This window comes from Lepisosteus platostomus, chromosome 14 (assembly GCF_059453375.1).
Source record: "Lepisosteus platostomus isolate fLepPlt1 chromosome 14, fLepPlt1.hap1, whole genome shotgun sequence".
In the NCBI taxonomy this organism is placed as follows: Eukaryota; Metazoa; Chordata; class Actinopteri; order Semionotiformes; family Lepisosteidae; genus Lepisosteus; species Lepisosteus platostomus.
The window spans coordinates 22,083,770-22,203,450 of record NC_142624.1 but is presented as its reverse complement, the minus strand read 5'-3'; the positions used below and the strand labels follow the sequence as shown (position 1 = coordinate 22,203,450).

Here is a 119,681-nt window from a genome sequence, read left to right as displayed (position 1 = left end):
TTAGTGTACTAGACTTGTTGTTGTTGATGGATAATATATAGATAACCTCAGTGGAACATTCATGTCCCTTATATATTTTTTGTAATGCGAAATTCCAGGTTACTCTTCCCCTGAATTAATATTGGTCTAAAGTATTCCTCTTTGCTTGTATCAGCAACCTACAACTGTTGCTGAAATTGTGGACAATACAGTAGAAATGAAAACTGGACAGGAAGGATTTTCAAAGAAAAATTATTTGAAGCCAACAACATTATACGTACCTACTAGAACCCATTTTGATAGAAGCTGTCATGACACCAATATGGCATTCAACTGCAATTAAAACTGTATAGCTTATTTACAATGTTCTTATTTGCTGTTAAGCAATACATTTTTCTGAAATCCACATGCTTAAACGTGACTCTGAGGTCCTTGCCTAATATTGGTAACTAGTTCCCAGGACATACTTCAGGCTATATTCTTCTGAATGTCAAACGTTGCATAAGGTAAGTCTCTTTCTAGACTTTTTAGTGTCAACCATCTAAACAAAAGGTAAACTTCAAAAGGAATGTGTATGGTGTGCATCCATTCTGCATTTTACAATGACATCAAAGACTTCTCCCTTAGCTTCGATTTCTTTCAGCACAATTGCTATAATCAGCTTAAGAGGTGGGTCTTTTTATGATTTTAATTCACTCATAAGAAACCGTCCACTTATATAAGCCTTTATTTCAGATAATTCATGCAATACAAACTGAGTGTCTCCACTGTTTTAAAGTATGGAGTGTTTCTTGTTAATACAATCATAAAGTAACATTTTTTACAATTATAGATTAGAACAATTGTACTCAAAGTACTGGAAATCTATCAATATAAAAAGACTTGAAACAATCTCAAAAACACATCACAGAGGTTAAGTTACACATATTGCTGGTGGATTTGTTAATGGTGCACAAATTTTACATTCACTTTTAATAGCATCTTGTACATTTTGTGGACTTTGTTTCTGATTTTAACAAAAGGCAGCCTTGTGTATGATTATGGTTCATCCTCTCTAATCCCTTTAAACCCCAAAAAGTACTTCTGTATTTTACATTGTCTCCTTAAAAATGCAGACATCCCCATGCTTCTTTTGCTTTATTATAACATAAATGAAAAAAATACAAAAGCTACTTTTGCTAAAAACTTTTAAAAAAACAATTACAAGCTACCTAATAATGTTAAATGGAAAAGTACATCTAAATAACTGGATTCATTTTTTTTTTAAGTTTTTGCACAATAACATTAAGTAGCATTCACATTGTTAGATTTCTGTAATCTAAAAATAGCCATTTGTCAGAAGTAGAAGGAAACATTTTTGCTCTTGAAATAAAATACGACCAACAAGTCTATGCCAAACACTTTTAGGAAGGACTCCTAGTGTCAGCACATTTTTAAAGAAACCAGTCTAGGTGGCCCCATGTACTCAGAATATAAATAACCCATCCCGCAAAACAAGATGGGTTTCCTTGTTCTCATCAAGTGGTCAAACTGGATTTGTGTTTTTCTTACAAAGTGTTGTACGTCATCTAGTATAAGACCAGATCTCTGAAAGCAGTCATTTTAACATGAACGTTTTTGTGCATATCTTTCATCAGAAAGCAATCTTTTAAAAAATGTTGTATTTCTTTTGATAGTAAGAAGACCATAGCCACTAAAAGTCCACCTTGTGTTCAATTCGAACTGAGAAATAGAACATCCTCATTAAGTCTGCTGCAGTTGCATAGCTAATGCAGACGTTTTGTCTTCCAACCATAAAAACTGGATGATGAAATGTAGAGGTAACTTTTAACAAGTTTTAAATCTGGTTTCTGGTCAAATAAAGCAGCATTTCCTTTGGACGTTAAACCAGTCAGGGTTTGTGTATGACCATGTGCAATTTATAAACAGGCACGATATGATTTTAAGAAGTGTTTTTAAGGCTCAATCTAAAGTAGTATAATGGGATTCAAATCTTCTCAGTGCCACAGAAAAACAATTAACTGCAAGCTTTGGATGACGTGAGCCTGGAAAACGAACATACTGAGAAAACCCAAAGAGAATGTACAAAAACATAACAATAAAACAAATGCCACACAGCTGAAAGTGCCAATAGTTTTTCCTAGTGAAAAATGAAATTAAAAAGTGCATGGTGACATGAGAAAATTGGAATTCTGATCAAAGTATGTTCTTCTTAACAATTCACAGCATTAGGAATCTGAAGTGCTTTGTAGCCATGGGATGAATGTACGTTTCAGTATTCAGTTGCCAAGTTGTCTTTAAAACAAAAATGTTATAGTTAGAACAGGATTATTTTCCCCTCACTTCTTGGACTTGTAATAAACACAACTTATTTATAAATCTCTTTGGTAATGGCAAAAACATTTAAAATATAATTGCCTACTTCTTTAGCAAGTTAATACATTAGCACCAACAAGGCAGACACAATACTGAATATTAGTTTAACATACATGTAAGTATATATAGAACCCTTATAAGCCACTGGTAAAGAGGCTATCCCAGTCTTATGAAATAAAATTTACAGTATATAGTTATATTACATGCATCATGTAATAATATGAACATGTTTTAGTAAGTTACAATTGCTAAATTATACTAAAACCTAAGAAAAATCTATCCAATATCTGACTTTCCAATGCGTACTACAATGTTAAGCTTATGTATACAAAATTGCATTTTAACAGCTGGGAGTCCTCCACACTGACAGACTTGTATTTCCATTGTTCGGGATAACCAGTGCACTCCTTGGAACAAAGATGTACTTTAACACACACATAATGCACATCAGAAAGCAGCAATATACTCTCTCTTTCTTTATACTTTTAGACCACTTGCAAGGTCTTTATACCAGTGGAGTATTTCGCTAGACCGAGAAGAGTGATCACTTCAAAAACACTGCTTCATTCTGTTTGAAATCCCTCTCCTAGTTCTACTGACACTTTGTAGTCTGCTCCTTGGAAGAGCTCCTTTAACTGTACAACATTGCTGAATGCTACACATTTGCCGTACTATGTTAAATCCTATACTCAAATTTAACACAATATACAATGACTACAAACACTGTTCTGGGTTAAAGCTACAAAATAGTCAGAAATGCTGTAACTGAATGCAAGCATGTTATCTTTACAGTTGCAATAAGCCCCAGAAGGGTGCTGTATAACATTACATAGGAAACTTATTAAACCAATTATACCTTGTTGGAGTCAGGAAGTGAGGAATTTTCAGTTTCAACTTTATGTTCTGGTGAACCACACAAAAAGAGACGATTTCCTAAGCTTTTGTAGGCAAACCTGAAATACATCATGTGTCCCATGGCTACAAAGGAGACAGAGATAATGACCAGTAACCCGAAAGCCTCTGGGTTGGGTGCAAGAATCACCATGATGAAGTGCAGAAGATCGAGGAGGTAATTCATGGAGTTCTGGACACCATTGATGACACCTCTCTCTGACTCAATCACATTTTCTTGGATTAACTGTGTCACGGTTAAATCAAAGGACCAAAGACCTGAAAAAAAAGAAAAACCAGGAGACCATCACTGAGATGTAATCCCCACATGGTTATCACTACAACCGTAAAAGAATTCAGAGAACTTAAGAGCAAGTACCTATTTCAAAGAATCCAGGATTCAAAGGTCAAAGCTTTGAGATATGACAAGAATATCTAATTCTGTACTGTTTTCTTTCCTATGGGCTTTGGCCTGGCATAGTCATCTCAAATCCTTATGGCAATTTAAAAAATCCACGTAAGGTTCTCTAAAGTAACACTGTTCTATTGTTCTATGTAAGTGCCAGTTAATGAAGAATAATTAAGATTTCAGAAACAAGATTTCAACATCTCTACTGAAACAAAACTATTGTCCATGTATGCTGTGTATTGTAAAGTAAAACGTAGGCTGTGTTCTTTATCTGTATATTTTGATTAAATATATCCTGTGGCTGAATCTGGGTTATCAAATGCAAGGACACATATGTTTGTGAAATAAATACTTCATATCCAAAAGGCCCCATGATGTGACAAGCTACAAGGCTGGAAACCACAGAAATGAAGAACTAAGTGAACAAAGAGTGGCAAAAGCAGTCATTTTGGGATTACTGATGAATCCAAACCAAATCAAACCAAATGAAAAGAACAAAACACTCCTTACTTACCCACTCTAGCGGCAATGACTCCTGCGAACAGAAAGCTCACTGATATGTAAGACTGAACCTGAGGTACTAACTCATAGGCTGACGTGGACCCATTCGTTAAGCTGGGCACGTCGGTGGTGAGGGCTGACATCGTAGTGGGGATGGCATTGGATAAGGCGCTGTCTCCCATCAGGTGGCTGATGATGTCTTTAAAGGGAGACACACTCAGGTCGAAGGGGCTCCCGGGAGTAAAGACTGAGACCACACACAGCAGCAGGCACGAGAGCTGTGCAATTCCTGAGATGAACCCCGTGCGGATCAGGCCACAGCACTTCCTGATCCAGGTGAAGGCCACGGTTCCAAAGATCCCTGAGATGGCTGAGGCCCCCATTAGCAAGCTGAGGATTGAGCCATTGAGACCTTGGGTGTAAGCGTATCCGGTGGTGATGCAGTCGAAACCCAGAACGGTCATGTAGAGGAAAGCCAGAGACATGCCAGCAAAGAAGATAGACTGGTTGTAGTAGGCCACCCAACCGTCTCTGAAGGTGCGGAATGGCTCTGCTAACTGATGCCAGCAGCCATGTTTCTTGTCAGCTTGGGTTGCTAAGACGCCTTCATTCATCAACTGAGAGCCTTCAGATAACTTCTGACCTTCTTCCAGTTCTGTTGATAAAGAGAAATCTTATCAACTCAGAACTAATCACAAATTCAGTAGTTCAGCCATACCCAGTTCTGAAATGCACGCAGAGGTTTTATGTGGATCAGTTTGTCTTTATAAGAGGGATAAGCCAGGATGGCAATGGGGAGCACGGCGAGAGGAAAGATGATAATGCATGAGTGTTCTAGAGCTGTGATATTTATATACAGGTTGCTACTTTAACGTTTCTTAAACCTCCATAAAACAATGTTCAGTTATTTTTCCAATAGTCTTCACTTGCAGAGCTTGTACCCCAACTGTTCTCAATTTGGAGAACAAGACAACATTCAATACGTTTAAGACTCTACATACAGATTTTAGTTAGTGTTGCAGATCTAATATATTGCAGAATATTCTATTTGTTGACACAACAATTATACTGATCTCCCATAAGTGTACAATGTTTAAGTAGAACTCAAAATATTTAGTTTTGGTATCAATAGCGAGAAAAACATTTTTTCCAAATGAGGGTAAAATCTGTGATATTTATTTCAGATTCTGTAGATATTCTTTACCTTTCTGAATATTGAGATGTTTCAGTTCCTGGTCTGCCTCCTTCTGCCCTGACTTGAAAGCAAGGGCTGGTGTCTTCTGGTAGACCTTCCAGAGCAGAAAGTACTCCAGACACATGGAGCACAGGTTCCAGCCAGCAATGAATCCACAGCCTACAACTGGGGAGCCAAAGGCCATGATCTGTCCTACTGCCATAGGGGCCAGAATATTGGTCAGTTGATCTATTCTTCTTACTGTAGCATTCATGTCTAAGGAAAACATAAAAAAGTTTTGAAATGAGTAAAGACATTTGCTCCTTTCCTCTTCAGTTTATAAATAAGAGGTTACAAATACCACAATGAAATGACAGAAGATTAGTCTTTTTTTTCAAAACCCACAGATGTTTGTTGATTCTTATCTCAAGACGATTGTCTAAATCCATTTGTGTGAAAGAAGAAACAAACAAGGTATTCAACAAGATAAATAATTCTGTACTTGACTAAAAAAAACTTAAACCAATATAGGGCAGCTGCAAGGACATTCATGATCCATTAACCCGCTGGTTGGGAAGCAGTGCATTTTATGGTCTATTACAGACATGTCTGTAATCTAGCTACTTATCTCATGGGGAAGCACTAAACACTATTTTCCTGTGCAGTATCGCTTTTATGATTCTCATCTGTCAGGAGAGAAACAATATAACCTTATAAAAGCGCATGAAAAAGAATGTTCCAAGAAGTTCAAGGTACCTGTTTCTAAGACATCAAATCTGCTTACTTCAGCAAAGGGGTATAAACCTGAACCGTGACGAGTTTGCTACAGGTCATAAAGGCACTTACTTGCCAGCTTGCTTCTGTCTTCTCCAGCCACTACAACAACCCAGTCTCTCTGAATGGTGATAGACATGGCAGTGCTGGCAAGGTTGGCAATATTGGCAATGGTGATGACCATTACATAACAGGCAGTCTGTGGAAACCACAAACAGCAACAAGCCTTGGGTGAACAGCTGAATAATACACAATGTATTTCTGAAACAAATATGGATTGTTAGATAATATGTTTAAAGCAACAATATGCTCTATAGGTTTTCAGCAATATACACAAGTTGGACTCTGTGGTGTTTCAAATCAGACAATTCTAGACTCTTCTGCTTATTGACTCTCAGTTACTTGATTCTATTCTCGGCTCATAATTAACTCTCTTTCTTGTATTATTCTTCCTTGAAAGTTTTTAACATCTTTATTACATAATGTTTGGGGCTCACACAAAGGAATATCGCCATTGATGTTCTAACTTCACCATAGCTAAATATATTGAATGGTCATTGATTTAAATCAAAGCAATTTATCGCTTGTTACTGGGTGACAGGAAAAGCATTTGTGAACTTGGAAACCTGTTTAACTGCGTAAATACAACAAACTCTTGCTGCCAAATACTTTTTACGTGTAATTATTTTATAAATATCTGTATCTTTTAAACAGAGACTCATACCTGTCATTTTAAATCTTTATCTACCCATTACTGATTTTTTCTGAGCAAGATCCTGACTTGCAACAAAGCACAGTTACCTTATTTAAAAATTAAAATGGACTATTTTTTCCTGCACAAATTAACATTCATACTAATACTGTAAGAATAAATGACACTGAATATTTTCATTTGAAAAGCAAACAACAATGCAGCCATATTTCATTATAAGATTAAGCATTGTTCTTTTACCAGAAATACACCCAATAAGTACTAATCAATTTTCCTCAAACAGACCCAACATTAGCAGCAAGCTAAATTTAACCTAGTTTACTGTAACCTTCAAATATTTACCATTTTCTGGGTACATTTGGACAAGATCGGAATGCAGGAAGGAACAACATTTTGCTCTGCCTGCCTCCTCATCACATGACAAACAGAAACTAGCGATTCCACACTTGGTCTCATATTTCACCACCTTCTGAACACAAACATGCCAAGATCACGTGTTCACTTAATCTACTAGAAGTCAAGGAAGAAATCTTATAGAAATCTATAAGGTTTCTACAAATTAATTAACTGTGTAAGATGCACATACATCCTAGCCTTTTTAAAAATTATTTTACTGATTTTATTTAACTAAATAGCATCCAACTGTCTCACTTCCTACAGGGTGGGCCACATTCAATGCATAAATGTGTGTTCTAACTGTAAACGCTGCTTTAAAAATACATAAAAGATAGACACTCAACTTTTTAAAACTCAATTTATTTAAACTATTTGCATTTGCCCTCAAATCAGTGTTTGTTATCTAAATATTTAACATAAGGAGTGTGCTGTTTAACTTAAGTCTCAACAATGGTACCTAGTTTCTTTATCAGACATAATAATAGACAATAGACAATAATGCTCAAATACTTACCAGAAGCCAGCCATTGTACAGTCCTGTGAGCTGAACTTTAAACAGGAATACCACCATCAAGAGGATACCACACAAAATGACCGAACAATTTTGGACAATCAATGAAGTCTGCGCAACTATTCAGGATTGAAACATAAGAAAGAAATATATGATTAATTTTAAGGAGGACACTGGAACAGGTGCAGATCTGCTTTTTCAACAACAGCATAGCTACATTATACTTGTACATACATATGGAATGTACACAATATGTAAAACTTGTCATTTTCTTGAGACATAACAGGTAAAAAACAGATTTTAAGGAATCATTGATGTCCTCTTCTGAAACTAATATGACTAAAAAAAATACTATAATCAAAAACATTTGCAAACTGCAAACGTTCCATGTACAAAATGAAAAACACAGACACACAAGCATTATGGAATGGTAACTCTACAATCTCAACAATTTATGCCAATGCTATACATTTTATTCAAAGCATATTCTGTATCTCTTCGTGTTTGTTTTTCATTTTGATGTCAATTCCTATGTGGAACGATCCCTTGGAAAGTCCACATTTAGTAGTATGAATACAGGAATATAAACATGTAATATACTGTATATTACATCCTTGCTTTTAAAACACCTTCAGTGCTACATAGACTATAAAGGATGACCATGATAAGGGTTTGCCTCATGCACACCTTTGAGTCTGGAGTTCTTATCCACCCAGTCACCAATAATGGCTCCCAGCAGCAGCACAGACCCGGCCACTACAAGCCCATAGACAGCTGTTAACAGGAGGCTGTTGCCATAGAGCTCCACAAGGAACACCGACACTGCAAAGTTCCACATACGATCACCCTGTGGATGGGAAGGCAGCGGGAGGGAGGAATTAATACATTATATAGGCAAGGAAGATATCATCTTTAGGAATGATATGCAGCTGTAAAATGCAGATAAATAATGAATGTGAAAGAGAAATCCAATAATGTTTTTACTTTATTTCCAGTTTTCCCAAGAACACAGTATAGCACAACATTCTAACCCCACTCCCACCATCTGAGTCATTTTTTTGTCAAAAGTACTAGGTGAGAGAGCCACGAGAATCTGGACATTATCAAAACAAATATAAAAATGCAGGGTTTGCAAGCTTGCGAGTACACAGACTTTCTGCCAAGTGTTATTAGTGCCAATGGTGAAGGTACTGAATAATGAGTTTCATTCTGTGTTTAACTGGTAGGAAAATAAAAAAATGGAAGATGGTTTCTGTGTTGTAGTTTTCACCCATTTTTTACAATATCTGCTTTTGCTTAGAAGGTAACCCCAGGTAAAAAAAGCACCTATTTAGCTCCCTGGTTAGAGTGTTCACAAGAAACTAAGGATCAACTCATACAATTCAAGTGACAGGGGCACTATACTGTACAAATGCACCGTCCTTCAGATGTAAAATCGAGGTCCTGATTATCTACGGTCATTAAAATTCTCAGGGTGTTTCTCGAAAAGAGTAGGGGTGTTGCCCCAGTGTCCTGCCCAAATTTCCCATTGGCCTTTCCCAATCATTGCCTGCTAATAATCCCCATCTATGAGCTGGCTTCATCACTCTGTTCTCCTCCTCATTGATAGCTGATGTGTGGTAAGTGTACTGGCACACTATGGCTGCCATTGCATCATCCAGGTGGGACTGCACATTGGTGGTGGTGGAGGAGAGTCCCCATTACCTGTAAAGTGCTTTGAGTGGAGTGTCCAGAAAAGTGTTATATAAGTATAACGAATTATTATTATTATTGTAATTTACCAGAAGTTCAATATGCTTAATTCCTAATAAAAAAGGCATTCTTAAATTGAAGCAAACCATTTCTGACACAACTGTCTTTACGGCTTTTTTCAAAATGTACTCAGTTGTGTTGATGTCAACTTATAGGGGGAAATCAACCAAACCAGCAGATTTTTCGGTGAACCCTGTAACTCCTGAAGAAAATGGGAAAAGCAAACTGAAGACGCCTCACTTCGAGATTGTACCCAAGATTTAAGAACTGTTACACTAATCTACACAGCAACGTGCCGGCACACGTCACAGGCAACTACAGTTAAAAATTACGATATTCATATCCATCGAACATTGATAATATCTGGGCCATAAACGCTTCAGAATATATTCCATATTATATTGTGGAATTTCTATCCGGTGGGAAATACGTTACGTGAACACTTTTTTATTGACGCAGCATATTCTAATATTATAACACTATTGAATGTCTTCCAAAGTAAAGACACGAATGATAGACATATTTAAGCAAACAAATCAAAGGGAGAAATGTAGGTATATTAACTAATCGGAAGATTTATTTCGAAAGAGACTCTCCACCAGAAACAAAAGAACGAGTGTCTTAGAAACCTAAGAAATGAATTAATTTCACCGACAGATAAATATGTTGTCAAAATAGGCTGCAAAAATAAGAAAATTGCGTTGATGTGTAACTCTATGTAACTAATTATATGTCATAAACCGAGTCTGCTAAATACTGCTAAACTTGAATATCATCCCAGGCTATCAGGTAGAAAATAGTAATGAATTAAGTAGGGAATTTCGCAGCATTGCCTGTGAATATTCTAATTAATTGTAACTGTAAACCCCTGCATCACTCTTCTATACAAACGTCTTGCTGAGTCACAATGACTGTCCTTACGTACAGCTGTGTCATGCAAACAATAAGCGTATCTTTGTCTGAGTCCTGATCGGTTAACAAGTTTACATGTAACATTAATTATTTCACCTGTGTGTCTAATTGTAACGTGTATGTTCCAGAGATTGATGACACAAGCGGCATTCCATAGCTGAAAACTGACTACACTCGTATTGATTCAAGGCGCAAACATACGGGTTCAATCGGTAGGCTGGAAGTTCAGCACATATTGCAACAAGAATACGAGGTTTTGCATTAGCAACATCGTTACGACATTGTTTTTGCTTTAGTCAGATTTAAACCGAACCAACGTATTAAAATAAGAGTGTTTATACTGTATATTGACACTGAACAAAACCATACACATGTTGATCGAATTGACATGTACTGTAGCTGGTTTTGGGAGGTCGTTATTAAAACTCTTTGTATTTCGGACGTCCTTACGCCACAGCAATGACTTCATTATTGTCTTCGGTGTCAGGACAAGCAAAACAGCTACATGCATCGCCACAAGAGATAAACACTGAAACGTCACTGTTATGTTTAGGAAAACAAAATCGATATCCAGCTTGAAAAATTTTTTTCTAACTTACCCATGTTGAAAGAGCATGCCCAAGGTAAATAAGAAACTTCGCCGATGTGAAATAATCGCTGACAGATTCTGCAAATTAATAATTAGAAAATCAATTACAACCAACGTTTATTAGGACTTGCAAATAATACATCACAGTTACATTTAGTGCAGCAACATCTACTTAAACATACTGTAACAAAGACATCTCTTACCACAGCAGTTCTTCTTGGATTTCGTATTTTCCATGTTATTTTTTGTCTTGTTCCAGTGAATCGAATTCCTTCGATTATTTATCCTTAATGACGTGCAAACACTGAAATTTGTTTTTCTGCATAGAAAACTATATAGCCTTTCTTCTTCTTTCCAAACTTAGCTATCACTGTAGCTGAAGTTGGAAAGCAATATTTTATCCGAAAAGACTTTTAGTCTAAATGCAATAAAAAAGAATATCCTGCATGCACAGCCCCTGCAGCCCCTGCTAAGCTTCCCGAATCTGCACTGTCAGAGGTCTTGTTTGGCTCAGTATTTACAGTGCTGTGAGCAGAGGGGTTGTGGCGTCTGAGTCACGTGACAAAATGTTCTGCCCGGTCTTGGGAACTCCTCACACCGAAAACAATTTATTTATTTTTTTTGTGGTCAAACTATTGAATGTAAGCTATGACATTTAATAAACAATACATAATTACATGTGCTATTCCTTGGTCAAACTGAATGTTTTTTTTTCACCAGAGAAACCGTGTCACCCGAGGAATCCCACACATTATTTCTGTTTTTAGCAAGGAATGTCCTCAATTTGACCTTTAAATTTGGTTCTTACTTAACAAACAACAATAGTATATATGTAACATATAAGAACGATTAAGTGGGTCTTTTGTTATGATCAAAATAAATACAAACAGTAAAATAATAGTCAACTAATAAAACACTCGACTTCTAGCTCCACAATGTCGGTTAATACGGATGTCACGGCAAACCATAACCTAACACAGTCCTGCTACTGGCAAACGTAAGGTTTACTTTTCTGGAACACGTTCTATTGATTCAACCTCACCACCAAGTGTTTTAAAGAACATTGTTATTACAGTGAATAAAGTATGGAGGAGTTGTTGGGTAGATACCCAACAGTGATGTAGATTTTGTATGACTACAAAATCAACAGTGGACCGACAATTCTTAACTATATAATTAGTCCTTCTGATGATGAGTTCTAATTTGAATCACACGAGACTATGATAATTCAAATAAATACAGCTCTAACTTATATTAAATTATGCTTTGTCTTTTTCGCTTCAAATATTCTCGCATTTATTGCAAACCTGAAAAGATGTGTCAGATGTCATTTTGAACTTCAAAGTTGGAGTGCAGTAAATTTGCAATTCTTTAAAATAAGAAATTCATCTTATGTTCTTCTTATGTCCAGCATGTGTAGTTTGATGGACAGACCACATGGTAATGGAGAATCCCACAGCATTTAATTTAGTGGGATACATCAAAAAGCCAGCAGACAATCACATCATTTCCTTCAAAGCCAAAGTATTCATTTTGAGGCAGACCTAAATATGTTGGAGTGAAAATTGACCCTGCTGACCACACAAAGCACTCTAAAAGATAACAAGGTTGTGCAGTGTTCTGAAACATGTAATGAAACACCACTTACTATTAATAGCATGATGGAAGCACCCTAGTCTGGCTTGGTCTGGAATATATTGTTAGTAATATTCCAAACATTACAGTGTATTTGGGTTAGTTCACAGTATGGAATCACCTGCATGTCACATCAGCACCTTCGAGGCAGTAAACAAAAAGGACAACATGAATGACTTCTGTGTCTGCTTTTCATCGTGAGAATGGTTCCACCTGCTATTCATATTTTAAAAATACAGTAACTACAATACTTGTCTGGGCACTTGAAATAGGCCAAACATCTATTCTTTGGATCTTTAGTAAAGAAGGGCACAGGTGTTGCAATGCGAAGTGATTAAGACAGATAAATGCACAGTGGTCAAATTGATTCTAATTCTGACTTCTATGTAAGGTGTAAAAACAGTTATTTCATTAATTATTTGTGTTTATAGGATTGGATTTATATTACATTACATATATAGTCCTTTAAATACTATTTTGAAAGAATTCTGCTTATACCATGGTTAGTGTCCCGAGAGAGATGCATTTTCATTAAAAATCCTATTTTAAAGTAAAATGTTGTTTGGATACTACATCTTATTTGGAGAATCTGAAAACAAATGTCCAGCTTCTCTTTTCACTGGTTTGTAAAAAAATATTTCTTCATTTTTGACTCCCTTGGAATTTCAGTTCTTGTTAATATTTGCATCGGCCAAAATATCAGAGCACATGCAGATTCACGGGAAACGCTTTTAAATTTCCTAAACAAGGCTGGTTCAACTGAACATTATGTAGACTAATTTAGTTTGAAGGCCCTTTTAGATATGCTTGTTGCAGCTGATAGTTGTTGCCTTGGTTCCCAAACACCCAGTGAGGTTTAATTTTCTGGTAACATAAGGTATCTGGAAGAGAGACAAGCTGCTCCATAAGCATGTACAAAATGTACTCACATTTACATTTACTCAAGTAAACCATTCAGAAGCCATTGATGCAACTCTTCCAGCAATCCTGAGCATCTACTCCACTGAGCACGGGCTTACCTCAGCCTGCTTCTGCAAATCCCTAAATATACCTCATTATAATTTAAGAGGTTAAGAAGAAGAGCACCTCCACACAGAATGTTTTAAAGTTTGTTCTTGTCTTTTATATTAAAAAACACATGATATGATATGATATGATATGATATGATATGATATGATATGATATGATATGATATGATATTAGGGCTTGTTATTTTGCTTGTGGTATGTGTGGTCCAATAATATACAGGACTTTGAATTTTATTCAATTGAAATCGAAATACTTGATTCGTTCCTCGGTGGTTAAATGAATTACTTTATTAGCCTCAGAACTTTATTGAATTGTTAAAACCAGTCCTTTAAGTATGTCATTGCAGTAGTGTTTAGCAACCTGAAATTTATACTTACACATAACACAGAGGTGAATTGAATGAACAGCCTTTGAAATTTGGTGTAAAGAATTTTAATTGGACACAAACAAAAATGTGGTGGTTTTGCTTAATGAGGCAATGTATGTGTAGTAAAGAGCTTGACAAAGAGTTCAAATATTTATGTAGAAGGGTATTATGGGTTGTGCTTTAGTTATTGTGTTCTTGGCAAGAAAGCTTTGGAAGTACGTTGCAAGTGGACCTGTCATAAAAGAAAGGTCTGTATGTGCATTGTGCTGCAAAAAAAAAGAACAATTAAATGGCAAAAACCTCCATGGTTCCATAAGTTACAGGTCCCCTGTATCACATTATGTAACCTTTATTCCAAACAAAAAAATCTACATTATTCTTTGATCAAACCATACACACATCACTTGATGTTCAAATTCACTTGAAAATTCAAATGCGCCAATTATAAAACACAATATGTTGCCAGTATATGGGAAGATTAGTCATCTCATAAACATTAGTCTTTGAACCTCAAGCCTGAAAAATCTATTCATAAAATAGCTTCTTGCAGTGTAGCGTTCAAATGCTGTTTTGTCACTGACAAAGAATTTGTTCTACTGTAATATTTCAAGAGTTAGAATGACAACATTACCTCTCCCAGTTCTGCCATAAAAACACCAACAATAGCTGGAACATGACAAATGTCCGTGATCTGTTTCCTATTGTTCTTGATCTGCAGATTAAATTTAAACCCATAATTACAGGTATTCATTGAACTCTGAAATCAGTCACTGTACTTTTTAGACCTCTTAGCACGGGATAATAAAGTAGGTTTAAATGGGAACATTTTCATATTTATATTTGACACCTCTAAATCTGTAAGAAGCCAGTTAATTGTCCACGTGCATTAACAATAGGGCTTGTTGGTAATTTTAGACCCAATTGGAAAACATTTTAAGACACAGGATTTGCAAACCTCAAACCACATTTTACAGCAGTGACAAATGCTGTAATTTGTTTTTGCTCACAAGGAGGTTCTCTGTGCATATGATACAGGCTGTTGAGAAAACGACAAAGATATTTAATGTCTTCTCTTTCCATTTTGTTTCTTGCATCCAAGTTTTTTTATGTACACAGACCTACAGTAAAACACACACTGTTAGGCTACATACACTGTATATAGGTCACACAAAAAGTCACCTTAAAGATTTCTATTGTAGATCTGTCAAGGTCTAGTCATTACTTATTATTTTCATTTGTAAAAGGAATTTTTGTTTTAAAAAGTAGGATACTAGTAGAGCAATTGTTTTCAGTCTCATAAAGTTGTCTTAATGTTTTTTTTTTTTGCCAAGCAACAACGTTTTTCATGTAGTTTACACTACAATGATAAATATTCACTTCTTGTTTCTCTTACTTTCAGATGGCTAACCAAATATTGTTTTATAATCTTATTTATTGTATCACTTTAAAAATATCACATTCAAGGCCTATCCAATTTAGGCTCATTATGGCCCATGATCCTGGACAGAAAACCAGTCCATCACAGGACACACACAGACACAAACATATTTACCTAGGGCCAGTTTTACTCACGATTTTTTAATCTTTTAATCAATTTTAATCTCACGGTCGTAACCCCTCCTCTTAAGGATACTCCAGCCCTTTCTTGTTTTGTTCCCCTCCACCTGCCTCCTGTTCCTACCCCCCCTGTGCTATAAAAGCCAGACGTTCCTGCCAATCTGGGCTCAGCTTTGGAAGATGGCCGACCGGAAGCCAGCCTACCCGCGAGTCCAGGAGCGACTCAACAGTGTAGGCTTCACAAAGGCGTCCTGAGCATCTGGGTCCAGGACTGGAGCGTCTGGTCTAGTTATCCCCCCTTTTATTCCCCCAACCCTTCACCGGATCCCGCTCCGGCTTTTAACTTTGTTCATCTTCGACAGGATGGATAACCCAGACTTAGACTATTGCTATATTCATGGATTTGCCTCGGACTCCCTTGGACTGTTTGCCTCGGCCACACCTCCCTTGAACACCAGCGCACCGTGGACACGCCCACCCATTTTCCATCCAGCCCCTTCGCATGCCTTGTTCCCCGTGTTATCCTCACTCCTCCCCAGATTGTGTTGTCTGCATAGGGTCCTGAAAGAATGCTTCGTGACACTACCAGCATGTCTTTGGAGTGTGGGAGGATATTGGAGCACCTACAATCCAAGTGAACACAGGGAGAACATGCAAACTCAATGCAGATATCACACTAGGAATTGAAACCCAGGGCCCAAGCACTGGGAGACAGCCATACTGACCTGTGTACCACTGTGCCATCCTCATTTTAACAATATATATATTTTTTTAAAAGAAAGATAGTAGTAGTACATAAATAAAAGTATACATTTTTGAAGACAAACATTTTACAGTTGCATACACATTATCAAAAAAGTAACCCAAAAAAACAATACTCAGAAAACAAATGCCCATTCTGTTATCATTTATCAATGTTGTCCCGAAATGTTCCTCAAAAAATAATTCCTTCTGTTAGGCCTTATTAATTGATTCTAACCACACATTAAGGACTCTGCTTTAATTTCGGCAAAACAAAGTTTCTATTTGTTTTCAGTTTGTTGGATCAACTGTTGTTTAGTTGATATTATTATTTGAGATTAACGCCTCTTCCCCTTTGCTATCATTGCCTCTATTAAGGACTTCCTCAAAAAGACAAAATCATTGATGCACAAAGGGAATGACATGTTAGTGAAAATGTAACAATATAATAATAACAACACTCTTCCACTCTTCTTTTTGTGTGCTCTTTTGTCGCATCAGATTCTGAACTAGTTTAGAGATAAAGAGAAAGATCACTTTATTAGCCATATACAACTTCTTGCATTAGGAATTTGTCTTTTCACATACAGTACCCCAGTTTGCTCTCCAGGAGGCACACAGGCACACAGACAGGGAGAGAGAAGCTTGGGTTCAGAGCGCAGGGTCAGCCATTCATACAGCACCCCTGGAGCAGCTGGGGTTAAGGGCCTTGCTCAGAGGCCCAATGGAGTAGGATTCCTCTGCTGGCTGCAGGATTTGAACTGGCAACCTGCCAGCCACAGGTGCAGATCTTTAGCCACAGTGCCACCGCCCCGCCATTTAAAATGCAATCAACTAAATTTATGTACAGTAGGTATATTAATTATGTTTCAAATGAGGGAGGGGCTTTAGTAGTTGTTCTTGAAGATATATTCAAACAGTCACTTAAGTGTCATCACACTTGAAACTTTTTATTGTTTTGACATCAGTCATCTATGACTTTGAACAGAGGACAAGCCACTATGCAAGAGGCCTCCACAGAGCATATCATAGAGTATTAGAAGCATGTCAATAGTTTCCCTTTTCTGATATGTAATATTTCTTTTTCCTTTTATAGAATTGTCACATTAAAAATTTACAAATAGATTCAAACTTATCTATAATATTTTATTACACTCTACCATAATAAATAAACCTAGATTGATCTGAATTTTTGAAACTGGAATAATTTTATTGCATATTATTCCTACCCAAAAGCAATGTGTTTTGATTTGCTATAGCCCGTATCAATGGTTTATATGGAATGGCTGGTTAGTTGTGTGGAATGGAATTACATATTCAGTAACAGAATTGCTCTTTATCAGATGTTCTGTAACCGGATATTCTACAATTGTTTTTCCTTACAAATTCTGTGAAGGTGAAACTAACACTCCATTCAAACATGTCAAGAAGAAACAAGGGGTTTTTAGGAAAGGTACAGTATATATAGTAATATATCAATTGTGTAATGTTATAGTCCATGAAAGCATAGAAAAGTATTCCAGCAGCCACTGTAATACAACAAATTTAATGCCAGTGCACTTTGTCTTCTTCCACAGGAACCAGATTTATCCTGTTTGCAGGATAGGAAGTGGAGCATGCCTGATAACCTTTACCACAGACACCATGAAAGTACATTTAGCACATGATGGTATATAAATATTATATAAATACATTATGTCGAAAATATAAGATATGAGAAATATGAATATAAGAACTCAAGAAATGTTCCTAATTAGCTCCTGAATTCCAAACTGATCCAACCATTCCCTCAAGGAGTCTGAATGAGACAGCTTTACCAGTGTGGGCAAGTTGTTTGGTCCAGACCTCCACAACTCTTTATAGAAATGAAAGTACTTACTGTTTTCCTTCTGGAAAACTTCCACTTTTAATTCATATTTGTTTCCTGAGGTTCTGCTTTCGCCTTTGAGCCACAAACATTAAATATTTTATTTAAATGTTTTATTCAGTATTTGTCTAATTCACTAGGACCAAAACAATCCGTCTAAAAGCATTTAATACTTTCTGTGCTGTTTTCAAAACAATTCCAGCCTGAAGCCCTTTGGAAAGATTCAATGAGGAAAAAAAAACTTACAATGGTCTGTTCTGTGAAATGGGATCAGGCTTTATACATGCAAGCTGGTATGTAACTTGATTGACTTTGATAACTCCAAATGGCATTGAATAACAAAGCACCATTAAAAGGCAATAACACTTATGTTCTTTTTCATTGTGTTTACTTTACAGACATAAGTGTTTGTTCAGGTATCACATAAATACACATTGAAACCATTACTTAAGCAATCAGTCTTGCTTCTTGTTTGAAACCATATAAGCCCACTCCTATACTTTCTCTATCGGGGCTGAAGCCAAAGGATCCAGCCCTAGATAAATATCTAATTGTTTTGCAAACATTTGCTTTTTATTACAATCATACTACCCAAGCTTTAGCCATCTATGATTAAAAATAGTTAATCAAGATTAAATAAGCATTCTTGGCTTCAAAAATGCACTCTTGCATAACACAACTGGGTCTCTTGCATAATCAGGGCTTTCTGTTGTTTCATGTTAAGAGACTGGAACACTGCCACTAATATGTAGAGAGTACACAATGCTGCCCAGAGAAATATTATTTTCCTTAGTGTCTCACAGGTCAATTTCATAGTCTTTAGACAACATTTAGTCTTTTATTTTGTAGCAAGACCATAAGGAAATTCTAGACTCAGACTGTCAGGACTCACACAATAGTAATTTATTGATCTCCAAGGAGATTTTGCAAGACTAAATCAATAGGGAGCAGTACTAAACATCCATCCATTTTTACTGACTGTTTTCTCCTTGGAAGGTTGCAGTGAGCAAGTATCTCACACAGCAGAACTAGTTCAGCACCAAACCAGCCCAAGAGCTATAGTGACACCAACCACTACCGCACTGTGCTGCCCACAGTTTTGAAACATGCTTTATTGCCCTGAAAAAAAGATGAAAAGAAAAATGAGGGGAGAAAAAAACTAAATGCTTGTTCACTTGGAATTAGTTATTTTGGAACACGGTTATTCTTCACGTGAGCTCTGGTTGAAAATCAATGTGTATGTTTATTCTGTGTGTAGAAGCAGTACAATACTGCACTGTTTGCATGAAACCAGGCCTTTGACCAAATGTGCCTTTGCATATGATAATGTGGGCCTCTCTCTCTTTCAAAGAAGAATCTTATTTTTTGTAAGCAAACACATCTACATAAGCTTCTTTACTAATGGTAGAGATTGCCTATTGATTTTTAGCTACAGCAGTGTAAGTTTATTGTCGTGAGTTTTTTTTAATTAATTATAATTATTTTCTTCATAAGTAAATTCTTTGGGGGGAAGTGACACAATTTTTACTGAAAGTGCATTCTTACACATCATGAGTGTGATTCCAAAGCAACCCACTGTTGTCAACACTAAATACTAAAACTCGAACTAGATTCCAATCAAATGTATACATTAATTTTAAATAATAGCTCCAAAAATAAATTTAGCACACCTCATAGATGAATATTTAATTACCTAACCCTGGTTTTTGTTTGTTTTTTTCTCTCTGGGAGATATTTACCAGAGATTTCAAACAAATTAGAGAATGACCACAAAGCTCCTTTAGAGTCAGTGATCTAATATTACATAAAAACAAGCAAGCTTAACTTAAACATTACATTGCGAATACCAGACTGATGAAACTGCACAACTACAGGTTTGTATTTAGCATTCTGTTTGTGAGCAATTACCCTTTTTACTGTTGCATGACTGTAAGCTTCTCTGAAATGTTTTTTTCATTCAAAACCTACCTCAAATTACAGTTGCTAAAGTATCCTACAGGTTTGCCTTGGTCTAATCCTGCATTTATCTGAGTGTTAAAAACACATTTTCTTCAACTCCTTGTGGCTTGTTTTTGGAATGATAAAGCTTTAGTTTTAGTGGGTGATGTCATGACATGTGATCATGCTCTTATCTAGATCATGCTGTGTCATGTCTCTTATCACACGACCCACAGGGAACTTCATGTTTCTCAGATGATATTGTCCAGTAGACAAACAGACCAATTTTAGGCCTAAATTTAGTATCATAAATAGAAGAATTTTCCATTACAATTATTTTTTTAAATTAAGAAAAACATGTCATGTTATATTGCACGCAGTTGTCTGTCAGCTTTAAATATTGTAAAAAACTATCTGTGCCTAGTTTAACATATTGGCCAGATTATGAGATTATTTTCATTTGAAGAATTCCTGTAGCTGATGAAGAGGAGAAAGGAAATACCCAAGGAATTCCAGTATGTTTTGTTGGAACACGTTCTTGCCATTACAAAGTCCATAGATTTTTAAATGTGGCTGTAATATTACAGTACTTGCATGCGACTCAGAAATTGACATAAGGCAGTGTTTTTACTTGGTCATCTGAAAGAAAGCATTGTTATGCGTGTCTCTGTTAAGCACTAGTGGTTCAAAGAAGAGGAGTTATTAGTAGAAAATTCTGGAGCTAAACAGATGAGCCATGTTGCCTAATGCACAGCTTTTGGCAGCCTAATGTTTGTTGAGGACAGAGCAAAAAACACCTAACAGGTGTATGAATTAAGAAAGACCTTCAGGCTTTATCTGACCCTTAACATCTGGTGGTGTGTTTGTCACATTTATTTGAACAGGAATCAGAGTAAAAGTTCATGAGCTGTGTGAATGATCAGTTTGCTGAAGTTGGTATCAGTTGTGCTCGTCAGGTTTCCAGCAAAACATTTTAACATTTTGCTTAAGCAGAGGATCAAAATACAAATTGAAGAAACTAAAAAAGATTTTAACAAAGAAACAATACCAAGTTTACTTAACATTTTACATTGAACAAAACAAATCATTTGAGACTCCTTTTTTACTCTGTTTTTATTCCAGTACAAAAAATGGCTTCCATTAATCTTCCTACACTGGGAGAAATTTCATTTCAATATAATTCTATATTACAGAATTTTATTGTTCCACCCACTTTATTGTTAACCTTAGACTTTTAAATGACAGATGAAGTCTTAAGCTGTCTTCAGAAAAGATTTTTCCTTTTAGATACAGACAATCCCTGATAACTGACAAGTAGAAATAAAAGATTTAGGGAGAACAGAATAAACATCTTCCAACTCTAATCTCAGCAAAGCAAACTGTACATATTTATTTTGCTGTTTGTTAAGTGGCAGTTTGTCAAATACACTTCCTTTTATTTAATTTTTCACTACTGCACTGTCCCAAGATAAGATGGTAGTGACATGCACAAATGTTTGGTCATGTTCAGGAGGAAACAGACCTTTTCCTAGGGAAGGTTCTGTCATCGTTCTCAATTAATATGCACAAAATGGTTTTAATGAAAACCATACTTTAATTATCACAACAAGTAACTAAGTTTGTCAGTCACCCTCTAAACACTAAAAGTACCCCTACAAATGCCAAAGAGGCACTGTCAGCTTTTCGTCAGAGAAAAATATTGTTTTGTAGCACTGTGAATACATTTAGTCATTAGTTATTAGTTATTTGTTGCTTTTTCTACCTACATTCAATTTGTAAACATATCTCTGAAAACTCTTCTCTTTACTTGATGGTCAAGACCAAAAGCAGAGCTGTCCAATCTCTGTCCAGGATGTCCAGTGTGTCTGCAGATTTTCATTCCAACTCATCATCTAACTAGCTAAACCAGCTGCTTATTTGCTTAATTGGACCACAAGAATTTCACCCAACCGCTTTGCTTTAAAGAGACATAAAATAATTACACAAAATCCAGCCATCTAGGTCCAAAAATGGACACCCCTGGCATAAGATTTTAACAAAAGGCTTGTATCATACAAATTTGCTTCTTAATTACTGTATATTTCCTGCCAGTTTTGATAAACCTGTCACATAAAAATATGTAAAAAGAATATGAAACAACTGAGACATATTGTAAATTATCAAGATACCGAGCTTAAGATAAACCCTTCCTTTATTGTACAATTATGGAATCACATGAAATATATGTGATATAGTAAATTGAAACATTTTCCATTTTTTTGCAGTGAATAGAAAGAACCGTACACATAAAATGCATCAGCAACACAAGCTTAGAAATGCATCATAATTATAAAAAATACACTTCAGAAAAAGATGCATTTATGCATGTAGTGTGTGTAGTTGCAAAGAAGAGAAAAAGACAAGGTTAAGTAAACAGTTCTAATTGCATTCCCAGAGGCAAAGTCCTGCAATGTTGCAGTGTTGCAATATGGTGATTTTTGACCTTTCAAACTAAGCCATGTACTCTGTCACACCTGCACACACAGAAACAGATCCCTGGGATATTTGTGGCTTTTTTGCTGCTATTTACCAATAACGACAAGCCAAGAAATACTGGATGTTTTACTCACAGTGATGTTTTAAAGCTGTAATTCTTATACATTATTTTTATATATATATATTATTTTATCTACTGTACATATTTTCCAGATTATATGTTTTGCTTAGTATGTACAGTATATTACTAATCAACCACATGCTATAGTAATGAGTAAAATTGTATGGCACACATTGTTTTACAGATGTATGAACCATGCTTCTCTGATAAATAGAATCCTTGTTGTCAAGATTATGTATTTTTTACCATTTTATTTTTATGTACACTGATGATATGTTCCTTGTCCTGAACATACATTTAAACTGTGGTATATTCATTGATAAAAAATGAGATCATTTCTCTTTTGGTCTGGGATCACAAAATATTAACAATTCAAAACTTAAAACAACAAGAAAGCCTTTGTATTGTAATGACCTTAAATTGTAGCAGACTTTTTGATTTTTTTTTACTGCTTGCTTCTAAAATTCACATTTTTTAAATAACATGATTAATTACACATTTTTAATAATTATGTACATTTTTTTTATTATTTGTGCCGTTACCGGTTATTTTATCTGCATCTTGTTTCCTTTTCCTTTAATTCTGTATTACTTTGACATATTGTGATGTAGGAGGCACTGTATAAAATATAATTATTGCTATGGTACCATTTAGTTGACTTTTACACGCTTTCAAAATGACCAGCATAAAACTCTATCCCTTTATATTCTGCTATTTGAAAGTTCTTAAGGGTGATTTTAAATTCTTCAACGCTAAATTTGTAAGCATTGTAAATAAATGGTTATATATGGTGAGTATAAAATCTTGCAGTCACAACTCTGAAAAAGGTATCCCTGTATTTTTTTTCTTGCAATGTATGGTCAGTTTTTCCATTATATTCACATGCTTATGATTTCATCAGCACAGAAGCCTTTGCAGAGTGGAAAAAGGGTGAAGAATAGGTTTCTCAGCAGCTCAACGCCTGCTGAGACCATTTTGTGGTCTTATTGTTCTAAAAGAAATGTTAACTTCTTCTAACAAAGTTATTCACATGATCTCTAATGGATCGTCACCTATGTTGGTAAGAATTCACTCTGAATGGAACTTTCCCCAAATACTTCCATTATGTATAGTACTGTTTTCACAAATCCCTCTCAAATTCTAACATACAGTACAGTACTGTGTGAAATACGAAGTTGGGCTGCAATTTATCAACAGTATTAGACTGAGACAAATTTATTTTAAGGGTTTCTGTGCACTTGTCGTTTGAGATTTCCCTTCCAGGAGCCCCAGTGTTCACTACATTTTTAAATCTCTACAATGGTATCAATTGTATGCTTGTATAAATCTTGTGTTGCATTGCCTGGCAACTATGACATTACAACATGTCAATATACTATTGTATAAGGTAAGATTTCTTTTTTACATAAAATATATTATTTAATAATGAATAACTTTCATTGTATACCTACTTTTCCCTCAATTATCATAATTAGTTTCAGTTCTAGACACACAAATATGTATTTAGGCCTTGCTTTATAAATATACAGGTCCATTTATTTAAATTATATATGTAACAAATATTACAGTATGTGTAATCTGCAAACCTGACTAAAATTACAATAGAATAAAAAACAATTATTTCCCCCTTCAAAAATATTTTCAGTTGTTTCTTCTCAACACTTAGCATGTTTTTAACACGTGCAACCTTTATCAAATTGTGTTTTGCCAGAAAAAGAAAACCAGGACAGAGAAAGTTGTAGTCGTCTGTTTGCACTTGAGATAAAATGTCCTCAATGTTTAATCAAATGTGCTCTTGCAAGCTATCATCTTACTATTTACATTATTTACATAAAACCTGAACAGTGTTCAATGGCTACTAGGTTTTCTTATAGACTAGGTCTAGACTGTTCACCAAAGATCAACAAACCTTGCATTTTTTATTTCCTACTAATACTGTATGCATAGAGAAATCAAATCATTCTCTCAAGGCAATAAAGTGATAAAAAATGTTTATCAGTGTTTCAGATTGATTGTAATTTCCTCATTGTATGATGGGTATTATGTGATCATTAAAATTTTTAAAGGGCCATACCTTGAATTTTGCCTGTGGTGCACTTTCCTTTCCTTAAAAAGAAAACATTGTTTACCACCTTTATTATCCTATGTGACTTACTCATCCTGCTCATTCAAGTTTAGAAGTATGTCAAGTCACTGTCAGGTATATTATTAAACCCAGAAGGCCAATTTCACAATGCATTGACATTGTAATTAGAAAATCGATCAGTATATAAAGCTATATTGGCATTATTATTTTCAGCACTGTATACAGTATATTGTCTTTCTATGTCACACTATGTTCCTCTAGTTTAGTGTAAAAAAAGTACTTAGGAATCAAATCAATTTTTGCAATGTAATTAATTTGAACACAACAGCTATATCAAACAATTACCTCACGCATCAAGTTTTTAAAGATCTATTATTTTATTTTGACCAAACTGTTCTCAGGTTCACTGTGGTAGACTGCTTTATTAATCTAAATACTCTCAATAGGATAGTGAAGTTATCGGTGCACAATAATTACAGCTGGAGATAAGCAGAAGGCCAGTTATAATCACCGACTGACATGACCACCCCTTGCACAGTAAATTTGAGGTCCTTCTACCTCAAATCTGTTGATTCAGACAGCCTAATAAGTAACTGATAAGTTATTTTCATACTGTATTTATGTAGCTCACTGACAACCCAACTTCTTTATTTATCTTTGGATTGTGAGGATTATTTAAAACTTCTGACTTGTATTTAATCTTATGCATGTCAGTTTTTAATTCGTTAATGGATTCATTTTGTCTTAAATGTATTATGTATTGTGTAACGTCTTTTACTTACTTGAAGTAATAAGTTTATTCGAAATTGCACAGAACGTGTGTTTTGAGTGGATTGGAGCGCCATACAGTGGTGAAAATTATTTCACCCTCCGGCCACTAGAGGGAGACCTTCTTAGATGATTTATGGATTAAAAAAAAAACATTCTCTTGTTATCAGACTCTAACACAACGTCTAGTGAATATGTCGTCTCCCGTTGCAGAGGGTTACTTTTGCGTGTGTTGTATGCGGTTGTATTATATCGATTAAGATAGCCAAAATGTCAAATAAAAATCAAGTGAAAGATGATGTTGTACAAGCAAAAGCGAAACAGAAAGAAGAATTAAATAAAAAGGTGAGTTACACAGACTGCTATTTTTAAAAATTGTGAATGAAACTTCAGAGAATATTGTTCTCTGTTGTGTATGTTTTATGTTTCTTATAGATCTGTTCCTGTTTTGATCATGATTAATGTTTTTAATTTGGGTATTTATAAGGGTGAAATGTATATAAACTGTAGCCAGTATGTAGCCAGACAAGGTTTTGGAATTGTGGCTACCGATTAAAAAGAGCGAACCATGCACACTGTCACTTGAACCATTAAGATGACTCTTTAAGTTGGATCGTAAAGAAATTCTAGTAATTTCGTATTTTGCAGATAAGAGAACAAAAAATTGTGATTGATGAGCTCTCCAATCTTAAGAAAACCAGGGTAAGGAACTATTTTTTCATGAGAGTATTTTATCTTTTAATAGTTTTCATTAATGTTTTGCCTTACATGTTTATGTACGAGACTGTTTATGTATTGAAACACTATGATCAAAGCGATGCAAACCATGCTTTTCTTACAGACGAAAGAATAGCAATATTCTGTGTTGTGCTTTTCTGTCATTTTAACAGAGGGTGTATGTGCAGCAGCCCAACAGCCACATCTTCTTTTTGGCAAACAAAGCTGAGACACTGAGTGCTTCTAAAAGTAAGCGAGAAAGCCCGAGATCTTGTCAGGGGGACTTATCAGGGAGAACATTGATCATTGAAACAAACTGTAATGCTTGGAGATTTATTAAAATCAATACTTGGCTAAAGAAACCTCATTTATCAATAAGCAATAGACTTATTTCTGTTCGAAGTAGTGGTTGTTCTCATCTTAAAATATCCTGCCATGCTTAGCCTTAAATTTCTGTCAATTATAATTTTTTCCTTTAATTAAGATAGATTTATGGTGATCATGAAATGTCCGTATTAGGTTTTCATTTGATACTTTTTTTTTCTTGCAGATTCACTGGAAAACATGAAGAAGGAGTATCAGGATTTGTAGAAACAAAACAGGATTCTTTTAATTTGGGAGACAGAAAAAATGAGTAAAACTGAATGAATTGCAAACTAAGATGTGCGGTATATGTTGTGTTGTGAGCTTCTCCTCTTTGCCTTCAGAATTGTCAAAGTTTGTGATTAAAAATTTGAAGAACCGAGGACCCAGCTTTAGTCAAGAAATAACAAAGACGGTGAGGGATGTCAACGCTCTGTGCTTTTTCTCTGGCCACGTCCTTCATATGAGAGGAGTCCTGACCCCTCAGCCAGTGCAAGATGAAGATGGAAATGTCTTCCTATGGAATGGGGAGGTCTTTGGTGGTCTGACAGTGGGAACTGAAGAAAACGATACACAGGTCGTTTTCCGCCATCTTACTAAATGCTGCAGCGATGCAGAGATCCTGTCTGCTTTGTCATCTATTCAAGGACCATGGGCTTTCCTGTATTACCAGGCAGACAGACATAGCCTGTGGTTTGGCAGAGACTTTTTTGGTCGACGAAGTCTTCTCTGGCGATACAGCAGTGAAGGGAAATCGATTGCTGTGTCGTCTGTGTCCTCAGATCCTGGTGCCGGGCATGAACAGTGGGAGGAGGTGCCAGCTTGCGGAGTTTATAGGATTGATTTAAAGGCATCTTCTTGTTCAGGTTTCTTGGTTCTAGAGTTTTATCCTTGGGCTTATTCTTGTGACATCCAGTTACCTGTAAATCATGAAGTGAAACGAGAGGACTTACCTTCCTTTGTCTCTTTAGTAATGAATGAAAATGGACTCTTCCTGCACGCTCCGGTTGTTCCCCTAAATAGTGTCATCCCTGAGAGTCTGCCAGTTGCAGAGCACATATTTGGCCCTCAGCCATCTTTTAAAGACCTTGATGTCTTTTTGGAGGATGTCAAGAAGAAGAAACTTGCTCAGCAGCTTATAGATGTTTTAAGTGAGGCAGTGAGGCGGAGGGTCCAGTCTCTTCCTAAAGAAAGCCAGGCAGTGTCTCCTCTTGATGACAAAGCTGATATTGCCATCCTTTTTTCTGGTGGGATTGACTCAATGATTCTTGCTGCCCTAGCAGACCGTCATGTTCCTTTAGAAAAGCCAATTGATCTTTTGAATGTGGCCTTCCAGTTGCAGGAACCAAAGAAGCCGAAAGGATCTACCAGAAACCAAAAGCACAAGCACATTTCAGAAGCAGTTCCCCATTTGGAAGCAACCAGGACAGGTTGTGGGATATCCAAAGAATCTGGCTGTTTTGATGTGCCTGATAGAATTACTGGCAGAGCTGGTGTGCAGGAGCTACAGGCAGTAAGCCCAAAACGAAAATGGAATTTTGTGGAAATTAATATCTCAAAGGAGGAACTTCAAGAAACGAGACAAAAGCGCATCACTCATTTGTTGTATCCATTAGATACGGTCCTGGATGACAGCATTGGTTGTGCAGTTTGGTTTGCTTCCAGAGGAACTGGTTTTGCAGCAGGAGGCAAGGAACAGCAACCATATACCTCAACTGCAAAGGTGCATAATCTTAATATACATTTGTATATAATCATGGTAGCATAGTAGTTAGCATTGCTGCCTCTCAGCCCTGGGATTCTCGGTCCACTTCCGGACCCAGAGTGCTATCTGCGTGCATATTGTACTTGTATATTGTCCCTGTGTTTGTGTGGGCTTCCTCTGGGTGCTTTCCCACAGTCCAAAAACACATTGGTAGGTTAATTGGCTTCTGGGAAGATTGAGTGTGTATGTATGTGTGTTTGTCCTGCGATGGACTGGTGGCCTGTCCAGGGTGTACCCCACCTTGTGCCCATTACTTGCTGGGATAGGCTCCAGCACCCCTGGACCCTGAATCAAAAGAAGCTGTTAGAAAATGGATGGATTGGAAAGCAAATTTGTAGAAAGTGTGACAAATTTTTTAGGATAAGGTTATTTTTCCAACGCGAATCGCCTAATTAGGATTCTGTTGACTCCTGGGCTCTCTGTGACTGTTTAGGTCGTGCTCACTGGAATTGGTGCGGATGAGCAGCTGGCTGGGTACTCCCGCCACCGCCTTCGCTTTAAAACCTCAGGACTGCGGGGTCTTGTCCAAGAGCTAGAGATGGAACTGGGCAGGATCTCTTCACGGAACCTCGGCAGGGACGACAGAATTATTGGAGATCATGGGAAGGAAGCCAGGCAAGTGTTCTCCTTGTGAAATATGATCTTCTATCCATGTTCTGTTTAAAGGCGAGATAGAGATTTGTAGAAGTGGATAATCCTGGGACATCTGGAAAATCATTTTTTTAAACGTAATGTTATAGTCCTCTATCACTGGAAGAAACTGTATAGATTTCAGTTATATTTTACTGAAAGTATGAGAATTTTTTAAAAAAAGATAATTTATAATAGTTTCCTGCAACCTTTATTGCAGTACTCCTCTTAATTAAATAATTGAACACGTTTTTGGCTTGATTAGAGCAGTTTAAGTGATTTTGAGGTTGGCTGATTTAACGCTTTATGGCTTGAATTTTTGATTTTATGTAAAAAAAAATAAGAACTGCACATATATGTAGGAATTCCTCCTTTGACAGAAAAATTGTTGTACACTTGTTCACAGGATGAGGGACTTACAAATCCCAAGTCTCTGCAACCAAGCTGAATGTACCCATGTTGAATATTCTGATGTTATTAGTGTCATGATAATTTTATACAAATGCATGAGATGCACAAAAATATCATTTTTTTACATTTTTCAATAATGAGGTCCATTAGTAGAATAATGATTCAGCTACAATGACTGAATTGTTCAATAAAAAACATTTTCATGTGATGAAACTCAACAAAGCAGCTCTTTTTTTCACAAAAAGAAAAGGCGTCCAGACTGTGCACCTGGATTATAGTCGAGGTTTAATTTTTTCTACAGTCTAACGTGAAAAAACATTACAGTCCTGTCCTGCCAGACAAAAAGCCCAGATTCAGAATTCATACATTTTCTACTGTCAGGACCTTCAAGTCTTTTAACCCTCCAAGACCTCCAAGAACTTTAACCCTCCATGTTAAAGAGACCTATAAAACATGCTGATCTTAATTCTCTTCTCTGCCTATTGATAGGGACAGTCGTGAAGTAGGATGTCAAAATTCCCAATTGGAATTGTTTTATTGCCTTTTGCTTTGTTTTATTTTAAGGATGTTAACAAGCGTAGCGAATGGAAGCTAACAAGAGCTAATGAAGTTATGTGGCCATCAAGTAGAGCAGTTGGGAACACCTGCTCTGTAACAGTTCAAGGATCTCTCTCATCTGGCTTTCGTTACAACTGAGCTCTTCATCGCTGAAACAGAGCTCCATCCATTCACAACTTAACCTTACTTATTAAGTGGTTGCCGCCTTATTTTCATCTCCTCTTAATAGGCAACCGATTGCTAATGTCCAGAAACAGGTGGGAATGATGCTGTCTCAGGCTCTCCCACTGTAAAAAGCAACTGCTGTTCTGTGGAGGCTCTGCTATGAATATTCCAAACACCTGACTGGTGATTTTTTTGAGTGTCGATGCTCATTATTAACTCCATTAATGATGCCGGAAAGTATATTTAAGAACCGGTTATTGTAGGACAATTTGCGATGTAAGAGAAATTCCTCTGTAGGAATGAATGCTCAAAAACATCCTGGAGTAACACGACTGAGAAACTAGACATCGCCTACCTCAAGACAGACGAGGAATAAAGATGGAATATTGTGTTCCCTTTCAGGTTTCCCTTCCTGGATGAAGAGGTGGTTAGCTTTCTGAATGCTGTGCCGGTGTGGGACAAGGCGGACCTGTCCCTGCCCCGCGGACTGGGAGAGAAGCTGCTCTTGCGCCTAGCTGCCAGGGAGCTGAACCTCACAGCCTCCGCAGCGCTGCCAAAGAGAGCCATGCAGTTCGGCTCCAGGATAGCCAAGATGGAGAACAGCACCGAAAAGGGCTCTGACAAATGCAGCAGACTCCACATGACATAAATCCCGCCATTTTATTGTCAGGATGAAAGTGTAACTTTGTAACTAAAACACAATCTTTGTTTTAAAAATATTAAAATATATTGTCCATAAATTTCTTTATCTTCATATTGGTACATTCCTTAACTCTCCTAAATGACATTTGTTTTAATAAAACTTGTACATTATTCACACTATGAAACCCATTATCTTTAATAAAGTTTAGGTCATGAAGATTCTTTGATCGTATATTCCTATATTAAAAAAGGTTAAATAATACTTTACTTGTTCACAATGGTAAGTGTATTTTGAACACTAAATGCTAGTGAGAGATAATATCAAAGTTGCTGAAGAGATTTTATCACCAATGTCCTGGAGCAGTTATCAGTTTAACATCAGATAGTGTAGTCTCGCACCTACTTAAGGTATATTTAGGTGCTGTAATTTCCGGATAAATTCTTCACTGTTTTATTATAATTTTTGTATCCATTCATTTTGTGGTGAGGGTTCAAAACATTTGATTTGGTTGTTGAATTTTTAGACTGTAGCTATTCACAAAGAATACAGCTAAACACTTTTATCTTTTACACTACTACTTCAAATAGGTCTATGTGTTTTTTAACGTTTTTTGAAAGTAGGCATCACATTCTATATAGGATTGCAAGTTTCCAACGTCGAATCGGCCAGAGATCTCATGAATGTAAACCGGCTTCCTAAAATAAAGCAATACAAATTAAAACATAAGAATGGATTATATAAAGTGGTGGTATTGGCTTATTAAAGTAGTGATAAAATTTTGAGCACATGAAAGATATGCCTTCTTTCTATTTAATTTACATAAAGTAGACAGATGGCAAGATTAAGAATTTTTTAATTTATCTGCTGTTCATAAAAAGAAAAACGACTCTTTACTCAAAGCCAAGATGCAATATTGAAATATTTTGGATTTGGAAGCCTTTGGAATTGTTTCAGAATGCTCACTCTGCCATACTACTTAACACAGTGAAGTTAAAAATGTAAGTTCTGTTCACATCAATTTAAGATAAAATGTAGATCGATACCTCTGTATGAGCCATGATAAAAAGTTTCCTGGAGCATCTCTCTCTTCTATTGGTATTGTCTGCAAAACAATGTAATGCATTATATATCACAAAGGAACTTTAAATAGCTAACAACAGTTAACATGTTTTACCTTCTTTTCGTCGAGAAATTTCTCCAGAAGGGGAAGAGTTTTCTTGGAGAACAAGTAGCAGCAAGGGCACTGCAAGAATAGAATTAAAAAGTATGCAAATGCAAACTTTGGAAAAGTATTTTGTTGTAGACACCTGTATTTAAAACAGCATAGCACTCTCCTATGAGAAAGATGAGAGATGAGAGACAAGCAATATATCAAAGAGCTACAACCCTATTACTGGAGAACCACAGTCCAGCAGGATTTGTACTTTAATATAAATAAGAGCAAGGAAAAGTCCATACCAGAGCTTATCTTGTTTTCCATAGGGTTAAGTGAAGTAGAGAGCACATTGACTCTCCCCCTGGATGAGACACTGGTGGTCCCCACTCATACAACAAGATCTGTTCATAAATATACTTTTAAGACTTTCTAGACAGGTTCAGTTTATATAGTATTATAAAGTTAAGGTCGCTCACAGCTCTTCTTGAGTTTGTGTCAGCAGGGGAGGGTTTCTCTTTCATACAGCAGACCTTCATTTCACTGTCCACTTCAAGAATGCCGTATTTCGAGGTCTCTGTGAATTGATTACAAAACAAGTTTTGTTGTGCAGAAGGATTCAAGAAGTCAGCAAGGTTTATATGCACTTAAATGATAGCAGTATACAAACTCTCAAGCAGTGGTTAGCAACTCTGATCCCGAAGAACCATGGTCTTGCATGTTTTATAGGTAACCTTAAATGGTAAACAAGCAGAAAAGAGCATGTTGACTCCCTAATTCAGGGGTCTCAAACTCCATTCCTGGTGGGCCTTGTGTCTTCCGGTTTCTGTATCAATATGAGTAGTTATTTCAGCAATAAACAAACTTATTTTTTAAATAAGACAGGTATAGAATTTTTCCTGGGGTCTTTTACAATTGATTACACAAGACATTTACTTTATTAAAGGTACAATTATCTATAAACTACTGTGAGGCTGTTCAATATTACAAGTTTACAGACCAACTGAATCTGAGTTGATGACACAAACGCCCGAAGAATCTAGGCCCTGCAGGAACTGCATTTTAAGTTTATCTCCCTAAGACTAGTACTACAAGGCCTTGCTGTGCAGCAGAGATCTCCAGTCTTTAAAGCACAAGCTGGTTAACTCATCCAATTAAGCCAATAATGACCTGATTCATGTTATTACAAACTATTGGATGAAAAATCTGTAGACACACTGGCCCTCTAAGACTGGGATTGAGGACCCCTGCTTTACTGGGAGAAAAGGGATACTCTTGGCAACTGGCAAAACTGCTGCAAGCTTATACAGGATAATTTGAACTTTTGCTAAATTATATGTTGTAATGTTCTAATCTGACATACTAACACTTCATGCAGCTTTTTCCAGTCATTATTAGATTCAGGGACAATTTCCCAAATAAGTAAACTTTGAGCACTCAGATGGTTATCAAGACACTGTATACTGTAGCTAGTCCTTATTTCTTGCAAAACAATAAGTTAATGAAGTACTATATCAGTTTGTGCCCTCAGTACCTGGTTTCTATTTTTGCTCACCTTCATCTTTACACTGGTAGGACAAAACCAGATTACATTCATCACATTTTCTTTGTAGATCAAAAAATACATCCAGGAATCTGGAGAGACTGAAGTCCTCCTTAAACAAGGTGTCCCTGTGGAGATAAGCAATTCACTTTTAATTCTGCGCAAATTTCAGTTCTGGTATGTTTTACTTCACTTATATTATAACATTACGTACAAACTAGTAAAAACACATTTGAAGAAAACAAAGGAAATGTCACTTAACTTGGATTGCAAAGTTTAGTTTAACACTGGAAAGTCTTACCCCCCAATAACTAAAACATGGTCCTCTGTAGTGAAATGTTTAATTGCAAGCTGAAGACAAGCAACAGCTCCAAGTCTTTCCTAAAACAAAAAACGAAATACAGAAACAAGTGTAAAAATATGTAATTGATAGATTTCATGTTTCCTAATAAAATGAGAATATAAATATTGAGTATTGGGGTTTATGTTATTATTATGAGATTACTGCAGAAACTCATTCAAATCGGCACTGACCTCATTGCATCTGGTCCCATCGTTAATTATTATAACACCTGGAAACTGCTGTCCCCATTCCTCGAAGTGTTTGAAGTACAACTCATTGGTCTGTTGAAAGGAAGTGAAATTTCTGTGTTCTATCAGTCAGAATACTTTTATTTCTCATTTCATTGCCACCTATTACTGGGGTCTGTAATTGGTCCTGAAGGTTTTCAAAGCTTAAATGATCGATGAACCGCGAGCTGGAAAGCATGTGTAGTTCTAATTAAGCAAATGATTAAAGTCTGAGCACAGCTACAAGAATAACCTGGGTAGCACACCTTTGACCTTAAGTGGTTTCTTTTTAGTGCAGCTGCAATTATATTTTAGGGGCCTACAGTAAATGGCCAAATTATAGATTTATGTTGGACTACAGCCACAACTATACAATGCAATGCAATACAAATGCTTCATTTTATGTTTGATTAAAAGCTGACATAATATTTTTGTTCAAAAGAAAAATGCATATACATTACTTCTGTTTTTCTTTAGAATGTGTGTTGTTGGTGTAGTTAACTGCAGTGCTAGAGGACCAAAGACTGGTTGGTTTTCATTCTAGCTTTTATTTAAAACCTAATAGTTCCACTGAGCAACTTATATGTATCTTTTTTTAAAGAGTTGGTCCATTTTTAATTATACCTTAAAGCCCTTTGGAATTCCAGACCACAAGGCCTAGAACTGACTTGCCCATGTATGAACATAATACACTATCTAATGAATAATGGAAACTTGCAAAAGATGTTACAATGTATATACATACAACAACAAAAATCGCATCCACACAGTCAGTACTGTTTAACGCCTCTATCCAGTGCGAAATCAGAGGGCACCCTCCAACGGGGATCAGGGGTTTCGGGGTGCCGATGAGGCACTTGAACTTCCCCGTTGAGTTGCTCTGGAGATCTCTGTGCAATCTTGTGCCATATCCCGCAGCCAGAATCACAGCCTTCATGCTACCGTGTATGCAACTGCAACAGAATATTAATACGTTTTACTTTTTAAAGACGTAATTTATAATAACAATGTGGTTATAACTAATGGTTTTTTATTTTTGCATAGTCTACAGCTGAAAACGTAATTAACTTTTTTATGTGAAATCCATGTGTGGACGTACAAATGAGTGTACAGTCTTACCCCTGATTTCGTTCTTTTCCGAAACCCTAAATCCAACCGTATGAGTTTTCCTCTTTTAATATTGCCATTTGGCTAAGAGATAAATCTGCAACAATTATTAACTACAATTACACAGCAGTTCACCACAACTGTCCCTTTCCTTGCACAGCGCTTTCCATGGTGAAAGCGAAGTCCATATCCTGCACAAGCATTTGTCAACAAACAATATTGTAACGCAACGGCAGGCGGGCGCCCTTGCCGCATCTGGTCGGCCCCATCCCGACTGGAGGCTCGAACCCGGGACTTCCGATCTCTCTTTAGCTCACGGGGCTAGGTCGCTGCAGAGAGACGCGGAAGTCCCGGGTTCGAGCCTCCAGTCGGGATGGGGCCGACCAGATGCGGCAAGGGCGCCCGCCTGAGCCCCCGTTGCGTTACAATATACATTTTCTTTAAATAAAAAAGTTATTAGCAGTAACAGACATGCCTAGTAATACAACAAATCGCATTTAACCTGCTTAGTGAGCGTATTTATATCCACAGTGAAAAGCGAAGTGGAAAAACAGAGCCTCGAAAATGTGAAACTTATCTACAAAGGCTCTCTGCAGCATTTTTGCAGGAACCAACACGTCAGCCTCCAGTGTCACAGACCACGAAATAAAAACAGCGCCCCTTTCTGCCATTACCGTAAACTACTGCTATACAGTATGACACATTCAATAGGAAAGACGCGCCCCCTGCTGTCGTGTTCAAAAGACTGACGCGTTTAGACAACGTAATTTAGCGTCCTTGGTTGCTAAGATCTACATTGAAATTCCTCGACGTGACACGTTGATCGTAAGATATGCTTTATTTGAATTCCACAAGTAAGTGCTAGATAAATAAATAGTACTCTTTGCTGCACAAAATTGTCCCAAATGCACACTAACATTTTATTTGTCTTGTTTAAACCAAGAGAACACCTGAAATTTACCAACGGTACTTTCCATTCAGCAAAAGTAAGTCAGTGTTTACTTTTTATTTCAATAGAAAATTGGTAAAAAACAGAAATAAAGTGTTTAGTTTAAACGCAGTTTTTATTTTGTATTTTATATAGCACAAGCCAATTCTGAATATTTGTGTGATTCTAATCGTATTTGGTGTCTAGCTTTGCTTAATGAATTTAAAATTGTATTTAAAAAAATGGACGTGTGATGATAATACCTAATCTTCAATTAAACGTATGTGATTTAGCTAGACGACCTGTGGAAGGAATGCAATGCACTAAACTACAGTATGGTGATAATCAACTTTATTATTTTGTTATTAGATTAATTCAAATTATTGCATAATAGACTTATTTTAACTATACCGCTCTATATGATATATCTTGTAAAATATGTGTATTATTTGCAGGCGTTTTTAATATTAAGCGCCAGCGATAAAGGCAGCAGTTAAATTATTACAACGTTGACGGATTTCAGTGTCCCTGCGTTCTCTGTAACGCTTTCCAAGATTGCGCCCAGACACATTCTTCAAAAGCACCTTTATGACCTTCTAAAATTGAAAGATAGGGAAACAGTACGAATTCAGTTTCATGGTGATAGGTTGGATTTGATTGTTGTTTTAATTTCAGCAGGAACTGATTGCTACATGGCACAGTCGGTAGCCTCCAGTTCTTCATCCAAATCTTTCCAAGCCAGCGGTGGTGAAAGGGATGACGAGGCTTATCTTGCTGGGTTAGCGGCCCAGAGAAACGCAAACGCCTTCTTTGAGAAATATGACAGAAGAGACCTACAGGAGTTGCTGAGCTTGACGTCTTGCAGCTGGCTACTGTGCTGTGAAGACAACAACCTGCCTGCTGAGCTTCCTACCGGAATCATAAAGCAAATGAAAAACTTCAGCTTCCCCAATGCAGTCATTCTTGCACCTGTTGACCCTCGGGTGTCTTTGGACTATAAAGACGTCCATCAGATTGTGAGGGAGCTTGTGATTGGTATCTACTGCTTCAACCAAATCCCGTTTCTCAGCCTTGAACCCAACTATGACCAAAGCACCTCATGTCAGCTGACCCCTGCCTACTATGACACAAAGGTGGGACAGATTCTGATCAGTGTTGATTACATGGTAAAAGCCCTTTGGCATGGAGCTCTCATTCCAAAGGAGAAACGAGTCAGGTTTTCTGAACTGTGGCGATCCAGCATGGACGTTGATGCCAGTGGAGTACCTCATACAAAGAAAGATATCTATGCAGAATTTCTTACTGCAGGTAAGAAAAGCACCATTACAATAATTCTATACACGATAATTATTAGCTTTAATGGATACTTTGCAACGGCTGCCCTCCTCACATTGTTCTGTCCTTATTGTCTTTATTCAATTGTCAATTGTTCCTGCAAAAACTGATTTTCTTTTTCTTCTGTCTGGCCCACTTTCTCTCTCCCTCCTTCAGTTATGTCCCAAAGACTTGTTTGCACTACAACTCCTTAGTTTCTCTTGTTTTTCCATCTCTCTCGGTTGTGAAGCAATATTCCCAGGTGAATTTTCCAAGTTTGGGATAATAAGTCTTCTAATCTAATCTGCCTCTTTGGATGTCCCGTAGTTCAGATTTCAAAGTTCAGATTTCATATCCAAATGCTATAATAATAATGCAAATTACAAAGTCTGGATCTTAATGGCACAAAGTCAGATTCATTAGAATCATTAGAATTACAGATTTTTACTCTGCTTTCTTATCTGGGACATTTTGGTTTATGGCTAATGAGATTTATTCACACAAATACATATAATGACCAGTTTCTTCTAGCTTTATGTAATTTGTTTTATTGTTACTGGGAAAGGCAGACTCATTTTCATTTTCTGTAAGTTATTTCTCAGTCTTGCTTTGATGCTAATTTGTTTTAGATTTTTATTTGAATTGTAATTCTGCTGGGTTCAGTGTACATGTATGGCCCCATATTTGGTGTACTGCATAAGATAAACAAGAGTTGTCTAATCCTGATCCTGGAGGGCCAGTATATCTGCAGGTTTCCATTCTAACTCAGCTCTTAATGAGCTAAATTAACTGGGTTGGACCAGTTTAACAATTTAACCTACTGTAGCTATTCAAGTGCTGTTAATTAAAGAGAACTAAAAAAAAACCTGCAGACATGCCAGTCCTCCAGAATCTGTTGAGACACGTTGAGCTAAAAAAAGCCACAGTCTTAGATAAAGATCCTAGATAATCCATTTCTGTTGATCCAACACTGCATCAGTATTTTGGCCAGCAAAATGTACATCCCAGTGAGGCAGTGCTAGGGACCATGGGATATTGTTAACCTAACATAATTATGGCCAGCCTTGATCCTGGACAGCCAAATGCTTTGTGGCCTTAAATGATCGGTTTTGTTACACTGTGAACAATTTCATTTTCACAATTTAATCTGGCGATGTTTTTAGTTAGTCATTTAGAGATCACTACAAATGGAAACGAGCACCTTACAGCTGTCAAGGATAATTTCATAAGGATTAAACAACAACTACTGCTGCTAATAATAATGCAATGGCAGCCATAGTGCACCGGTATACTCACCACACATCAGGTATTAATGGGGAGGAGAACAGAGTGATGAAGCCAGTTCATAGATGGGGGATTATTAGGAAACCATGATTGGTAAAGGCCAATGAGAAATTTGGTAAGGACACAAGGGTAACACCCCTACTCTTTCCAAGAAACACCCTGTGATTTTTAATGACCGCAGAGAGTCAGTTTTATGTCTCATCCAAAGGAGAGCACCTTTTTACAGTATAGTGTCCCCCTCACAATATATACAGTATAGGACCCACACAGATCACAGGGTGAGCGCCCCATACTGGCCCCTCTAATACCTCTTTGAGCAGCAACCTTAGTTTTTCCCAGGAGGCCTCTCAACCAGGTACTGACCAGGCTCACACCTGCTTAGCTTTAGTGGGTGGCCAGTTACGAGTTGCAGGGTCATATGCTTAACAAGGACTGGCTTCCTTGGTTAGTGGAGCAAGTAAACTTGCTAAATTGATGAAGATGTTGTAAGTGTTTCAGGACTTTATAAATTGATGAATTAATGGTGTCCTGTAGGACCTGGTGTAGTGTGGCTCTCTAGACCAGAGGTGGCTATCCCCTGCTTAACATGTTGAAGGTGTGTGGTGCATTTATTCTTTCACAATTGCAATTGTAAAAAAATGCAGTTTATCTTTTTGCTAATGTGCTTTTCTTCATGAAAGTGTGGTGTTGCTTTTCACAATGGAGCTGTTTCCTCTTTGTCAGGTTTAATGGATATTTCAGAAGATGCTTCCTATCAAGGTATATATAGTGAAGTGATCAACGTGGACCCAACCTATGATCCCAATAGTCCTGAAGAGGAGAAACTCTTTTCACAGCATTCAGAAAGTATCCTTCTAAAGCTCTCTCCCTATCTCTGTTCTGTGAAACAGCATGAGAATCTGTTTGTGTTTGAAGGAACATACAACCTGTCGAATGTGGTGAGGCTTGCAGAGGATAAAGTGGATCTCTCCACCTATCAGAGGCTCGAGCAGAGACTGAGGCTTCATGAAAGACTCGTTGGAGATTGCTTGGAAAGGAAAATGGAGATGCGTAAAAACATGGCTTATCTAAAGCTAATTGCTTTCTTAGTGCCTTTTCTTATTGGATTGAAGAAAAAAATGAAGATCCCTGATCTAGCTAAGTTGCTTCCTTCTTTTTCTGGTAAGTGCTTCTGGTTCCATTGTCTCTCGTCGCGTAGGTGATGCGTACATGCGTACAACAGTTTGCAATCTTGCCTCCTGGGGGAGAATGTTGTAAAGATCCATAGAAAACAGTTAACTTCTAGACACACTTTCAGATATTCCAGACTTGCAGAATGTTTCTTCATGTGCTTTATGGCAAAATATTAGATTAGAAAATCAAACATAATAAAATAAAAAAAAATGTTACCTCAAAGAAAGAGGTTGATATATTAATATACATTTATAAGACGATCAGTTTCATTTTTGAACTGAGCAGTTCATTTGTTCTTAGATGATAAACTGAAGACAGAAAGAGAATTGCCTCCACTCCTGCTGGGTCCTGACTTTACCTGTAAGCACTTCAAGTACAAGCAGAACGAGTACTTTCACCTCCATGGCAGTATAGAGTTTGATATTGGAACCCCTGGTGTGGAGGACATTCCTAATGAGATAAAGGTGAGCAAAGTGCTTAAATTCACAGTGTTTAAGAGTTGTCCTTGATTGCTTTTTCAGTTGTGGCAATGCTTATTTTATTTGCACAAAATATTGTTTTTAGTTCAGTTGCTTTTGCTTCTTTCTTTACAATAGGATGCCTTTGAAGATCTACAGAGCTCTGCATCTGATCATTTAAGTGGATTGCTTGCTCACGGCATGCCTTACAGAGAACATTACCCCTTGCCCGTAAGGCAATTTGAAGGAAGAAGGCAAGCATAAGTATTAAGAACAAATCAGTTAAAAAATACTTTATGTGATGGCCACTTGCATTGTATGGGATTACCCTGAAATGTTCTTTTCATTGCAGCTATTATGTAATTTCCATTGAGATTGGGATGTTGTATCAGCAGTTAGGCAGGATTCAGTGGTGGGAGGCCATGAATGATTCCATCAAAGCTCTAAAGGCCAAAAGACTGCCATTGAATGACACCCAGCTGCATGAACAATTCAAGAAAACATTTGGCTACAAAAAAGCCATTAAATGCAAGGTAGACATCTGCATTTTCATACTGTGTTATACTCCGTGTGACAGTTCATTAGGATTGAGTCTTAGGCATTTTTATAACAGATTTTAAATTGTGGATCATTTATTTTACAAGTATGTGGGAAATATTTTCAATGACCAACTTCTAAGTTTGTGAACGAAACAATTATGTTAAAATCAGAATGGCGTATTCTAAAATCTTTTTTTTCATGACATAGTTCCAGACATATTAAAATGTTAGAAGATGACATTTTAAAATTATTTTAAAATAAAAAATATGCAAACGGAGAAATGAAGCAAGAGCATTCCAGACACCCTGGGACTGCCTCAGCCTGTAAAACTGAAGCCGTTTTGAAAATAGCAAATGTGAGTTCAGTAATTGTTTTACAGACACTAAATATTCAATTTAATCTTGTTGCACCGGGCACTGCTTCAGAGTTTACCGCTTGGTCTGAAAGCTGCTGCAGAGAGGGGTCTTGTTGCTGTGTTTCAAACCCTGTGCCGCCGCAACCCTGTGTCCCGACTGAGGTTCCTGGACGAGCAGGGCTACTCCCTCCTGCACCACGCCGCCCTGCACAACCAGGCGCCCATCATCTGCCAGCTGGCCATGGCAGGACTCAGCCTCAACCAGAGGCGAAGTGATCGGTTCATTCGGGCAGGTCAGTGTACCCCCTCTGCATACCCACGTTCTCTCACGCAAACAGGTACATCTCTGCCAATGCACACTCACCCAGAGTCAGGCAGAACAAATCTGGGAATCTGGTTTTATCTGTCTTATCTTAAAAACATATATAATGGTAATCTGGTAATCTGGTTTTATCTATCTTATCTTAAAAAATATATTTTTAAAAAATAATTTGTCCTATTTATGAGAAAATATGCAGTGATATCTGTGTGTGGACTTTTTTGTTGTTGTTTGTGTTCCTTATCAAACAATTGTATTTTTTTTGTATGGCCCTCCATACCTGCTGACATAGTGTAAATAGTTCATTTTATATAAACAATGTAACAAAAATGTAAGATGAAGGCAAATGTTTATTCTGCTGTTTTGGTTATGTTCTGCTTGTAAATCCTTTCATCACTAAATAAAAATTTTTTAAAGATCATTTGTCCTTATAGCATTACCTACTGTCTCTTGACCTACTGAAAACAATAGTGCAGTTTTTAAATAAGATGAGTGTTACACCCCTGTAATGAAATATTTTAATTGTTTCTTATTTGTCTTTTTAGTAAAATCACTGACTATTGGAGAACCCTTAAGGGAGAGAACAGGTTAGTTTTCACAATTAATTTTTATTAACATAGTTTTCTTTCTATGTTTCACTGATTTGGCATTATCCAGGATGGCACAGTGACATAGTGGTTAGCATTGCTGCTTTGTAGTGTTGGGGCCCAGGGTTCAATTTCAGTCCTGGAGTTTGTATGTCCTCCCTGTATTGTTTGGGTTTCCTCTGGGAGATCTGGTTTCCTTCTACAGTCCAAGAGACAAACTGGTAGGCTAATTGGCATCTAGGAAAATTGGCGATTTGAGTGTGTGTCTGTGTTTGTGTCTGCCCTACGATAGACAGGCATCCCATCCAGGGTGTGTCCTGCTTTGTGCTTGTTTCCTGCTGGGATAAGCTCTGCCTACCCTGCAACTGAATAGAAGTAGTAGTTAGAAAATTGATGGATTGACTCATTTTGACTAGTATTGTTGACAATTGGACAGCCCATAGAGAAAATTCATATTTAACAATCCTGACAGCTTTTGAGTCTCCATGTTGAAGAGAACCTGAAGTGAACTCATAATCCTCTGAAAAAATGAATAGTCGTTAGACTGCATTTCTTAGTATTTTTGTATTTTTTTAAGGTCCCACTGCTCTGCATTTGGCTGCACAATGCGGTTCTCTGGATGCACTAAACTGCCTACTGGCTCTTCAGGCAGATTATAAACTGGTGGACAGGAGGGGTTGGGCTGCAGTTCATTTTGCGGCCTTCTATGGCAATGTTACTTGTGTCCAAGCTCTGTACAGAAAAGACCCTGCAGTTTTGGAGCTAGAGACCACCGCTGAGTAAGTTTATTATAAGACCATATGTGAGTCTGTGGGCATCTGAATGATTTTGTTGGGTCTAAATATGCAACAGCTTAATTTCTATTACACATGAAAAGATAAATATAGTGTAGTGACATTTATTATAAACAATCTTTCTCTACACGAAGTTTAGCTTTTGTGAAAAAGGAAAAATGAGAAGAAATTAAATTGATAATGGGAAGTCTTATATTTGCATCCTTAAAAGTTGAAGGTAACAGTTGACAGCTCTGCTATGTTATGTTATGTTCTGAGAGTGTGAATGAGTGCACCAGAAGTGCACCAGGGGCAGGACAATTAAAGATGGCTGACATGAATCCTGGAAGTGCATTTGTAGTATAGCTCTGCAGCCATGTAGAGGGTTAAACAACTGTCTAGTGTGGTTTGTAAATCAAACGGCAGTGAATTACAGACAATATTGTATTGTCTGTAATGACTGTTATTTTATTTATTTTTAGCCGTGCATTGGTGGTAGGCTTTTCAGTAGATCCAGAAAGTAATTACTCTCGAATGTAATTGCGGCTTCAGCTGCTGAAACGACATTCCGTTATGTTTGCCAGGTATCGTTGTACCCCTCTGCTGCTGGTGGCCACATCAGGGTCAGTGGAAGCTCTGAACTATCTCCTGTCCATTGGGGCTAACTGGAAGAGGAAAGACAGCCAGGGAAATAATGTGGTCCAGCTGGCAGCATTGTATTTTCACACAGAAAGCCTTCGGCATCTCATTGAACTGAACTTAGAGGAGCTTCCAGTCTGGAAACTTCTTGTGGGTATGCAGAACTTCTAAATCAAAGTGGCGTGGAATGGAATGGGAATACTGATTTATTACGTTTTGCTAAGCTTGTCAGTTTTAGTATTTTCAGGTTGTTTTCCAGGTTATTGATCTCTTTCAGGTGTGTTTCCATTTTATCCAAGGCAGGTGCCCTTTGAATGCTGGGTAATTCAAAACTCGCAAGACAGTTATAGAATTGTAGAGGAAAAGTAGCACATACTGCGACACGCACATTAGCACCTGCACAGAAGACAAGATTCAAAGAACCCTGGCAAAAGAGTGACACTAGATATAGTGAGCATTTAAAAAACCTATCACTCTGTTTAATTGTTTAAGTTTTAGAAACTATTAGACCCTTTAAATTTGAAACATAAGAAAGGTTACAAAAGAGAGTAGACTGTTCGGATCATCGAGCCCATTTGATAGTTAATAGTTAACTTTTCCATGCAGCTACAAGCCTTTGGGTAAGGACGTGCCACCTGTTCATGCTTGAAAATGCATTCCCACATAGCTTCTCCACTTTTTCTGTCTGGTTGCAGATGTACAACTTGTATTACTTCCAGTAGTGGCCACTGAGTTTCACAGTGGATTCTATATCGATCAACCCTGTTGATGACAAATATTAATCAGCATGTTGAATTTACCTGTCATGTCTATTCAGTTGTTGTAGTTTTAGGTGATGTGTGTTTTTGTGTTCAGTTGAGATCAGCAATTGTGGTTCTTTATTCTGAACACTTTAAAACTATATTTTACTGGTGAGGTATCTTTTAATTCTTGTGAACTGAAAAGATTAATTTAATTCAAGCAGGTAACAAATAAATAGCTACTTCATATGTGTTTCTTAGACATTACTGTGTTCTAAAAAGATTTCAATGACAACTAACTCTTAAGTAAACTGCTACTCAGTTTTTCGCCAAGAATTTAAAATCTGCTGAGTGCTGTATAATATTTAAGACGTGTCTAATTTTCTAAATATAACTGGTGCCTTTTGCAGGCTATAATTACCCGTTTATACTTTATATTTATATTGTTACTAGTATTACTAGATATGAGCTAAACTTGAAACATTATTTTTAATAGCATTGTCTCAGCATTGTATCTCTTCCAAAGATTCCATAGTGTAGTGTGATATAGTAAACCCCAATGGAATTCACAGTAAGGATAACTTTTGTGGCTGCTGTTAGAGATGCTGCAGAGTGAGGAATACGCTAAGAAGGAGATGGCTGCCAGGTGTCTGGAGGTCCTCTGTGTTGCCACAGACTCATTCTGGAAGGACATTATGGATGCAGGTGACAACACAGTGAAATTGCAAGCATCTGTCCCAGTGTAGTGTTCTTGAATGCACTGTGTGTTACAGAATCACATTTACACTCTTAGAAATATTCTACAAATAGATTTGCAAACACAGGATGACAAAGCCTTTATTTGAAACAAAATATACATTTATTTCTGTAGAGGAGGGGGGGGGGGGGGGAATCCCAAACTATTTGATTGTCAGACAAAGCATGAAAAGAAACTTATTACTATTTTGCCTCCCATTTAAGATCACCAAACTGACATGGGGAGCATGAAAATGAATAAAGAGATACAAATGACACACGAATGATGTTTTGGACCCCACAAATTCTTCATAGACCTATACCTGTGATAACGGAGTCTTACAGATGTAATTAGTGTTTACCTCCTCACCACCTTATCATGGATGTGGTGATAGTGCTCTAGTTCAAAAGAGCAAGGCAAATCAGTTTTGTGGAGCTTTCCTGCTGTGCACTTTCTTACACAGACAACGTAGAGCTACAGTATGCTCCACCTCGCAGTCCTGTGTTTCACAGTATTGCCATTGTGCCATTTGCCACCAGGGGGCATCCCCGCTCTGATGGCCTTGCTGTGCAGTGGGCGGCAGACCCTCCAGTGTGTGGCGGCAGCTGTGGTGTGCAACATGTCTGAGAGGGAGGCAGTGAGCAGGGGCCTGGCGGAGTGCGGGGCAGTGCCCGTGTTGGTGCAGCTCCTGCACAGTCCACTGCCAGAGCTCCAGTCTCGCTGTACCGTCATCCTGGCAGACCTGGCCTTGTGCAGCAGAGAATACCAGGCCCTCATTGCACAGCTGGTGAGCCTCAGGACCGCTAGAACTGTCTTCGGTGCAGCTTTGAAGTAGCCTTAGTGAAAAGGGAAATGCTTCCCTTTTATTTCTCTCTGCTACTGTACCATGAATAAAAATAAAAAAATCAAGCTGTTGCAGCTATCCATTTGAAGCAGAGACAGAAATGCACCCATGTGGAAATTATTTTAATTTTACAGAGAAAATAAAATGTTTCCACATGATGGCAATGAATGGGAACGAATTCCACTTATTACAGTAGTTCAATCATTTTCAAATTAAGTCAGAGAAGAAAAGTGAATAGCTGTTATTTGTATAGCATTTGTATAGCTTTATTGGGGTAATCCGTAAGGACAATCCCTTCACTGAGGGATGAGCCAGGCAGCTGTTGCCAAGGTGAAGATGGACTGGAGGAAGGGATCCAGTCAGGAAAAACTTTCAAACCAGTGAGCACAAAGCGTGATGTTCATACGCAGATAGGCAGAAGTGGGCGAGATTAGGGTTCGACCTCCTGAACATCTGGTTACAACTCAATTTTTACTATTTATTTTTCTCTAATTAGGAAAATAAACCTTACCATTAAACTGCTATTGATGCCTCTAATAATATGAATGATAAATGTAATACCATTGACAGACACCCTCTATATTTTGTAGTTTTTTTTTCTGAATAATGTACTAAAGGTGAATACGTTTCAGATTCAGGGTGCCAGTACCAAGGTCTCAAATATTTACCAGTATTTAGCTGAAGGAACATTTTGACTGAACTAAAAGAGTTTCCCTAGGGAGAAGTTTTGTTTGGAACAGGGTTAAGTTGTGTGCTGGTCCTCTCCCAGGGTGGGATTGTCCCCGTGGTGCAGCTTCTGGGATCAGACCTCGAGGACGTGCTGATCAGCGTGGTGAACTGTGTCCGAGCCCTGTGTCTCCACAGCACAGCTAATCAGAGTGCAGTGGTAAAAGAGGGAGGGATTCCACCACTTGTGGAGTTCTTGACTATTAAATCAGGTAATGACTGATTCTGTGTGCGTGTATTTTAGCTCTTGTCTTCAAATGATACTGTAGGTAGTATCGGTATCTCAAACCTTACTTTACCTGGCCCTTGATCTAATGTTAAGTGTGCAAAATAATATCCTGATTAGCCGCAGAGCAGGTTTCTTGATGGCTTCAAGAGAATAACTTTGTTAACAGGCAATCACAGCTCAGTTATACAATCCATTATCTTTTTTTTTTTGGCTCGGTTTATTTGAACATGGTTTAATACATGTGAAAACACTCCATACAGATACACGGTGACAAAAGATCAAATTAGTGGAATATGCATACGATGTTTAGATTGCATTTTTCTCAGTTACCTGAAAGCGATACTTTTTACATTCCACCTCTCAATTTCTTTACACTGTTATTTAGTATGTCCATTCGAGCATGGAATCAGCATAGTAAAATATTTTTCTGAACTTAAGCTTGAGCTTAAGGAACTTAATGATACAATTTCCACTGCAGAATTTGTATAACTAAATGTGAATATACTGTATACCAAATATGATACAGACTTGGGTGTCACAGTGGCATGGTGGTTTACACAGCTACCTCACTGTTTTTGATTCCAGCCTACTTCCTTTAGTTTAATTGGCATCTGTCATTGCACCCTGTGTATGTATAATGCCATGGATTGGTCCAGGATGTAGTCTAGCCTTGTGCCCTATGCCTGCTGGCATAGGGTGCAGCTCCAAAATCCGCTTTCAGAACAAACAGAAATGGAGTTTGCATAGGTCATTTATAGTATTTTAAACCAAACAGCCTTCGAGGAGGACGAAAAAACAAGACAGCGTACTGAGCACTTTGGGGTTTGTTGGCTCTATGGTTGCATTTCAGCTTGAGATGTTTTGGAAGTGCAGCCCTTGTTTGGAAGTTGTCATTTTTTAAGAATAAATTCTAAAATGAGTATGATGTTCCACCTCCTAAGCCCACCGCAGGCTGTTTTGGGTTTCAGATGTGCTGCAGGCTGCTTCTTCTGCTGCCCTGGCCGAGCTGGCCAGAGGCCACAGGCAGAACCAGGATGCCATCTGCGCGGCAGGAGCCATCGGGCCTCTCGTCAACATCATCCGTGGACGGAAAATGGCGGTGCAGGTGAAAGCAGCCGTGGCTTTGGAGGCTTTGGCGGACCACAATGCTGCCATCCAGGCTGAGTTTCTCAAGAAGTCAGTCTCGAAACACCTTCTACGCCTTTTAAAGGTAAGTATTTAAAAGTTATTTTGACACGGTGTCATATCTGAAGATTGGTTTGGTGGCAGATAGATTTGTAGGCTGTCTGCATCTGTAGACACAGTGCTTTCATCCATAACGTACCTTGAAGGCAACGAAAACTCAGCTTTCATTCTGGGTACGTCCTATAGATGTGCAGTAACAACATTAATAATAATAATAATAATCCCTTTCACATTGGTGGTAGTTTTGTTAAATTCAGGCAGTTAGTATGTTAAGGACTGTAAAGGTTTTGTTATCAGCCAATAGCAAATTTCAAAACAAAATAATATGTATTTGCATTTTAAATTAACTTCTGTGCTGTGTTCAGGTTTTTCAGCTGGAGGTGAGGGAACAGGGAGCAGTGTCTATATGGGCTTTGGCAGGACAGTCTCTAAAACAGCAGAAAATGATTGCAGATCTGATTGGATATCATTTTATTTTAGACCTCCTTTATTCTTCATCTGACAAAATGCAGTTCGTTGGTAAGTTAATGCATGAAATCATGATATTTTCACGTTGTTTTTATGCAGTTCAATTACAATGCAGTATCAGTCTATTCAGTAATAATGTTTTGTTTTTTTTACTGAAGACATCTGTCCTAATTGAACAGTAGTTTTAGAGTGGACAGCTGATGGCTGGTTAGTTCTGTATTGGAACAAGAAGAAAAACAGGCATCTTGGACATTAGAAACTAGTCTTAGTTTCTATTAAAAATGACAATACCAGCATCTTGCAGCACAGGCCCAACAGCTTTGAAATTGTTTAATGTATGCACTGACCTCCAAAACCAAGCCCTCAAAATCAAGAGTATATCCTTCATGCATCATTGGCAGGGCCCTCAGCCAAGCCAAACCCAGCCCATGGAACATCAATCTCACAAATACAGTAATTTTCTTCCCCTTCCAATCTGAACTCTAACAACCCATTCCCAAAGTTATCAAACAAATCTTTGTTTGAACCCTTTTTAATTATTCAAAACCCCTTTAATTTAATTATCCTATACATTACGGCGCGAGCTTGTTCACAGTTCCCTTAACTGCCCAATGTCTCCCATCTACACCAGACACTTTATACTAAATTAGCCTGCCAATACATGCCCAACAGCATGCATGTACATGGCCATGTCAAGCACATTATGTTTGTCCAGCAGTCTCGTTTACTGCCTCTCTTACGGACAGTTAACCGTTATTTAAATTGGCAAGCCAGGAAGAAGCCTGGCCAAATGTTTCAGGGAATATATTGAAGCCATTAGGATCAAAGATCTTCCCAGGCCAATAGTTTCCCATTTTACCTATGCACCCCTTCTGCATGTACAGTATCAATTCCAAGACTCCTATACCAAAAAGATATCAGAAGTAAAAAATATCCTTAAACTTGGTTCACAAATTCCCTCCAGCAGTCAACGATCGAAAAACTTTCCCTCCATTCAATTAAAATTGCTGCCTTCCATAATTTCCCTGGAATGTATGAGCCAATTTCCATTTCTTTTGTACCCTGTTCATCTCCCCCGTTCCTTCCCGTGTTTTCTTTCTGTGCTCTATCTACCCCACTCCACCTCTTTATCTCATATTTCTGCTCTCTCCCTCATTCCCCCACTTGTGAGGCATTCTTTACAGCAAAAGCTGTTTACTAACATAGTGTCTGTGTTTACAGAATTGTAGATAGAACAAGATTGCTCTGCAGGCATTTATTTTCAGTTTTATAGCTGGACATGTTAAATAGACGTGGCTACCTCTATACATGCAGTACTTATAAATGTCATAGTAAGAACGTTATATTTATACTTTGAAAATGTAGTGAAGCTTTTGACATGAATTGAAAATTATGAACTAAAATGTTCACATTGCTTGTTTAATGAGCGACAGGGCAATCTTCGCTGTTGTAGAAAAGTTATATTTAATTTGGAAACTCAGTTTAGCAGGTTACTCCTGGGACTAATAAGATGATGCACGGAAGACCTGCTGTGTTGAAATGTGTTGCTGTAATTCATGGTTAGCTATGTTAACCTAATTTATTATACTGTGGAAAAGGGCATCCTGCTGTTGGACTCCTTTCTGCCACTGGAAGTGTAATCCAGGTGGGGAAAGGAAGGCTGGCGAGCTTTTTCTCGAGTGCGGTTGCAGTGATCTGCTAGACTCATTATAAAATAAGGCATGCAGTCTGGAATGCTGGCCTCCACTGGGATTCCAACCACATACCTTCCTTTCCTTACAAGAGATACGACCTGACATCCTGAAGTGTTCTTACAAAGCTGTGTTTTTTTAGAAGGCTGACACTACGGCCAGCCTGATGTGTTCCGATAAGCCTGCCCAGGAACATGTCAGAGAGCTCCATCCACACCAGGCCGCACCTGTCTCTCCAGTCAACACCCTGCGCCTCAGCAGGAGTGTATGTCTGCAAGGCGCACTCATCCGAAACGAGACCGCAACCTTGTTTTAAGTGACAAAACTTTAATGAGATGGTTTGGTATTAGGTTGCCAGGCAGTGATTGCATTGAGCCGGGACAGCAGAGCACACCAGAATGGGATCTGCGACGAGAATGGAGTGCCTCCTCTGGTGCGGCTGTTGCGGAACCCCAGAACCACAGAATGCACCCTCCTGAGTGTCATTCAGGCCCTGGGCACCATGTGCATCGGTGTGTACAACCTCCAGCCAAGCGTTCCAGGAATTATATGAATCTAACTAAAAAATGATCAATTTTCTATGGTAAAATGATGTATTTGATTCTTTTATTTAATTTTATTGGTTAATCTTTTTGTGTGTGTGTGTGGGGGGGTTGTTTCAGGAGTAGCACATACAAACAACCCTTACAGTCAGAAGACAATTGCAGAGGAGAAAGCCATTCCCATCCTGACTGAATTATTGAAACAACACAGATCTCTTCAAGTCAAGGTAATACCTACAGTAATAATGGTATGTGTCAGGGGACATCAAAGGTTTGCAGTTTTTACATAGAATATCCATCATTGTATTTAAACAGATATGAAAAGAATGTGAAGAAATGTATTTCTTGAGCAGTAAAAAAACATAAAACCAGGAATGGAGGTAATATTTCAGAATCCTGATCTGTGTAGATTTTTCTGTTGCATTGATCACTTTTGATTCTGTCAGAATGGACATCTTTAAAAAAGGTTTGGGAGAGAGGATAAACCCCTCAAAAATGGCCAACAAATGTAAATATGAGCAAGACCATTTTCCCATTATCCAACATATTATATTCCCCACACCACCCACAACTGTTCTGCAGTCCCTGTGCTGACTCCATGCAATGGGGACAATCCCAAACCCTTATCCTCATGGCCTGGTTGTCTTTTCCTCAGCCAAGCATGAAACTCGGACTGCTCAACTGGCAGAAATACTTCATGCTGTGGGTGCAATCAAAAGCTGAGTTTAATTACAAAATCCAAAAACCAAGGATTGTTACTTAGTCTTTAAATATGGGTTGGCCTTTTTGGTAAGTGGTCCAAAAAAGAGATGAAGATGTTCGGAAGTAAATAAATCTGATAGAGGATTTCCTAGTCAAGAGAACTGTGCCTCATGATTTGTTTCAGGTCCGGGTGGCTCAGACTCTAGCCTGCGTGGTGCTAGGGAACACGGAACTACAGACAGCCCTCTGGAATGAGGGAACATTCACTTACAGCATTGTCTTGGAGATGCTTCACAGTCAAGATCAAGTACATTATAGCAGTATTCCTTTCATTTATACTGGCAATGTACACAGGCTTTAGATACATTAAAACGTCCATTCATCTATCTGTTTTCAGTCTGGGCTATAGGCTAGTTTGTGATTTCCTAATGTTTGTTTTCAATCATTAATGATCAAAACCATTATTACAAACAGAACAAAAAGCCCTATCACAAATACAGTAGGGCCACACCTGTTGTTATATGTTTCTTTTATTTTTATAATAAGACAAAGTAATGTATTGTAGAACTTTTCAGTTGTGTTAAGCAGGGGATTTCAGTAATAGTAGCGATTTCTGCTGAAATTATAGGAATGCTAGTCCAAACTATGTACTGCTAGCATCACGTTGATCAATTTAAAAGTGAAAATGCTTCTCTAACTAAATCTTTTGCTTTTTAGAAGATCTGCCTTGAAGCTGGATATGCTTTATCTCTCTTTGCATTCAACAACACAGTACAGCAATTTATGATTCTGCAAAAAGGAGGTATTGAAATGGCGATTTATGAACCCTTTTTGCAGTCTGAGGATGAGATTGAAAGAGCGAAGGCTGCATTTCAGGTATTTATGAACATATCATTAGGCAGAGTGCTTATTACACTCTTCATCATGATGTATGACCATGTTGTGGTGAGGCTTTTGTTCCTGTACCAACAGGACTTTGGCCCTTGAAAGGTTTTACCAGATATCAGGTGAGGGATCAGATTAAAACAGCAGCTGGTTGGGGGTTGAGCGTGGTCCTAGTGATTCCACCTGTAACATGGGCATCTAGTTACAGAAACTGCAAAAAAATCTACAATATCATCCAGAGGTCTAACTATGATCTCCAGTTGATGTACTGGTAATCGGTAATATATAGTTCAAGTAGGTAGCTGTGTCAGCATGAGTAGGCTGCAAATGAACAAGTAAAGGTTTACTCCATTCTAAAAAGAGAAGAAAAGAAACACAAGGTTTAGGCTGTGGAGCCTTCTTCGGGTGTGTCACAGCCAAAAGCTCCACAGCCAAAACATTGTGTTTCTTTTCTTCTCTTTTCACAATGGAATAAACCTTTACATGTTCCTTTGCATACTGGTAATATGACAGCTTCAGATGAAAGCCCTGCCAGTTTAGAGTTAGGAGTTTATAGAGCTTATGAAATGTCCGCACAATGCATGACACATTCAAGCCAGAACAAATTATCCAAGAGAAAATACAAATTTCTTTGCATCAGCGACTGTGGATGGCAACTTGAGTCAGGATACAACATGATAGGTGATGGCTTAACCATCCTTTTCGCTGGGAAAGGCTACACAGGTGTGGTGTAGCCAGCGTAGTGAGCAAGAACAATGGCATTTCTCTCATAGATTGGGAACCCATCAGTGATCTAATCACTTGCAAACATTGGAGTAGATAACGGTGACTGAGAAAGAGCTGTGGAGCAACATGGTCAATGACAAAAAAGGAGAAATACTTGTCGGCTTCTGCCTTAATAATGACTACATCATTGGAGATACAACTTCTTTCTCAAAGACACAGCCTAGCTGACATGGTCTGTCATCATGAACAGTGACCACTGCCTGGTTTGATAAGTAGAAATTAAAGTTTTTGGTTAGCCATACCAGACTCAGAGTAATAAGTCTTAGACACTACCAAGATGAGAGTGAAGAAAGTTTTTATCAATGAGCTCAATATATTGGTCAACGTAGAAGATCAAGACAGTTTAAAGTAAGTTAAGACAGTTAAAATGTTCAGACAAAAAGAAGACATTTAAAAAGACACATACACCAAAACAGCCTACAAAGACATTGAATATAGAAGGACAAGCAGTGATTAACAACAGAGATGTGGAAGGAGATAAAAGAAAGAAGGCATGAGGAAAAGCTGATGAATGATTAGTTACCCAGGCTGACTGAAAAACAGCTGAATAACTATAATCAAAGATCAAAGACAAAGATGTAAACAAGAGGGATAGAAGAGATAAGAGATCCTTTGTCAAAGAACTGGCAGATCTGGCTGCAGCAAGGGAAAAATTGAACTGTTTTTAAAATCAGTTAACAGCTCTAGAGACAATCATACCATTCTAGTCAAGGACAATCAAGGAAGGGTAATACCAGAAAACAAGCTGGAACATGGGTCCAGCACTTTGAAGAGGTTCTAAATCGGCCTCATACTGATTATCCACCTAATTCACTCCCCTTCGGACAGTGTTGGCATTGACTTACATGGAAGCAGAAGTGAGCACAGCCAACAAAAACATTTTTTTGAAGCCCCTGGACTTCATACTTTCTAGGCACAGCTATTCAAAGCAGGTGCAAACATGGCTTCCAGGGAGCATACCAGCCTCTTCATAATACACAGAATAGAAAAAAGAAATCATATCAGAAGATTTGTTTCTAGACTGCCAACGAAATGGGGCCTGTACAACTGTGAGGTGGAATGCTAATGTCATTAATGACAAGCTTAAACAAGAGCATGCCGAGCTCTGCAAGGACAGATATTTGATCTGCACAGCAACACAGAGCAATGTAATGGAGTGCACCCCCCCAACATCAACTTATCAGACTTTGTGGCAATCACGACAGAGTAACAATGTTCACCGTGAAAGCTTGAGTAATTATTAATTATTTATTATCCCCTGGGGATAATAAAGACACTCACTCAAATTCTCAGAGCCTATGGAATTCCAACTCGCATTATCAACATTATTGGGAAGGTCCTTGAGCACTTGAAATGTAGTATATATGACTATGCACTGTCTGGTTTGAAATTAAATCTGGAGTCTGGCAAGATTGCATCCTATCTCTATATTTCTTTTTACTGTCGATTGGGTTATGTATCAAACAAGAAATTGAAACACATTTCACATTTAGAAGACCTTGACTTCGCTGATTATCTCATTGCATTCTCTTCAAAACATCCCCATCTTTAAAGTCAGACTGATTCATACTGTCAGACTGATGCATGTACTGTGTAAAACAAGGTTGTCTGCATATTAACAAGCAAAAATCATAAGTATCAACACACCAAAATCACCTCAAATTACCACCAACTCAGACGTGCTAGAGTATGTTGAAGATTCAGAAGTTGAGTGCATTCAGAAGACTTCGAACCATCTAGAGATCTAAAGAATACAATACTAAGATGAAAATCAGACTGTACAGCAGTAGTGTAAAATCAGATCTTATGGTATGGATCTAGTTGAAGGATTGTGAAAACAGACAATGGCAAGGTCAACTACTGTACCTTTGTACTACTTGACTATATAAGATCTGCAACCTTCCCTTTGCGAAGAACATTTTTTAAAGAGGACCTGTACAAGAAGACTGGTTGCTATAGGATTGAGATCCAGAAGCACCAGATAAGATCATCAGGCTTGTGCTAAGAGAGCAAATATCAAAGTTTGCTCTAAGATGGGAAACGTCAATTGGAGCAGGACTGAAACAACATAGTAATTGAACTGGGGCTTACATGGGGTGAGGCACAAGACAAAGGGTTGGTTGGAAAAAATAAGGATGTTACACCTTATGGGACATGGGACCACAAGGATAGGTAAGTACAGTAATTATAAGTACAGTATGTGTGATACACTTTGATTCTTCATGAAAAACATTTTACCTATATTGCACATCTGTTGCTGTAAAGCTTTTTCCAATGAATCTGATAAAAAGCATCAGAAAACGTTGATCTTAACGTCTGTTTTCTGTTTCAGATTGTTATATTGGCCAAAGTTATTACAGGCATAGACCAAGTTACTTTGTCTGCCAGAGGGATCGCCCTACTTGTACAGGTGCTTCAGTCACAGAACTCCAGGGCAGTCATTCTTACAGGTAACCAAGTCTGTATGCCACATTCATTATCACAGAAAGGGGATAACAGAGGCCACTGTCATAATGAGTTCATGTGGATATCTGACAGTGTGTACTACACATATACTGTAGAACAACAAGAGTGTCTTCCTGGCATGGCTGCATTTGAATCCATTGGTAATGTAGTTTGAAAGAAAGTTTTTCTTCCAATAAGGAGCTTGTAAGTACTATTTTATGACAAATATTATGCTTAATCGGTATGGGTCTAGAAGAACTTTGTACTAACACTTAACTGGTGAAAAATCTTTAACATTTAAAAAAACTGTATTAAAAAAATATTTTCAAAGCAACAACCCAAAAATGCTCATGTATTTTTTTTCTTTAGCCTGTCACAGCAATGTCACTTGAATGTCTGTACCTTTGGTCTTAGATGTGATATAATACATTCAGAATAGCAATGTGAAGGTGTGCTAATAGGTTCTGACATTGTCAATGGTATATTTCCTTTTGATTCAGCACAGCTGCTTGCCAGCTTGGCTCACACTCGGGCGGGCATTCCTGATGCCATAGTCACGATGGGAGCTATAAACCACTTATGTGCCCACTTATATTCCAATGAAGAAGAGGTAACAGCATCTAAAAAACATTAGTTTTTTCTAAAGCTGTTTATAATGAAGATGTGGTACTTCATCTCTGTTGATATTTTAAAAGGTTTCCTTTCACTGATTCATTGACAAAAACTGATGCACTGATGTATGAAGCAGAATCAGCATGCAATTCCTTGCATTCATTTTGCACTTTTCATTTAGAAGGATCCCAAAGTATTAAGTCCTTAATGTAGAGGAGGGGGCCCCACTGAGGTTCAGCTCCCACCTGATATAGCGATTATGCACCCACAGCTTCACTACACAGCAGATCAAGTGGAAAAGTAAGAAAATACTTTACTGGTTGAATGAAGGGGGTACTAGGCTGGATTGTGCAAGCCCAAAGTGGTGTATAGCAAGGATACCATGGATAACACCCTTGCTCTTGTGAAAAAATGCCATATTAAGAGTACTGTTTAATGTTGTAGTTGGGATCTCATTTTAACATCTCATCCAAAGGAAAGCACCTCCTCCAATTCCCTACTCCAATTCTGCACCAGAGGGAAGAGTGCCATCTACTGGTCCACCAACATCACTACATTTTTCTTTGACCCAGTACTGACCAGGTCCAGCCTTGGTTCGGTTCTGAAATCGGATAAAACCAGACTGCAATTTAGTAATGCTGCTGTAATTTTAAAACAATATACTGTTTCAGTCAGTTATTCAATGTACTTAAATGCAAGTGTTCTTGTATTTTGTACTTTACAGGTTCGAATAGGTTGTGCAACTGCTCTAGGCTACCTCACGTTTAATCGCCCTGCACACCGCATCCTCCTGGTGGAATGCCGCAACACACCAGGATTATATGACCTCTTGATTGAGCACCTCAGTAAAGATGCCAAGATATCCCAAGTTTTTACAGCCGAATTCGAAAGACAGAAATTAGTTGGGCTTCCTTCGTTAAGGTAAACAGAGGATCACAGAGCATTATAGTTCAAGAAATGCAAATCGCATTGTTTTTTATCACAACTTTAGATTAATAACTAAACTTTTTTCCACAACAGTTTGGAAATAAATGGTGGTCCAGCTGTATCACACCATAATAATAAAGGTAAGTTAAGCTATACCCATTATCTACATGATATTAATTTGGTATTTGATTGTTTAAATTTCTTCATGTCTTCATACTAAATTACTAATCAGTACTATTAAAAACAACTTTGGTTAACCATAATTAAAAGTGTTAACAGTGTAATAAGATTTAGTTTTCTTAGTTTTTATTTTTTCAGTTTTCTTGTACATAGACAATATACTGTGTAGAAATCAGCACTTCTTTTTTGTAAGACTAGTATAATCAAAACAAATATATTCAGTGGCATTTGGACAATATGTTATTCAATTTGAATATGATCTGTAAATCTGATGAAATGTCACATTATTTCCAAACAGACAGACCAAAAACGATGAGCACCATTCGGAATTACACAGACGCTCAAAATACCCAGTATCTGCGGACAAGATCGGCTCCAGTCTTGTTGGTTCATAGACGCAGGACAGCGAACACCAAGCTGAGAACTGCAGAAGTGCCCCTGCATAGCTCATTTCAGACCCTGGAGAGATAGCAGCTGAACAGAACCAGTGAATCAGTGCATCAGGAGCAAAATGCCTGCAGACCGGATTACACACAATCCCTGGACCTTCTAGCACTAATGGGTTACAATATTAAAAACCAGCACATGGACCACATATTTTTTAAGTATATATTTAGAAATATAAAAGTATTCATTGTTAACTTGAATCTCAGGGTGTGTAAAAAATCTACTTTATTGTAAATAATGTCCCAAAACAGAAATGTAGTTTTAAGTACAGATATTCTATTATTAAAAAGCATTACAAAACAACCATAAACCCATCTGTATGTCTGTTTCTAGTACATGTTTCAACAATTTGTACAAATTAGAATTCATAAATTGCACATTGAAGCATTAATATACAAAATCAAGCATATTTGAAGGGCCATATAGTACAGAGTTTTGAATGCTTACAAAATCTGCCAGTGAAAAATACTTCTGATTTTTTTTGTTTTATGTAAAAACAACAGCTCAGTCTCTTATCTTCAGTTTCAACCGTGGAATCCTTATGGCTGCCTCCTTCACTTGTCCTGAAATGTCAGTCCCAAATGAAGCCCTGCAGCACATAAACCACAATACATTAGGCTGGTATTCTCACTTAGACCTAAAGAATGACTATTTACGAGTTAAGGATATGCTTTAGATGGTCATCCGTAATAAAACAGCAAAGTATTAAACATCAAGTGTCTATATTCTAAATATAGATTTCCTTAAACTTTATATGACAGTCTATTCTGCTCAGGAATCAGTTAGCCATGTCTTTAAACATTTGATGAAAAATGATTCTTCCATTTTCTTCAATCTGCTTTTTATTGTAATTTATGTAAAGCTTTGTGACTTACTTTGGCTCATAGCAGATGTGTTCAATATGATTTAATATTCCTTTTCCCTCTCGGAGTCTCTCTATTCCATTCCTAAAAAACAACAATATTTACTCAGGCTCTAGGTAGAGCAGTACAAAATAATTTAATCTAAAAGCCAACATTAGGAAATAATTGATATCGGAGAATATTATAGCCTCACTTCCATGTTCCACTGGCATACCTGCAGTTAGTCAGACGAAATGATTTAGGACAGATTAAATCTGTGCTCCATTATTTCATAATCTCACTAGTTCAATTCTATATTATTTTGCCTGTGGTGTTCTCATTGTGATTAACTCATATAAAACTTGTTTGGCAAAATAATCCTCACAAAAGGCAAACTTGCCACAGATAGGCAAACAGACCTTCTGGGCTCCTCACCATGCAATCATGACACCGTTGTCTGTGCAAAATTTTGAGGGTGGACAGAGCAAAGTCAAATCGGTTGCATCCGTAACAATTTTCAAAGTCTTTTTGATATATTGATTGCTTGCAACTCCTCCAGAGACAACCTGCAATATGAAATGTTATGAGCAGTCAGATTCACTCTATAAACAATAGTTATCAGAGTCATTAAGACATATATTGGCCTTCATATTTGATAACCAGATATCAGATGCATTTCAAAGAGAATATTTGTTACACTTTAACAGGAATGAACAAATAATGCACATTTTTTATGAAGAGCTTTTAACTAAACACACTCATTGCTTTTAGACACCGTAACATCACTGCAGTTATGTTTTCTGTCTATACAAAGTACTGCTAAGAAGACAAAATATAGTCTTCTTCGTAGGACACCTATGATTTTTTTTAATTGCTGAACCCCCAATTTATTATTATTTGTTGTTCTTTGAACATACCTAGCTCTGTTCTTCTTTATAATAAATATATTCCACAAACTCACCAGAGTGGGGCTGTTTTGGGGCAATAGTCCCTTGGCTTTACAGAACAGTATCGCACGATGGGTGCGCTTTGCGATATGGGAAGCCACAGTGTGCTGCACTGCAGCAGCAATGTCATTAGCACAGGACAACATCTGACCCATCTGTACACCTGCAATAAAGACACATCTGTTTAACACCTGTCAGGGACCGAAGCCTTGTTCTGCTTTTCAAATAGGATGTAGTCCACAGCAGGAGTAACCTCTCCTGTTACTAATTCAACTAAGAGGTGGCATAAACTAGAATTTTTTCACAAACTGGAGAAATCTCAGGTTTACCACAAAGAAAAGCTTGCTTACCTTCCCCCTCTTCCTTTTTGATAATGACCTGAGTCACTTGGTTCCGAAGACCCGCAAAGGAAAAGTTGCAGTCCAAATGTTGGCCCATGGGTGACTTCAAGTAAAACTTTAGCCTGTCGCCTTGTTTAGCTAAATGCTCAATGGCCTGGCCGCCACTTAAAGTGGAGCACTCTGGGTGTTTAATGAGGGATAGTCTTCTTGCTACCTGTCAATGACAACTGGGTTATTCAGTTTAGTGAATAATTTATGAATGTTTCAGCAATGTATATAGGAATAGAGTCAGGGTACAAACATTACCAAAACAGACAAAAGAAAACACAAATTTGAAAAAACATACAGATATTGTTCTGTGTACTTCTACTATTGTATAAATAAATATGCTCTTTTATTTTCCCTTCAGCATGGAATAAACCTTTGCCTTTTCCTTTGCAACTTGCTCATGCTGAAGCAAAATATGAAATTCTTAAGTACAAATGTTTGTTCACAACAGTAATGTACAGGGGCCACCCATGCTTCATCTTCTTTCCAATAGCATAGAAAAACTACAATGGAGAACATCCAGACAGACCCCTCACAAACGCAAAGATGAATGTTTTTTATATTTGCCATTTATACTGCATACTTTGGAAATATTTGAGCTGTTTATCAGTGCAGGTAAGTGGACTTACAGTTTTGAAACCACTTACACAATACTAAAAAAATCCTCAACAGACCCTTTCTGAGAGCACATTCAAAATTCTTACGTACTTTATCTAAAGTGTCTCCTGGCGCTTCATCCAGTGATTGTCCCAGGAGAAGAAAGTCATCGATTCCATTAGCCACTGCCAGTAGACAGTGACCCCCAGACACCAGGAGCACGAGGAATGGGAACTGGACAGAGTGAATCATTCTGACAGTCAGTGCATGGGCTTCCATGTGGTGGATTGGGATGAATGGCTTTTTATACTGCTGTACTAATTTCAGACTGTACTCCAGGCCCACCCCGAGGCTCAGTGCTAGACCCGGTTTTACTGTGGTTGCAACAGCAGACAGCTCGTTTGGTGAAACTCCACTCATGGCCAAGGCCTGCTGGATCACTGTCGTTATGTGTTCCCTGTGCAGTCTTTGGGCCACTGTTGGAATTATCCCACCTGTTCTAAAGCAAAATATACACATGCATACAAATTACACCACTATTACTATTGCACATATTGTTACACCACAGTTTTGACCTGTAAACCATATTTAATACAGAAAGGAAATCTGAAGTAAGAATTGAGGGGGAAGGTGAATTTGTATTTTAAAAAATTCTGATTTTCAAAGTTTTGTTATGGTGTATATATAGTTACATAGTAAGAACAAAATGATATTATATAGAGCCTATAAAGGTAATCATCTCAAAGCACTTTTCTAAAAATTGGCAAAAAAGCATAAAAGAAAATGTGAAAAACAAAAACAAAACAGAACATAAAACATCACAAAATGTGTTTCTATAAAAGTTGGTTTTCAGGCTGGATTAAAAAGCACCCAATGTGGGTCAGTCACTGATGTCTTTTAAGATAGTGGTCCAGAGCTTAGGAGCCATAGAAGGTCCTGTCACCCACAGAGTGTAGACGAACAGTAGAAACACCCAGTAAACCAGAATCTCATGGGTGAAGGTTGCGTTGAGGGGAGTGAACAGATAACATATTGGTTAGATGCTGACTAGTTATACCATGTACATCCTTGACTGTGAGTAAGAAGAATTTTAAAATCATCTTGAAACCTGGATTTTAAAACCATACTTGTGTGATGTGCACATGTGTGACATAGTTATTTCCAAATATGCTGTAATATCCTTGTAGGTATAGAGACTCTTCCGTGCAAGGCTTTGCAATACTCCAATCTTTGCATGTACAAACACATGAACCAGTTACAGACACACACGGCACAGAAAGTAGCCTGGGAATTTTTCTAAAAAACCCAGACATTTATACAGTATTCTGCCCATGAGGTCTCAAAGTCCATCCAGAATTAAGGATCCCCATCAAAATCTTGCGTAAACTCAAGCACAATGCTGTCAACTGACAATTGTTACAGCACTGGTTTTATGTACCTGATGGGAACAATGACCTCTGTCTTTTCATAATTATTATGCAAAACATTTTGTTGCATCTAAACATTTATTACAGAAATGTAATTGGAGAGTACTGAAACTTGGTATCAGGATTAGTCTGAACATAAAATGAATTATATTCTGCATAGAAATGATAATTCAAACCATGTAATTTTAATGTTTAACTGAGAGTAAGCATATAAATATTAAACAGGAAATGGCTCATTTCTAATTCTACTTTATTTCAATTCCTGTGGAACACCAGACTAACCAACCAAACACGAGACCTAAAACCACCAAGAGAAAAATTCAAAGCTTATCAAGGAAAGAATTAATCCGCTACGTCTAAAAGAATTAAGACCATCCAAAATCAATAGCCATGAAGAAAGAATAAGAATATTTACCAAGAACAGTTTCAATGCTAGTGTATATAGTTTTTTTTAAATCCAGACTGAAAAAGTTTGTAAAATGTACAGTGAGACCACCAGTTGCACTGCAAGAGCATGTTCTAATATTTCACAAGAAAAGGCAAAGCTGATGTGTGTCAGAAATTATTAAGACCACTAGGTCTGGTGGGTACAGTAACTGGTGTAACTGTAGTGCACTGGATGTCAGGAAATCATTTCTGAGGTTATTAGCAGGAAGGGTCATAGAGCAGAGAAACAGAAGTGCAATAAAACAAAGGGAATGAGTGGAGACAAGGACAACACAGTGGAGGAGAGGTTAGCATTGCTGCCTCGCAGTGCTGGGACCCTGGATCCAATTCTGGACCTGTGGTGCTATCTATGTGGAGTTTGTATGTTCTCCCTATGTTCACAAAGTTTCCCTGTAGGTGATCCAGTTTCCTTACAATACTGACGGGTTAATTGGATTCTGTGAATATTGACACTAATGTACATGTGTGTGTTTGTGTCTGTCCATTGGACTGGCATCTCATCCAGGATGTACCATGTGTTGTGTTTGTTGCTTGCCTGGATAGGGTCAGGCTCCCCTGTGACCCTGGATTACAAGAAGCAGTTAGAAAATGAATGTAATGGGGAACAGAAGATGGATTTTATGTGATGCCACTTGAGTATGACGTGCAGGAAGCGAGCTGCAAAAAGTGAGAAAAAGGAGAACCAGAAAAGTTAGGCATACAAGCAAGCAGTGCTCTATGCAAGAGTTGAGAATTGGTAATGGTTTATATATAAGCTTAGTTTAAATAGAAAAACATTACATACAAATTATAGTGGAAATTATTGTTTTCATTAATATTTTATCATATTTTATGAATACAAATTTTGTTTTTATGTGTAATTCTATTGGTAATAGATGGGTAAAATCCCTTCTTTAGGCAACTTTTGAAATGAGAAATTGTTCAGTTGACAGCCTGTGTCAATTGTTTCAAGGTCAGAATAAGGTGATACACCTACTTCAAATGCACTTCTTTCTGAGAATATAAAGATTCTCCGAGGACTGAACCCGTCTCATCCATCACGGCGGCTCCTGTGTCATCACAGCTGGTTTCTACACCTAAGACAACTCGATGGTGGCTAACCGTACGAATACATGTAGTTCTGTATGAAGCCCAAGAAAGCACTTCTTTTAGTTTCCATTGATGAGGTTCAGTAACAGTAGCTCTTTGAAAAGCCAAGCCGCACAATCGTGCACCGAAACAAGATAACAGTGACATGAGTTATATAATATAACATACGCAACTCATGATTTTAATACGATCGTGACTATTTCTTTTCTCCGATCCTTAATTCTATTAATTCTCACAACCTCTCAAGCGTCCAGCGGCAATTAGTCCCCCGTGTAAATATTTCCCATTAGAAACAAACACCGAAATGCGCGTTCCATTTGCGTTGCCTGTACTGTTTTTAGAATTTTCAAATAAATGAATTGACCATCCGACGTAATTTTATGATAGGTTCTTTTTTAACTAAAAATCATCCGAAAGTTATGAGCGGAAAATTAATACTATACAGGAACCAAAGATGTGTACCAGTTGTTGCCAGAAGGGCACATTATACACGTGCAACAGTGAGACCGTGAAAGTGTTTGTAGCCAAAAAATACATCTACTTTTTGAAATTATGACCTCTTTTTTTGATTTTCTGTGTTGAATCCGTTTCGGTATTGCTTTTTGTTTTTAGGGTGTATATAGGTAAGTTAATGGTAAAAATGAAAAATGCTTCTACAAACAATTTTCAAACTCGTACTTCGTAGGAGCATCTGAACATCAATTGCATATTAAATTTTATTCTTTAAATTGAAACTTGTTTATAACCCTTTAGACTTAATATAATGTTTGTGTTAATTGAATCTGTAATAAAAAACGTTTTAGATTTAGTTGAGATTTGAAGACGTTCAGACTAAAGAGTTTGTATGTGCATATTTATAAACTTATACTGGGTCTTATTGTACATTATAAGCATTTTTGTCTTACGTGAAATTATTTTATAGAAGTTTAATTTTTAGTGTCTACTTAGTACAGGAACTATATAGGAGAACAGACGGTAATGACAAAATATGAGGTTTTATTCGGTGAGCCGCTGTATAACATTTGCTGAAGTTTACAAAAAGGATCCCGCGATTTGAAGTAAACATAAATTTGTAAAATGCAGCAGTTTTAGATATTTTTTAGGACATCAGTATATATTACCATTTACATACACATAAATATACAATATGATAAGCCCAGTTGTGTTGTTTTCAAATTTAAGGCAAAAATGGGCTTTGTCCATGACTCAGTCGTGAAATTGGTCTACATGTAAAGAAAATTCCTTTGGCAGATTGTAGATATTCATATCGGGATTTTATAAAGGAAGAAAGGCAGCAAACTCTCAGCATAATGTACTGCTTCCTAGCCCAACATTTTGCATTTCTGCTTCTTAAGAGTTTAAGCATCCCTTGTTTTGACAGGTTTTAATGGAACCACAGTGCAAACGCAGAAAAACAGAAGGTGAAGTGATGCCCTGGGCCATCTTACCTGTTCTTTCTGATGAGCAGTCCCAAGACATTGACTTACTGGAAGCCTATGCTGTGCCTATTCTTGATAAGAGAGAAACCTCTCGTCTTTTGAAGGAGCTGAGTGCCATATACCCCTTACAAGGCCTGAACCATATTAAGAGGGTACGTGCATGCAAAGACAAAGAAAGCCCACATCCTTTGGAAATGATTTTGTGTCTGGCGAGAGATATTGGGCACAGTCGAAAAAATCAAGAGGTGTCCATCTCTGCTCTTTTGTCTAATGCCACTGTGGACAGCAGGGGTTTAGGTGAACCATTTATAGTGAAAATACCAGCATGTCCTCCTTTGACTAGACCTCAGTTTGAAAAAGCCAGCATACACTGGCCCACTTCCTTCCATGAAGACAAACAGGTTACAGTGGCACTGAATGGGGAGCTGTTTACTGCTGCTCAGAAAACAAAGATGGAGACGTACATGAAGTTGGCTATTACAGCAGCAAAAATCGGACAAGGAGAAGGCATGGAAGCTGTAGGTGCTGTTGTTGTTGATCCGGAGGAGGAGAGAGTCCTTGCTGTGGGCCATGACTGCAGGAATAGTCCTCACCCTTTGCTTCATGCTGTTATGGTATGCATTGACCTTGTGGCACATGGCCAAGGTGGTGGGGCTTATAGTTATGATAAGTACACTGCCTGTCGTTTCTTCAAAGTAGATAACTCGAAAGATCAGGCTAAAAGTAGCTGTCTGCGCTCCAAGGACATGTATATCTCAGAGCAGTCAAAGGAGAGTGGGTTGCCATATATTTGCACTGGTTATGATCTGTATGTAACAAGAGAACCATGTGTAATGTGTGCAATGGCTCTGGTTCACTCTAGAATACAGAGGGTCTTTTATGGAACTGCATCATTAGATGGAGCGTTAGGAACCAAATACAAAATTCATACCCAGAAAGATCTGAATCACCGTTTTGAAGTTTTTAAAGGAATTATGGAACAGGATTGTGTGAAGCTCACTACATTGCATCAATTAAATCATGTTCCAGTAGACTCACTGGATATGGATTTGGTTTTAGTGACATTGTAACCAATTATGTGCTAGATTTGAGTTAACAACTTTCACATTTCTGTTAAATCATATAGAGAGATGCAGATGGCACTAAAAACAGGTGTAAGATTGCTAGGTAGGATGTGTTACGCTGTGAAGTCATGCCACTGTAATTTTTAAAGATGAAACATTTTTTAGAAACTCATTTTTAAGCCCTTTGGTATGGACCCAATTGAAGTTATATTCTTTTTCAAATGTATGAATGTGCATGTTTCTTTTTTGTCTCTTAGAATAATGAATTATTTAGAACTAAAATAATCTTTTTTAACTGTTACTTATTTTGTTTTATCCAGTGAATAGACAGAAATAGACAAACTGTTTTACTAAGTTTTCTTTTCTAAGTAATCTTAGAAAGAGGCTGTTCTTAAATGTATAGTGACTCTTAACAGAACAAACCCAAGTGCCTGAGACTGATGCCTCTTTACAAAAATAAAATTATTCATAACCATACTTCTTTGGATGCCATATTTTATGTAATGAGTCCATATTCAGCAGAGCTTTACCATAAACAAAGAAATGCACTAATTTCTTGAAGGGCACAAATGATTTTATTGTCATAAGTAAACAGGCTGTTGAAAAGCTCCAAGAACACCTTGGATAAGCAGACCTGCAAGGGCTAGCTGCCTCAGCAATAACGAAGAGCTTTAAAAAGGTCCATAAACATGTCTTACAAACATACAGCCACATAAGTTTCAAAAATACAACATTTTCAGTTAAAGTCTTCTGAAAGAACAGTGCTTTAAAAGAAATCTTGAATTCAAGTTCACCCTTAAGAATTGAAACTTATAGTCTTACACAAAACTAAAAATTTGCTTACATTGTTCTGTAGACAGAAAATGTATTTTTTAAATTTTCTAACAATGTGTACAGACAATTCAGTCAGTGGAAAAAAAAACATGCAAAACAAATTGTTTCCTCCATAATTTAAGCCCTAATGAGCAAAGTAACAACATTAAATAAAAACAGCATCATCTTAAGTTGAATCACAGGCCCTTATTCAAATGAACAAATGATCTGTAAAAAGTATATTTTCCGTGGCTTGTGGGCAGAGTGCCTCTCTCAAAGATTAATCTGAATGGACTCTTCAGTACCAGCACCATTCTGGATGCATTGGGCAAAGACCCCAAGCAACAAACACTACACTTCATGAAAATGCTTCAAGTCTAAGAACGGGGCCTGCCCAGTTCTTTAAAGAAATCCAGCGTTAAATAGTAATTTAAGTTAGTAATGCACATTTAAGTGCAGTAATGCATTTGCCTCTTACAAAGTCCCTGACATGTTTTTTTCCAAATGCATTTAAAGAATGAAAGTGGCAAATAGACACTGTACAAAACTGCTTAGTACACACTACTGGGGTACAATGTACAGCAGGTTACCAATTCATCTCGCCATGTAAAAACAATATCTTATTGGAGCATTGGTCACAAAATGGCAACTTTCAGACACTCCAGTTTAATATTTGTTGATGCCAAAGATTCGGACTCCATGTAACTGCGGCAATTTTGGGATAAGCACACTTAAAAGAGAAGCTGTGTTTATAATAAAGTGTGCTAGATCATACTTTGTGTAGAAGCTGGCCAGAAAATATCTGTAAAATTAAAGAAAAGGCAAAAAGTCAGAAAAACTCATTAGTTTTAAAGAAATCACTCTTAAGCCTTTTTTCTTGATTACATGATTGCATCCAGAAGAAAACTATTAAAATCAATTATTCAAAATAACAATGAGAAAGATCATCCGATGACAATTATTTTTTTGTTTAGTCAATTATGTCTGCTCTTCTTTTAACAGTTACATGTAAACTACCATCTGTTAAGTCTAGGGTGAGTTAAATATGCAATAAAGTAACCTTAGAAAGAGGCTATAGTTAACTGTATAGTGGCTGCAACAGAACAAGTCCGTGCCCAAGACTGATCCCTGTTTAAAAATATAAAATTATTTATAACCACTACTTTGTTGGGGTAACCCTACACCCTACAATTCACACAAAATGTATGTCAGCCCAGCAGTGCTGGAGCCATATTTAATACTATTTTTGTTTTGTGTATAAAAATGTATTTGGGATTTTAAGTCAAATCAATCATTCACGGACTGGTCAGGTTAAAAAAAAAAAAAGATTCATTCAGTTGAGATCTAATTCAAAAGCAGAAGTATGCTATGAATTAAAAAAAAACATCTTACAGTATTATTGGTGAGATGGTGAAGAACTTTCTTGAGGATGTGAACTGCACTCCATAGTCCAGCTGCTCCCAGTGTGTAAGTAACCTGGCTTTACCCTGATCTGGTGTCTCAAATGGTGTGCCTTTAACTGCATGCAGAAACACGTACATCCCCTAAGAATAAAGATTTCAAGCAGGTCAGTTACATTTTCAATCTGGAAAGAAGAACAACACACTACAGGAAAGGGAAGAGGGGAATAAATTCAAGAAATATGGAGGAGATATAATTTCTGAACAGTTTTTCTTTTCATGTTTGACAAGTTCACTTGATTGCAGATTTCGAGGACAGCATTAGTATTCTACAAGATTATTACTATATCCCCACTACATGTACAGTATGGCTTACTTTCTGCAAATTCTGGCGTACTCTACCACCATCTCAAACATGGATTATCAAGTGGGAAGAATCAATTTCCATGCGCATTAGTCCTGAGAATCTTGTCTGCAAGTCCTCAATGGTCATGTCTCGTAAGATTGCTTGATACAGACTAACCCTGAAGTGGACTTTACTGCAACTTGACTGCCTTAGTCAAGAAAAATGTAATCTAATTTAAGAAGTTATCAGAAAGGGGTGTTTTAAGGAAAATATGGTACTAGGTATAATCAATTTCTGTTATTAAATTTACAAACAACTTAGAAACCAGACAAGGCTGAAAAATAACAGCATTAATCCTGGATATTTCCTGAACTGTGATAAGAAAGAGAAGGAAGTTAATTAGAACTCTGCTGTAGGACAGAAATTGAAAGTGATAATTGTAGTCATCCTGATAGCCAGCCAGAGATAAGGACTACAACAGAAACAATCTCTCTCCTTAAGCCTCATTCCTTAGAGGAAGGGGTTTTTTTTAGGTTATTTTTTATCTCGGTTGTACATTTTTAAAGTCATTTTGAACAGTACTGGTTTACGTCAAAGGAAGAGCATTCAAAATATTTTAAATATTGAGTCAATATGTAAGTGGATGTTACCACAAATAAAAGCATACTGTCTGCAATACATTTTATTTGACTTTTTTCCCCAAGTAAATAATAACTAATACTGTACATAGAGATGCTAGGCCTTTCCAGAAATATTCAGTATTTTTTTTTTTACTTTTGGTGTATTTTATGCCACTATGAAAAGTTTACTAGAATTGTCAAGATTGTATTTTTTTTTTTGGAACATCAATACACCAGTAAATGTGTCCTTCAATTTCAGTTTTACAACACCACGTTGCGCAGATCAAATTGTATTTGCCCCCGTGAGAATGAGAGTTAAATATGTTTGGTATATGTTTTTCTACTTAGTAAATGGTGCATGTCATGCAAAGTTGCAGGAGTTAACCTTGATGTTTAAAAAATGACAGATTCCTAACAATGGTGTTAATGTATTGAGGAAATATCCTTTGTTCCACAGCAACAGCTGCACCACATTACTCTCAAGATAAAAACAACAAGGATTTCACTTGGCATAAAATGACACAGGTTTGTAGCACATGCCCTGTAGACAGCATTAAGGTCACATAAGCAGGAAGATAAATACTAAAGGATAAGACAAAGACATCCACCTTTATATAGTCACAATTACATACTCATGTTAGTCCCAGAGGAAGTGACTTAACTTCCTACCGTTTTCTATTGAATTACTAAAAACTGGACAAATCAACTTCATTTTAAGGACTCTTATCACATTAGGTCTTATACAATACATCCATCCATCTTCAAACTGCTTCATCCAGTTCAGGGGAGCTGGCAAAACAGAGGCTGTACCAGCAAACACTACACTAATGTGCTTCCTTAAAATGAAGTAAAACAGTGACAATAAAAGACTAAAGTACACCATTAATTTAATATAATCAAGTGTGTGTGTTAACAAACCAGAAGGTTGGAGCACTGAAGTTAGACTCACCAAATTGTGTATCACATTTGTTAGGGTCCACACTACTGGTACACTGAAGAAAGGAATGCTGAGTAGCACAATGTGAAGCATTCCAACACCAAGGGCATATGTCAGCCAGATTCCCCGACTGTTCATCACTCTTGTGTTGGGGTTCACTTCACTGTGAGCAACGCCTACATTCATTTTGATCTGCAAAAGGCAAAAGTCAAATAAAAGACCGCTGTAAGTTTGATTTATTAAACAGTTCTCTATAATGACTTTGGAATTCTCTGAACTCGCAAATAATAGTGAAAAGAGCTTTAGACTATAGACTAGTTGAATTTGAAGACTGTGTTGTAGACAAAAAAGCTTTTATTGTGTTAATCTTTTGTACTGCAAAATGTTGTACTGCTGCATAGTCCAAGCCATACAATATACCCTTTAGTTCACTAACCACAATGTCTGAGGGCAAGGGGTAAATGTTTTGCACCCCACAATTCTGAATACTTTCAATTATTAATACACAGAGAACCTTCTTTTGCTTTCAGATCTTTTGAACCCCCAAAATTCTTTTAGATTTAAACTGCTACCGAAGACACAAACTTTTATTGACTTTCTCTTCCTTGGTTATAGTGTGGCAATATTTTTAAATAGCATAACATACAGTACCATTATATAACTTGGCACAATACACTTTCATTAACATTACAGTTACCTACATTGCAATGCAATATAGAAGTCTGATTTATTTAATATAGTGGCTTCAGATTCCATGAAACATACCATAAAACTGAGGAATTAATAAATGAATATTACTAATTCCTCTGTTTCATGGTATGGTTCTAAAATTGGTGTTACAGCCTTGATATTAGTGAAAAATTGACTGCATACTTCAACCTAGACCCAAAACAAGTGTGCGGTTTGGATGTGGAAACCATTCCATTCTTTTTCTGGCCTTGAAGTATACAGATCAATATACAACAGTAAAGGCAGCAGTGTAATATACTTGCTTGACACTTGAAATTTGGGTTAAACATTTGTGCAACGCCTACATGCTGAAAGAACTGTTTCTTTGTATGGGTAGATTTTTGCAAAGCAAAATTTAATTAAAACAGTACACCAACTGACACTAACTAAGGTTAACAGCAACATACACTTTCTTTCATTGAACTAAAGTGAAAATTGTTCATGTTAATGGTCCTTGCAAACTGTTCTTATTTTTTTCCCCACTGTACACACTGTTTTTCCTACAGGTCACTGCAGTATAATCAGCTCTCCTTCCAAATGTACAATTTTTCATCTCTTCATCCATCCATTTTCTAACCACTTCTTCCAATCCAGGGTCACGAGTGAGCCAGAGCCTGTACCAGCAAGCAAAGGCTGTAAGGCAGGGTACACCCTGGATGAGACATCAATCCATCACAGGGCACACAGAAACAGACACAGACGCACATTCACTCCAGTGCAAGTTTCGCCAGAAGCCAATTAATCTATTCGTATGTCTTTGATCTGCGGGAGGAAACCCCAGCACCTGGATGAAACCCACAAAAACCTGGATGGAACATACAAACTCCACACAGACAACACCCCAGGTCCGTAACTGTTCCCAGTGCTGTAAGGCACCAATGCCAATCACTGCGACACCATGCTACCTTCATCTCTTCAATAAAAGAGAAACAATTCTGTTGACACAAATACATGTTCCCAATCCTTTTAATTTACTATAGCATTGTGATACTATACAATTAAAAGGACCAGTGATTAAGTTGTAGCAAATAAACGACTAACGGGTAGAATTAAGGTACAAGATTGGGTTGATTGTTCTAATAACTGGCTTTTGAAGAAACTACATCGACCTTTATATGCTGAGGGACTGAAATAATGGTTAGAAAATTAGTCTAAATTATTAGACTAAATAGACTAAAAATTATTACTTATAAAACACCTCGAAGTCTAATGACAAGTATTAACATTAATTATTTCCTGTACTTACTAGTTATATAGCTATCTAACCAAGAGCTTAAGTGAAAAAAAAAACCCAGCAAAGGCAATAGTCTAAACTCCGTGCAGTCAAGGTTATTTTGCCATAATAAACTCATACTAGTACTTCAGCAATGCTACTGCCCATTAGGAATTTATGTTAATAAAAAACGTTTACTGAAACTTTTCTTCATTGACAAATTCCTACAGGGGAAAACAAAGCAAAGCGTGTTTTAGGAAAAGTAAGAAAGCACATATATTTGCAGTGAAAGAGTATAAACTCCTCCGAACCTTGTCCTTCGTTTAATATAACTTCTATTAAGAATCCCCAATAATGGTGCGAACTCTCCCCTTGAAATCGGGTTTTGCTCGCGTTGTTTCACAATGGCAAAGCAATGGGTAATCTATCACGTGTTTTATTACACTGAAGATTTGCCAAAATGTTTAATAACTGTTTTTTTCACCTCTATCCCAACTGGAATTTATACTTCCACAAGTCAGAATGCGTTACTGATATCGTCTGGTTGTTGTTATAAAGTTCAAGGTTGCACAACTACGCAGATTCTGCAAACTCAAGATAGCACTTTTAAATTATGTTTTTTTTTCCATTTTTTCTCGGAGATATAAAGAGAAAGGCAACTGGCGTGCTTGTGCTCTTCAGATAATAATCGCATTTAACTGTAAAGCTACCCGCGCACGTAAATCAGACCATAAGGCAGAGCTAGTAAAGCATCTATGCAAATCAAGCACTGGCGACCGGTTATCTCTCGTCTTTTACTGTTGTCACACTGTATACAAAACAAAGAAAAGACACAGAACCAGAGCACCAGGATAGTGGAATTAAAGCTATCCGTTCTGAAAACCGTAGATCACGGTAAAGAGAATAAAACAGAATGATGTTGTTGTTACCCCGTTATCACGCAGGTTACAAAATGCGTTTAGGTGGTTCAAAGTTCATGTAAGCTCTCGAAAATTTGCCCACCTTAATACCGCAGCAAACTAATATATATGTCAAACAGAACGCAGGCAACCCATTTTACAATAAGGATAGCAAGATCATTAAAACACAAGACACAAAAAACACCTAATTTAATCTAATCTATTTGCACGTAACAGTAAACCGTTTTCAGATTGTTCCAGCGTGTCCTTCACAATAAAAAACACACGCTTACTTGATGCAACCACATATAGTTTACAAAACGTATCTCTCCTAACCGAACAGGTCCCCGTATCGAGTTATAATCAGTTATAATTAAAGAAACATATTTCGTGACCCATTAGACTACGTTTTCTAGGCTGCGTTTTTCACCAAAGAGACACTTAACTGCAACACCAGTTGAATTTTACTACTCCAGAAAAATCTAGGTCACCACTGAAAGCACGAGTAAACTTCAAAATATTTAATCGTGCACATCCCTACTTTTCTACTAAAAGTTTCTACTTACATGATCGCCTAATAAAATAACGTCTTCTTTAAGGAAAATAATCAGTGTAAAACGTAAATGAAACCACCAATCCTCCCCCACTGCAATGATGTTGTTGTCTGTAGTTTTGCTCACTCAAAAAAAAAAATCTCACAACTCGGAAGTGGAGGGGCAAGATCCGAGTGACTGACATTTCCCTTTACCAATGGCAAAATAAAATACGGCGAAGGCGCACAGGCGCACATTTGGGGGCTGGGTTTCCGCTAACTTGGAGGCAGGACAATTTGAAAATGGAAGATGTCGTTTGTGTGTATTAGGCTTCTGAAGCGTTGTCTGACTATGTTAGAGCAATGTAGTAATCGAGAGTAACGAAACTCAGCTGACATTGTTGCATTGAAAGATACCGATCGTTCGATTTGATTTGTTTTGCAAAGAAGGGTTGGATTTAACAGACGTGGCTACCGTATCCATCTTCCTTCTAGGTGTGTGTAAATTAACTGAATAAAATATCGTCTCTAGAGAAATTAGAAAGTTATTATGTTGTAAACGCAACGTGAGGCGATTCAGTTTGATAAAGTCAAGTGTGGTTCAGTGTATAAGTCGATTGATAGTTCCCTATGATTAATGTCATTTGGAATTTTTGTAGCAAAAAGTATTGATGCTTCTGCAGATCCAATATCTAATCTTCGTGTTTTTGTTTTCTAGATTAGAATTAATTGATTCTACATTATCTTTAAGCTGTAGTGGTACTTTAGCTAGTCAAATGAGCTTTTCAAAAGCATGATTTTAGTGCAGAAAAACATTTTAAAAGTAATCTGTAAGTAAAAAAACACTAAAATATATAACTGCAACAAAGCAACAATGTTATCAGGAATTCGTTTTTTTGGAGCGGGTGCACTTACATTTTTATTAAACAGACATGACATGGGTAACTTTATTGTGCTGGTTAACAATTTTTATCAACAGGGGGTCTACTGTAAAGATCAGAGGATGATAGCATGTGTTTACTGATGAAAGGAGTATGAGCTGTACAAATAAAGCGCATGATTTGCAAAAAGTTGCAGATGCTGTCTTGTGGGATCCAGACCAATTGTTCTAGAGCCTGGATAAAGCAGCTTCTTTCAGCCTGAATCTCTGAACCTAGATGTGGCGCATCATCCTGCAAATGTTCGATAGGGTTCAAGTCTGGCGAGCAAGGGTATCATGGCATGCATGTTGGACTCTCATCTTGCAAGAGAGTTGTTATATGAGCAGCATGAAGATGTGTGCTGTCCTGTTGGAATGTTAGTATGTCAAGATGTGCCCACAGGAAGGGCAGGAAGTGAGGTTCCAGGATTTAATCGCAGTACTGTTGGGTTGCCATCAATTATGAGTGGAGTTCTGTGGCAACTAGGCACTACTTCCCAGGATCATCACACATGGATGATGATGTATTGATCTTGGTGAGGTGTTGTGAATGGAGGTCTTGCAGATCATGGCTTTGATAGACTGTGTTTGACTATAAATGACTTAGCCAGGTTAGAAATTACTGGCTGTGAAACACTACAGACAGTGAGTGATAGTGCACTTCCTCAAACATACTGATGGCACAGAAGCATTGCTTGCTTGATAAGTTGTGAATATGGTTTCATTTATGTCAAATCAACTAGATAAATCACCTCACTGTACCCAGTCACAGCTTTACACTTATAAGATGATGTAGAACTTATGCAGCACTCAGTGTCACTAGAATGCATCACAGTTAATCATTAATGATAATCGCAAAGCTGTATAACCTTTTCATTATTTTGCCACTTGTTACTGTCAGTGTGATAGCTTTTTAATGGCTGTAATCCCAATATAAAATTCTCTTGTGTCTGAATTTACAGGAAACTGATCAAAAGTGGCCATGAAGCAGTTGCCTCCAGACACTGTCCGGCTGCTCTCCAGCTCACAGGTCATCACATCTGTGGTGAATGTGGTGAAAGAGCTGGTGGAGAACTCTTTGGATGCCAATGCCTCAAGTATTGAAGTGAAAATGGTAATCATTTTTTTTTCTGAGTAGGCTTTGTCAAGTAAAATTTTATGTCTTATTCCTGCAATTCATTGAAACTTTTCTCTTGTTCTTAATGGGTTTCCAAGAGTAATAGCTTTCCTTACTGTCTTAATAGAGAATGTTTCATTTAATGGTGTTGTTTTACTTTCTTGAGCATTGATCTTTATTAGAAAAAAAATCAATTCGATAATATGGCCTAGCTAACATTTTATAAAGTTTTTGTATGAGTGAAAAACTGTCTCTCCATTTAATAACTTTTGAATGTCGAGCCTGGTGAAAATCAAGCATCAAGAGAATGCTACAGTTCGTATGAGGGCCTAGACTAAGTCAGCTCAGGTGAATATGACAGCAGTGGAGCCATGTCCTCCTTAGCAAGATTTTGGGTTGACCTCCCTGATAAATGTCAACAAGTATGATGCAGTCGTAGAACAGTACAGTAATAGTTTTACGCTATTTGACGAGGAACTTAAATTGTCATGGCTAGGCCAGGAGTGTCTAGTCACTACAGAACTCCAGCTGTCGTGATTCAAAGCAGCATGACAGCACAGTGCTACAGTGATCAGGTCCTGCAGCTTCATCTCCTGCCTTTCCTGTGGGCTCATCCAGATGTGCTAATAGCTCAGCTGGATTGCCTTGCTGCTTGTGTAACAACAGCTTTATTGTGAGATGATAATGTGACAGTTTTTCCTGGATGCCCCGCTCACTAGACTTGTTTTACATTGAACGTCTGTGGGGTGGGATTTGTTACTATTATAAATAACATGTATCTTTTGAAGGCGGAGTTGTGGCACAGTGGTTAGCATTGCTGCCTCACAGTGCTGGGGCACTGGGTTCAATTCCTGGGGTGCTGTCTTTGTGGAGTTTGTGTGTTCTCCCTGTGTTCTCTTGGGTTTCCTCGAGGTGCTCTGGTGTCTTTCCACAGTCCAAAGACTTACTGGTAGGTTAATTGGGTTCTGGGATAATTCTGGGGCCCTGGTGTGAGTGTGTATTGGTGTGTGTGAATGCCCTGCAGTGGACTGGTGTCCCATCCAGGGTGTATTCTGCCTTGCAACCATTGTTTGCTGGAAGAGGTTCCAGCTCCCTAGCAACCTAGTTTAAAAATAGATGAGTGTTGAAAAATATGATGGATAGTGAAAAAAAATGTTTTTTATGCTCAGTATATTATTATCAATGCAGAGGATTACATTAAAAAATTGTCTTTATATTTACATGTAATTGTTTTGAATTATTGTAAATTTAATGGTGCAATAGTTGTGATCTCAACTAAATTAAAATAAAAACTGAGATCAGGGGTGCCTAAGTTCAATGTAACATCTTTTTTTATTTTTAATTCTCCTGTTGAACGCATCTACACTTAGCAAATCTATGGTTTTGGCCTTTCTTCCATTAATTCCAGTACACAGACAAAAAATGCTTGCATTAACCCGGGCGCTCATTTATACATGACTAAAAAGTAATGTTTTACAGGAGGTCCTAATCTACTGTAAAAAAAAGAGAACAGATTTTGGAGAGAACCTCTGTCAAAATTAAAATTAAATTGCTATCTCTCACAAGAATGACATTTACCACTGTCTATGAATAGTATATGATTCCATGTTCACCTGTAAACTTTAGGACAAGATTGTGCAGAGATGAATATTGGTGCTTAATGACTGTACATATTGACACACCTGAATGATCACTGATCAGATCAAGTGAACAGCGGATCGGTGTTACTGATTTGTTTTTGAGAGTTTTTGCCTTTACTTTTGTTTCTTATATTGCAAAAAATATCCGGAATGTCAAATCAAATTTGGTAACACCAAACACCACAGATAGTTATTTAATTATGAAATGCAATAGTTTAAAGGCAGCCTCCAACATGCTTAAGCACATGTCGAATAGTTCACGTTGTTAAGCCATTTGAGGGTGTATTTGTGTACGTGAGTGCCAGGCTGGAACAAAAACTAGCAGGACCAGAATTGGGAACCCCTGGGCTAAAGTACAGATGCCAGACTGCAGTCCTCAGTGAGCCACAATGAGCAGATAAGTTGGTAAAACCTCTGATTTGTTGGCATAGAGGGTTGCAAAGCTGACAGTGTATTGTCAAGAAAGACAACAATCCATCTTACTCTTCCGGAGACTTGCTTATGGCAGTCAGTACAAGTTTCTGAATCAGTTTGTTTGTAGCTAGTGAATTGGAAATTAGTACATGTTTTAGTAGACACAGGGAGGCCTTCCATGACTCGTGCCTTTAGATCTTGTTAATGCTGTCCCTTTGACAGTCAAGTCCGTGAGGAAGAGGAATAGCGCCCTGTGGCAGGCTGCCCTTTGGGCAGAGTGTGTCATGGGCAGCGTTGACTCTCTCCCCCATGCATGGCATGTTACTGGGACTTGGTTTTCCCATTTTGACACAAGCACTAGGTTTCTGCGGGAGCAAGACCAGGTTACAAGTCCATTCTTGCAAGCAGAACCATCTGTTCAGGTAACAGGGCTCCTGCTCTGAGCGAGTTTACAGAAGTGATGTCACTCCCTTCTGAAATGGCAACACTGTAGAGCCTCTGTGGTCAGCTTACTGGTGCATATGGCTGCATCATCCAAGTGGGGCTGCACTTTGGTGGGGGTGGAGCAGAGTCTCCATTATCTGAAAACCACTTTGAGTGGACTATCCAGAAAAGTGCTATATAAGTGTAAGCAATTATTATTATAGATGGGGATTATTAGGAGGCCATGATTGGTAAAGGCCATTGGAAAATTTGGCCAGGATGCTGGGGTAATACCCCTACTCTTCTTGAGAAATGCCCAGGGATTTTTAATGTCCACAGAGAGTCACTATACTGGGGCACTAAGACCCACACAGAACATGGGGTGAGTGCCCCCTACTGGCTCCAATAATGCCACTTCCAGCAACAACCTTAGCTTTCCCAGGAGATCTCCCATCTACAGTAGATACTGGCTAGGCTCACACCTGCTTAGCTTCAGTTGGTTGGCAGCTGTGAGTTGCAGGGTGATATGGTGGAGGTTTAAATGAATGTCAGAGGGTAATCCTTAAAACATTTGAAAGATATCACCTGCGGCATGCGAACAATGTCATGTTGTGTCCCAATTTTAATAACGTATTGCTAGTACATTACATTATACATTACAGATGTACATTAAGTATGAGTATATCATCACCTGAAGCTATTTAGTTCCCTTTCAATCTCTTTTGAGAATAGCTTGACTTTCTCCATTTAAAAGTAGTAAGTCCAATAGAATTATAGATCATAACAAATGGAAATATTTGTATTGAAGGTTTTTACATAATATCATTATCCAATTTTAAACTTAAACTTAAAATTTTAAACTGAAACTTTAAAGGTAGTGGAAATCCATTTAAGGCAGTTATTTAAAAATGGGATTTAAATCACAGTTTAAATTAACCACCATTTTTCTTTCATGTTGGTTAATATAATGACTTTTTGATAATATGACATATATGCTAATATGTCTATGAGGAAGAATTTTAGCATTTACTTTTTTTAAAGTGTATAAGATAGTGACTAGTTGGCTTTTGAAAAATGCCTTTTTTCCCAGCAACAGTATGAAAGAACAATTGCAAGCATATTATTTGACTTTTTGATATTAATGCAACAACAGCAGAATGTCTAGCTCATTTAACACCTTTTATTTATATACTTCCTTTTGTCTGTATACAAGGTAAAACTGCTTCTTAAGAAGAACGTGGTCAATTACAAAGAAATGTTTGTAGAGAGAAAAACAACTCCTAATATGGAAACTTAGAATGCGCTTTCCTGTGTGAATTTGCTGTGTAAAACTCATTGCATTTATCATCTCAGTGGAGAGGATACTCACGGATCTGTATGAGAGGCTGCTCTCAGATCTGCAGGATTATATCCTCCCCATGCGCATGAAAAATGACTCTGCTTGACCACACCTAACCTGAGTGAAGACTTGTGTTCGACATCTATCACATAAAAAGTGTGAGCGTGTGCACCTTATGTTTTTAAGGACAATTATGGATTTGACCGAATAGAGGTGCGAGACAATGGAACTGGAATCAAAGCAGCAGACACTCCTGTTATGGCCATGAAACACTACACCTCAAAAATCACCAGCCATGATGATCTGGAGTGTTTGCAGACATATGGGTTCCGCGGGGAAGCTCTAGGATCCATCTGCGCTGTGTCAGAGGTGAGGAGCTGCTTTTTTGCTGTGTGTCGAAGCTCTGACCTTCACAGAGTCCGGCCATGACCTACAGTAGTTGTACAGCAAACCCTTGGTTTACAGGACTTTGGATTTTAACAAAATCTGCTAAAGAACATTTTTGGTAGTAAAATAAAAAATATGTGATATTATCTAAGCATATCTAGCATATTAATTTTTTTCTTCTTATAATATTGTGGTTTCATTTGTGATTTAACAGACATTCAGCAATAATGGACCCTTCCCCTTACTGGTATGCTAAAATCTAGGGTTTACTATATTCATTAAGATACACAAATTCTGAGCCAAATTACAGAGACTTACTTTCTTCAGAGGGTTTTTAAATAGTGGTTGATACTATATTTCCTGTCTATAATCTACTTATTTGCTGTTTGTGCTGGTGTAGTGCTTTTTTGCCCTGGTGCAGTTAACTCCTACACATGCTTGCTTTGTTCCATTTGCGCACCAACTTGGAAGTTTTCCCAATGATTCGTTCAATTAAAAAACAGAAAGCTCAGCAGAATGAAAACCAGCATGTTCTGGGACGAGTGTTCTTCGTGATTCTTGGGTTGTTCTTAAGTTACTGTTTCCCAGGACTCTGTGATTGGTACCATCTCCATCAACGAATTAGCTCTATAGTATAGCTACAGCTTCACCTGTTTTAGGAAAAGAATGGAGAGGAAGACTCAAGAAGCCTGGTTTCGGCTTCTTTTAAAAAGACTAATCTGAAATTCTGTCTGGTAAATACCTTGCTGAAACTGTGGGAGGCCTTGAAAGATCCCGCCTAATTAAAATTTAATTTGCCCTGCAATTAATGCAAACACCTTAAACTGAAGCATAAATTATTTCCTTGTGATGGTATTATGTGTGGTTTTAAACCTTTGATTTATTAGTTAACTTTGCATATTATCGTAGATTTAGTGTATCCATAATGGTTTAAAATCATTCAATGTAACTGCGCAAACACCACGTAGAAACATCATACAGTAATTCCAGCCTTGTTTTTCTTTACCACAATCTGTGAAATTAGATCTTTAGTTTAATATAGACAAAAACATGTCCTACTTTGTCTTCAGGTTATAATTACCACAAAAACAGCTGCAGATGATGTCAGCACTCAGTATACTCTGGGCTCTTCTGGAAACATCATCTCCCAGAAGCCTTGTCATCTGGGCCAAGGTAGGAGAGAACTTTTCCTTCACAGTCGGTGATTACAATAGCATCACTGCCTTGTATTTGATAGTGGTTGTGTATTTGACAGTGACTGTGATTCCTTTGTCTCTTTGACTGTTTAGACAAGATCATGATTTTGACATGATTGTCATATTACTGGCATTGCGTTTAAGTTCTTTAAGATCATACGTTGTCTTGAATGTCTGTGATATACTTCAGGAGTCTTGGTACTTTTCGTATGTTGTAGACCAGAAATTGTGTTCAGATAAAGACATTGTTGGTAGCTCTGCCTTTATTTCGTCAATGTTTTACTTGTTACTAAGATGCATCAGCTTCTCAGAGTTTTCAGATTCTTCACTGAATTTAAATGTCTGATTTAAAACATTGAAGTATGTCTTAGGCCACAAATTAAGTTAGCTTGGGGTTCTCCCGATTAACTTTAAATGATATATTTGAAATGTACTGTTTGGATATTGGTAGGACATGTAGTTTTTTAAGTCCAACAAAAATATGATTAATGCTTAAGTCATGTACGCTTAATGCTAATATTTAAGTCAAAAGTATGACTAATGCCAATTTATTTTTTCTCCAGATGTGCATAAAATATTGCAAAGTATCCCAACACAACTTGCCATTACTGAATGCGAGATGATGCTGTATTTCATTTTTCAGGAACAACCGTTTGTGTGCTGAAACTTTTTAAGAACCTCCCTGTGAGAAAGCAGTTTTACTCAACTGCCAAAAAATGTAAGGAAGAGCTAAAGAAGGTTCAGGACCTCCTAATGGCCTATGCCATTATAAAACCTGAGCTGAGGGTCACATTTACTCATAACAAGGTATATGCCTCTTCCAAACAGTTCTGTCTGTTTTCCCTCTTGGGTTCTACTGTCAAAGCACTGTTAAGACTTAATGCTTGGTTTCTGTCCTACGTCTGTTAAAAATACCATTAAGGCAACAATCCAAAATTTTGGTCTTATTGTGGTAGAATTCGGTGTTGTAATATCTTTCACTGTTATGGGCAGTATTGGTGAAAGCGATGTAATGCAGCCATAATGCCACTGCCTAGGCATTTTTAACTCTCATGCAATCTGTATTTAATAGAGGATCACTCATTGTTCCTTGGCTGTCCTTGCTAAGAAGATTACAGGGAGAACTAGTGATAATCATTCCACTTTCAATAGGACCTGTAGGGTGGAGAATCTCATACAGCATTGCCTATGGACATATCCCAGCCTTCTTTTGTCAGTTTCTTCAGTTGTCTGAGGGGTAGACTGTATTCTGTATTGGGCTGAAATAATGTTTCAAGGCTTCTTTTGTAGGAAAACTATGGAGCAATTAAATGGGTAAAATAATGAAACCAAAACAGTTTTGATGCATCATACAATGCAGATATTGAACTTTTCTTCTTAAAGTGCATGTTATCCAAAGACGAACTTCCACAGTGAAGTTAAATCTTTAATGCAGTGGCAAAATAGATTTCAATAACACAACATTTAAATGACCTACCTATTGAGAGCAATTTATGGGGTTGCTGTTTATTTTTTTATATGTCCAACATTTTGAAGAATATTATATCTCTGTTTTGTTAGCTTTGGCATTTTATTTAATCCATTCTTTCATTGTTGCAGCAGTGGATTAAGATGATTCAGCATTTTACATTAAGAATGGTACAGAAATCGGAGTACTTATTTTCTCAGGCATGCATTGATAGCTTCTACCACAAGATGTCTCTCTGTGTCAGCAGATCATTCATAATTTAATGAACAATCCAGTATATTAAACTAGATATAGTACACTTCAAATGTATTTATTCTCCCGACGAGCTGTAATGAAAAGTTGATTTAGAATACTTGATGGAAAAAAAGGTTTGAAAACATGTATCAATTTCAGTATTATGCCTAAATAAAACATTTGTCAGTAAGAGTTACAAATGTTTTTGAATGCATTATATTTGATAATTTTATTTGATATACAGTGTTTTGTGGACCCTCCTATAGCTTTGAAAACATGAAGGAGGTGTTTCCTGTAGCGTTTTTGGAAGGTTTTTAAGATACTCATGAGATATAATTGACCACTCCTCCATGCAGAAGCTGTGCATCTCCTACAGGTTGCACAGCTGCACTTAATGTATTAACTGTTTTCTTCAGTTCATACTCTAAACATTTTACTGTGATAACCAATGAAGAATACAGAGCAACAGAATATGCTCTTTTCAGGACGAGACAACTAAAATAAAGGTTAAGCATGTTCTTTCTGGTCATTCAAATTAAGTCTGAAGCATACTTAATGTTGTCCGATTGTCAAGTCTATTTGCAACAAATCTTGAAGTTCATATCAGAAGGCAACAGTATTTGGCTAAAATATCCATGTAAACCTAACATATGTCTTTTTCTTAGTTCTATAACTAGGGTACAAGGTACAAGCAGTAAATCAGCACTAAATCAGAACACATACATTTCTGTTCTTCGCAAAATAGGTGACTTCTTTTTCCCAGTATAAGATGATGATAAGTACAGTACGTGTCATAGTGAAACAGTCTTTCCTTTGGATTGTTTTTTTTTCTGTAATTGCAGTAACACTGGATACTGCATTTTTTTAGCACCAGCCCAATTCACTGCCAGTGTCTGACCCAGAATTGGTGGAATACTAGGATGAGAACTGGATTTGTCCACATTAAACCAAGTTTACTTTTGAATATTTTAGATGTTCATGCACCCCTAAGAAAATTACCTAAAAATGGAATGTCACTCATTCTACATACCCTATACAGTTACAATAATATTAAAAGTGCAAATAAAATAAATCTAATTTACAATGGTACACTATTGTGATTTATATTGTACTTTTTCAGCTCTATTGCTCACCCTTATTTACAAGCAGAGTGGTGTGTGATCTTTTAGAACATTTTCTTATTTGGTCCTAATATGTAATATAGAGTCATTTTGAATTCTGATATCCACATTCTGAAAACAAAGCTTTCCTGCCAAGAAATTGTTAGAATACTGACAGTGCAATTCCCCATGCAAGACATGATCAGAGAGAAAGGTATTTTTTTTCCATCTTTCATCACTTCTTTCCTGGAAAGCATACTTTGAAGTGCTGCATATGAAAGTGGTTTCAAACACAAGAGTACATTATGAGAGTGGAGATACTCCTTCCAATGCTGTGTAGCTTAAAAACACATTTTATATGAACTCTTAAAAAAATAAAATGTGTGGCACTGTCAAGGAATAAGTTATAGGTTTATTCCATGCTGAAAAGAGAGGAAAGAAAACACAACGTTTTGGCTTTGGAGCCTTCTTCGGGTGTAAACTTGAAGCTTGGGGGGAAAGGTAAAGGGCATCATCATTTGTGCCTCACACAATTTATTTAATAAATAAAGTGTAAAAGATTTTTGTGTAATAACCAGGTTCAGGAGGATGTCATCCTGATAACTTGAGGTCCCATTAACAAAAGCTCAATAGGGAAGAAGTCAGAAAGATTGTATTTGTCCCATTCTGTGTGGTTAAGAGAAGTCAATATGATGGCCAGTTTTCACAAATCTGTCGTGCTTACCTCTAATGAGGCACCAAGATGTTCACAACATGATTCCCAGTACACACAGGTGCTGGCACTTAGTTTTTGATGGTTGTAGTTTCGAGCACTAGATCCACTTGTGATGGTGATGACTTAATTCTGCTGCAAGGGAGTGGATCGTCACCTTCAGCAATGATGATTCCAAGATGGCTGCAAATTGACCTTGAGCTAGGGACCATTTCCACAGTGGTGGGACTTCTCATATTGGGGAAAAAAAATAAAATAATGTTTGCAGGGTATTAAATAAAGTTGTGCTAAATTCAGTGAAGAGACAACCTGTTAATCATGGTTCTACTTTCAGTTTTGTTGAACTAACTTGTTTTAACTCCCTTTATTGTGTGTTTTACAAAGAAGGTACATTGCTGTTTTATAATACCAGTGAAAATCTACTGACATTTTTGCTTATTGTGACAACTGCAAGTTATAACTCAAAATGAATGCTTTGTATGAATGTTGAAGATTTGAAAATGTATAATCTGAACCCTATCAAACTGCCTTAATGACTCCTTTGGGAACTTAATTCTATTCTTGTGCACTTAGCCATTCTGATTAATCAGTAAAATCTGGTTTTATTTTTATTTCGCTTTGTACAATCAGTGCAGGGTTACATCAGTCAAGGATTGCCTAATGAGTTCCTCTTAGAAGTGAATTCTCAGTAGGTCAAAGTATTGAGCTTTTCAGGAAGGCTTAGAAAACAGTACAGTAGTTGATCCTCCGGTAACTTACAGGTTTTGCCGTCAAGGCCAGTTTCTTATGAGTTAAGTATTATTTCCTTTCCTTTGTGCATTAATGGACATATACCAAGCAGACATCTAGGATACAAGGAAGATTCCCATTACATAGCAGTTTGAGCCATTCTAGTTTTATATGCTGCAGGCTCCAGTATGTGGAGAACAGAAAGTGCAAATTGTTATCTCATTGCATTATTGACAGATAATCTATTATCAGAGTGCTGCTTATTGCTGGTAGGGCTATTGACAGCCATGGATTTGAAATATCAATATACAGTATTTGCTCTACTGCTCTTCTGCAATTTGTGCAAGTGCCAGCAGCTTGTAAAACCTGACATGGATCAAGCTGCTATGCCATCTGAGTCCCCTTTCCATCCCTGTGACTGGAAAAATCATTTGAAGCCCATATTCACATGCTGTTCCGTCCCCATTAATATGTTTCTGCAGTGTCACTGTACAGACACTTGAGCTCCATCCAACCAAATTTGGGATGCCTTCTACCGGAGGTTGAAATGCGGACATGAAACTTCACTGGATTATCTAGTTTGAATGCCTGGCCTCAGATTCAGTTACAGTGCCTACTCTCTATAAAACTTTAGGGGAGAGGGAGAGTTTGTTGCCTATCACTTAATTCATTTGGAGATTGTCAAGGGAGGAGCGTGCCCCCTTTTCACGCCATCAGCACTTACAGAGGTATCTTGTATCACAAACTTTGCACTTCAAGATAGCTCATGTTCCATAGCTTTTCCAAAAGCTGTTTACTACAGTGATCTTTTTACAGTTTCTAAATTGCATGTTTCACTGCACTGAGGTGTGGGACTGATAACATACTTTCAGAAATCAGCACCTTGGATTTATGCTCGTCAGTGGAAACAGCACTGACATGCTTGCACGCCGGTGTTAAAATCTGACTTTTGCGCAATTGGCCTTGGAAAAAGACATCTGGATAGTTTCAACAAGAATACCTACCCTAAAAGCGGCTATACATCACCAGCATTAAAAATGGGTTATGGCTATGTGCATTTTTTCCTGTTGTCTCTTGGACCACATTGAAAGCTCTTTCTAAATTTGTCGCTTTCACCTTTCGGTGTTGCCTGGAAGTACATGGACCATGCCAAGACCTTTAAACTACATTCTACATGCTGATGAAATACTCCTAAACTGCTGTCTGTCTTGAGACACATAATTTCTGAAATACTCCAGAACAGCCTTTTGATATTAGGAAGGTTAAAAGGAAGCATTTTTCTTCTGATAGCTAGCTATAAAGCTTCAGACGTCATGCTTTAGGCGGATGATTGGAATGGTATTTTTTTCCTGGAAATGCAAAAGGGAATGGTTGTTGTGTAATATCCGTACAGTATCTAGTGCATGTGGCAGCAGGGAGCTGAAACTAGTGCCATTTATTTACCTCAGCTGTGGTAAAATTGCTCAAATGACACTTTCATTGAAGAAAGATCATTTGCATAGGTTCAGGAATGTACTAAAATTTCCTCAGAATTAGCCTGCACTCTAGACTACCCTTCAGAATTCTTGCTTAGGTCAAATTTCAGCAAATGGAAAGGAAAGAAAAATGCTTATAGGTGTCCCCTGATTGGTGAATGGTGTGGAATGTCTTTCTGCAGGCACGTAATCCTGCAGATGACTCTCAATCAACAGATCTAATTTTAGGATAAAAAAAACCTGACCCTTTTTACCATGTTGTTTCAGGCAATTGTTTGGCAAAAGGCCAGAGTGTCGGATCACAAAATGGCCCTCATGTCAGTGCTCGGAACAGCCTTGATGGGCAACATGCTACCTTTCCAACACCATCAGGAGCAACCAGAGGTCAGTAAAAGGCTACATTCTAGAAGGGGGAAATACATTCATACTCAGCACTTTTGGCATTCTTCTCTTAAAACGACATTACCCTAATTTAACACAATGACTAATGTATATAAAATATGAAATGTGAGGGAAAAGGTTGTTATACTCCATTTGGACCTGTATATTAATGTCATAAATAATTATTTCTTTAAATGGCAATGTAAACATGTATTGCATCCTACTTTCTGAATTTTTTACTAACACCTCTCTGGGTTATGTCTGATGTTCCCTCATGGAACTGTGGTACCATATTTCAATTTCTGAGGAGGTTGGGTTCTTCTGGTGTGTTTTAAGGTTCAAATCACAGCGTGGGATAAAACCTGAATTCCAATGGAAATTCTTATCTTGAAATATTTTGTTTATTATAACATATTATATTTATTTTATTATATACACACTTCATATAGCAAGTAAGCAGAAAGTCTGCCTCTCATCTAAGAAAGTTCCATAAGAAAGATTGCTGCTCTTTAGTTTGCAGTAAGGCAGTTTCTGTGAATAGTGAAGCTACACTTAGCTCTCATTACTTTTTTTATTCCAAAAGTGTCTCTCATTCAGAGCAAGCATTCCTCTTCAAGTCCTACTGGTATTTGAAAAATTTATGCTGTGTGCGAGATGTATATTGCAACTTTTTTTGTTGTAAGTAGTTTAAATACTGTAAATAAATGGAATAAATGGAAGTTTCAGTTTTATTTGTGCCTTGACACATTGAGCATTTGAGCTAGAGAAGTAAGAAAATAATGCCATGTGCATGTCCTGACACTTTCATTGATGAAGGGATGCGAAGGTAGGTCTTTTGGAAGGATTTTAGTTTCTGCAACAAGTTTGAGTTATTGAGCTTTGAGTGCAGAGGGACATACAGTAGCTGAGCTGAATAATCACAGGGCTGCCTTCCCAGCAGAGCCAGTGGCATTGGCCTTATCTGGAGAGGGCTCCACTGCAGGTTTTGTGTGAAAGGACCTGCATCCTGTAGAAACTGTTTATTTAGTAGCGCTATGAATGTATTCCTTTGCACTTTCAAGTAACACAATTCCTGCGCATTTTCTTTAAGCCTGAAGCTAAATCAGCCAAGTGATCCCATTGAAATTAAGATGTGCAAAACCTGTGGCATTTATATATCCCATCTTTGTTGTTGGACGGCTTCCAGAGCTTGTCCTCAGCATTTCCAGAGCTGAATTAATAATTTCTGTCACATGAACTTGTTGAACTAATTCTAATTGTAATTGCATTTCCGTCGAGCGTAAATATCAGCTCTTTCACACCACGGTCCCGGTGTTTGCTACCTGCAAAGGCTTCCCCTTAACAAATGGGTCTTGACAGACACAGCATTATTTTTTGGGTCTTTTTTTTTTGGGTATTTAGTAACGACATTTGCAATTCGCTTAATTATCTGGGTGACCTTTTCCTTCTGCTTCCTGTAACAAGAAAAGTATGTATTTACTGCTTCTGTGGCAGCTTAACAATCACGAAATGCACTGGGGAATGCCACATGGACATGGCAAATTATTCTGAAAAAATCAACTGAGTAATTGCCTGGTGTGAAAGAAAAGGGAAAAATGGAAAGCCTAATGAAAGAAAACCTGACACTAATTTTGGAATTATGACAGTTTACAGGATTGGTCCCCTTGGAGTATTTGTGTGTGTGAGTTTCAGATAGTTTGAATTCTTAAATTCTTAAACCTTATGCTCAGATTATAATTTATAGCTATCTAAATTGTGGTTGGGACAAAGTGTGATTTTTGTTTTGGTAAAAAAATTAAAAATGCACTTTTAAGCACAGTTTTGAGTAATATGTAAGTACTGGTTAGCACACAGCGGCCCTGGGTTCAATCCCCAGGGTGCTGTCTGTGTGGAGATCCTATGTTTTCACCGTGTTCTCGTGGGTTTCCTCTGGGTGCTCCAGTTTCCTCTCACAGGTGAAGGACTTACTGGTAGGTTAGTTGGCTTGTGGGAAAGTTGGCCCTATGATCTCCATAGTGCTCGTAGTATGACCTTTGCTTTGGTCTGCATTGTCTTGGTGAGCTTGAGCACAGAAGAGCCATCCTTTTGTCATAGCATAGAACTATCCAATATTTAGGAAAATGACATGGGGTACTATAAAACCAAAAAGTGTATGTAACTGTATTGTTTGCGGTAATAGTAAGATCTTTAATGGCGTTTAGCTTGAAGGAGGTACACAATCACCGGAGAAGTCATTTTGCGCATTCCTGCATCGAGTGAGGGGGTGAATTATTATGTAACAATTTCTTTTTTTAGTTTGGCTAAGGATCCATAAGTAGTATGCCAGATAAGGAAATATTTTTGTCCCCAATTTATTTTTTCTTCTTGGAATTCTTCGTGTTTTACCCTGAAATCTGAATTTATTGTTTTTTTTAATGCAGCGAGCTGTCTGCTTGTGTAATCAGTCATTAGTCTTTGAGATACTCACTCATCATTTGTATCCAAAGCCAAGATGTGCTGAACCCCAGCACACAGACAAGTCATGCAAAGTTCCATTGAGACAGCCATTTGAGACTTAGCATGTGCCTCTAGACATGTGTCTTTTTAATGGTGACCTTCGCATCTGTTTTGGTATGAGATGCTAAAAAGTTGAATTTACTCCTGAAAGCTTTTTACTGCTGAAATTGATCGTTTTTATTACATACTACAAATGGTAGTATTCTGTGGTGAAAATGCAGAAAGATACAGGTATCAGAAAGCAGAAAGATACAGGTATTGTGAGTTTTGAAAATTATGTGGATTAAACTGTACTGTTTGGTATTTTGACATACACCGTGGATCAGTGCATTCCTTTAAGCATCTTTTTCAGCCTCATAGTTTTATTTCCTTTTAGATGGTTGATATACTAATGTAATCATGTCTTGACAGTAGCATTGCAGACCTCACAAGCTATGTGAGCTTAGGCCTGGTCAGTACTAGGCTCTTGTACAGTACATTTAAGTAAAATATTGTTTTTGCTGTAAGTATTGTTGTCAGAGCAGTTGTTGTCGGATCAAAATATATCCATCCATTTTCTAACCGCTTTATCCAATTTAGAATCCCAGGGGAGCCAAAGCTAATCTCGGCAAATGGTGACAAGGCAGGATACATTCAAACTTCACGCAGATAGCACCCTAGCAATTAAAAACAGGGCCCCAGCACATGAAGGCATGCTAACCACTGACCCACTGTGCCACCCCAGAATACATCCATCCATTCCCTTTTAAGGGCTTAACCCAGTACAGGGCCATGGTGACCCAGGCAGTGGACATGAGGCAAGATGCCATTACACATCGATGGAGGGGACAGTTGTGACATGCTAGTTCATCTAGACACCATGCATTTGGGATGTGCTGCATCAGGCCAAACATGCAAGTTGAATCCCAAAGACACCCCAGGCTGGTATTGAACCCTAGACCCAAGAGCTGTGAAGCTGCAACTTTTATCAACGCCACCACCACCACCATGCTGCCTATGGTCCAGAATTTCTAATAGAGTGCGCCGGTAGGGTAAATGCCTTGGCACAGGAGGACCCATCCCAAATTAATCCCAGTGCCGAATACTCCGTCAGATCCCATTGCTGTCTTCAAAAGAGTAGTGTCTTGCTTTTTCACCAGATCTGCTTCTGAATGTGGATTTTAGTGTATAATGGCTGCCATACATCACCCAGGTGGGTGCTACACTTGTGTGGTGAAGGAAGTCCCCTTCGGTATGTGAATCATGTTGGGATCCCTTGGGATGAAAAGCACTGTACAAATTCAATCAATTAACATTGCTAATGATTTATGTCAAAAAGTCAGTGATCTTCTCTTTGAAAAGAAGTGTCTCCCTTTAGCACTGAAGATTTGATGAAGCATCAGTAGAATTGCCTATCAGCCTGTTGTTTCAGTGGTTCTAGAAATGTCATGCTGCTCATATCGTGTTAATACATAGAATTGTTGTAATTTTTTGTGTATCACAAGGTGTGAGCAACCCTTTGTCTCCACTTTAATATTAAAGAACTATACCTCAAAACACAGACGCTTCTTGTTACCTTTTTTTATTTGCCGTACAGATACATTTCAGTGATGATGCTTTACATTTATACAGTAGGTGTAAACAGTACTGATAATTACATCAGTAAATTGACTTGGACGGTGTAACATGGTGTCAGCCCCTGGAAGGATAACGTTAGATTAGAAAAACTGGTAGCAATGCTAAGAATTATGAGTCTTGAGAGATTCTTAAAATTGTATCGGAGACAAGCGTAAGCATAATTCCATATGACTAGATAAAGTGCAAGGTAAAGCAAATTGAAAATAAATTTCTGTTTGTACACAACTCTGAGGCATGTTACAAAAAGCTTGTAAACTTTTAGGCTGTCGGAGTATGTGTACAACATTGCATTCTTATTTAAAATGTTTGTTTATGGATAACTGCTTTACTCTTAATTCGATTTGTGTGCATTTTTATATTGATTTTTTTTATTTCTCTTTCTATGGGAATGACATTAACAAATGCGTTTGGGTCACTTAACTTCATAACACATCTGTTGTTGTAAAAAATTCCCAAAAAGCTTTTTGCAGTAATTTGAACCCACTTATCTCTGTGCCTACAGACGTTAATGACCCTGCAGTCCAAGTAATACAGATGCTCTGGCATTGGTCAGAGCAGAATAATAGTCTTCATTCAGTCTTTTGCAGTCAGTGAAAGCAATCATCTGTGTTCTCGTAATTAAACTTGTTGTAATGGCAAAGTATCCACAATGTAACTGGTTATTGTAAAAGTTTCTGTACAATCAATTAGAAAGTTCATTAAAATCTCTAATTAAAATGTGCTCCTGTCCACCAGCTGCCAAGCTTGTTAATTTAAAATTGTTTGCCACTACGTACAACATACGGCAGTTCATTGAGTAATTTGGAACCAGTTCCTATTTCTGCAGCTTACTTGTGCTTCCAACACACTGCCAACAGGGCTGTTGTCATAGCAGGTTTTAGCAGCTTGGCAACAGCATTGTTGAGAGATGACAAATTTGTTCTGATTGTGCATTGAAAACTTAATTAATTGCTGAAATTTGGGCTGCAAGTAAACAGTGCACAATTTGTTTATTTTGAAACGTCCTGATGGATTATAATACATGATGACATTTTATAGGCATGTGATAAAATTTGGGTGAGATGGTGTAGGGGTTATTCAAGGCTGATGGAAAAGGACACTGTTTTTAGTTTCTCTGAAAAGGTAATAAAGGAAAATGTATTTATAATTAAAAACCGACTTTGTAAATTGTATTTTTAATAATAGATGTAGGCTTTCATTAGAGCATATCTTAGAACGACTATCGTCGCTGCTCATCAGTATATGCAGTAATGCAAAGTACTTCATAAAAGAATCTATATGAATCAATAGAAGGGTTAACACAAATATATGTGTTAATGTGACTAGCTGGTGGTCCCACTGACACAGAGGTGCCTTGGAATAGTTAGATAATTAAATTGAAAGAAGCACACTAGATCTATAGCTCTTTAGCAATGCTGCGTAATTTTCGTGTCAATCATTTTTACTTTGGCTTACATTTACAGCATTTTATTTTGTTTTTACAGATTGCTATAAGCGGTTATGTTCCAAAACCAGGCTCAGATTACACTGTGACTGGCTTCAGTAACCCTGACAGAACTTTCATTTTTGTGAATCACAGACCGGTCCGTCAGAAAGAAATTCTTAAGGTAAAAGACTACATTCAGCATACGGCTGTTCATTCAATAATTTGGAACCAGTTCATATTTCGGCAGCTCACTTCTGCTTCCATCACAATGCCAGCAGAGGCAGTTGTCATAGCAGATTTTAGCAGCTTGGCAACAGCATTGTTGAAAGATGACACATTTTTTCTGATTGTGCTTTGAAAACTTACATACATACAAACCAGTATGCATGTATTAATCACATAATACTAAGCAGGGTATTACTGTATGTGTACTCACCTGCACTGACTCTTGTTTAAGCACTCTTGCTTAATATCATGATTATGAGGCAGCAGTGTGGAAGAGTGGTTAAGGACTGGATTTGGAACTGGGTATTGGTTCAGACTGTGGGATATGATTGAGCAATCAACTTCGATCCCTTCAGTAAAGTACCCTGATGTATAAATGGGTAAAATATGCATGTCACTTTCAATAAAACACAAATAAATTAATAATATTAGTTTACTTGAAATATTATATTTCTTCTTTCGCTGTGCTGAGTACAAATATATTTTAAAAAATCATTTTTGTGTAATTTCTAGTCATTTTTCTTTCTTCTACAGACACAAGCTCCCAACTTTAATCTCAGCATCACATTGTTCTCCATGTATGTCTGTTTTCATAGCATTCTACCATGTTAACTTGATTGATTCTGTTCCTGGTTAAATGTGCAGCTCGTCAGACAGCACTACAACTCGCAGTCCAGTACAGAGTCGTCCCGTGGCCGATACCCTGTGATGATGATGAACATTGTCGTCCCTCCCTCTGCGGTTGATGTGAACCTCACTCCTGATAAAACTACAGTCATGCTCCATAACAAGGTATAACTTGTGCTCTTTCAGTTTGTATGTTCTTGCTTAAGAATGTTGAAGTATATTTACAATTTACAAGGTTCTCACAAATGGTTTTAGTGCTTAAGTAGGACTTTTCAACAGATTGTGAAAGCAGGTTATGAGTTTGGTCATTTGTATTGCGGCAGTGCCAAGATTCTGGTCTTGCTTGGCACCGTCTAAGAGCTTTATGTTTATTTTTTGGTCTGAAAAATTACATTTTGTGTTGATCTGTTTTGCCTCTTTGTTCCGTTAAAGCAATTCCTACTGAATATTTTCTTTATACATGGCAAACTCCTGCTTTAACTGTCACTACTGAGCTGATTATGTTTGAATAATATAGGATGATAAGGACATTATCATATCCTGATTTAATTCTTCATTATGTGGGAATCACATTAAACCTACTGTCTTGAACACATGACCTGGGCAGCTGGGTAGCACTTAATTGTTAAAGAGTATAAAATTTGCTTGGGCGATTTTCTTCCTCTTCAATGATATGTTAGGCAGTTTTCATTTATTTCTTCTGAAAGCTACTTCATTATGTTGGCTAAAATGTCAAACTATAAACCACATTTGTAAATCCAAGTAAAGTGAACTCTTTACTTAACCAAGAGAATGATCCTTCCTTTTGCTTTTAATTTAAGTCCCAATTTAGGAGAAGGTGTTTTGTTTTGGGACACTTCAGTATAGTGGATGGAAATAATTAAATCCCTCTTTCTATTTCCCTAGGAAGCAGTTTTTATAGCTGTGGAGTCCATGTTGATGTCAATATATGTCTCCTCCTCGAATACAGTGCCTGCAGACATTAGTGGAACAGACGAGCAGACATCTACCCAAAAAACAGATCTTCTCAATGGCTTGGAGGTTACTTCTGGAGGTTCTTCTTCGACTTACAACAGTGGGGAACACACTGATCTTGAAAAGGTGCAGAAGAGCTTCATACAACATGAGCAGACAGGATCACATGATAAAGTCTCACAACATGCCTCTGACGTGTTCAATAAGACTGCTCAGGATGAGATGCTAGATGGCACTTCATCAGCTTCCGATGGCTGTCAGGTCAATAAGAACTACTGTGAGTTTGGCGTGTCTTTCTCACTAACTGATGAGAGCACACTCGCACATACCCAGCAAGAACACAGTTTGAACAGCGCAGGTGATCTTGATGCTCCAAGGACTCCTGACAATTCAAATGGCTCAGATGGAATAAAAGATGGTTTTGAGATAACCGCTGAAAACTGGAGCAAGGGTCATGCTTTTAAAGACCCTATAACGAGTGAGTGGCTGGAGCCGGTAAAAATTCATGTGCCTAATGAAAAAGGAAGTGAGCACAAGTCCGATAACAGCCAAGGAACCTCTGAAGCCAATGCAAAGACGAGCAAGAACCCATGCAAAAATGCAGTGACAGAGAAAATGGCAAAAGTCACTGCCTACGACTTGATAAGCAATCGAACTGTCCGGCAGCCTATGTCCGCTAGTGCAATTTTTGAGCAGGAGATGCGGCCACGGATTCTCGAAGAGAATCCAAAGTCCAGCCTGCAAGACATTACCGGTGCTGTTGAAGGGATGTGGAAAAACCTGAGGGAAGAAGAGAAAAAGAAGTAAGATTCCAGATTTCACCTTTGAACCAATATTTTCCATTCCTTGTGACTCACTAGGTAAAAAAAAGACATATCACCTGCCTTTATAAAATATAGCGTGGAAAATCTTTTTGGCTTGTCCCTTGTTCTACCCTGATGGTGAATTGTTGATATGAGGTATGTTTATCTTTTCCAGACCACTGCGTCTGACTATTAGGTTAGATGCTCAATATTTTCCAGTCTTGAAACAGGTTTTCTGTGTTATAAAACATCGTAACGTTTTTTTTTTCCAACATTCTATGCATTTTGTATACTTCAAGGCTGCGTTAATCTTCATCTCTGTGACAGCAGTGACTTAGTATGTGTTCATATTCTGTTCAATCAGTTATTCGAACTAAAAAGAGCCCAGTAGATGTTTGGTTGTAGGTTTAATTTAGTGCGCCCAGGCATAACGATCCTCATTCTATGCTATGAATTTGCTGTAGTGACAGAGTTTGAAGTTGCCAGCTTTGTAATGCCAATGAAGAAGCTGCAAGTATGTGATATATTCAAGGTGGAACATATACATCTGCACCATTCCAAAATGTCTGTTCTAGACTGAACAAAAATAACTGATAGCGGGATAAGGAGTGGTGACTATATTATTTTTATTTACATAATGTGAAAAGATATTGTAATGAGGAAGTTGCCGTTTTAATTGAAATGGCCCTCCAGCATATTCTTCAGTTTTTAGGAAAACAATAAAATCATGGATGGTCTGCACTTAACCTGGTAATTCCAGCTAAAAGTCTTATTGAAAATTCTTATCTTTAGACAGATAAACTGTCCTAGTAGAGAACAATCCTTCAGTTCAACTTTAAAAAAGTGCTTTGATTTCCCTTTTCCTCACTTTCCCATTAATTTGATATTCTGGCTAAAGATTGGCATAGACGACTATAATACACATCCTAATTGTTTGAAGCACTTTAAGGAGTCAAAGGAGTGCATGAAAAAGGCTTTTGCTTAACACCCCTCAGTGTACTAGTGCATTATTACAGTATGAAATAGTATAAATACAATCTCATGCTTGGCCGTTTTTGTCCTGTAGTTATATGTAGGAACCTGATGTCTTCCCCTGTTAACATATGGGTTGATCTTCTTTAATTCTACATGCCTTTTATCTTCACTGTGTTTTGAAAACTTGTAACCAAGGATCTTTTCAATACACTGGAGGAGATGCTGACACCAGCATCCCTTGTGTCCTCTTTCTGGGCTCCTGAAACCATGCTAGGTAGAGTCAATACTGAGTCCCAGACAATGGCAGGGAACAAACACTAATGAGCACCCTTATCACTGATCACTTTTGTTTTTGTTTCAAACCCTGTTGACTCATTAGTTGTTTTTGTGACTCTCCTTTGCCTGGGAGGACAGAAGGCAGAGAGGTTTGGTGGAAGGTGTTGGTGTTACATTGATTTACTTGTTTTAACACTGTGAGATGTTGGGCTGGGATGGAAATAGCTGTGTCTGATGATGGGAGGAGAGCTCATCCTGTTTTGTCCAGTTTGGCATGTGTGGTCTGTGGTCCCTAGGTTGAATACTTTGGTAGGATCCTCTAAGCTGATGTAGGCTATTTTACCATTATCAGATTGCAACATTAACTGATGACTGACACTGTGAGATGGTGAGTTTGTGACTATACAACAGGCTTTGAGAAGACATGGGATATGTTCAGCTACCAATATGATGCTAAATGGGGAAAGAGTTTGCCAGTATGCTAGAGACACAACAGTTTATCATTGTGAAACATGCCAACATTGGAAAGCTATTGCTTTCTGCAAACTTGTTATCCTTCTGAATTCAGCTGTGGAAGAATAGTACAAACATTTCTACATGCCATAATGAACACCATTTTGTAACAGTTCTGATTAAAACTGGACCAAGAGGGTATCTCCTGTGGAGTAGGATTATGCATCTGCCATCTGGGAAGGTCAGTTTTCTGTATTAAATAGTATTAGCATAGCAGAGTCAGACTTGTTTTGGATAGTAGATGGTATCTTACAAATTGTACTCAAGGATGCAAGAGATGTTGCTCAGAACCCATTGATTCACCTTTTCTAACAATCAAATAAGACGGTGGAAGTACCCAGGGACTAATCTAGTACGCTTCCATAAAAAAAAAAACTGAATCAACTTATTAGAGACCATTAATTTTGAAGTCTTTTACAGGTAAAGTTATGAAAATGATTATAAGAATGAAATTCTTCTTAGAGGATAATTTAAATGTCAATAATGTCCTAGAAAACAGTCAACATGGAATGGCTATACTGGTTGTAATGGTTATAAACCTGTTAAAATGGTTAAAAACAAGAGGTCATTCAGCCCATTTGGTAGTGAGTACCTAATTGATCCCAGAAGCTCATCCAGCTGTTTTTTGAAAAAGCCTTGGTATCAGCTTGGGTAGCTTGTTCCACAACCTTTTGGATACCTGTTTTCAGTTTTAAATGTACTTTCCCTTGGTTTCTTCTGAGAAAAAGACCACTGAGCTGAATTTGTAAAGGATTTTGAATTCTTGTATTAGGTCCTTAGTTCCTTAAGCCTGTCTGTGCAAGACATTCCTTTAAGCCTCTGAATGTTGCTCTTTTAGGGACTTTTTCCAGACCAGCAATGACTTGGTGACCACGACTTGTACACAATATCCTAAATGAGGCCTTACTAGTGCACTATACAATGGTAACATAACATCTCTTAACTTCATTTCTACAATTGCTTACCCACGTTGTCCAGAAGATGTAAATGATGTGTCAACAAAAAAAATCTAAGCTATTTTCCTAGATAGCCTCTGGACATTATAACCTTTCAAACTAAAGAACAAATTAATTAAATAGCAAATCCTGAAACAGTAAAAACTGATCTTGATTCCTTATCATATTTCTGTGTTTCTTTTTGATGAATTCACTAATGGTATCCATGCTTCAGAAACATGCCTCATATTATGATAAACGCTTACAATGACAATTGCATAATTTTTACTGGATTTTAATTGGCAAGAATGTGAAACCTTAAGTAGTAGATCAGGAACTGTAACTTCAGTTTCCACAGGCATTTACACCCCCATCCCCCGCCTTTGGCTACAGGTAGCAGATGTTTTTTATCTTAACAGTTTCTGCACATTTTCTTGTATATGATTTATTACTTGTCCCTAGGAGCACTTAGATTCACCAGAGTAAATTGAATCAAGGTTCCATATGTGAATTGAGCAAATTTAATTAGTTACAACTGGTGACCTTTTCACTAAACCTATTTTCCACCACGCCTGCAAGTAATTGATTCTGAATGTTCATGTAAGAAGTGCTTATCTTTAAAAGCTTAATTTACGACTGTTAAAGATTACACTAAACTAATAGCGTGAGGTTACGAGCTGACTCCAAATCTTCAGCATATTTTGTTTACTTTGTAAACTGGATTAATGAACATCGCATACACAAATGAAAACTTACCGAATTTTGGGAAAGCCTCTTCATTCTTTGCCTGGATACACATTTACTGTATGAAGCACAGATTCTCAACTTAAATGAACAGTGTTCCCAGTGTGTATTTAGCTTGCACAGTTTATTTACAGTTAGATTCTGTAATGTGATCTCTCTATATGGAGATTGTTATATGTAAGAACTAGAAAGGGTTAAAAAATGGAAAGTATAAAGAACAGATTGTTCATAAGCATTAGTATATCAAACAGAAAAGCATACCACACATATGCCAAAAATATGACGTTTTTATTGGGTGGCATAAAAATGCCGTATCTTCGAATTTTTGCTCATTCAGAAACAATTTAGGGTTTACTGGGGACAAATTTTTAACATAGCAAATTAGCCACAAATTGAAAATGGAACAGACTGGACAGAGTTCTCTGGCCTTTCCAAAAAAGGAATACAGTTGTTAAGGCAAAAACAAAAATGTACTCCGTTCTTCAGACTTTGTCTGGAGAATTTATTGTGACGTGCTTAATTTCACAGAAAGAGTCAGCCTCTTTGGGTAATGAAGAATCGCATCACTGTGAAACAATATTGACATCTCTGCTGCTTGCAGTCTAAATGAGCAGGATTAATTCCATCCAAAAGCATGCATACAAATAGCAATGTTTCGATCTAGCAGAATATTAATCACATAGCTATTTCTTTACAAATAATATACACGTGGCATTTTTAAACATCTTGAGAAAAGTTACAAAAAAGACAAGGATATTCTGCCATTCTAGATTATCTAGCTAGTAGCTAATTGATCTGAGGATCTCATTCAGCCATTTCTTTGAAAGAAGCCAGGGTATTCGCTTCAATAGCATAGTTAGGAAATTGTTCCCTACCCTCACAACTCTTTGTAAAAAAGTGCCTTATTTTCTCAGTTTTAAATGCACTTCCACTTTGTTTCCATTTTTGTCTTCTGATCTTCATGTTTCACTGTTGACTTTGTCAATGTCTGAGAGGATTTTGAATAACTGAATCAGATCTTCCTTGTTGCCGTCTCTGTTCAGAACTAAAGAGGTTCAGTTCTTTTAGCCTGTCACTGTATACACTATACAACTATATACTATGTGTACATTCAACACAGTATACTAAGTGAGATCTTTTGTGAATAGAATGTTGTTTCCTTAAGTACAAGCTTTGAGGTTTTCTAACTTTCTCACAAGAGGGCAGTTTTTCTACTAGGGACCAAAGATATTATTGTCTTTTAGGTTAAGAGTGCCATTTTATAAAGCACATTTGCATTTTTGAAACATCTAATGAAAGGAAAGTCTCACTCTTATTGTGATAATTGTGGGATATTGGGGAATTGTGGAAAACCCGACAAATGGCAAACTGGCCAAAAACATATATCTGGCATGACTCAGACATGTAGTTGATAGGTGTTATAACATTACACGGGAAACTGAAACTTGTTTTAAAGTTTAAAGTAGTATTTAAACAGCTAATTAGTACTGATAATCAAACTGACTGAGCCCTTTTTATATTTTGACAGTAAGTATTGTCTCACCCTTTAACCCCTTAACGTAATTGTTTTATTTCGTGTTTTTGTTTTGTTACAGGTATTCGGACAAGGCTGAAAAGGACTTAGCCCGGTACAATTTACAAACTAAGAAGGCAACAGAGCAAGGTGGAAAAGAAGCAGAGAAGTGGAACAAGCTGGATTCACTTCCTAGCCGACCAGCAGTCCAGAACCGCAAGGTTTCCCTTCCCAACCAGCAGACGCTGGATGAGCTCTTTCAGTCTCGAGCCGAAAAGAAAGCCCGTTCCACGACACCCTTTAAACCCATTCTCTTTAGTATGAATTCTCTGAAACAGCGGATTAAGCTGTTATCAGAGGAACAGCAACAAAAGACGGAAGGCCTGCAGCTCGTAAACCGGCTGACTTCACACGGCACATGGGTTGTTTTATCTGGGAAAAAGCTCATGTTGTTAAATCCTTTTCGGGTGGAAGAAGCCTTGCTGTTTAAAAGACTTCTGGAGAATAATATACTTCCAGCAGTGAGCCTTCAGACACCTATACAGTTAACAGATGGGTAATATACTGCTTTTGGAATTTCCCATTGCATAAGAAAAATCTATGCTTTGATATATTACTTATTTAAGTTTTTAATGCTATAACAAATACAGTATCTCATGTACAGTACTTGCCCTGGGATCTGGGCTTTCATGGAAATTACACTAGGCTAAAATTGTATTTTAAAGATTGAGCTGGTCTTGTGCAGCGTTCCAATTTGTTTTAGTTTGTTGCCTTGGTTTGCTTTCTTGCAGCCTCCTCGGTGGAGCAGAATACACAGGTGTGCTCTTCGGCATGGAGAAGGAATGCCCAGGGTTAAACGGTGTGACCTACTTTTCAGATCCAAGACTCGTGGCAAATGGGTTTAAACTCCGACTGATTCCAGGTTTGCTGGACCTTAAGACTTATTTAATACAGAGCTCACTACCAGTCTAATCCTGCATCCATATTTCTGCTTTTTCTGAAATCAGATTAATATCAGAGGTAAATCTGTGGTGTTGAAAGTGGTAGAGTTCTGAATTAATTCTTACTTTATTCTTTATTACTCCAAGAGAGGAGTCTTTCCGGAGGTTGTCATACTCCAGTAGGAATGTAATTTTATTACACTTGCAGCATTTCCACTGAAACAAGTGTCCAACAACAGCAACATTTTGACATACAATACTTTTTGAATGTGTTTATCACGAGAGTATCATTAATTTCAAACTATGAAGGAATTAGTACAGAATGCCCTCTTTTAGATAGTTCTTATTCTTGTGAAAGACCTGAAGTTACAAATGGAGCATAAACTCCATTTCTTCTGCATCTTATTTTTCTTTGGTGAAAAGCATTAGTTCAGTTTTTTTGTTTTAAAAAAAAACTAGAGGATTTTAATGATTTTGTTCTTTGTTTTTGTTAACGTGGGTAATTTACACACATGCCGTACTGTTTACAACAAATCGTTCCCCTGAGAAAAAGCTCTTTTATTATTTCTCGATTCATGCTGTTTAAAGGTCTCAAGTATTGTCCATTTCAATTAAACAGAGGTTGGATCAATTGGACATCATTAATGTCATAGTTCACAAATAATTTAGAAATGTCAAACATAGGGGTTTGAATAAAAGGATTAAAATAAATTATTCTGACAGAATTGCTGTGTCAGTATTGGATTAACACCAGAAGAAAAAAATCTGCAGCTTTCCTAGAAACCGCTCCATCATATGGAACATATTTTAGGGGTTTAACCTTTGAAAGTGACAGTGCCTCAAATCTGAACTGTGCACCTGAGCTTTAAACACAGAATGGAGCCCTTGCCTCCTGCTTAATTTACACAGCAAAGTTAAACTTAAACCTGTCAGTTGCTACAATGTCAAAAGGTTGCACTTTAAACATCAGTGTTCTATGTAGAATGCCAGCATATGAAAGCAGTTAATAACATCTATTCTAAATTTTTGTATTATCCCTGTTGTGACCAAAATGCAGTCTTTTAAAGTTATCCATCCATCCATCCCTCTGTCCATTTTCTAACTGTCCAGTTCAAGATCAAGGTGGAGCCGGAACCTATCCGGACAAGCAACAGGCACATGGCACGATACACCATGAACGGGACGCAATTGCAATTGTGATTGTCCAGTTGTGCAGTCCATCGCAGTGAACACATACAGTAGACAGAACCACAGACATGCACGCACTCACACCAGGGCCAATTTTTCCAGAAACCAATGAACCCACCAGTATGTTTTTGGACTGTGGGAGGAAATGGAGAGTTTATTACAGATTTAAATCTGTTAAAGAAAATTGTAAGAAGACATAAAACACTTTATAATATTATTACAAAGAAAAGCTTCTGGTTACATTAATGGGGTGACAGAAAAGAAAAGGAAAGGATGTAGGTGAGGGTATCCTCAGAAATAAAAATGAGAAACTTTAAGCAATGAAGGAGTCATAACAGATAAAAATATCACTTGTGTTCTCCAAGGAACTAATTCACAACATGCCTCAGGCTGAGTAATGACAAAAGTTCTATATTAATATTAGCATTCACTTTAAAAAGTTAGAGGCATTACAAGTGTGAGAATCGAGTATTTGTATATTGATATGTTTCTTCTATAACATGTAGTGTTATGGAATTGATAATGGGATTCCAAGTGATAGGATTTATAAAGGGTAGGTCTTGTGTAACTAAATTTGTTAGACTTGTTAGAGCATACCGAGAACGGTCACATATCTCTGTGATCAATTTTATGGTCAATAAATAAACATGTTCAAGTAGGGGCATGCACCATCATGCCTTGGTTGCAAATGACCAAGTACAGGTTAATTCCATGCAGAAAAGTAGGAAGAAGAAACGCAATGTTTCGTCTGTTGAGCTTTCCTCAAGTCTGTGGTCTGCTTCAAACTATGAAGACTATTTAACTATTAACAAACTATTTAACAAACTAGTTTACTTTAAACTCAAAAAGATGGGGATTTATAACACAAAGCTAAAGCACAACCTAGTGTTTACAGACTATGTGTTTACAGATTAATATTAATTGTCCAGGACTCTTTCAGCTCATGGCAGCACATTGCCCGCTGTGACTTAACTGGCCTTGAAGCTCACGATGCTGTCCATGAGGGACACACTTCTCCTCCAATCAGCCTTGAACCTCCTACATATGCTTGCATTGCTTGTGAAATGTCAAAAATATGAACAGGCTGAAGGTGTGCAGGTTGTACTTATCTACCTGCACTCCGCACATTCTCCCATGTGCGGTAGCGCAGTTTTAAACACTTTATACTGGGCAAGCACATTGCACAAGTCCTTAATATGAATATGTGCAGATTGCTATGTACAGGGTGCAGAAACATAAATTGTGGACACTAAGATGTGAATCACTGAACGTGAAGAAACTACTATTGAAAATAACCTAAGAGTCTATGTCAACACATCATTTTTATTTTGAGACTGTGGGGCAACACATATGGCAGCAAAAATGTTAGGATAAAGGTAAATGTGCAGAACTTAAATTAAAACGTGTTAAAATTCTACATTGCATACACAATGCTGACATTCCAAAATTATATTGCTAAATCATTTGCTTAAAGATATCAACAGGATAAAAGAACTATGTACTATATTTTTAGTTTTAAACAGAGAAGGCACCTGAGAAGTCAACACAGTAGAGATATAGGAGTTATCTTTTTTCATGTAAAGTTGTGGGTGTCTGGAACAAGTTACCTAGCCAAAGCTGGTAATTCTGGCTTCTTTGACAAAATAGAATTGTGCAAAAATGGCAGATGATTCTGCCATTTACATTTTTTGGAAGAACACATACATGGTTTTCTTCAGTCTTGTTGTGGTAGAGGTTTGTAGTAGTGAGAGAAACTGATTAGTAGGAAAAGGTTCCAGAACTGGAGTTTGGAACAGAAAAAATAAATGTAGTTTTCAAGTGAAAAGGTTAGAGCTTTTGTTCTGTATTAAAATATTTTAGAGGAACTGAAGTTGGTTGGATGAAGGTCAAAATCAGGTAAAGGACATGCTGTTCTGGAAACCGATTCTTTGATTGCAAGACCTTGAATGAATGCAAATAAAAGGTAGTGTCACTTCCAAGTTCTGTTCCTTAATTTTAGCTTGCTGAGATTGTACCATGGCAGAAATATCTGTATGATTCCAACCACATAAATATACATTATCATATAGATTTTCAATTTCTAAAGGTATTTTATGGGTCACAGAGACCTACAGAGTACAGATTTTATTTTATCTTGAGTTTGCAGGTTAATTAGAATTTTTATTCTGTAATCAAAGCTATCTTTGTGGGTCGATTTCTGCATTTCCTCTTTTCCTCAGGTCATGCAAATCAAGTCCAATTTAAAGCAGAAACCTGAACTGTAAGTTTGAATAGAGGCCGTTGCGAAACCTCATCTGACATGGCCAGCTGCCAAGGTTTGTACCCAGCACAGTGGGTTCATACCACTCCATGGTGATGAGGAGAATGGTTGCCCTTTGAGGAAAGAGAAATGCCAAGAAATGAGCACACTGTTGCTGCCAACTCTGCAGCTGTCAGCTGATTAAGTACAGATATTTCCTGGATCTATCAGCAGGGGTCAGTGCAGAGCAGTCGGATAAGTAGGAGCTGGGGAATTAAAACAGAAGGGATTGACCATACGACATTACTACATTCACGTTTTTCTTTTTGTCTGCCAGTGGTTTAAGAAAAAAATAATACATTTTAATAAAATAATTTTACATTTTCTCATAAAATAGAATTTTTTTCAAAAAAAATAGAACTGTGTTTAAAATATCTTGTGAAAATCCAAGTTAAACATTGTTTTCATTTTTATAATTATTTTGAAAGAAAGTGAGTAACTTATTGTACACCTATGAGTGGGTCAGTAATGCCAGGGTCTTTAGCTCACTGCTGTGAAAACTCATAAAGGTCTTAACCTGGATTTGTGGATTTATATGATGCTGATAATAGTGACGGCAGAACTTTCAGCGTCTGCCTGTCTTCCCTGCATCCAAGGCGGCTCGAATGACAAGTCTTAGTCTTATCCTCACCAAGGCATACCAAGCGCATTCCTGTAATGTGAGAAATATTCAAGCACACACGTGCAGTGTACAGAAAAAACTACAAGTGATTCCACAATAAAAAAAGTCCTGCTTACAGAGAGCTGGGGCCTTATCTTTAAAGATGCCATTAAATGACGGCAGATTTCTCTTAATTTTATGCATTGTGATAACTGAATATGCTTGTACCAAACTTCTACCACTTCCAAAAATGTCCACGAGTAAAAAAACAGAAGCCGATATGGTTATGTGTGTAGACGTGTTCAAGTGCTGATAGGTTCTGATATATGATAATTTATAAAATAATATACAATATAAAATATCTTTATTTTTTTGTTAGCATGTTAAAAAAGGAACAAACACTGTTTTACTCCTGTGATACCCAACATCAGAAATTAGGTCATAGGGCAATCGTTTGTACATGCAACACCTGGCCATTACTATACCTTTTAAAACACCAGAGACTTACTTCTCATAAGCAGAGTTAAGAGATTGTTGGAGTACATCATGTTCTGAATCCTCTTCAACTTCATTTTTTTCCAGTCTGTAAGGAAATTGTAATAGTCATTTAGTACACTCCATTTGGCACTCCACTTATTTTTGTTGGTCAGTCACTGGAGTGTAAATCACAATATTTATTTATTATTCTTTCCTGGAGATAGTTGTTATTATCTAGTGTATATTAATCCTTGTTTTCTGCTTTACTTGGCCAGGTGCCTCATCCGCTGAGAAATGTCTGGAAGTCTCCGGGATGGCTGACTGTGTGCCTTTCTTTGGTGTTGCTGATTTAAAGGAAATTTTAATGGCTGTTTTAAAGAAAAACGCAAAAACTGTGGAGGAGTGCAGGCCGCTTAAAGTTATCAGTTACCTAGAGGTAAGAAATATATTTAAGAAAATTCTGTAGCTTTTTAGGGTGTTGTGTTAGAAAGCAACATAGTTGAACATTCTCTATCCCAGATACAATTTCAATACTTTTGTGGGACAGTATCAAAATGTTTCAACATTTATTAGTACTAAAAAAGAACTTAAATTCAAAGTGCTTTCTCAAACACGTGCTTTGCTGTTTGAAATTCACTTTTTCAATAGAACAATTTTCAATAAAAAAACTCCATAATGTTTATGTTCGCATTTTTGAAATTTCCTAAGCTTAGCACCAGTTGTCTGACAATGCAGTTGCAGACAATATTCATTTATAGCAAAAGAAAATCAAACACAGATTTTTCATGGATATGCTGTTAGCAGAGTTTGAGCTGATATGCTTTTTGCACATACAGTGTAACCGTAACTGAATCGAGAGACTAATGTGGTTTAACATGTCTAACTACACCTTAGGCGGGCAGAGCAGCCATAAGTAAATATCAAAATCTGCCAACTCTGGATGCTTACATGTTGTACAACACATCTTCACACTGATTTGCGAAGGTGGCAGGAGAAATTGGGATAAGCATTCTTATTGGAGCCAAAATAACTTGAAAATGTCTTTTATCACATCCAGGGAGAAGCAGTCCGGCTAGCTCGTCAGTTGCCACTCAACTTCTCCAGAGACGATATTAAAGACATCCTGTACAGAATGAATGATCAGCTTGGAAAGGATGACTGGATGTGTATCCATGGACGCCCATTCCTCCATTTTCTAAAAGATCTTCCAGAATGAAAGCAAGTAGCTGCTCAGACCTCTGCTGATGCCGTTTCAAAAGATTCAAGCTCCCCATTTGTATTGCCGATTTTCTGTATCAAGAGTCAGTTTACATTTCTTAATAAATCTGTTCACTGTTCATTTACCTGCCACATTTATCATGGTTCCTTAGAGTTATAGAATTCTTGTTCCAGAGCAATTATAATTATTTTGTTGTGGTTTTGATTTTCCAGTTTATCACTGTCAAATGACTACATACTGTACATACAGTAGTTATTTTGCTGTCTTTTTCTATTTAATTAGATGAGAGAAACTTGTAATCTTTTTGTATATGAGTTTAAAGATATTTGGTATCAAAAAGTTTTTGTACATATTCAAAAAATAGGTACTTGAAAAATAAAGTTTTGTTTTGATGAACAAGATTTGTTTGATTAGTTGTGTAATAAAAAAACAATTCTCTTTAACCCCTGAAATAAAGATTTCTGTTCTAGATACAATTGCTTGTTAAGACGCACCTATTAAAATACGAATTTATACAAATAAAGTATATACGTAGAGTGGCAAGGTGGTTATCATTGCTGCCTCCTAGTGTTGGGACTCTGGGTTCAGTTCTGGATCAGGGATGCTACCTGTGTGGAGTTTGTATGTTCTCCCCCGTGTTTCCAGGTGTGCTGGTTTCCTCCTACAGTCCAAAAACAAAGTAGGTCCTGAGAAAATTGTCTCTGGTGTGAGTGTGTGCATGTCCGTGTCTGTGTGCGCCCTGCGATGGACTGGCGTCCCGTCAAGAGGGTATTCCCCCTTGCCACCATTGCTTGCCTGGATAGGCTTTGGCTTCCCCGTGACCCCGAATTGGAAGAAGCAGATAGAAAAAGGTTGGATGGATAATAAATCATTTTGGATATTCAAAGATTTTTGGCATCATTTTGATTAATCATTCTTGACAGATCGTGATTCACTCAACTGACATTGACAGTTGCGGAAGCACTAAATTACCTCTTTAGTGAGAGAGCTGATTGAGAACAGGCGATGAGTTGATATAACGTGTTAAATGTCAAGCTTAGAGAAAGAAGAGGACAAAAATGAACCAATATGCCCTCCTTATCAAGAAGACAACACATTTGGCACTTTTATATGGGAGACCAGACAGACCGCACTGTTTTTTACTGTCTGATGTATTCACTGCCAGCTAATTCTTAACTGATGGTATAGCCAATCACAGTCCATCATTGATAGGCCACCACCTGGGAGACCACAAGCCAACACCCTTCCCTTAGATCAGTGGAGACCTCTGAGTTTGATCTGAGTAGGAGCGATTCGGGACTACAGAACGGTAGTAATTGATGGCAGCCTGACTCTAAGGCACTATACCATGTGCAGGTTCAGCTTGATGTGACAACACACATCCTCATGCTACTTTTGTAAGAACAGCCTTCTTGCAAGATGAGAATGTGAATGTGCAACTCACAAGACATGGGCCCCATTTAATGATTATAGAATGAGCTGGGATGATCAGATTAGAGTTCTTTCATTAAAAGCAGAGACCTCCAAATTGACTACTGATAGGTTTCCAGCACTCAACTTTCAGTGTTTTTTTTTCCTTTAAGTAGGAAATAATCATTAGGCTGAACGTATAATTTAAGAATTTTGTGCCCAGATTCTTTAGACTACTGATTCTCACTCCAGATTCTGTTTGAGTTACTGCATGGAGTAATTCTACTTAAAATCATAATTAATTTAATAATTTATTGACTTCATTAGAATTAATTACCCATTTCCAAGTCTCATTGAGAGCTTTGTGATACTTTTAAAACATGCAGGAATTAGGACCAGGAATGACAACAGCCGTAGACAGTTAGATTCTGTATCTTATAATGTAAAAAAAAAAGAAAGTATCTGAAACTGAGGTCCAGTTAAATGGAGGCTCATCAGGTAATAGGTGGATGGGGACACTGTTCATTCACAAAAACATTAAGCAATACGGTATTCACTGTACATAACGTATTAGTGGAACTTAGATGTCTCACGAGGTAAAAATAATTAATCTTATCTATTGCAGTCTTCAAAACAGTTATTCAGTTACTGACAGTTAATAGCCGGACAGTACGTGAGTCAATACTGTATTACCTCTATGTTTTGAAACTGCTACATAACATAAAAGCACAAGATGGTTGAAATTTCTTCGTTTACAGTGGTATCTTCCAGTGAAAGGGGAAGGAACGAGATTGTTTAGAGGCTCAGTTTTAAGATTAGTTTCTGTGTTTGCAAAAAAAAACATTGCTGTGATTACTTCTTTATATTTTCCACAACAAAACGCTTTGGAGTTTAAAACCGAGCGTTATCACCCAATTTACCTAATTTTGCTGTTGGGAAAGGTAGTACGCTTCATTCCAGTGAGAAAAAGCTTCAGAAGTTTACAAGACATGTTTTTTTCCTTCCAGATTCCGGAAAACAAAAATTATTATTTATTTATTACTAAAATAATTAATAGTAAATCTCAGGGGAGGGATTACTTGGCCGGCTTTCAAATACACAGGTGGACGACGTTAGCAGGTTCTCTACCTGTTTTCTTTGCTGCTAGTTGTGGCAGCCGAGGATGTTTTGAGAGTGGTTTGTGTTGAAAACCTGTAGTTGTGAATTCAAGAATAAAAGAAAATTAATTTTTAACATATTGATGAGCTAAAACAAAACCTAATTTTCTAAAAAGATATATCTCCAGGAACAGGCAAAAAAGATGGACGTTTTCGCATCTGACTGGCAACGCGGTAAATGGGGGGGTTTAAATGTGGTTAATGCTTTGCTTGCATTATGGTAAACCGCTTAAAATTATTATATGTATTTTTTCATGATTCTTTAATTTTGGTTTTTAAAAATCCGTTTTTGATGTATTTATTTAAGCGATACTGCTTTCACAATTTAATGTTCTTTTTGGTTGAGGACAGAAACGTATCTTTTAAAAATCTTTGAACTTTTTCACATCTTCAGTATATTGGTGCATTTATTACAGTAGTTTCACTCTTAACATGTTTAAAGCAGTCACCCACACTTCGAGAGAATGCATCCTACGATATCTGAAATGCTGTACTCTGTAGAATCTAAGAACATTATCTTAACCAAAATATTTTTTAAATGGTTTTATTGTGTGTGTTTATAAAATTAGATGATGAGGAAACGTTTGATTTACCGGAAAACGCACCTGGTAAGCTTATGGTAAGTAGTGCAAAATACAACTTCTTATTTGACAACCTAGGTGTATTAATACAATATGATATACTTTTGAAAGTCACAGGGCATTTTTGTCACTAGAAAATAGAATAACGAAGTTCTAGCGTAATTCGGTCAATGCTGATACTGTACAAGAAAGTTGTTTTTTACCATTTATTGGTTTGGGACATTTCAGTCACCTTAAGCACAAGACACGAATGTTTCTTTGTATTGCAAATGAACTTTGTATTTCTTTGAACTGTCACGTTAGATGCCAGTGACCACACAATAGTGCAGCAATGTAGTTAGGAACTACTAGTCCTTATTCATCCTGGTTCAGGATGAACCTGGTTCAGTAAGGGACCTTGGAAATGTTCAAATTCCTGTTTTGTCAGCTCTGTTTCCTCTCATGTTGTCCAGCTCTACCTTCTCCTTCTAGATCTTCCTCTTTGTCATTTACCCATTGGTTGTTACTTCGTCATCATCTTAGAGTTTGTGTTATCTGGTAATTGGCATAGGTGTTCCAACCATCTCATCTGATGTTGATTGAGGATGACACACTGGCACGTGCTTTGATCTCTGACTTCCTCACTTGTTGCATGATCTCACCACCTTATCTTCAATATACTACTCATGCCTCTGTGCCCAAAAGCATCACCTTAGTGTCCCTTTGGTTTAATGTCCTAGTTTCACATCTATACTTGAGCATAGTTAGCACAACTGCATTAAATATCTTGATGTTTTTGGGTAGTCATATATTTCTTTGAAACCAGACTTTCTATCTCAAGCTGAAGATTTTCAGTTTGTACTGTATGCTGATTTCTTTGGAACATTCTCCACTTCCTATCACTGTATGCCTGAAAAGAAGTAAATTGCTCTACTGTTTCAAAGTCACTGTAACTGGGAATTTAATTTGGCCGTTGCTGTTGTCACATCTGGCAGTGTTCATGATTATAGTTCATGATTGTTGAGTGTTGAGCCAACATGGCCTTCTGTAGTATCCCAGCATCAGATGCAAATGATAAGATATTAAGTTCAATTCTGTCTCCAAACCAAATGTATTTTTCCTGGTTTAATGGCAGTTTTTAAACTTTTTTGTTTTCATAAACATTTTCTGAATTACTTTCTTCCTCTAAACTGTAATTTCTTCTTATTAGGAGGAAGAACTTGATGAAGAATGTTTTGAAGCAGATATTCTGTAAGTAAATGTTTTCTGTTGTCGGTTTAAGTTCTGAAAATATGATGAAGAGGATGTTTTCCACTTCCTTGGAAATGTATTTAACCTCTTTGTATTGTTGCAGATACTCTGGTAAAGTGTCATTCAAAACCTTTTCATCAATGACACAAGAAGAGGTTAGTTGAATGATAACCATGATAATCAACCATATCTGTACGGTAGTTTCTGTGAAGTCGTTGCATGAAAGTGGGTGTGATGAGAAAAACGGATGATCACATGGTACTTTATTTATGTATTTATTATATTTGTTTCAGTTTTTATACATGAGTTGCTTGCTGAATGTCAATACAGTATTTTATAGTACTAAAAACATCTGTTTGAAATACCACTATCCCAAATACTACTATCCCGGGCGGAGCTCTGACCCCAAGCTTCTCTCCCTGTCTCTGTGTCTGTGTCTCCCTGGAGAAAAGCTGGGGTATGCGAAAAGACGCATTCCTAATGCAAGAAATTGTATAGGGCTAATAAAGAAACATTATTATTATTATTATTATTATTATTATTATTATTATTATTATTATTACATTACTTTAAGAGGAGTATGCTTTTCATACAAACTGTTAACTGATTGCTGCTTGTTAGTTAATTGTAGTGGGTCATCAAAATAATTGACTGTAATGCAGTCATGATTCTGATATCACTTAATTACAATAATTTCAAGCAGAATTCCAGGTGTTCAAATAAGGTTTTTGGAATCGCTCTAGTCCTGCTGTTTATTACACACATACTGTACACAACGTGAGACATAAAGGTCTGGCATGACTTGGTTCAGCATTTGCAAAAGTGGGATTTTTGAATATTCTAATTTGTAGCATATTGAATATAAAGACTTAATCTTTACAGAAGTATATTCAGAGATCAATATACTACATTTTCCAGCACTTTAGAGTGTACTGGACTACAACATTTTCTTAGTTTATTCATTTGCATATATATTTATAATTTTTATGATACACATTTTCATATAAGTCTGTAAAGTTTTCTAAAAGTAAGATGTGGACACTGTAATATAATGCCTGCCCATGGACATTTTACATTTTAACATCTTAGTTTCTCAATCTTTCATTTTTACTCAGCGTATACAGAAGAGATCGGAGAGATTTGGAGAAACCATTAGTGACCAAGCTAAGAAAGAAGCCAGAGCTGCAAGGTATGTAGAAACCTCCTTATCCACCATATTGTTACACTTGAAAAACATGCTCATTCAGGACCTTTAAAAAGAGATGCAGGTATTTCATGGGTCTGAAGAATCTGACAGAAATTTGCTTGTTGCTGTTTGTCAAGTACTAACTAACGGTTCATACACATGGTACTTTATATGTCTGAAAATGAATTGACAGCACATACCGTATAGCTACTGTATAGGTGGAATATTTTTTTCAGTGTAGCAAAATAACTAAACATTTCAGCCAATAACAAATCTGCAGTTGTCTGGACTTCCGTTTCTTCTTGTTTTGTTCCTATTTATTTCAGAATTTATATAAGAATTTATTTTAGACCTCTTTATTTCAGAAGCTACATGATCCTTTTTAATTGAACTCATAACTTGATTGGATCTTTTAAGCCTTTCTCTGCGCTCACACTTTAGTTTAAAAAATACTCTGCTGTAGGTGTGTTGTTACAAATAAGTTATTTTATATTATAAGTTACAATTATTATTAATTTTCTTTATTTCTTTCTAACTAGTTCCTGACAGGTGGTTAGATAATGCAGTTTAGACATAAGTGAGAACAAAGTTATATTGGTTACTCCTTCCAAACAAAGACTGTTCTGCACAGGAACAGATACTGTGTTGCACACACCTGTATGAGGGGATTTGTGAATTGTGATTTGTGAGTTGATAGTAATAACTCATTCAAATTGTTTTTGTCCCTAAAAAATGTTCTTAACAGTCATAGACAGATGGGCTCAATCAGCCTTCTTGATTTACAATTTGGTTAATATGAAAAAAGGGATAGAGCCAAGGCCACTACTTTATACATGCAATGTTGTTGAGGTGCTTTTTCTGCTTCTGTTCTCTTTTCTCTCTCATCTGTGCATGCTTATCTCGCTCATTAAATTTTAAGTACAGGCCTTTTTATTTCAGATTTGGAATTCCAGTACACGGTAAGGTTCTTTCGGTTACCTTCTGTACTGTTACGATTATGCATGTCAGTGGTCACTTTGAAAGAACAGAGGGAAGGCAGAGGTAATTTGTATATTGATCCATTTGTCAGCCACATACATGGGTATGGGTCCACATTTACATTGACACACACATGCAAGTAAGCAAGTTAGAGACCCCCAACTTTCCAGCCAGCATGTCTTTGGAAGGTAGAAACCTGGCACACCTGCAGAAAATCCACACAAACATGGAAACTCCATACAAAAGGTATCCAAATCTAACAATGAATCAAGGAACCAAGAACTGTAAGGCAGCAGTGCTGTCTTATAACCTACAACTTCTTATAGGTACAGGATATTTTCTCGGCATACTCAGTGCTTAATTTGTAATGACAGAGGAGCCAGCACTGAAGCAATTGATTAAAAAGTTTAATTTCTAATTTCTAATTTCTGGTTGAATTTCTACACTTCAAAGTAGTAGCTTGTTCAGTTAAATAAATTAAAAGTATCCAAAGGACCACATAATGCCTGGATACATTCTAACTCCATCTCTGATTTCTCTTTTATGACCTTCACTATGGCTTGCAATGAAGTTCTGCTGACTGCAGTCAGCATACAATCCGATAAAACGTGAACAATGGCTGAACTCCCCAGAGGTGCTGAAAGGCATCTCCTTCTCCTTTTCATTTTTTTTCTGAAAAAAAAAAACCTTCAGAAGTAAAGAATGAGGCCAAGAAGTTCTGGCATCTATGAACAGGCAATCTCCAGTACAACACAGAAGCACAGAACATAATCACTATAGAAGCTTTAGTGTGATGGCTTCATGATTCAGTTATGAGTATATTGTTTTTGATGCAAAACAAGGTTGGAAATTAAAGACAACATTTAAGATGCATTTCTTGAAAGTTGTCTTTTGTTGATCAGTTCATTTTATGCGAACATTTCTTTGAAGATGCAAAACTTTTGATTTAGTGCCAGAGTGTAAACCACATTGTTTTGTGTTAAAGTCAAATGGAAACATACAATTTAAAGGTAACTTTTCAATGTTATGTAAATCGAGTCAAGTAATTAATGTAAAACAACTGATTTTTTTACTGTATATACCTGACTTGCATTATGTAAATTATATGAAGGTTAAGCATGCCCGGCTGTTATTCTCTAAACAAAAAAAATCAAAACGCCATATAAAGAAATTTCACTGGTAAATGTATTATTTCAAAATGTTTCACATATAAGTTTCCAGTATTCATTTCATTAATTTTTTTAGCTAAGCTTCAAGGTTGCAGTTGGTACTGTTGTTGCAACTGAAGCAGGTGATACTGTTTCATGTGCTTGTTGCCATTATTCTGTTTACGACTTTGAAGATTGTTTTTTTTAACAAAATTTTCTCATCATAATAATTATTCATTTAGGTGCAATGAAAGAACATGAAAATCTGGTAAGTGTCTGTTACTCTTTCTATAGTAACTGGTCATTTCTTTCACAGATACTGTATGAAAAAAAAATTAAAAATATAATTGGTGTATGCATTGCAGAATGATGTATAATATAAGCTAATTTACCTAGTGAAACATGTGATTACGTAAAAGAAAGGAAATCATGTATTTTATTTCTGATCACCCTAAGGTTATGTTAGTAGCGTCTTGGATTATGACTGTGATTTTAAAAATGCTATTTGGATCTTTGGGTTTAGTAATTTAGAGCTTTTATGTAATTGTATGTTGAAAAGACATGTTTTATAAATGAATCCATCCCGATATTGTTCCATTCTAGAATGACCTTTTGATTTTGTGATTATACTAAATCAGTGTAATTACACTGGCACACATAGCCTGGTTTACAGTTCAGCTGTTGATTTTATCCAGAGGGACTTTGATTTGTACCCATTTATACAGCAGGGTACTTGAGCAGAGCAATCTAAAAGATGTACTGTACCTTGCTCAGGGGTACAACAGTAGGACTACTAAACCCTCAAGCTTCCACTTACAAATCCAACACCTGAAGATCTAACTTTACACTTTCGAATCAAAGCAAAGAAGCATGAAGGAAAATTATCTTTATATCCTGACAAATTACTGGCTATTTTAATTCTGTTGCCTTTATGAGTACACAACGTTAAAGAAAAAAGTGTTCTGCAACTACATACTGTACTTTAAGTCATTGTGAAATAACTTTCTCAGAATTACTTATTCCCATTACAGTCCCTGAAAGGTTTGCAGGCATTCTGTTTGTGGTTGGTTTTATCTAGGACCACTAATCACACAATTTATTTTTGAGAAGTGCTTATAGTTGAATTATTTTCTTTGGTGATTTGTCAGAACTATTTTTGTTTGATTTGCTGGAATTAATTATTTAGGCTTGGAAATTAAACAATGTGAAAAGCTATTTCTCTTTATTGTATTTAAAAATTTGGACATAAACAAAACTAGATATTCATATAGTTCAAGTAGGTAGCTGTGTCAGCATGCGTAGGCTACAAAGGAATAAGTAAAGGTTTATTCCATGCTGATAAGAGAAGAAAAGAAACAACAATCATTTTTTTCATTGGTGTGCCCAATCGCAGTTGTGAGGGATGAGATTTTTTTCTGGCATCAGATTCATGTCATTTGTCAGCTTTAGTGTAGCTGGAGCAAGATCTTACTTAAAGAACTAAACAATGACCCATTTCAACAATTAACAGCATAATGATAAAATATCTCCTGTATTCAGTCAGTAACTTTCCATTTGCATTTTAGATTCATCAGGAAAAGTTACGGAAAAGAAAGGAAAGGTTTGGAGCTGTGATGGACACAACCATACTGCTTGATGATCAGGTACAGTGGGTCTTTTACATTTCTTAAAATAATCTGTTGGAAAGGCAAATAATATAACCTATCGAAATATAATATTTTTTTTTCTATCATAGGCTAAAAAAAGGATGAGAGCTGAACGGTTTGGACTACAATTCAATAAATATTGATCAAGGAATATATCAAATATATATCAAGGAATTTTTCCTATTTATCTTCACTGTACCTCATATATATTTCTAAGTTTGTTTTGAAATTTTGTATGATATTAAGCAGTTTTGTTGGTCTACTTTTCTAAGGTTGAATGTGAAAAGTGCAGTTATGTGAAGCATTTTTTCAAAATTTTGTGTTTTTATTAACCATAATGTGTTTCTTATTATCCAAGTGAGTCCTTTGTAAATAACACTGTTGGTTGCGTAAACAATAACATGTTGTGCCAGCTGTGATTTGATTTGAAGTTTTTCTCTTCTGTTTAATAGCTTTTCTTGTTGACTTTGATTTAAAATGAAAATGAGAAAGAACTGACCTCTCAACAGAAGCCAATGAACCACAAAATTGAATTCAGTGTGGCTGTAAATTTCTTTACCAAATAAAATCATCACCTTTATTCCACGTTTGTGACTGAAGCTTGTAAATTCACATACACTGAGATTTGAGGTTTTCAAGAGAAAGCAAAGTCACAGTAAGGGACTTCCAATTACCTGCTGAAAATAGATTCCAGATGTAAAAGAAATTTAAAAGTGCTTGCCCTCTAGGTACAAGGAATACATGTTTGTGCAATAGTTTATCAATTTATCATATATAAAATATTTTAGGGAAAGCATAGACGGGGAAGTACATTTTCATTTAAAAATGTAAAAATGAAGACCTGCAATTTGGTGTCTATTACTGGTATGTAAATACTGTAAATGTTACAGTTAATTATGTTAATTCATACTAAATAAGACGTGGTGCATAAAATGAATTCTTGATCTTAATGGAGCTTCTGTTTGGACAAAAAGATGAAACAGAAAATATTCAAGGTGGCTGACCAGAGCAATTGGTGGAATAACAACAATTTTAAAGGATGGATATTCAGAATTAATTCTGGCAGAGGATTTTTTTCCACAATGAGAGATTGCAATTTGGCAGTGTGTGCCACAGTACCCTAGAAATACCAACCCAGTCAACAGGAAAAGTTTAATACCTGGGTTTGAGGGGAAACCTGATGGGGTCTGAAAAGACCTCTAATCAAAGCCAAGAAATATTTGTTCCAAAATCAACATTATGTAATTGGAGTTACAACTGTTTTTCCTGCTGTGTAATTTTGTACACAAGAAACTCATGGACCAAAATGTGCTGGATTTAAAACATTAATCACCGAGCAGTCATTTGCTTAAAGTTCCAATGTACACAAATATCCCCCACATATAACTAGTATGTTACCATTATTTTTCCTATTTTGTTTTTTGTGTAAAAAATATTTGTTTATTTCTTTTGCAGAATTTTTCTAAAAGATTCAGCTGTTAATTTATTACTTTTAAAATACATTGGTCCACTTGCAATGTGGTGTTGGCAGGGTGGAAAGTTCTCCTTGCACAAATTTGTCCATTTTGACCCAGAACAGATTACTAGCCTGCTACCAGATGCCATTGCCTTATTCTTTTTAAAGCACAGAATTACATGTCACGAAGCTGATAAAAATGTATACTGTATCTGAAGAAATTTATCTTTTTAAACTTTACTCTGAATATAATGGTATAAACTGATGGTAAATTATAGCATGTCTGGAGTGTTAAAATGTGATGCCAAGAAAAACAATGCGGCAATGCATAAAAAAAGTTTATAGAAAACACTTCCTCTGCACTGCCGTGGCTTTTTCTTGATATCACATTTTAACACTGCAGGCTAGAATTTCTGGAGAGGACCTGCAAAAATGTTGTTCATAAGCACCTTGGTAATCTATAATAAAGATAAAAAAACAGGGGATAATTTATACAGTAAATCAACAGATTGTAACTTACTGTTTGCTTGATTAAGTGGGAATTTTTTAGATAAAAATGATTGTGTGGACATACTGTACGCGATAAATTGACATAGAGAACAAGGATTAGTGTGTAAGGGTACTCTATGGATAATGTCCATAGAGGATTATTTGCTGTAACCTATTTGCAATAACCTGGAAAACCAGGTTTTTGGTTCAGTCCTTGATGTGTTAAAATCATACTGCATTTCTTGCAGGCTTCCTGTTTTGTAGAAATTGCAAGCAGGTGGGGAAAAGAAAGAACTTACTCCAAAAATAAGGTGCTCACACCTGAAGAAGGCTCCACGGCCGAAACTTTGTTTTCTTTCTTCTCTTTTCAGCATGGAATAAACCTTTTACTTGTTCCTTTACTCCAAAAATGACTATTTCGGGTTTGTTCCATCAAATGCATGAATGTGAAGTAAAACAAAATTTGATAATTCCGTAAATATTTTGACTTGTGTAAAATGTCTTCAATAATTGCTTTTTTAGTAGGATGCTTGTTGTAACCCCTCCCCTGTTGATAACTAATGACAAAGGAAATGTAAGACCAACATTTGTAAAAAAAAAAACCAAAATGTAGTTCTTGGACTTTCACCACACATTTTAGAAAATGTCAAAATGCATGAGTTTCAAAAACTCCTAATTACTCTAGTTCCCACTAGTCATGGCGCCTCTGACAATAATGTAATGAGCCATAATTTACAGATCTGACAAGAAGTGGAGTTAGTCCTCAGATATGATGTTTGAATTTAGTTTAATTACCCTAATTAATGACCTTGCTTGGCCATACTTTTACCCTTTAGCTTGTACTGAGCAATTACTTCATTCCACTAAACTGAAAAACCCAAGACACATGCTCTGCATTAATTGTCACTGGTGTGAAACATGTTAAATTTCTGCTCATTTAACCTGCAGAAGCCTTTGAAACAAAGCTCTGTTTCCACTGCCCAGAATTATCAAGCTCAGAAGCAAAGTGCTTAGTGCTCTAAAAGCCATACTAACAGAGCATTTTGCAGATTGCAGCTACAATTAAAAGTAATTGTTTCCATCTCCCGGACAGGGCAGTTGCCTTCTTTGAAGTGCAAGATTTGCTTTCAGAAAGGAAATTACACAGGGTGTTGAATAGGTGGTGACAAGTAAATCATTAAGCCACTTAATGGATATTTAAGTATTTCTAATAATTCTATTCCAGGGTCTTGCTATAATGAACATATCTCTACCATAAACCTCTTCCTGTACCTTCAGTAGCAAAGTTTGACTACTACTCATTAATTATAGGTATGAACATAAGTTTTGGATATAATGCAGCCTAAAATTGATGCACAGATTATGCTTAGTTATTACCAACGTTTTTCATTGAGGATGTATGGTTCGGTTGGTGCAGTGTGCAGAGCTTTTGAAATCATCCCTGATAGGTGTGTAAATATATAATGAATAAGTAATGGAGACCTGAGGGAAATCTGTTTTTGGTTAGCTGAGTCTAGCAGTCAAGCCAAAGATTTTAGTTAAGTAAGCAGAGGAGAGAGTAAGAAGAGGCTGGTATTTCAAAAGTG

General features: G+C 37.1%; 9 protein-coding genes across 20 annotated transcripts; 5 read left to right on the top strand and 4 right to left on the bottom strand.

Moving 5' to 3' along the window:
- Positions 1-688: 688 nt before the first annotated feature.
- On the bottom strand, positions 689-11,491 carry slc40a1 (solute carrier family 40 member 1). Its single transcript, XM_088605063.1, has 8 exons — positions 11,180-11,491; positions 10,987-11,054; positions 8,411-8,570; positions 7,727-7,842; positions 6,177-6,303; positions 5,361-5,606; positions 4,170-4,811; positions 689-3,525 (listed from the first exon to the last, which is right to left on the bottom strand). Exons 1-8 carry the CDS (start codon positions 11,211-11,213, stop codon positions 3,206-3,208), a joined length of 1,713 nt encoding a protein of 570 aa, XP_088461189.1. The 5' UTR covers positions 11,214-11,491; the 3' UTR covers positions 689-3,205.
- Positions 11,492-25,726: 14,235 nt separating this feature from the next.
- On the top strand, positions 25,727-31,028 carry asnsd1 (asparagine synthetase domain containing 1). Of its 2 annotated transcripts, none has more exons than XM_088605049.1 (6): positions 25,727-25,905; positions 26,209-26,262; positions 26,451-26,526; positions 26,828-28,363; positions 28,839-29,020; positions 30,572-31,028. In XM_088605049.1, the coding sequence occupies exons 4-6, from the start codon at positions 26,939-26,941 to the stop codon at positions 30,816-30,818; spliced, it is 1,854 nt and encodes a 617-aa protein (XP_088461175.1). In that variant the 5' UTR covers positions 25,727-25,905; positions 26,209-26,262; positions 26,451-26,526; positions 26,828-26,938; the 3' UTR covers positions 30,819-31,028. The 2 variants fall into 2 exon arrangements, with proteins under 2 accessions (XP_088461175.1, XP_088461176.1); XM_088605050.1 differs by having other exon boundaries at positions 26,191-26,262.
- LOC148649007 (uncharacterized) lies at positions 29,393-35,399 on the bottom strand. Its single transcript, XM_088605054.1, has 9 exons — positions 35,198-35,399; positions 34,824-35,031; positions 34,043-34,132; positions 33,810-33,889; positions 33,521-33,636; positions 32,445-32,542; positions 31,987-32,055; positions 31,856-31,914; positions 29,393-31,507 (listed from the first exon to the last, which is right to left on the bottom strand). The coding sequence occupies exons 2-9, from the start codon at positions 35,013-35,015 to the stop codon at positions 31,402-31,404; spliced, it is 810 nt and encodes a 269-aa protein (XP_088461180.1). The 5' UTR covers positions 35,016-35,031; positions 35,198-35,399; the 3' UTR covers positions 29,393-31,401.
- Positions 35,400-35,898: 499 nt separating this feature from the next.
- Positions 35,899-58,010, top strand: ankar (ankyrin and armadillo repeat containing). Of its 7 annotated transcripts, none has more exons than XM_088605041.1 (25): positions 35,899-36,010; positions 36,129-36,171; positions 36,792-37,421; positions 39,435-39,872; positions 40,185-40,348; positions 40,481-40,596; positions 40,695-40,875; positions 41,308-41,530; positions 42,102-42,143; positions 42,721-42,922; positions 43,501-43,709; positions 44,896-45,000; positions 45,571-45,818; positions 46,645-46,813; positions 47,799-48,040; positions 48,381-48,534; positions 50,525-50,686; positions 50,837-50,943; positions 51,603-51,725; positions 52,136-52,294; positions 55,422-55,539; positions 56,035-56,144; positions 56,871-57,067; positions 57,167-57,213; positions 57,552-58,010. In XM_088605041.1, the coding sequence occupies exons 3-25, from the start codon at positions 36,806-36,808 to the stop codon at positions 57,722-57,724; spliced, it is 4,305 nt and encodes a 1,434-aa protein (XP_088461167.1). In that variant the 5' UTR covers positions 35,899-36,010; positions 36,129-36,171; positions 36,792-36,805; the 3' UTR covers positions 57,725-58,010. The 7 variants fall into 7 exon arrangements, 6 of the variants coding, with proteins under 6 accessions (XP_088461167.1, XP_088461165.1, XP_088461166.1 ...); XM_088605039.1 differs by having other exon boundaries at positions 36,789-37,421; XM_088605040.1 differs by lacking the exon at positions 35,899-36,010 and having other exon boundaries at positions 36,017-36,171.
- On the bottom strand, positions 57,358-63,725 carry osgepl1 (O-sialoglycoprotein endopeptidase-like 1). 2 transcript variants are annotated; one of them, XM_088605051.1, is made up of 7 exons: positions 63,326-63,724; positions 60,587-60,974; positions 59,840-60,044; positions 59,504-59,652; positions 58,978-59,108; positions 58,576-58,647; positions 57,358-58,289 (listed from the first exon to the last, which is right to left on the bottom strand). In XM_088605051.1, exons 1-7 carry the CDS (start codon positions 63,583-63,585, stop codon positions 58,205-58,207), a joined length of 1,290 nt encoding a protein of 429 aa, XP_088461177.1. In that variant the 5' UTR covers positions 63,586-63,724; the 3' UTR covers positions 57,358-58,204. The 2 variants fall into 2 exon arrangements, with proteins under 2 accessions (XP_088461177.1, XP_088461178.1); XM_088605052.1 differs by lacking the exon at positions 57,358-58,289 and having other exon boundaries at positions 58,962-59,108; positions 63,326-63,725.
- A 179-nt stretch (positions 63,726-63,904) lies between these two features.
- Positions 63,905-66,418, top strand: adat3 (adenosine deaminase tRNA specific 3). Its single transcript, XM_088605053.1, has 2 exons — positions 63,905-64,061; positions 64,820-66,418. The coding sequence occupies exon 2, from the start codon at positions 64,826-64,828 to the stop codon at positions 65,945-65,947; it is 1,122 nt and encodes a 373-aa protein (XP_088461179.1). The 5' UTR covers positions 63,905-64,061; positions 64,820-64,825; the 3' UTR covers positions 65,948-66,418.
- Positions 66,419-66,493: 75 nt separating this feature from the next.
- Positions 66,494-73,623, bottom strand: ormdl1 (ORMDL sphingolipid biosynthesis regulator 1). Its single transcript, XM_088605055.1, has 4 exons — positions 73,465-73,623; positions 70,070-70,249; positions 68,147-68,298; positions 66,494-67,556 (listed from the first exon to the last, which is right to left on the bottom strand). Exons 2-4 carry the CDS (start codon positions 70,241-70,243, stop codon positions 67,421-67,423), a joined length of 462 nt encoding a protein of 153 aa, XP_088461181.1. The 5' UTR covers positions 70,244-70,249; positions 73,465-73,623; the 3' UTR covers positions 66,494-67,420.
- A 95-nt stretch (positions 73,624-73,718) lies between these two features.
- pms1 (PMS1 homolog 1, mismatch repair system component) lies at positions 73,719-107,213 on the top strand. Of its 4 annotated transcripts, none has more exons than XM_088605045.1 (13): positions 73,719-73,925; positions 75,312-75,463; positions 79,469-79,651; positions 80,740-80,842; positions 81,509-81,672; positions 86,851-86,967; positions 92,562-92,684; positions 93,374-93,520; positions 94,262-95,133; positions 100,172-100,645; positions 100,881-101,011; positions 105,871-106,031; positions 106,653-107,213. In XM_088605045.1, the coding sequence occupies exons 2-13, from the start codon at positions 75,332-75,334 to the stop codon at positions 106,809-106,811; spliced, it is 2,766 nt and encodes a 921-aa protein (XP_088461171.1). In that variant the 5' UTR covers positions 73,719-73,925; positions 75,312-75,331; the 3' UTR covers positions 106,812-107,213. The 4 variants fall into 4 exon arrangements, with proteins under 4 accessions (XP_088461171.1, XP_088461172.1, XP_088461174.1 ...); XM_088605046.1 differs by lacking the exon at positions 73,719-73,925 and adding an exon at positions 74,018-74,036; XM_088605048.1 differs by lacking the exons at positions 73,719-73,925; positions 75,312-75,463; positions 81,509-81,672 and having other exon boundaries at positions 79,512-79,651.
- Positions 107,214-108,279: 1,066 nt separating this feature from the next.
- On the top strand, positions 108,280-116,735 carry LOC148649001 (uncharacterized). Its single transcript, XM_088606878.1, has 9 exons — positions 108,280-109,555; positions 109,951-110,000; positions 111,152-111,192; positions 111,296-111,347; positions 112,308-112,381; positions 113,318-113,337; positions 114,747-114,772; positions 116,070-116,147; positions 116,240-116,735. The coding sequence occupies exons 1-9, from the start codon at positions 109,525-109,527 to the stop codon at positions 116,291-116,293; spliced, it is 426 nt and encodes a 141-aa protein (XP_088463004.1). The 5' UTR covers positions 108,280-109,524; the 3' UTR covers positions 116,294-116,735.
- Positions 116,736-119,681: the final 2,946 nt, after the last annotated feature.

Excerpts from the sequence above, each read along its gene's own strand:
- slc40a1 (XM_088605063.1), bottom strand. The coding sequence starts at position 11,213 with ATGGAAAATACGAAATCCAAGAAGAACTGCTGTG. Across the intron at positions 7,843-8,410 it reads TAAGAACTCCAGACTCAAAG|TTGCGCAGACTTCATTGATT; the intron begins GTGTGCATGAGG and ends AATCCTGAATAG. Across the intron at positions 5,607-6,176 it reads AGACAGAAGCAAGCTGGCAA|ACATGAATGCTACAGTAAGA; the intron begins GTAAGTGCCTTT and ends TGTTTTCCTTAG.
- asnsd1 (XM_088605049.1), top strand. The coding sequence starts at position 26,939 with ATGTGCGGTATATGTTGTGTTGTGAGCTTCTCCTCTTTGCCTTCAGAA. Across the intron at positions 28,364-28,838 it reads CATATACCTCAACTGCAAAG|GTCGTGCTCACTGGAATTGG; the intron begins GTGCATAATCTT and ends GTGACTGTTTAG. Across the intron at positions 29,021-30,571 it reads GATCATGGGAAGGAAGCCAG|GTTTCCCTTCCTGGATGAAG; the intron begins GCAAGTGTTCTC and ends GTTCCCTTTCAG.
- LOC148649007 (XM_088605054.1), bottom strand. The coding sequence starts at position 35,015 with ATGAAGGCTGTGATTCTGGCTGCGGGATATGGCACAAGATTGCACAGA. Across the intron at positions 33,890-34,042 it reads ATGGGACCAGATGCAATGAG|GAAAGACTTGGAGCTGTTGC; the intron begins GTCAGTGCCGAT and ends TTTTTGTTTTAG. Across the intron at positions 32,543-33,520 it reads CTACCAGTGTAAAGATGAAG|AGACCTCGAAATACGGCATT; the intron begins GTGAGCAAAAAT and ends ATCAATTCACAG.
- ankar (XM_088605041.1), top strand. The coding sequence starts at position 36,806 with ATGGCACAGTCGGTAGCCTCCAGTTCTTCATCCAAATCTTTCCAAGCC. Across the intron at positions 41,531-42,101 it reads TGATCGGTTCATTCGGGCAG|TAAAATCACTGACTATTGGA; the intron begins GTCAGTGTACCC and ends TTGTCTTTTTAG. Across the intron at positions 51,726-52,135 it reads TGCTTCACAGTCAAGATCAA|AAGATCTGCCTTGAAGCTGG; the intron begins GTACATTATAGC and ends TTTGCTTTTTAG.
- osgepl1 (XM_088605051.1), bottom strand. The coding sequence starts at position 63,585 with ATGTCACTGTTATCTTGTTTCGGTGCACGATTGTGCGGCTTGGCTTTT. Across the intron at positions 59,653-59,839 it reads CAAAAAGGAAGAGGGGGAAG|GTGTACAGATGGGTCAGATG; the intron begins GTAAGCAAGCTT and ends TCTTTATTGCAG. Across the intron at positions 59,109-59,503 it reads CCCAAAACAGCCCCACTCTG|GTTGTCTCTGGAGGAGTTGC; the intron begins GTGAGTTTGTGG and ends TTCATATTGCAG.
- adat3 (XM_088605053.1), top strand. The coding sequence starts at position 64,826 with ATGGAACCACAGTGCAAACGCAGAAAAACAGAAGGTGAAGTGATGCCC.
- ormdl1 (XM_088605055.1), bottom strand. The coding sequence starts at position 70,243 with ATGAATGTAGGCGTTGCTCACAGTGAAGTGAACCCCAACACAAGAGTG. Across the intron at positions 68,299-70,069 it reads CAAATGTGATACACAATTTG|GGGATGTACGTGTTTCTGCA; the intron begins GTGAGTCTAACT and ends CTTTATTCTTAG. Across the intron at positions 67,557-68,146 it reads ACCATCTCACCAATAATACT|ATATTTTCTGGCCAGCTTCT; the intron begins GTAAGATGTTTT and ends TTAATTTTACAG.
- pms1 (XM_088605045.1), top strand. The coding sequence starts at position 75,332 with ATGAAGCAGTTGCCTCCAGACACTGTCCGGCTGCTCTCCAGCTCACAG. Across the intron at positions 92,685-93,373 it reads GTCAGAAAGAAATTCTTAAG|CTCGTCAGACAGCACTACAA; the intron begins GTAAAAGACTAC and ends TTAAATGTGCAG. Across the intron at positions 95,134-100,171 it reads AGGGAAGAAGAGAAAAAGAA|GTATTCGGACAAGGCTGAAA; the intron begins GTAAGATTCCAG and ends GTTTTGTTACAG.
- LOC148649001 (XM_088606878.1), top strand. The coding sequence starts at position 109,525 with ATGGACGTTTTCGCATCTGACTGGCAACGCG. Across the intron at positions 110,001-111,151 it reads ACGCACCTGGTAAGCTTATG|GAGGAAGAACTTGATGAAGA; the intron begins GTAAGTAGTGCA and ends TCTTCTTATTAG. Across the intron at positions 116,148-116,239 it reads CCATACTGCTTGATGATCAG|GCTAAAAAAAGGATGAGAGC; the intron begins GTACAGTGGGTC and ends TTTCTATCATAG.